Here is a 141,249-nt window from a genome sequence, read left to right as displayed (position 1 = left end):
ATAATACTGGGCAGGCAAAAACAATAGCTATCTACTTTGTTCCTTTAAAAGAAGGGAGAGGGGGCTGGGGATGTGGCTCAAGCGGTAGCGCGCTTGCCTGGCATGCGTGCGGCTCGGGTTCGATCCTCAGCACCACATACAAACAAAGATGTTGTGCCTGCCGATAACTAAAAACTAAATATTCAAATTCTCTCTCTACCTCTCTCTTTTAAAAAAATAAATAAAATAAAATAAAAGAAGGGAGAGGCAAGGGCGTGTGGTGGAGAGGACCTTGGACCTTGGGGTTAATTCTAACCCCAGTTCTGGAAGTCATGGGTCACCTGGCAAAGCACTTAACTAGCCCCCACAAAGTTTGAGAGAATTACTGTCTTAACTTCCCCTACAGATTCATTGGGAGGGGAAAATGAGATAATGTATAAGAATGTGATCTGGAGACACTCAACAACTTCTGCCTGGAAGGTATTTTATCATTTATTATATTACCCAGGCAGAACGGAGCCTAGTGTCCTCACACTCTGGAGGCGCTCTATCAGTTTATGAATTGGCTGATCCATGATGTGGAAACACACGTTGCTGTTGATACTTTCCTAAAATCTTATACAAGGACAATGTTTTGGCAAAATATTCAACATTAAAATTCAAAGATTCCAGGAACCTCTGAAGCAAGCTGTTTTTTGGTCTCATTATTAGGTTTCAATTTAAATATTGCTGCTTCAAGAAAGTTTCATGGACTATTCCAGTCCCTCAAACAGTGTAGACTCCAACCTGCTCCATAACACTTAACAAAATTATAATCCAACAATTACCTATGAAACTATTTTATTTATTTTTGCATATACTGGTGTCGAACCCAAGGTTACTCTACCATTGAGCTATGTCCCCAGCCCTTTTTATTTTTTTCATTTAGAAACAGGGTCTCACTAGATTTCCAAGGCTGACCTTGAATTTATAATCCTCCTGCCTCAGCCTCCCAAGTAGCTGGGATTACAGGCATTCACCCACATACCCAGCAGGAAACTTTGCTTAATGTCTTTTTTCCCAACTGACCATGAACTCCATTAGGCAGCCACCATGGCTATGCTGTTGGTTGTTGTATCCTTTTGTTCATGCTACATAGTGGGAAATTAAGAAATATTTTGTTCAACATATGAATAAATTGATTATTGGATTAATGGAACAAAGTCAATCGGACTAGGAAACATACATCTAATTTCCCCTTTCTGTTCTCCTCTTTTTTCCAAACCCTCCACTAACCATGTCCTTCTGTAAACTCTTCTACATAGAAAAAGAATGGGTAATTGAATACATTTTTCATTTAAGGACACACAAATAAGGCTAGGCGTGTTGGCATACACCTATAATCCCAGACTCAGGAGACTGAGGCAGGACGAATCAAGTTTGAAGCCCATCTGAGCAATTTAGTGAGACCCTGTCTCAAAACAAAAGTAAAAAGGGCTAGGGATGTAGCTCAGAGGTAGAGCACTCCTGGGTTCAATCCCTACTGCCAAAAAAAAAAAAAAAAAGACAGAAAAAAGGACACATAATAACTATAAAATCCACTCACTGTGATGTAAGGAATATCTGAAAAATGCAGAAAAAATATTATAGTCCCAAGGCCCTGCAATCATTAATTTATTCTAGAATAACAGTTCAAATCCTATGATCCTGGTATTGTCTCAATGCTTCCATCTGCTTCAAAACCATGACAGAACTCTTTGGTCATTCCTGGAAGCATATACGTGTCTTGCAGCCAGAAATTGGATTAGAGTGATTCAGAGGGGGAAGGGGATTTTAGAGAGAAATTATTCCTCCTCCTTACCCTGTTCCACCCTGAAATTCATTTACAAAATGCAGCTCTTAGCGTAAATGAAGTGAGTCAGCATCAGGGAAGACAAACTGAAATATGACTTCAGAGGCAATTATTTTTCTTTCTGTTAGTCCCCGCAGCGGGCAAATGATCTTCTAAGTAATAGAAAGAGTAAAAATAGAGACTAAATATCCAGTTAGATTATAAATACCTGTAATGTTCAGAACATTTTCTTTATTTTTAATAGTGGAAAGCCCCACCTACCATAAAATTTATCATCTTAGCCATTTTTAAGTGTCCAATTCAGTAGTGTTAAGTACCTTCTCATCATTGTGAATCAATTTCCAGAACTCTTTTTGTCTTATAAAAAGAACACTCTGGATCACTAAACAACCCTCCATTCCCCTCTACCCTGGCAACTACCATCTGCCTTTCTGTCTCTTTGGACACCAAGCACCTCAGATGAGAGTGTAGTCATAGAGTATTTGTGGTTTTGTAACTGGCTTATTTCATGTGTCAGAACGCCCTCGACGTTCATCCGCATGGTAGATTGTGTCAGAGTTGCCTTCCTTTTTAAGGCCTAATAATATTCTGTTACATGTGCATATCACATTTAGTTTGCTCATTCATCCATCTTTGGAGGCATGAGTTTCTTCCTCATTCGAGCTATTGTAGATAATGCTGCTATGAACATAGATGTACAAATATCTCTTCTATACTGTGTTTTCAGTTCTTTTGAGTATATACCCAAAATTATAATTGTTGGATCCCGTGATAATTTTCTATTTTTTTAATTGTTGAGGATCTGCTATTATGTGTTTGACATCAATTTACATCTCCTGTGTGCTGAATTTTACAAAGCAGTTTTGTGAGTTACAAAGAAGCCTAGGGCTTATTTTTTTCACCTTCCATGCATTCTTCCAAGGCTTCTTGTGTTCTCTATCACACTCACCGCTCTTTCTCCTGCAGTATAATCAGTTTGTCTTCCCCGATTGTCGGCATCCCAAGGGTAGGAAGGCTGCAAGTTGAATTCAACTCTAAAACCAGTGACCTAGGTAAGTCTCCAGCTCCCTGGTTGTCTACGCATAGGATCTCGGCAAGTTATTGCCTCTCTTGTAGGTATCTAAGGATAATAATGCCTTTGAACAGCAAGGCGGAGACATGAATCAGGACGATGATCTTGATCGCTTGGCACAGCGCCAGGAACATGGTACATGCTAATTATTTTATAAAACTATATATGGATGGAAGTGTGTATTTTTAATCCCTATAAGTCTATTTGTTTTCTCATTTGAAAAATAGGTTAATAGGATGAAAAGAGATGACCTATGAAAGGTTTATGCATGTCAGGTAGCAATTTGCCAGTGCACAATAAATGACAGTTACCAGAGCCCGTGTATTGATTCATCTTAACTCAGTAGGTTTAAACATGAAACAGTGTTTACCTGTTTCCTATTAGTGTGTTCAATGCACTGTCAAGTCACTCTGGTTTATCTCTTATCAACATTTTGGGCAGATCCCATAATCTTCCAGTTACTTTTATAACTTGAAGCTCAGTTCCTGCAGTCCAAATCTGGGATTCCAGTCCTATTTAAGCCTCATTTCTTTTTTCCCTTCATGCTGCCCCAGTACAGGCCACGCCTCCTACCCAAGGGCTTCAAGTAGGAGCTCCAGGTCTGCTCTTTTATCTTGCCATGATTCAACAACAGGCAATGGCTCAGTCTGGTTCTGAGATGCCCCTGCACCACCCGCTCTTTTCAAGGCTCAGTTTCTCTTGAGGACTTAAGCTGGGGTGTGGGAGAGGCACAAGCCTCCTTATGTACCTAGCCTTCAGCCTGAGAGAGCTGTCTCTTCTAACTTCGGCATGTTGCATGGTTGTCCTGGAACCATTTTTAGCACCATCTCATCCTCCATGTTACTCAGACTCTCTTGGAGAAGAGCAGCCCAGCTCCCTTTGGCCCTACCAGCTCCCTATATCACCAAACTCTGTCCCAGAGGGCTGAATTTACTTGCCTCCTGACCTAATAGGCAACTCCTAGCTCCTGCCACCCCCTCTAACCTCTGAGCTCCTTCTTCTGGGACTAACAATGACCTTCTCCAGGCCCCACAAGCTGAGAGGCACTGCAGTGAGGCAACCCCATCCTCTCCTCAGGCACACCACATCTGTTGGCCCAGCTCGCTCCAGAGACCCTCAAGTGAGACACAGTCGCTGGTCTCTACATTCACATACATCCTCAAACTTGGGGCAACACTAGAACAATTCTGAAGATACCCAGATTCATACTCCACTTGGGAAGTGAGGAAGAAGTATCTCTCCCCTTCTGAGCAGCCCTAGAAGCTTCCCCCTCCCACTACCACTTGTCTTTCCACAGGGGGACACGGAGAGTCAGGGGGTGGTAGAGGAAAGGGAATAACATGTAACCAGTAGTTCTCAGCCCATCTTCTTGTCCCCTCCTTTCCTTCTGCTGCTTTTATAGACTGGCTGAGTTCATGAAAAATGGGAAGACTGGTGTAGTGTTTCAAGGCAAAACCTGTCTTACTACTAACAATGAATTATACTGGAATTTTGTTTTCATAGTCACCCTCTATTTTTTTTCACATGTGATACTGATTTTTCATTACTAGTAATAATATAAAGTTTCCTTTTAAAATAAATTTATACAAGCATAAAAGCATAATTTGAAAAAAAGGATAAGAAACTTCAGAAAATTCTTCATAGTAAGATTCTATATGATCTCACTCCAGTCAAAATCGTAATCATCAAGAATACAAGCAACAAAAAATATTGGCGAGGATGTGGGGGAAAAGGTATACTCATACATTGCTGGTGGGACAACAAATTGGTGCAACCACTGTGGAAGGCAGTACGGTGATTCATCAGAAAACTTGGAATGGAACCACCATTTGACCCAGCTGCCCACTCCTTGGTGTATATCCAAAGGACTTAAAATCAGCATTCTATAGTGATGCAGCAACAACAATGTTTATAGCAGCACAATTCACAATAGCTAAATCACGGAACCAACCTAGGTGTCCTTCAACAGATGAATGAATAAAGAAAATGTGGTATATATATATACAACGGAATATTACTCAGCCTTAAAGAAGAATGAAATTGTGGCATTTGCTGGTAAATAGATGAACTAGAGAATATTATGCTAAGCCAAATAAGCCAATCCCAAGGAACCAAAGGCTAAATGTTTTCTCTGATATGCAAATGCTAATTCACATTAAGCAAGTGGGGGGAATATGGAGGTACTTTGGATAGACATAGGACAGTGAAGAGAGGGAGGGGTTACGGGGGTAGGAAAGATAGTAGAATGAATCAGACATTATTACCCTGTGTGCATATATGATTACATGACCTGTGTAACTCTACATCATGTACAATCAGACAAATAGAAGTTATACTCCACTTATGTATGATATATCAAAATGCATTCTATTGTCATATATAACAAATTAAAACAAAAATACATATTAAAAAAGATTCTACATTGCCAATAAGAATAAGAAAAGATGTTGTCATCATGGAAATATATATCACAAAAGATTTACTACACACATTCCAGAATGATACTGAACAATTTTTTGAAAGATTAACAATACTGATTGTTGCCAAGGATATACAGCAACAGGAACAATCCTACACAGTTGTTGGGAATGTAAATTAGTTTTAAAAAAACTTGGAGAAAGTATGAGATTATCTACTAAAAGTGAAGAGAACAAATTAACTCCTCATGACCCAGAAGTTTTAGCCAGGTATACACCCAACATATATTGAGGTACATGTATATTATACACAATCAAGGCCATTTGTGGAGCATTATTTGTACCCCCAAATGGGAAACAACCCGAATATCTATTCAGAAATGCAATTCATAAACATGGTATAGCCAGAAAATGGGATAATATATAGGAATAAAGACTAATGAGCTACAATTACACAATGCAACTGAACTGAACCTCACATACTGAGTGTTAAACTAAAGAGATCAGATGCCAAAGAATATTAACAATGAGATTACATTTCTATAAAGTTCACAAATGAGCATAACTTTATTACAGATGTTAAGAAAGCCATTGCCTTTGGAAAGAATGGAGGGGTAATAACTGAGATGCATTTCTAATAGGGTCCTTTCTTGGCAGGTGGTGATTATACCATGTTTATGCATATATGTTTACTGTCAATAAAAACATTTAAAAAGAATAGTTAACATAAAGAAAAGAGTAATAAAATAAAATAGTAGATGGATTATTAGTTTGTTTTTATCACTATATCAAAATGCCTTAGGCAGGATACTTTATAAAGAAAAGAGGTTGCTGGGCACAATGGCCCATGCCTATAATCTCAGACACTCGGGAAGCTGAGGCAGGAGGAAGGACCTCAAGTTCAAGCCCAGCTTAGGCAACAAAGTGGGATCCTGCCTTGAAACAAAATTAAAAGGCTAGAGATGTAGCTCAGAGGTGAATCATTCCTGGGTTCAATCCCCAATATGAAGGAGGGAAAGGAGGAGGGGGAGGAGGGGGAAGAGGAGGAGGAGGAGGAGGAGGAAGTATTATTTAGCTAAGGTATGAGTGCTAAGGTATGAGAACATGCTGCCAGCATCTGCTTGGCTCTGCCGAGGGCCTCATGGCAGACAGTAGTATCACAACAGTGGGAGGACATGTGGAAGGAGGCAAGTGGCACATGTGGCAGAGAAATTTAGTGGAGATGCCAGGCTCTCTGATAGCAGTCTACTCTCAGGAACTAATCCACTCCTTGAGACCAGGTTTAATCCCTTCCAAGGGTGGAGTCATCATGATCTCATTACCTTCCACTGGGCCCCATTTCTTGAAGGTTCTGCAACCTCAATATCACTACGCTGAAGACCAAGCTTGCAGCACAAGAACCTTTGTGGAACACACTCAAACTATGTCTAAACCATAGCAAATGGATATGACAAAATCACAATGGTTGTATATAAATAAACTATGTTTGAGAATTAAGGGGTTGAATGACCCATGTACCTCTCTGAGTCAGGGTTCAGTGGGTACTAAATGATTGGCACAGACAGAAATTGCTATAGAGCTGGCAAACAAAACCAGAAAAAAACGGATGTGGTTCTGAGCAGTGGCTAACAGTACAAGCTCTGCAGCTAAAATGTCCGGAATGGAATCCTGGCTCTACCACCCCCTGGTCCTGTAATCTTAAGCAGGCCATTTAACTTCTGTCCACTCAATTGTACATCTGTAAAATGGTAAGAATAATGGTACCTATTTCCATGCCTCTCTCCTAGCTCCTGGTGATGGAAGACGGTCCTTGGCCTACCTTGGCATGTACGTGTGTCACTCTAATCCTGCTTCCTTCTTCACGTTATCTTCCAAGGAAACTAATCATACTGGCTTAAGAACCCACTCTAATGATCACTGCCCCTACCCTTTTTTCTAGTATAGGGAATTGAACCCGGGGGCACTTTAACACTGAGCTACATCCCTAGCCGTGTGTGTGTGTGTGTGTGTGTGTGTGTGTGTGTGTCCCCGTGTATAAAATATATATTTTTATATATATTTTCAGTGCTGGGGACAGCTCTTTACATTTTTTATTTTGAGATAGGGTCTTTCTAAGTTGTCAATGCTGATCTTAAACTTGACCTTAAACCTCCTGCCGCTTGAGTAGCTGAGATTACAGGCTTCCACCCTTATACCCCCACACCTAGCAGTGACCCCATCTTAACTGGTTATACCTGCAAAGACTTTATTCCAAACAAAGTTATATGCACAGGTATGTATGTAAGGACTTCTACTTATTTTGGAGGGATTTTAACCTATAACATGTAGAAAAACTGAAAAAAAAAATGTAATGAATTCCCCTATTGCCATTACTAGATTCAAGAATTGTTAACATTTTGCTACTTTTGATTTTTCTATCAGTCTATTTTTGTCTATACTGAATCACCCCTAAATACTTCCCCCTCCCCTGCCACCTCTGCAATAATGAGGATTAAACCGAGGGTCACTTTACCACTGAGTCACATCCCCAGTCCTTTTTTAAGTTTTTAAATTTGAGACAAGTTCTTGCTAAATTGTGTAGGGCTTTGCTAAATTGCTAAGGCTAGCCTTGAAATTGCAATCCTCCTGCCCTCACCTCCTGGGTCACTGGGATTACAGGATGGTACCACTGTGCCCAACAAATCCATACTTCTTGATCTTGGTTGCACATTGATATCATCCTGGGAGCAAAGATTGCACCTGCAAAAATTCTAATTTCATAGAACTGGGTGCAGGCTAGGAATTGGGGATTTTAAAAGTATCCTCAATTGACTTGAATTTGTGGGGAAAGTCATAACTCACTGGTTGAAGGGCTGAATCGGTTTTAATCCACTCCACGGTGTTATGTTTGTCATGTGCACCATGTCACTATTAGTGATGCCAACTTTGATGACCAGTTTAAGGAGGGAACAGTCAGAGTTCTCCCTTGTAATTAGCAAACAATTGTTGGGACAATAGTACAACATTTAGAGAACATTCTGTTTCCCATAAATCTCATAAATAATAGTTTTAGCATACTTTAGTGATCCTTACTTGAGTCCATTATTTTACAGGTATTTACAAAAAGCTGATTTTCTAAGCCCACCATTTTGCAAAGAACTTTCCCACATCAACTGAGGTTAAACTGTAATTCCATAAAAAGGAAAGGAAAATGCCTAATTCTTTAACAACTAATTCTTAATAAGAAGTTAGTATAATGATTATCTCCAATGTAGTGAGTTTTTCACACTGAGTACTGTTAGAGAGTTATTGATTTATATTTACTTTATATATTATAATCAATTATAACTATTCTTACAGATGCTCAAATTATCTCAAATTTAGCCAGGGAGACCCCTTTCAAGCTAGCTCATCTTTATTTTTCTTTGCAGAGACAGATCAAACCTAAGGACTTCACACATGCTAGACAAGTGCTCTACCACTAAGATACATAGCCTCAGTCCTTTTTAAGTTTTATTTTGACACAAGGGCTTGTTAAATTTCTCCAACTGACCCTGCATAATCAATCCTCCTGCCTCAGATATACAAGTAAATGGGATTACAGTCACATACAACCTCTCCCAGCAGGCTCATCTTTTTGATAACTTCTCATTACTCTTTGAACATTTCCTTCCTTTCTGGCATAGACAGTCCCAGGCTCACCTTGAATTTTTTGTAACATAATCTGGAGCAAGAATTGTGGAGTTTGTTCTAATGGAAAACAGTATTTAGAAATAAGGAACTGGATGATTATCTGGGGTATCATCGCATCTCTGTCCAATGAACATAAATGGAAAATACATATTTTTTTAAAAAACTGAATTCATAATGATAAGAAAAATGGAAAAATCCACCTAATGGCCAGTTACACCATTAAGCGCCTGTAGTCCCAGCTACTCTGGAGGCACAAGCAGAATGACTGCTTAAACCCAGAAGTTCAAGGTCAGCCTGGGCAACATAGTCATCCCACAAATATGAGGGTTGTTATTGTTGCTGTTATATAGCAACAAGAAATCAAACGTTTTTGATTTCTTTTGGTCTTTGCATATTTAATGGTGGAAGAGTTGAGTAAGTTAAATTAGTATAGCCATACGTAGGAATATTGAAATGAGTTTCTCTCTCTTTCTCTGTACTGGGGATAGAACCCATGGGCACTTTACCACTAAACTACATTCCCAGCCTTTTTTTTTTTTTTTTTTTTGACACAGGGTCTCACTAAGTTCCTGAGACCCTAGCTGAGGCCTCAAACTTGCAATCCTCCTGCCTCAGCTTCCCCGATTGCTGGAATTACAAGCCTGCACCACTGAGCCTGGCAAGAGTATTTCTCCTTTAAAAAGCACACTTTGGAATAATCAATGACATTGGAAAATAATCAAGCTCCACGGAAAAAATACAAAAATTGTACAAGGTGAAGGATTTCAAATTTTTGTGTCCCTGTTTAAACATAATATACACAGAAAAAAAAAAAAAAACTAGAAAGAACCATCCACAATGTTTTTGGATGAAGGGTTGGGAGGGGATAAAAAGTATTCATTCCATATTTTCTACAATGAATTAATAAATGCTACTTTAAAAGGGCAAAAAAAATACAATACGCGTTCAAACTTGGTTAGAAATTATATTTAAAAACTTCGTGAGAGTGATATGCTGTAGGAAGTAAAGAGAAAAAAGAACAGTGCAGGGTGGAAGAACCGCAACACCCTCCTGGTCACCGCATGGGTTAGGAACCACAAGGAGAGGGGAGAGAGATGATGACCTCCACTAGGGCTAGAGCGGCCTCGAAAAGAAAAGGAACTTCCGGGGCGGAGCTATCTGAACCTCTCCCTTCCGCAGTGGAAATGTGGACCTCCTGCACTGTTAAGGTCCACGATTGCTTGGCCTCTACTTCCGTTACTTTGAAACGGTGTCTGAGATTGGGGGTGGCCATGGCAAAAAGCAAGTTTGAGTACGTACGGGACTTCGAGGCTGACGACACTTGCCTCCCTCAGTGCTGGGTGGTAGTGCGGCTGGACGGCAGGAATTTCCATCGGTGAGCGAGCCCGGCTGAAGGCCGCGTGGTGTGCCAGCGCTTCCGGGAAATCCGACATACCTGGCTCATGGTTACCACGGTAACGCGGAAGCCAATGAGCGCCCGGCATTGAGCGTCTCCCTCCGTGCGGGCCGCCGACCGGCTTGTGTGTGAGCTGGTCTGGGTAGTTAAAAAGAACAAGGTGGTTCCCTCGTGAGGGGCTGGCCTGGAACGCCCTGGTTAAGTGAGCAGAAACCAGTTAGCAAAGCCCTGGCAGAGAAAAACTATCACTTCTGGGCACAATATTTAACTTTTAACGGTATTTCTCATCTATTCTGTTTAGATATTTGAGAGCTGACTGTTCAGAGGCCGGAGTTGGCCTTCTTTCTTATGGGCAACAGTTTACTGTATAACCGGGTTTCATTATCAGTAACAGGCCACGTGGAATGAATTCGATAAACAATCAAAGAAAAAAAGGGAGAAAGAAATTAACACAGATGGGAGTTAATTTTTAAGAAGTGCTTCGTTAGTGATGCTTATTATTGTGTGTCTGTGGTATTGAGATTGAACCCAGGGGTGCTCTATCACTGAGCTACATCCCCAGACCTCTTATTTTTTATTTTGAGACAGGGTCTCACTAAGTTGCCAAGGCTGCCTTGACACTTGCAATCTTCCTGCCTGTCACTGGAGTTGTTGGGATTACAGGCGTGTGCCACCATCCCCAGCAATAATGATCATTATAACTAACATTTATTGAGTACTTAATAGGAACCAGGCATATTACATTTTTATTTTTCCTTTATCTTCAGGACAACTCGTTAATAATCAACAGGTTAATGTCTACCTTCATTTCAAAGAAAAGAAAATAGAGGTGTAGTGGCAATTATGTCCCTTTTTTCTCTGTTGTTCAAGATTGTAGCTAGTAGCCCTGTTACAGTATTTTCCTCTTGGAACTACCTTCATGGTCTATGTTGTTCATGAAAAAACTCTTCTTTCCATGCCTTTCCCACTCCTCTTTCCTCTGTGAAGGTTTGCTGAGAAGCACAACTTTGCAAAACCTAATGACAGCCGTGCTCTCCACCTAATGAACAAATGTGCCCAGACTGTAATGGAAGAACTGGAGGACATTGTGATTGCATATGGACAAAGTGATGAATACAGCTTTGTGTTCAGGAGGAAAAGCAATTGGTTTAAAAGAAGAGCCAGGTAATTTATGGCCTGCCTCTTTTCTTCAGAATATTTCCTATCAGCATCTATTTTTCTTTTTATTTTGGCTTACAGACTACAAAGGATGACTGACATGATTAGTAACAGAGACCATAAAATTGTAATATTAGTGATTTATAGGTTGGCTTTAGCTGGTCAGTATCTATATGCATTGCAGTAATATTTAAAATTTTTATTAAGGAAGATTTGAGTATAAAATAGACAAATTTGGTTTTTGACAGTATTTTGAAACTGTAAAGGAAACAAATCATAATGTTTTTAAAGCAGTGTTTTCCATCTTCTGAAGACTAAAGATAATACAAAAGAAAAACATTGAACCATAAAGTTAAATCATATTTAAATTGGCATTAGTAAATAACAGGACTGGAATAAATAAGCTACACTTAAAACATATAACTAAAATATTAATATGTAATAATAATATATATAAAATATATTAAAATATGTAACTGAAATTGGCCAAAATGTATTTTAATTCTTGGCTTGCTGGAAGGTTTGTGTAATCTCTCTGTAGCACCTGCAGGCCCTATCATGGTGTTGAATTAATATCATACATTTTCTCTTTTCTTGCTCCACCCAATGTGCCTTTCATTTGCAAGTAAGTTCATGACTCATGTGGCCTCCCAGTTCGCCTCCAGCTATGTGTTTTATTGGAAAGATTACTTTGAGGACCAGCCTCTTCTGTATCCCCCAGGCTTTGATGGAAGAGTTGTCGTGTATCCTAGCAACCAGACTTTAAAGGACTACCTCAGCTGGAGGCAAGCAGATTGTAAGTGACACCAAATAAACAGATGTATTAAACCAGCAATTCCATGCATTAAATGTCTCAATCTAATACAGGTTTGACTCACATGCATTTTGTTAGAATGCAGTATTTTAAACATTTTTTAATTAGTTAAAAATATTTGAAAAAATTGGGAGATTTCATAGAAGTACTCTTGTCTGCTTTTTGTTTTTAATGGGAAGATGTAGCAATACGAGGTCTGCATTCCTCCTTAGTGATGGACACCTGTACAGTGGCAGCTAAATTTAAACACATACAAAAGCAGTGTGCCAGTCTGTACCATTCCCTGTTGTTCTCCTGGGTTACCCATTGTTTTACATATTTGCAGTCATGCCAGACTCAGTTGTGAGCAGGCCTTACGTGGCTATGGTGATATTTATGAAACTTTTTACACATTTGGCGATTTTGATTTTACCAGAATTGGAAAAGAGATTGGAATTATATAAATCAAATGAGTATTCATATTTATATAAAGTGTAACTAAAATGACCAAATAAAGCTGTTGTTAGGGAAAAATATGTTTATGCCTACTCCTTCCATTCTTTGTTTCCTGGCAGGACTTTGGGCAAATTATTAAATGTCTCTGAGATCTCTAGAGAAGAAAGAGGCATAGCTGTAGAAGTCCTCAAAGTATGAATATTGAATAGAGATTATATATGTAAACTACTGTTTTGTTCTTCTCACAGGTCACATCAATAATCTTTATAATACAGTTTTCTGGGCACTTATTCAACAATCTGGACTAACACCAGTACAAGCCAAAGACAGATTACAGGTATAAAGATCTTACGACTGTAATGCTTAGCTAGGGATGGTTTCCTGTAGTCTGTCCCATAACATTTTTTAATGTTCTCTTTCATGCTTCTTTAGTTCCCTTTACAACTTCATTTGAAAGGATATAAACATAGTAGCAATTCCACTGCTCTCTTGCTCTGTAAAGCCTGATGAATTTCTAGTACTTCTTGCGCCTCCTTGAACTTCAGCTATAAAATGTACTTGGTCATATTGGCTCTGTACTCAGCTGCAGCCATATACCGCCTGCCCTCTTCAGACAGGGCCTGTGTGCTCTCTCAGTTCCAGTAGGCCTTTTCCCTCAATGCCAGGTTTGTGGGGCACCTGTCCTTTCTTGAATGTAAAACCCCACTGTTTAGTAAGAGTCCATACTTTGGTAGCTAAATACTTGAATCATACTTCAGTATAACTGTATCCTGCCTTGGTTCTTTCTATGTAAAATGTAAAAAAGAATAGTTCCTATGTCAGAGGATTATGGTAGAAGTGGCGGGATGCATGTAACACACAGAAAGGTGTGAAGAACATTTTAAATACTTTATAAATACTGGCTTTTCTTATTAGATACTAGTGCTACTTGTAGGATGACAGACTCTGAAATGAGGTAACAGATTGTAACTGCTCCTAATAAAATGCCCAGTACATTTTAATTACTGAGTAAATGGCTGTCATTTTTACTACTACCAATGATTAAGATTTTTTTTTATAGCAGCAGAAGGAATATTAGTAGATATATTCAGTTTGGAAGACCCTAGTTTAGGTTTTGATTTTCTTAGAAAAATAAAGACAACCTTCAAGCTTCAATAATTTGTATACTCAATCTACCTACCTTTTTTCCTTCCTTTTTTTTTCCCCCTTTCCCTCCCTCCCTCTCCTTTTTTATAGTATTAGGAATTAAACCCAGGGCCTTACACACTAAGCAAGCACTGATCTATAGCTCCAGCCTCTCCTTGGAGGCAGAGTTTGTCTCACTGAGTTACTCAGGCTGACCTTGAAGTTGCAGTCCTCCTACCTTCGTCTCCAAAATAGCTGTGATTATATGCAAGTGCCACTGCATCTGGCTGTATAATCTTTCTAAGCTTCAGTTTTCTCATTAAAGTGGAGGTGTTATGATGATCAAATAATAAACAAAATAGGTACTCAGTTACTTTTAGTTCCTCCTATCCCCTCAAGGTCTTTGAGTTGTGAATCCAGTGTTTGCTACAGAAGAGAATTTTATGAATATAGGCATCTAAATAAGATTCGAATGGCTCTTGAAAATGAAAATTCATTAGTAACTATGTTTTGTAGCGCTGGCTGTTTCTTGATTGGTTTGTACAGTATGGAGAGGAAGCATTAACTGATAACGAAGAGGGCTGGGGATATAGCTCAGTTGAGAGAGTACTTGCTTTGCATGCACAAGGTCCTGGGTTTAATCCCCAGCACCACAAAAAAAGAAAATAAAAACAAAAAAAAAAGAAGGAAGATACACAAAGCTTTCCCTATCTTGTTTGTTTCCTCAGGGAACTCTTGCAGCAGATAAAAATGAGATCTTGTTTTCTGAATTCAAGATCAACTACAATAATGAGCCGCTGATGTTCAGGAAAGGGACTGTGTTGATATGGCAGAAGGTAATGCTGATATGTTCAAGGAAAGTGGCAGTTAGGGAAAAAGAGCCCATGGCCATCCCAGGCTTTGCCCCCCTGCTGCCTGTATACTGATATGACTCCAGTTGCTAAGGTGAACTAGATCCTTCCCAAAAGAACAAGCTATAGATTATGTATTTGGATGCTCATTTTGTCATCAGTTGTGGTTTGAAATCTCCCTTAAGTAGAGGTAAGTAGAAGCATGGGATTTTAAAATTTAGTGTACTTACTTAACTGTGTCATAAGCACTTCTCATATCAAACAAAAGAGTACAGTAAAGGTACCAAGGATTGTTGTATTCATTGAACATGTAAAAAATGCTTTTCCCACACTGGATAATACCATTAAATTGTCCATGCTATGACAACTATAAAATGAAGCACTAAGTTGTATATGAGGATTTTTTCACTTCCAGAAATTTTATGATTCTTAATATTCTAAAATGAGTATGCACATTTACTTGATTCTAGCAATATTTTCTCTTATCAGCTCTTGAGAATAATTATTTCTCTAAACTCATTTCCTGTCTTGCTATGTAGTTTTTTCCGAAATGAATGTTTTCAAGTATTATTGGGTAATTAAGAACTAGTCATTCTACTGGCAACATCATCTCTTTTATTAGTATTTTCAAAACACATTTGTTCTTTGGCACAGACTTGGTTACTTTTTAATGCAGGTAAGAGAGGAGAAATTCACCTTTAATTTTATAGTCATTGCTATTAAGGAACATGAAATCTCTTTTTTGTTCCTCATCATTTTTCAAAGTATGGTAACATAACCTTTTTTGAGTATTTCTGATTGGTAAAGTGGTTCACATAAAGTATGCAACTATAAGTATAGCAAGTACAAACGTGAACTTCCCCCACATTTTCCCTTTTCTTCCAAACTCTCTTTCGTGTTAACATTGTCACTACTTTGACTTTTACCTGTAGGTGGATGAAGTCACGACAAAAGAAGTTAAGCTGCCAGCAGAAATGGAAGGGAAAAAGATGGCTGTAACCCGGACCAGAACGAAGCCAGTACTCTTACACTGTGATATCATTGGGGATGCTTTCTGGAAGGAACATCCAGAGATCCTTTATGAAGACAGCTGACCTTCTGCTCTTCAATTCTGCTGTGTTTAACCATGCAAGGCTCCCAGGTCTTCTTGCCTTAGGTGGCCCTAGCATTCCTGCCACCCAGAACTGTACCAGGAGTGACGTGACTTGAGTTGGGAGGCAGCAGGGAAGGAAGGAATTGATGGGGGTGGTATATCTTGTTCTCTTAAGCAGAACACCTTTTTTGCAATGTTAGAACATGATTTCTGTGGGTTTTTTTCCAAAACCGTGGTACTATTTTTATAAAGTAAGAACTATTTAATGCCTTGTGAGATGAGTCATTTTTAGATTGTGGCATAAGCCTTATAAAAACCTGTCAGCTCTTTTCACCTATGATAGAAAAGAAGCCCAAACTTTACTCTCACCCACGTATTCTTAACTAGAGAACCCAGTGACTTTGAATATCTCACTTCTGTACCCATGTACTTGGATAATCTTGATAGACCTGAAGATAAATATGAGCTAAAACGTGCCTGGTGCCTCTGAATTCCAGATATTCCAGGGAAAACTCAGGGCTTTGTGCAAGTCTCCAAATCAGCAGTTTTGGCTGAATAAATGAGTAGTGGTATTAGATACCCTTGTGTACACCCTCCAAGGACTGATTTTATGGAGTTGCCAGCATGATGATGATCATCATCTTGCCGGAAGCATAGGCTAAAGCCACTTACCTTTTTCTAAGTACATGTGAGATACATACACACACACACACACACACACACACACACACACATATATATATGATAAAGAAAATATGTGAGAATGAGTAAAAATGGAGACCATTTTTTACTCCATGTCCTCTAGATACTTCCGTTTTAAAAGCTATCTTCCAGTTTGGCTGCCTGAAAAAGATTCAAAAGTAGTCTCTACGTAATCAGAAAATGACATTTGAATTCAAGAGCAGAGGGGTCAACTTAGCCCTTGGGGCAGCTGTCAAATGAGTCCTACTAACTCCACCTCCTAATGGGCCAGTGGAGATAGGAGAGCTGCAGAGGTGATGGTATGCTGAGAGAGTTGAAGTGTGAAGGGGGGGGAAGTCATGGGGATGGGTGGTGAGTAGCTTACATTCCTCTTGTCCTTACTTTGTATATTAGAGGAAGAAGATTATTTGGCTCAATTAAGATTTAATTAAAAGAGACAGCCCATGTCCCAGTTGCTGGTCTTGCATTGCAGAATTTACAGCCAAGAAGAAAATGTATTTTTGAAAGTGTGACGGATGGCCTCATCCTTCAGTAATTGACACCCCATCTGTCGATTCCATTTTTTCCCTTCCTGTTACCCCCCACTCCACAGGAAAAGAACAAGTATCTCATGTTTGGTAATTGCTAAGATGTCTGAAAAAAAAAAATAAAGACATCAACTTCCTTGGCCTATTTGTTTCTTACACAAATACAGTAAATGAATCTTAACATTTGTTTGTATCTTTGGGTAAGCCAAAGGATGCAAATACCTTTGTCACAGCAGATACTCATGGACTTCTAGATGTAAAAAGAAAAAAGTTTTTTGGGATGTTTTTTTAAAATGCCTACTTAAGCCATGCATAGGTGTAATCCCAGCAACTTGAGGGGCTAAGACAGGAGGATCTCAAAATTTTGAGGCCAACCTCAGCAAGAAGGAAATGTATTTTTGATTTTTCAAGACCCTGTCTCCCAATAGAAAGGGCTAGGAATGTTGTTTAGAGCTAAAACGGTTTTAATCCATAGTACCAAAAAAAAAAAAAAAGCCTGTTTGAGGATTCCCTTAGCAATCTGATTTTTAACTCCAAAGTCTGCCCTCTGATGTATATGGTTGCTGTTATATAGGCATTTGGGCAAACGAGGTCCTCAGTATATTAATATGCTACATGAGGGCATAAGAATGTAGCTCTTAATTAGCAAACAATGGTAATTTGGTAGCATTTTATGTTAAACATGAATAAGTAGGCATTAAATAATGTACAAATTTTCAAGACAAAAAACACCAGGGAAAATTTGTACTTTCTGAAGGTCTTAAGAGACACCATGAAACCTGTCACTCAATTTTGTCAGAATGTGTGGGCCAAGTATTCATTTGTTGGACTGCCAGCAATCCCACAGCTTTTTTGAGTTTTTGTTTAGGCTGGAGGTTTTATTTATTTTGGTAATGGGCATTGAACTCAACGGTGATTTACCATTTAGCTATATCCCAGCCTTTTTTTTTAAATTTGAGACAAGGGTCTCACTAAATTGCCCAGGCTTGCCTCAAACCTTCCATCCTCCTGCCTCACCCTCCACAGTGGCTTGGATTACAGGCATGCACTGCCACACTCACTTCAGGTTACAGAGTTTAAAGTGATAAACTGGGCTTAATACCAGTGCCTTAAGGAAACCAGTAATGCCATTACCTAGAAGCCATTGCTTGATGGTCATTCTATCTTTGTTGTGATATGTATTCCTTCCAATGCACGCATATATATATATATATGTGTGTGTGTACACACACACACACACACACACACACACATGCTTAAGTTTTATCTTAATTTTTATCTTGCTATGGTGCTTTTCTCTATAGCATTCTCTTAGGTTTCCTTTCCAAATTTTAAACTGTACACAACAGCAACCAGTGTAGAGTTATTAATACTAATTGATAGCAGTCTGGAAGAATCATTCTGGTTAGGGAAGGAATTTGTGTAGGTGACTGGAAACATTTTGGCCCTGCTGCATGAGGAAATATTCTCTAGTGTAGACTGTCATTCTAATATCAAAAAACAAAACAAAAAAATCTGCTGCACTGAGGTTACAAAATAACAAGTTCAGTTCTATAAATTCTTGTTCCAGTTACTAAGAAATGTTAGAATAAGCAGTAAACGGGCAGATGGGAGAGCACAGCTATAATCCCAGTGACTGGGGAGACTAAGGCAGAAAGATCTCAAGGTTGAGCCTGGGCAATTTAGTGAGACTATATCAAACAAAAGGCTGGAAATGTAACTCAGTGGTAAGCTCCTCTAGGTTCAATCCCTAGTATCAAAAAAAGTGATTGATTTTCTTTAATACTTAGTTCTGTCCAGTCTTGATGCAATTTTCTTTATCGTAGGAAAAAGGAATGTGGAGTGGGATGCACCACTCTTCACAGTTCCATTGTACACTACTGTCGGCTTGCACATGCATTTATTGTGTACTCTATATGTAGTATCTTAATCCTCAGGAATGCCTGAGGATGTTAAAATGCCAATCTTAGGTTGCGCCCCCGGGGGATATGGAGTAATAACAAACACCCTAAGTGATAATGATATTGGGGAAGCACCGCATTACAGCAGATTAAGCATCGGTTGACAGCGTTAACCTGTCAGGCGTGCGTGGAGACAGTGCGAGGCCCCACCGCTGGCGGCAGCCTATTGCCACACCCCCTGGCAGGGGCCCAGCGCGGACTGATGCTGCCCCCCGGCGGCCGCGCCGGCGCAATGCGACCCCGCGCCGCGGCTGCGCAGTGCCGCCCTCTGGCGGCCCCGCTCCTTCCTCCCATCGGCCTCGGCTTGCGGGCCTTTCAAACATGGAGGAGCGGGAGCGGGGGGCGAGGTCGGCTCTCGCCGTGAGCCCCGCGGGCCCGCCCAGCCCGCGGCTGGATGTCAGCTCTGACAGCTTCGACCCGATGCTGGCCCTGTACGCACCCCGCCTGCCCCCCATTCCCTACCCCAACGCCCCCTGCTTCAACAACCTGGCCGAATACGAGAGCTTCCTCAGGACCGGGGTCAGGGGCGGTGGGCGCGGGCGGGCGCGGGGCGCGGCCGCGAGCTCGGGGGGCCCCGCCGCCGCCGGACCCCCGGGCAGGACCCGCCGCCGCCAGGACGCCCCCGCCCCGGACCCCGAGCGCATCCAGCGCCTCCGCCGTCTAATGGTGGCCAAGGAGGAAGAGGACGGGACCGCCGGGGCACGCCGGCGGGGTCCGGGTCGCAGCAGGAAGGCGCCGCGCAACGTGCTCACGCGAATGCCCTGTGAGTAGGGCAGGCCGGGCGGGGGCGGGGCTGCGCGCCTTGGGGGAGGGTCTTGGGAGGGTTCGCCGAGGGCGCCGGCCGCGGGGAGGGGCTGCTCCAGAGAAGTGGATAACGGGGGTGTGGGGCGGGTCGCCTGGAGTCTTGGAGGGTCTGCAGGAGCAGTAGGAGGGGAGTGGTAAAGCTGCGCTGGTAATTAGGAGCCACCGGGAGGGTCTGCAGAGGTAGTACGGGTCCCTAGAAGTGTCGACGGGAGTGAGGAACCGCAGAAAGGGTCTGCACCAGTGATAGGGGACCGAAAGAGATCGTGGGGCCTGGAAATAGTTGATTTTAGGGGACATCGTAAGCTCTGCAGAGGTGATGAGAGATTTGGGGGACCATAAGGGAGAAGTTGGGGGAAGAGCACACAGCCAATATTAAGGAAAGGAGAGTGTCTATCTGGGCAGGGGGGGTTGGGGATCAGCTGAAGTGAGGAGAGGTATGTTTGGATAGCACAGGGACATAATATAATAACTCCTACACAGGAAGTGACAGCTCATTCGGGACGCAAAAAGCAGGAGAAGGACTGCAGGGTCTTGATACACATATGTTCACATTACTAGATCACAAGTGCTGGAATGCAGCAGGCACAAAATGCCACTAAAATGCGAACTGCTTTACAGCCACTCTGCCTGGCTGGGTGCAGGACTGTGTCTGTCGGGCTCCTATGACCATATGCGCAGGTTATTTTAAGTTCTGAAGGTGTAAATGGCACGGGGGAATTTCTTGGAGCTTCCTAAGAGATCCTTAGAGTACCGCTGTAAACAACAGAGGTACTAATGTGTGAGTTAGCTGTTGTATAAGTAGAATAAAAACAGCCCAGGGATGTATCTTTTGTCATCTGGCAAGCAGTTCTGACATCTGCCCTGTGAACACAATGACCTACTTAGCCGTTCAAAGCATCTGTATCCTGATAATTAAATTGTTACATTATTAAATATCTTACTTTTGAATGGAGGGGTGTGCTATGCAAGATATTATTTCGCCTCATTCCTAGAAATTGGTTTATTAAGAAACAAGCATCCTGAAAAGCTGTGTGCTGTTGTGGGTGCCTTTGTTGGATGGTTTACTTAGCCAGAACAGAGCATCCCTGCCCAAGCTAGGATTTACCCTAGCTTGCTTACCCAGCAGTAACACAAATGGCAGTGTGCTTATTCCTAAAATGAGAGCAGTTTGAAGAACCTTATTTTGTCTGTATATGTTGTTCCTATTAGGTTGTTGAAATGAACACCAAGTCCCAGATTGTAACATTTATTTCCATTTTATCAGTTATTGCTTTGCTGCAGAGATTGTAAACGGAAAGAAATAGTTCTATAAGTGATTTTAGTTTTACTATGGTGTTCTTTACTATATTGGTATGTGAAGACCAGATTTATCCTTTTCCCGTGGTTAAATATTCACTTGGGATCAAGATCTCAGACAATGTGCCCTACTCATTGAAAATTTTTACATAGCCCTGTAAACACTTGAGTGAGCCATAGATGGGTTAACATCCCAAAGAGTTGATGACCTTCAGAAAGCAAGGAAATGACAGATGCATGGGTAAGAATTAGGTTTATTGACAAAAAAAGTTTCTATAAGAGGTAAGCTTTAGGTCTTGAAGAAATGGCATAGTGGAGAAGTTTTATGGGCCTTTTGTTTGTTTGTTTGTTTGTTTGTTTATTTGTTTGATCAGGCTATTTAGTGTAATTTACCTGTAGCAAAATTCAGTCTTTTTAAATGGGTTTTGACAGGTGTCAAAACCTCCTAGGTTTGCACACTGACTCCTCCAACATCTATTTTACTTTAGGTAAGTTACTGAAACTCTTAGGCCTCATTTCCTGATCTGTAGAATAAAAACAGTAATATATAGTTATCATTGTCAAGGTTAGATTGGTTGACACATTTAAAAGCATTTACAATAGTAATGTTCTCTAGTTCACAGGGAAGTTTCAATAAATGTTAAATGTCAGTATTATTGTTGCAGTTGTTACTTTTAAATTGTCATAATTAAAAGCCTCATGTCAGAACAAGTATAATTTGCTTATATTGAGAGTTGGCTTCCTGTTTTTAGATAAGTGTCCTCGAGCAAATTACTTAAGTGTTTCTGAGCCTTGCTCTTATTCATAAATTGGGGTGAAATAAGAGTACCTATGAGTTAGGATTCTTATGATGATTAAATAACATAGGTAAAATTAAACTTGCCAGAGGGCTTGGCTCATACATAAGGCCTAGTCATGGATAATAATGATGGTGGCAGCAATGAAGATGATGTTGTTGTGGATGTGAATTAGAAGAGCAGGAAACTTGTAGTAAACCAATCATCTGATAAGGCTCTGGACCGACCTGTGCTGTAGAATGAGAAAGGACAGGTCTTAATTTTTGAGAATCTGTCATCTGAATTTAGTAATGGCCACAAGTGGAAAAGGAAACATCAACTAAAACTGACCTAAATTTGTAATGATGCAAACCAAGAGTAGTGGCAACAAGGAAGAGGATTTGGAAGAATAACCTTCTTCAAGGATAAGGCTTTTTTTTTTTTTTTTTGTATTAAGTTTTAGAAACCTTTCTCATATCTGGCTGAAGTCTGTCACAGAGATGGCTCTAAAGAGAGTGTGCATTCTGATGGGGAGATCATTTTTTCTTATGCAGTCTGCTCTCATAGGTGGTGCTAGTGTTGCATTTTTGATCACACAGGAGAGGAATGAATGCTGCCTGGAATTACTCCTTCTTAAATCTTGAAAGAAAAATTATCAAGAGAGAATTACGAATGTAAAAGCTGAAATACCAAGTTTGCCATTTACGTAATTAGATCAGTTTCTAAGAAATTGAATTGTAGAGAATTATTCCTGAAATAATCTAGAAGTTATTCTAACTTCTAGCTTTACTATGGTGTCGGGAAACTTTAACCCTTAAGGAAAAGGTACTAAAGGTCATACACTAGTTGTAGTGACCTCAATTTTGTTTACAATGCCTGATTTAGCATAGCTGTAACACACATGTAGATATATGTGAGAGCCCATACAAACCCTTATCAGAGTCTCAAAGGACTTCAAAATATTGTTAGAAGAGAGGTAGATGATGAAAGTTAGACCAAGGATTTCCTGTTCCTTTCCATCATTTCTGCCATTTTGCCTATGTTTATGCCAATTTTCATACTGAACTAAACTCCTACTTCTCATCTGTTAAGTAATTTTCTTCCAAGAGTGTTTTCTTTCATTAATCATGGCTGTCATTTATATGCCAACTCGTGAATGAAGGGAAAAGTAGTCAAGAGGAACTAAATTAGTGGCAGTGTCGGACTGCACTCTTATATGCCACTGGAAGCAAAAGAAGTATATTTTTTATTTGTTTTCTTATCAATGACAAATACTATCCAAAGAATTTTGCCTTGCAAATTTAGGAGATCCTGTATATGAATGTGTGTATTCAGGGAGAGAGGTTATATAAACTAGAGTCAGCATATTATGAGAGATAAATTAACATGAAAATTTTTTTTAATCCATCCTTTTTTCCATGCTCTGAAAAAATAATCCCTCAAAATAAAAACTGAAATTTGGGCCAGGCATGATGGGGCATGCCTATAATCCCAGTTACTCCAGAAGCTGAGGCAGGAGATAGTAAATTCATGGCAAGCATGGCAACTTAGAATTTGTCTCAAAATAAAACTTGAAAAAAGGGCTGGAGAATAAGCTCAGTGGTAGAGTGTTTTCCTGGCATATGTGAAGCCTTAATTTCTATCTCCAGTACCTCAAAAATATAAACGAATGAATAAAAGGTAAAATTTGGACTGGGGATATAGCTCAGCAGTGGAACACTTGCCTAACATGTGCAAGGAACTGGGTGCATCCCCAGTAACCCACAAAGTAAAAAGCTAAAATTTACAGTCCCACTCTTTTTCCTTTGAATTGTCATATTGTTATTTTCACCTGATGCTTATTAGCAGTCTCATAGGAGCCCTTTATTTACCAAGTACCAGAATACAACCAGACCTTTCCTCTTAGTATAAATAGGCTATACATTGAAACACCAGTGACTCCAGAGCTCATGCATGCAGTAGCTCAGGTTGGTAGGACCATTTTCTTTGAGAGGATGGCATATGTTTAAAGGCATATGTGTTACACACTTCATTTCCTTCAGATCTTTGAACAAGGTCTTCAGTTCTTGGGAAATCTCAAACTGTATGTGTGGCATCATGAGATTTATGCTGAGTTCTCTGAAAGCACAGAATTGAGGTAGCTGCTGAATTGTACATTTAATGTGATATTTCATTTTTTGCCTGCAAAAGTTCTTAAATGATGACATAACTTAGAATTAGTGACATCACAGAACGAAGATACATAGGTCGTGGAACATTTAGATGACATACATACGTGTGGTTTATTTGCATTCTTTTGGAATAGGGTCTCATTTCAGTGTGTTGGCTGTACTAACCGTGTTGCTCCTTAAACTTTCCAGTTCCAAAAGTGAGGTTGTCATTGTGCATGTTGCCTTGTACTGCTGGACATGACCAGGTGATCTTGGCTGTTAATTCTGGAATTAACAAAGGTAGATGTTCTTACTGTACTGACTCTTTTTTCTTGTTTCAGTGCATGAAGGTAGCCCTCTGGGTGAACTGCATCGTTGTATCAGGGAGGGGGTGAAGGTGAATGTTCATATCCGCACTTTCAAGGGACTCCGGGGTGTCTGCACAGGCTTCCTGGTTGCATTTGACAAGTTCTGGAATATGGTAATTAACCTTTTCTTAAGGGGGCTGGAGAACCTACTAAAGAATGAAGTCTTTAAAATGTCTAAAAGATCTGAGAAACCTTATTAAGCAAAATAAAAAAAAAAAACTTCTCAGAAGAATTAAAATCTCTATATACTCTTGGACAAAAGCAACAAGTTATTTTTATTGCTTCCTTTTCCTTAAGACGGTGGGTGCTCAACCAGGGACCTATGTTTTGTTCTTCCCTTCCTTCCAGGTACTCGGTAATGTCTGGGGATTTTTTTTTTTTTTTTTTCCTGTTACATCTGTAGGAGTGTGCTACTGGCATCTAATGGTCATGGATGCTACTAAACATCCTGCAATACAGAAATCACCCCATTTGCAACAGCCACCTGGTCCAAAATATCATTACTGTCAAGGTTGAGAAACTCAGCCTGAAGGAATAATTATTGTATCTCTTTAGTGATTTTAAATTGATTTCCTATCAACATTTTTAATTCATTTAAAAATATTTATTGATTTCTCACTTTGGCTGAGCAGAAGTGGTAGTAGATGCAGAAGTTTCAGAAATGAATTTTACTCCTCAGTGTTAGGGAAGATGGCTAAGGCTAGGGTGAAGCAGACATTAATAAACTCTTCATGGTGTTTCCTCAGAAGGTGTGTCCCCAGCATTATAGAGCTTACTGTCTCACAGGACATTTGTAGGAGATAAGGGGTATGTTACAGTAATTTGAGGCAGTCAACCAAGAACCACCAGAGTTTTCCATTGTTTCTTTTCCATTTCCAACTTTCCTTTTCCCTGTGCTTTATCCCCATCTGTGCATGCTCTTAGATAATAACAGTAGTTGCTAACATTCATTGAGTACTTGCTGTGTTTCAATTATTGTTCTAATGCCTTTATTTATTATTTTAATGAATGAATTGTAGGCTTTATTACAGTTCCATTTCACAAATGAAGAATTTGAGTCTAGAGAAATTGCAAGACTGCTTTCAGGTCACACATTAGTAAATGGAAGTACCAGACTTTATTCTGGGTCTTTCTGACTCCTAAAACCATGCTTTCAACTATTATGGAATTTGAATCCTAGCTTCCAGTCTTACACCTAGCTTCACCATGTGGTGGCTGTAGGACTCTGACACTCTGCTTTCTCTTTTCTAAAATATAGGAGAAAATACTTTATTATAATGTTACCTTTGAGGGGAATGGACTTAAAAATAAACTTTTTTATGGTAGTAATAATAATTTATAATTTTAATATTACAAATGTAGTTATTAGCTTATAGTCATAGGGTGATGTACATTTTTCAGAGTTTCTGTCATACAGTCTCACTTGATCCTGACAGTTATCCTTTGAGGTTGATCTCAGTGATGAGATCTCACCAGTAAGGCTGTATATAACCCTGGGTGATCTGTTAATTGCTGTCATGTGACACAGAAACTGAGGCGGGTAAAGAAGCAATAGTATTCCTCAAAGTGTAAAGCTATCCTGCATCAGAATCACCTGGGGTTTCTAGTTTAAGTAAAAGGTTCTTGGGCTATTTCCCATACATACTGAATCAGAAACATTAAGAGAATAGATTTGAATTTGTTTTTGTATTTTAATAGGCTTCTGCATACACACACACACACACACACACACACTGAAATTTAAGAACCTCTACCATGCAGTTGTAAAGGCCCTTACCATCCATAGGAGAAATTCATCTTCTTACATGGTGATAACAGTTTAGAAATCCTAAGCAGAGGGTGTTAGTAATTACTGTGTTCTTCTGTCCAAGAAGAGCAGCGTCATGTGTTAATTTAGTTCTGTTACAAGTAGATATTATTATAAACTTTCCACTGAAAGCAAAAAAAGTAATATTTTTAATTCTGCCTCTCCCCCTGCCTTTTGAACTGTTCCTTTAGGCACTTACTGATGTGGATGAGACCTACCGAAAACCTGTTCTAGGCAAAGCGTATGAACGGGATTCTTCGTTGACTCTCACTAGGGTAGGCAGTTTCCTCTGACTTCCTGGGTACCCAGCCTGGTTAGGAATTAAGATCACAGAGCACAGTGATCAAAAGCTCTATGGCCTGTACCAGGGTCTTCATTAGTCTCTCATCATGCTTTCAGCTGATCTCAAATGCATATGTGCTTCTAACCTGCATATTTGAGAAAAACAAGTTGCTTTTTATAAGACTTAAAAGTCTTCCAGCTGTATACCACAGAAATAAACAGGTTCCTTTTCTCTTGACATACTTAATGATTTATCCAAATTATGGCTGAAAACAGAAAAGTCCTTACTAACTTTTAAAAAATTGCAATGCATGGAGTCTACAGAGCATAATTAAAGAACCTGGCCTTTTTCTGTGTGTTAAAAGAGGGATACTGAAGGCTAAAGAGAAGGCTAATGTTTGTCATTGCATTCCTTATAGCTATTCGATCGGCTGAAACTTCAAGATTCCTCCAAGAAGGAAGCAGATTCTAAGTCTGCAGTTGAAGACTCCACTCTGTCCAGATACTCCCAGACATCCACTTGGAAGGTGGCTTCAGTGTGGGGAAGAGAAGACACTGACCGGGGCTCACGCAAGCGTTCCCGATCTGTCCCTTCTTCCCTGCAGGCATCTGCAAGGGAGGAGTCCAGATCAGAGCTGTCAGGGAGGACTACACGGACAGAAGGGTCTAGTACGGGAGGTACCTTTTCCAGGGCTACCACCCTTTCCAGGGGCCAATCCCGTAAAAAAAAACGAAAGCCCAAGGTGGATTATCAGCAGGTATTCACCCGACACATAAATCAGATTTTCATTCGAGGTGAGAATGTCCTGCTGGTTCATCTTGCACAGTAACCAGCTCAGCCCCACTTGAGCTTTGGTTTTTAGAAATAAAGTGCATGAATTGCTACTCTGCTGTATCCTAGTATCCCAAGGAAACCCTGAATTGGAATGCTTCCCTCTGGTCCTGCACCTGCAGAGGACAGAGCAGGCTCGACCCTCTGGAAGACGAGCTCAAGGGGAAGATAGGCCTTTAGGAAAGTGGGCACTTGAGTTACTGTCAAGATAGAAGCTATGCTTAGGTACAAGGCTTCTGATGGGTGTCATGGTCTACTTCATATTCTCAAACCAAATATAAGATCTTTCGTTTGACTCAGCATCACAATATAAGCGGAATTCACTCTTCAGAGATTATAGAAAAAATATCTCAAAAATTCTCATTTTTAAAAGCTTGTATCCTGACAAGTCATGAATTTGAACCTAAGAGTAGCAATGTAATTGCCCCAGAGGCCTGCACCCACATTTTGTAACTGACCTATGAATTTTGCTCTACACAATTCTCTCTTGATCAAGAAGTGAAATTTATTATCTTTGACTATCTATAAGGCTAGAAAAGTTGCCAACTAACATAGAGGTGAAATTTAGATAGGTTAGGTTACTGTGCTCAAAGCAGGCAGAATAAATGCTGTTTTGGTCCCTCTTCAGTGTTACAGAAAGAATGCAGAACCTCATCAGTCTTCCCCTAACCCAGAGGTAGCCTCTGCAAACAGCATACCAGATGGGACTGTCACATGTTTATGTGGTGGCTTCTTGTTCTTCTGACTTCTGTGGCATGGTGCTAGTGCATGTACCCTGTGGTATTACCCCGCTGTACATAGTGTGAACTGTCCTGTGAGCTTTGTGGCAGGAGACTGTGACCTTCATATCTGGCTTCAAAGAGTTCTACATGAACTCAGTAACACATACACACATCAAAGGGGCTGAGAGTCCCCTTTCCAGGCGGGACTGGCCTTATATAGAAAATCTTTCAGAATGATGTTACCATGAATTTAGGGTGGTAGTTTTATTCCCACGTGTCAGGCCAAAGAGGGTCTTATAAAGTACAGTGGGTAGTGTCTAAAGAGACACCTTACTCACAACTTGGCTTGGGTAACAGGAAGCCACAAGACCTGTGGATGTTCCTACTTGAATCATTACGTGCTTTTTCAATCAACAGTGCAGAATAGGCTGCATCTTGACACAGACTGTTAGGCAATATTGACTTTTTGTTAGTTTATATTTGTTTTAGATAACTTATGTTCAAAGTGAGAAATAAGAAATAACCAACCAATTAAAATGTATGAAAAGGAGAATTTTCCCTGCTGTGTTTGTCATGTCACTTGGATAGCCTTCTGAGAAGCAGGGTGAATGAAGTTTAGGGAACTAGAACACCTGGTTCTTCTGTGAGCTGGACCACTGGCTTACCACACAATGAAAGGTGAGCAGATTTAACCCCTCTGTGCCTCAGTTTCTCCCATCAGACACCTACCTCACAGGGGCATCATGACAAAGAATTTTAGGAAGGCCTTTTACAGCCTCTAAACACGTTTAAGTGCCATGAATAACTTTTACGATCTCTATTTCATAGCTCTGTAGAACTCTATATGTCTTATGAGCAAGGCAGGTGCTACATGAACAAGGAATCTTCCTAAGTGACATATTATGGTCTTGTAATTATCTTTGGAAGGCAGAGAAACTTCAGGAACTGTTTTCCATATTCCCTTCCTTCCTCTGGAAGGACAATGAAAGTTCTCAGAAGAATATCATCAGTAAGAGAAAAGTGACCCTTTTTGCTGCTCCCCCCCACATCCCAGCCCCCACCTTTTTCTGATAATTATCAGAAAATATTCCCTTGAACTTTGCAAGGTGTTTATATGATAAAACCAAAGGGAGAATGAGCATCTAAAGATGACACATCCCCAAAGGGGAATTTGTGTAAGTTTTTTTTGTTTTATGTTTACTTGTTTTTATTTTTCAATGCATATTAAAGTATACTGTAGAGCCAGATCAGATGCACTAAAGTTTAAAGAGATTCCAAGTCACAAACTCAAGTCAATAATTATCTTTGGAATCAGCTAGTTTAAATTCTCTTCTAAATAATGTGTCCAAAACTCTTATTATCCAAATTAATGGTTGTGCTATTTATCATCAGGCTATCCTGCCTATATCTCCTATGTGGCTGTATTCATCTGCCTGCCTGCTTGTCCCTCACCTAGAAACCATAGTACTATTTTCCCCATAATGTAGATATTTGGAATCAAAGGGAATATAATCAGTTCCCATTCATTCTAGTGCCTAGTTAAATCTAACCAGATTTGTTTAAACGTGCCAGTTTTCATGTTTATGTATAACTTTTATATAGCCACATAAGGATTGATTTACTATTTTCTCCCACATAACAGTTCTAAGAAGATTAGTTTTAAACTGTAAGATATAACCAGATATGCCATATGAGCCCATTTATTTGTTTAGACAGTGATTCTGGTGTTTCATACAAAGAATGATAATTATTTTTAGAGAAGTCATTTTTTAAAAAATTATTGCTTTCTCTTTATCATTGGAGAAATTTTTCAAAAGTAAAGAAAAAGTAGGTCCTAACAATATATTGCTGCTCAAATGGTGTGATCATCTAAGGCCAGTATAATAAGTTGCTCTGGAGTATGGGGAGTAGCTCAGTGATAGTATATGTGCTTAGGCCCTGGGTTCTATCCACAGCACCATAAATAAATAAATAAATATCTTTTTTTTAAAGTTGCTATGGAAATAACTGAAGTCTTCCTCAGGAGAAGGAAAGGGCAAAGTAATGGTAGGGCACAGGCACCCTCCTCCCCCAACTCACCTGGGATAGGCCCTACATAGCTGAAATGCAGAACTGGTCTCTGGTATTCTCCAGGGATTCTGGCTTGGGAAGCTCATTAAGAACAGTACATATTTTTGAATATCCAACTTTGGTTCTTCACAGTAATCTCTAGGCACACAAATATGTTTCCAAGACAATTCACAGGACATACCTGTGCAATGGGAAAGGCTTCTTAGAATTATTCAGCTTTATTAGGTAGTAATGAGTGATTAAGAAATTCAAGATATGGTTTCACACTTAGAACAATTTCAGGTGCCGTTCTTTGTACACAAAAGTGACTCTGTTGCTTCACCCTTAGTAAAACTTTCACTTGGTTGCTTTTTTTTTTTTTTTTTTTTTTCATATTGGGGAACATTTCTTTGTCCTCCAGGGACCATCTTGTGCAGAGGCAGACAGCTTTGGATCAGTTGGCGTCTTACTCTACGTGCATGGCACAGGTCAAGTCAGAAAGCCTGGGGGATATTGACATTAAGGTCTAGGCGCATAGAAACAAACCTGTACTACCAGTTATTGGTGGATCAGGAGCAGCTTCTGTCCTAGGGTGTAAAGGTGAAGCAGCACCTGCAGAGATGTCAGGTCATGTATGACCTGCCCTCAGTCCCTACAAGCCTCACCTCTGTGTACCTTTCTATCCCTTGAGGGGAAAAAAAAACTAGAAACCTAACTTGATACAGAATGGACATTTGTATTTCTATTTGCACTACTTCTTTAGCAGCTCACATGGGCGAAGTCATGAAATAGAATTGATTCTATAAATTGTTTAAATTTCCTCTAAATTTTGCCTTTAGGAAAAAAATTAAAATTCCTTTAAGACAGCTAGCTGTCATTGGTGCTGCCCCAGAACTTTCTTTTATGTTTTTTTTCCTAAATGAAATGATTGCTGTGGGAAGGTCAGGGTTCATATAAAAGAAGAGTATCATGGTACAAATATAATAGTTTTGCAGCTGTTTCAATTTTTCTTTTCCTGTACCAGATACATAGTGCAGCCAGCCTCATTTCAGTAACTTATGTTCACCAATCTGTGTTTCTCTTCTCCCAGAAGGCCTTTCTTAATGGTTGTAAAGCAGAAGCATCTTATCTTAGCCGATGTTGCAAAGGTGGGCAGTCTGTCATTACTTTCTGGCAAGTTGAGCTGATGGATTTAAGATAAGCCTTTGGGGTTCCTGTCACCATTTTCTGGCCTCTGAAGAAGGGTTGGGCCTCCTTTACTCTTAGTGTTTTGAGTATTTTTCAAATGTTTGTAAGTTCTCTTGCACTCTTCTAATAAAAATGAAAGCTCTCTGTCAAGAAATGGCTGTGGATGGCTCAGAGATCTAGGAAAAGAAACATAAGTACACCTGAGACTTTCAGTTGGTTTTTTATTTATTTAGAATAAAAAGTAGTTTGATAAGCTACCGGAGTTACTGCTTCTTTAAAAACACTCTCTGAAAAGATAGGAACTGTCCCTTAGGAAAGCTATAAAAGCTATTCCCAATACATTGCAATTGCTTTTGATTTTTAGTCCTTTGGAGCAAATATCTGATGTTATGTCTGATGTTATGTTTTTAGAGCTTTGAAGAAAATGTCTGAAAAAATTTAGGAGTATTATTTAAACTCTGATTATCTGGCTGTATTAGGTGGAGTTAGGTTTTGGGGCAGCTACTCACTTCTTTTCCTGTTGTCCTGACAGTAAAGCAGATAGTAAACCATGTCTTTAAAAGTGATTTTCTTATTTCATCTGACATCTGAAGACATCAGCCTTCTATTGGGCAACCCTGGGGATTCCCCTGTAAACCATAACTTATTAATGCTTTTTAGACAAGGCTGAAGCAGGATGAGTCTATGTGTTTGTAGTTTCAGTATCCATATACACCCAGCTGCTAAATGAAAAACCCTAAGTGTAGTCTCATCTTTATATTGCTTCTAATTGTTAATTGAAACCCTTCCTGTTTGGGAAGGATTGCTGCTAATAACATCAGTTTGCAATGTTAAGCTTTAGGTATGTGTCATATGGGAGTCTGGAAACTGTAATAAATATGATTGATTTGATGTACTGGCTACTTTGTCTCTGCTGATTTTGAGGGGCAGTGGGAGGAGTCAGGGAAGTCCATTCCCAAGAGCAGATGCCTATCTGGAAGAATAAAGCATCTGGAGCCTTCTGCGGTCTCATTATTGTGACTTTGTGCCTTTTCTGTACTATAGCACACACATCTAGATCACCACTCTCAAGGTAGTTTTTTTCCTCCCTCCAAGTTTATTTGAAGTTCATGCTTAGAAAAGGAACTTGGCCCATGTTATGAAATTTCTCTTCCAAGCCCCATGCAAGGGTAACTTCCCTTAGAATATATTGTGCTCATTGGTATTAATCTATTCTCTTCATGATCTGCTGAGATCACCATCAATTTTGCTCCTGAGTATTTTAGCACATTCGCCTAACAGATCTTCTGTTTTACAGAAATATGTAAACTTGCCCCAGCTTTCCTCTGTGCACATACAGGAAGCTGAGCTGCCCAGAGATTTGCCACATTGATTACTTGATCTCTTCTGTGTGCTTCCAGTACGAAATCACCTGGTAAGGTGAGCAAGTAAAAACAACATTGATTGTTAGACAAGAAACCCACCTGAGAGGACAGGCTTGGGCTCAGGTGATCCCCTGACCTTTCCAACCCCCACAGTGGAGGAGGGGGAGACAAGACCCACAGGTTCTAGGTCTGGTCCTTGCTTATTTGTTTTGTATCTTCAAGACTTCTGATAAAAGGAGAATGTTCTCCTGGATCAAAATAAGGCACAATAGACAGCTGACTTGAAGTTTCAGGTATACAGTGAGGCTTAAATATTGGCAAGGGAGTGGAGGCCCATGGAATAAGACACATTTCTCTCTCCTGTACTTCCTGGATAGAAGAGGCAAGAAACAAACTTTCTTGCCAATCATTTCTCCTTGGATATAATGAGGCATTCTCCAGTCTGCTTAGTTGCCACTAGGTGGCAGTGGGTTAAAGAAAACTGCTTAAATGGAGGTCCTGGAAGGAGCAGCATCTCCTACTGCAGTTTATAGTTAGATGCTCATCAGTCAGCATTGAAATAATCAAGGTCAAAAAACAAAGTAGTGTTCAACCAAGCGACAACGTGGATGCTTCTTACCAATGTTGAATTTACTACTCTGAAGCCTGACTGATGGCATTCTGGTCGTGAATGTGCTTGAAGTACAATGGTGAAAGGTATCCCAGTGCCCTGTTTAGGGAGTCTGCCGCTCTTCTCACATCAGAGGGCTTCTCCTTTCCTTGAAAATACTGTCATCCCTACCTGTCCTCTTCCCATCTATTGTCATGGGATAGACCTCCAGAAAAGCTGTCTTGAAGCCCTTGTTTCTCAGCAAATGTGTCCCTTTGAAACAGGCCAGTTCCACCCAGTATTGATGCTTAAAGACCCATTCGTGAGTAAGGTCATAGCTCTCTTACATTCTATGACCAGAATGGGGCCTCCACACCAAGGCTATACGTAGATGTGTTCTTATTATAAACTTGTGATAAACAAGAAAGCATGCCAAGGCCTTCAAAAGACCTCCCCTCCTCACCTCAAGCATATTTTTTCCAGCAGCCTATGGTGAAGAGGAATATAGTATGATCTTCAAAGGAATAATTGAAAATAAGATTATAATTGTGTTAGATTTTCACCACTCTAACAAAATACACCAATCAATATAGCAAAAGTTCACTTTGTTGCCCAGTTTTGGAGGTTCCAGTACTTTAGGCCTGTGGCAGCGCAGCAAATCATGGCAAGAGCACATGACAGAGCAAAACCACTCATCCCATGGTCGGGAAGCGAAAGAGTATGGGGAAGGGGTTGGCTTTTCACTAGGACCTATTTGAGGGCATACCCCAATGACGTAAAGACCTCCTGCTAGACCCCACCTCTTCTAGGTTCCACTACCTCCCAGTAGCACCACCCTGGGGAACAGGCCTTTAACATACAGCCTTTGGGAGACATTCACCACCCAAACTATGATAGTGAAGAGCTGTATCTTTGCCTTTTTGGTCCTTGGTAGCTTGTACCACCTTTCACTCAAACACACTTTGTGAAGGGACAGAAGACAGATCATGCTTTAAGAAATATTGCCACTTTGGGTATGTGAGCCCCATGCTGAGTACATTACATGCATTGCTCTGTTCACATGCAACCATCAAAACAGAAAGATCTCGTCTCCATTAGGTGTGAAGGAACTAAGACTATGCAAGGATTAGTAACTTGACAACATCTCTCTGCTAATAAATGGTGAATTTGGAAATCTGTCTAGATCTCTCTCTTTATTGTTAGCCACTTTTAAAATAGTAACGTTCTCAGGCATTATTAACCAGGAAACTTGGAGGGTAAGCCAAGTCATTCCTTTAGACAAATCAAAACTCAGAAGGCTGCATTAAACTATGACTTGGTGGTTTGCCTTAGGTATCTAGTCCCTTTAGATTTACGCTGCTCTTCAGTGGAGAGTGGACACACGCAAATCCATGGCTTATAGAGAAGATCAGGGATGTGGGCACTTCTGGGGGCAACAAGCCACCTGCAGCTTTGGGAAGTTGCCAAGTGAGTGCCAAGGGTGGTGTATTTTACTCAATAATTTGATCCTGGAAGGAGGATCTATCCAATAGTCTTATTAAAAAGAAGAGAGAGTGTAAGTGGCCTTTCCCAGCTCTTCAGTTCACAACGAGAAAGTCTACCATCCTCTTCTTTCCAACACTTGGAAAGAATGCTTTCTCTTGGCCTTGACTATAAATTTATCTAAGGAAAGTCTTCTCAGGCCCTAACTTTGGAGGTCCAGGAAAATCAGATTCTTTTAAGGACTGTAGTGTTTCTCCTGAGACACAAAAGGGGACACTAACAGAAAGGTTTGGCAAGCTGTCCATCTTGTAAAATTGCCCTTCAATTTGAGGATGTGTTTACTTCCAGAATGTGGCAGTTCTGGGAGAATCCCTGACTCTTCCACTAATTACTTCTGAGTTTCCTGATCTCTACAACAGGGATAATACCACCTGCCATACTGAGTTAGGCCCATACATCAAACACTTCATGCCATTTATGTTTAATGACTTGCTGTGTGATGTTTAGCTGCTTTCTTAACTTCCCTGTGCTTCTATTCTGTGTCCTGAGACCAGATCCAGCAAGAAAATGGACAGAGCAGGTGGTGGTTTCTGCCTTTGTTCCAGCACGCAGGTGTTTGAAAAATGGCTCCCAGGTTTCCCAAGTTCTCTGTGCTTCCTCAATTAGTTCTGGGTTAAAGCTTCAGAATATCAACTTGGCTGCTGGGAGAGCTGTGTGCTCCCCCAGGAATGACATTAGGCTCCATGGGACATTCATTAGTTAGGGTCACCAGAGGGTCACAGGGCACTGGAATGGTAATTTCCTACAAGGGACCCCAGCGACCCAGAGTGAGCAAGCTCAGCTGGTTTGAGCATGTGGCTAATGAGGGAAGGGTCAGGCTTTCACTCCTGTGAGGGCCAATTAGTGTCACGTGGGCAGCACACTCCTGAGGTGTCAGGCTGCAGCCTTATCCATGTGTGGCACTGGCCACCAAGATGGCTACATCACTCTAGCTATTGTCACTATTGAAATTCAACCCCAGGCTGAAATCATCTTTCGTATGGTTACATGGCCCATTGTTTCCAAAACTTGGGTCCTTCCTGAAGCATCTCCACGATGTTTGCCGCCTCAGAAGCAGACCACTGCATTTTTATTTACTCAATATTTTTCTATAAATTGACTCACTTTTTAACTTATACTTTAAAGGAAGCTGCACATCATTATCAGCAATGGTCAATTGGGAAATTGCCCTACGTTGAAAGTCTATGTTAATATATATAATTATGGACATTTAAATGTTTGTCTTCATGCCATCTGCAAACAGCTCCTATACCATAGTGATCGATGTACTGTGTGTCAATTAACATTGCATGTATAGAATCTGCATTTCTTATATAATATACACTGGAGTAATAATAGTATATTGGCAAAAAATGATATTATAAAATATTTGTTTTAGTGGAAAAAGGACCAGTGACTGGGGACCTTCACTCTGGAAACAATGAAATTATTAAAACTCGTAGGAATTTCCATACCAAGAGTCCTAAGTTGTGTAGTTCTAAAATTCAGACTCTGGTCTGGACTCAGGCATAGCTACTCAGGAGGCTGAGGCTGAAGGATGACAAGTTTGAGGCCAGCCTGGAAGCTTATGAGACCCTGTCTGAAAATAAAATTTCAAAAAGGGCTGGAGATGTGTCTCCGTGTTAGAGCATTTGCCCGGCATGCATAAGGCCCTGGGTTCTATCCCAAGTATGAAGAAGGAAAGGAAGGGAAGGGAGAAGGAAGAGAAAGCAGACCTAAATGGAACAAATCCAGGGTTGGACTGACATTTATCTTTTGCACAGGAGTCATAGAGTTTGTTCACACTCTGCTACTTCCATCACCGGTGATGTACCTCTTACGCATTCCTATCACATGTTGTATGACGAAGCCCAGACGTACAAAAAGGACACATTGGCTGCGTGACATTTTGTTCCCAATTTTAGTTGCAGCCTGCTTATGTTAAATTCCCCAGCTGGCCAGTTCCTCATGGAGAACAAGCTATAACCATAGTGGTGTTGGTAATAAAAACGTATTTCCTAACTAACTGAGCATCTCACATCCAATCCAGCTTTGAAAATATGCAGTGGAGGACAAATGCACATGAAAACACACACACACACACACACACACACACACACACATGCATAAACACATATGGGGCTCCTCAAGGCTGAGGGAGCCCAGTCAGTTCCATTATTTCATGTCCCTAAATACATTTTTTAAATGAAAAAAATGTCAAAAAAGAGTTACTTGTACAAGTTTTGGTATAGTTGAAGTGCCCCAATGGAATGACAGACAGCTGTCAGTCCTCTATTGTCTGGGACTGTGTGTGCAGCCTCATTTGGAAACCAGCCACAAGTCTGTATGTGAGGTCTTTATGAATGTGAGGTCCTCCCATCCCCAGGCCCAGAAATGAGCCCCACACAGAGCTCAGACTTACATATGGTTCTGGGCTCAAATATTCCATAAGGGCAGAACGAACACTTGGCAATGCAGAAACTCATGCCATCTGCAAAACACAACATCTTTTAGCTGGTGGAGGGACCAGAGGCTGAATAGATATACCCATCTTCCCGTGTCTACCTGAGCTTGTGGGTTTATGCTACAGCCATTCCTGTTATTTCAGAACTATTTGGTTATAGGCTTCTCATCGTCTTTGGAAAACCTCTCATTGGCAGCAGGAGAGCCGGGTGATTTTATAAGTGCCAGAAGACTTACCTCATCTAGGAAATCCAAATATTAAACAGTAGGATAGTTAATGCCTTCCTTCCAGCGTGAACCAAATGACTACTTTAACCAGAAGATTTTCTTCTAATGATTGTATATGTGTGCGTGAGCATGCACACACACACACACACACACACACACACACACACACACACACACAAGGAAACAACAGGCAACCCACTCCAACAACATTAACTTCTACAAAGTTTTCATTGTACAAGACTTGCTAGAGCAGGAAGACTGTAATTAGGGAATGTCATGTAGCTTTGTTCTAAGACTGATGTGTACTTGTGATCTTAATCTCTAAGGGCAGAAAGTGATTAGTGAGTTTGATATTCCATGTGAGGAATCTGGGGTCTGGTACTGTGACCTTTTCTCTATGTTGCCAGGTCCAATTATGTGTCAGCTGAGTTCTCTCACTCACTCCTCCACTGTCCCCAGGGCCAATCCAAGCACATCTGTTGCTCCTTGCAAAGTATTTTGGCAGAAAAGCTGCCTTCCTCTGTGCTGGGAGTTGCCTGTCCTTACTGGCTTAGTACTGTTTTTAGTTAGAACCATTTTTTAGTTTTATTTAGGTAGGGAATGAGGTGGAGACACACACATAAAAATCTGCATGCTGTAACAGAGACCAAGGTGAACTCCTGAAACCAAACCAAGAATAAAGCAGAGGTTCCAGATTAAAAAAAAAAAAAAAAAAAATCACTGGAAGAAACTGGTGCAAACCTCACATGTCAGATGAAGAGCCTAAAGGATTCTGAAGGCTCCCTTTCAGCTCTAACTTCCACTTCAGTTCTCAGATACAGCCCTCGGCCCTCAGACCTCATATCTAGCCTCTTACAGAGTGTGTATTCAACATCCAAGATTTGCTCTTCATTTTAAAACCTACTCTAGCAGGAACCTAGTAGATCTAAGATGAATCTCAGGTTACAGAGCTCTGTTTTGGTTTTTCTTTTGAGATACAGTCTCACTGTATTGCTCAACCTGGTCTCAAACTCATGGGGTCAAGTGATCTTCCTGCTTCAGCCTTCCCAGGAGCTGGGACCACAGGTGTGTACCATCACACCCAGTCAGAGAGATTTACCAGTAAGTCACATCATTAGGGAATGCTCCTGCCACAGGCTTGCCACGGTGAGCCATGGCAGCCTGACATATAGAGATGAGGCCTCAGCTCTTAAACAAGTGGGAACTTCTGGGTCAGACACTTCTAGCCACAAGCATCACAGCCTCATTGGCTGAGGTTTGAGCCTCCTTGAGGGTGGGTGAAGGGAGAAAGATACAAAAGCGTGGCCTAGGGACCTGTGAACAGAACCCACAGCGCCCGATGACATCCATGCTGTTATGCTCCACCTCAGTGCGCTGACTGCAGCTGCCAAGAAGTTGCTTCACATCTCAGAAGCTGGCGGTAGCTAAGCCACCAGCCATCATAAACAAGGGCAGAGGGTCACTCCTGAAGGAGTTCATGTTCCAGGTCCCCAAGAAGCTGGGGCCAGTGAAAAATGAAAACATTCAATAATTGCTAACAATTCTTTTTTCTTTTTTGTAGTACTGAGGATGGAACCCAGGAGCACCCTCTCACTGAACAACACCCCCAGTCTTTTTTTTTTTTTTCTTTTTGAGACAGGGTTTTGCTAACTCACTGAGACTGGCCTAAAACATCCTGCCTCAGCCTCCCGTGTAGCTTATAGTACAGGTGTGTACCACCATGCCCAGCAAAAATTATCGATACTTTCAAGATGGCAGCAACAGAGCACTGCACTGTGTGGGGTCCTGTGCAAACGTGCAGTTGCATATTCACGGAGCCGACTCTGCAGAAAGCACAGCACAGGTGAAGGTCGAGCCAGGTGGAGGTTAGACAGTACTGGGTGTTTGTGTGTGGCAGGGGAGGGTTGTTCATGGCACGCACAGTGTTGATCTGTCCTCACTGTATATTGGGTTCTCTGCTGTTTGTGACTGTTGTGCCCTTTCCATGGTGTTCAAACCAGCTGTGCTTAGTAACTAACTATGCATGAGTGGTCTGCACATTACAGCACTGTCATCACTTTGAAATACTTTGAGAAAGTTCCACTTTGAAAATGACACAGTTGCAAGCAATTTCAACATTGCAATTGCCAGGGCAAGAAAAGAAAAAAACTATTGGTCTCTTTCAATAGGATTCAAATGTCGTAAAATTTCTAATGGCTTCAAAAATATTTTACTTTTCAAAATCATTTACTTGTGGGAATAAAGTATCTTGTTAGTGATGGCTCTCAAGAACTTGAAGAGACAATTATTCAAGAGGCTTGATGGAGCTGAGTATGATGGCACACACCCGTAATCTCAGGGACACCGGAGGCTGAGGCAGGAAGACAGCAAGTGTGAGGCCAGCCTCAGCATCATAAAATCCTGTCTTAAAATAAAAAATAAAAATATCTGGGGTGTCAGTCTCCTGTATTGGAAAAAAAAAAGACTTTATGGAACTACAAAGTCTGATCAGGAATTGCTACTTCAAGCATAAAGTGATATTAAAAAGTTGTGTCCATAAAAGCAAATGCAAATTTCTCATTAAAAATTAAAGAGATAATTTTGGAGGAATTCTATACAAATTCAGCATAAATTCAGTACTTAATGTCTTTTCTACATTTTAAACTTTATTTTCTTATATAATAAGAGTAATGAAAGATTTTGCCAAGTCCCATAGATACTTCAAATTCCCTCCAATTTATCCCTGTGTGTAATGTAAATAGTATCATTTTCTATGTGTGCTATGAAACAAACAAACAAAAAATGTTGGGGGCAATACTCTAGCCAGCAGCTGTGCCCAAGAGTCAGGGCTATGAAGATTCTCACTTATTTCTGCCCACCGGGCATTGGGGAGGCTCTCAGGGGTTGACCTGGGAAATCACGCCATGACTAAAGCAAAATTCAATCACAGTGACAAAGAATAGTACCTCATGGAGCCACTGAGGTGATTCTATGACACACTGCATGAAAAGCATTCAGAACAATGCCTGGCACAGAAGAAATAACTCAGGGCATAGTAGTTGCTATTCCCCAGCACCTTGGATAACTAGAAAGTTGACAAAATCTGTTGATTTTATGTCACACAGTGCCTCAGCTCTGCTCTTGTCCTTACTTGTTATTCCTCCTGTTCCTTGCCACCATAATCTAGCATTTTATCACTGCTCCCTAGACAATTATATTAGCCTTTTAATTTGTCTCTCAGCCTCTGGGGTCTTTATTTTTTTACCTATCTGGTTCAATTAAGATGCTTTAGGCTTCAGGTAACTGAGTTTCAAGCACTATATGAAACTGATTTCATACATTCAGTCATCCAAAGTTTTCATGCTTGGCTCAGAAACCTATATCAGTGCTTAAGTTTAGGGTGTGTGTGTGTGTGTGTGTGTGTGTGTGTGTGTGTGTGATTTGTTTGATTATTTTGCCTTCCCCTCATGGTCTCAATATGGTTGCTGTAGCTCTAGTTATCCTCTCTAATCACAATGACATTCAAAGGCATGGAGAAGAGAGGAGTATTATCCTTGTCTATCTCTTTTTATCAGTGAGGATAATTCTTCCAGAAAGCCTCCTAGACTTCCTCAGAACACATCTCTCTTACACCAATCACAGGCAAAGGGGAATGGGATTGCAATAGTTGATTTACAGGCTTCATCATTTATCCTACATGCCCTGAGCTTAGTACCAGCCCTGAACCCCAACAGAACTTGGATTCTCACAGCCAGGAAGGCATGATGTCTTGTCTGAGTAAGCAACCAGCACTTTCAGCACATTCACCATGTTTCCTGCTTAAACAGGAGTTCACAGCCCAGCAGCTGAAGTCCCAGCCCCTTCACCCAGAGGGTACTCAGTCCCTATTCAGGGGGACAAGATCACATTTGCCAGCAAAATTCTCTTAGAGCATCTTATACTTTTCCTTCATCACACCCTTGTCACTTTTTTGTAATTATACATGAATCTGGTTTCTGTGTAACTGGAGTCCAGCTCCAGAGTGTAACTTCCATTCATACTGCATCTGTTTTTCTCACCATTGTACCCAACACCTAGCCCAGTACTTGGACCAGTAGTTTTCATAAATATTTGTTGGATGGAAAAAAAAAACATATATATATATATATATATATATATATATATATATATATATATATATACCTGTCAAAGGCAGTAAGCAGAGATTTCCACAGTTAGATATTTAATTTGGCAAAAGCAAGTTTTTATGTAGCTATCAAAAGGGGTTGAAAGAATTTGGAACCTCAACATCACCCACATTTTGTTAAAGGACTAATTGCCAAGCCCCGTGTGCATGTGGGACCATTAGTAATTCTGTAGCTATGCAAATTAAAACAGTGATGTATGATTTATAGCTTTAATAACATTCTGAAGGCTCTTAAATTTTAATCACTTGCAACATCCTTTTTAATATTCAATTACCTTATTAACTAATTAGGTCACTTGCTGAAAAAGCACATAAGGCTGGTGCTATTTTAATATCAGCTGAGCCTCACAAAATACCTTTGAAATGGTGCAAATGGTTTATTTATTTTAAACAGATCATTAAGATGCTATAATTAATAAACCAATTATGAAAAAAAGCCCGTTAGTGATAGATGCACAAGTACAATAGCAGTGTCCAATGGATTAGTCATTTTTATATACGTACATCAAGGGGCAAAACTTAAATGAAACCCCACTGTAAAAAGGGCTTTCCTAAATAATTAATTTGTGCAATGACTGATAACCCTATCATGGCAAACCTAACTTGAGGCCTATTCATTACGCAGACCTGGAATGTGTACTTTCGTTTCATCTAATGACAGACTGGATGGAAAACCCACGGCAAGCCAGACTTGGTGTTCCTTGATTACTTACAAGGGCTTTAATTTGCAGACAGAGCCGGGCACTTCGGTACTTATCAGTGCGTTGGAGTGGGCCAGGCATCCCTGAGGAGAATCAGAAAGAGGCGCGTGTGGGGTCAGCCGCAGCACTGCTTATTGATTTCTCAGCACTGTGTGAAGGTCTTCAAAGCAAACAATGTGAACAAAGAAAGCTGAGCCCCGTCCTGCAGGGATTTTTCACCCAGTATTCTCAAAGGAGCTCATGCATGGCAGCGCTAACCCACAGCGCTAACGCACGCAGATGTTCAAGTGTGGCTCTGGGTTGGGCAGGGCAGCTTTCAGGCTTGGAGTAGATTTTTATTTCTAGGATCAGGGTGAGGTAAGAGCAACCAAATCCTTTTGCTGGTCTGGGAAAGAGCACTATCAACTTCTAGTGGCCAGGTCATTTTTGTGGCTAACAGAAATATAAAATTAAAACCCTAATGGCCACTTCTATAGACTGTTTACTATCTTTTTAGTAGACACTGTCCATGGCCTGTACTACCTCTTCGAATATCCTCACCAGTCTCAGAATCCACTGAATAATTCTCTCTAGAGTTCCTTCCCATCTAAATTCTGTGGTTCTATCTCCTCTCATTCCCCTCCGCCCTTTGTATTATATATTTGAGGACATTTATACTGTCAATGCTGATTTACCAAGCGCTAGGACCAGGCCCTGTTCTAGACATTGGAGATACTGGGGTAAAAAGGACCTCCAAGTTCCTTGCTCTCATGGGGAGACAGACAATCCACCAGGCTGAAAAATATAAATGAGAAGTTCAGACAATGCAAATGCCATTTTAAAAATGCAGCAGCCAGGTAGGGTGGTGCACACCTGTAAACCCAGCAACTCGACAGGCTGAGGTAGGAGGGTCACAAGTTCAAGGCCAGCCGGGGCCTTTTAGGGAGAATCTTTCTCAAAATAAAATATAAAAAGGGCTGGGGATGTAGCTCCGTGGTAGAGCACCCGTGGTCAATCCTCCGGATGGCAATTTTATAATCTAATAATAATAGAATAAGAAGTGAGTGGAGGTGACTGGGGAAGGCGGCTGAGAGAGACACTGGGAGGCTGGGTGGGCTGCGAGTGGAGGTGGCATTGTTATGTTGCCTCTGCTGTCGTTTTGCCAGTGTGAGCACTTGTTTGCAATCAGACTCTACAAACTTCTCTGAATTTTGTTGTTACGCTACGTCCTGGGAGGTAAAAAACTTGCAGATGAAGCTTTTTCTATCCCTTTCTTCTTTCCTGCCGCTGTCATGCTCTGGAAATGGTTACAGCTATGTTTTATGTATTTCCAATCTGTTTTAGCACCTTCATGATGTGTTGATGGAACTTTAAAATATTCATGAATTTCCACACTGTCCCATGGATGCTAAGTTCTTTGGAAAGCACAGCCTGATGTGGGTGCTGCTTTAAAACATAGGGGGAAATGTCATGCTGCCTGAGTCCCCAAGGGAAATACCAGAAAGGAACCCCATAATCTCCTAACTGTGATGGAATAACCTTCTAGAACACTCCCTCCCTGGGCCCTTTTTCTGGACTTTTGGGACTTTTTTTTTTTTTTTTTTTTTTGGTAGTTGTATATGGACACAATGCCTTTATTTTATTTGTTTATTTTTAATGTGATGCTGAGGTTTGAACCCAGTGCCTCACACATGCTGGGCAAGTTCTCCGCCGCTGAGCTACAGCACCAGCCTGGGACTTTTTAATACGCCCTGGAACCAGCAGACAATTTCCAGCACTAGCTGAATTATTTCTCAGAGATGTAAGAAAATTCCTTTCAAATGAGACAAGATATTTGCGGACTTGATGCTCATGAATAACTACATTGGTGAAGGAAATTCCACCAGATTCAAATGAGTAGCTGTTGTTTCCCTCTCCACCAATCCCAAATGGGTCCTAGTTATGAATCTAAGTAAAAAGTATGTACTAGCCATGCTCCAGTATTAAGTCTGAGAAGAGCAGTGAGCTTGGCAGTGACATTGAACAAGCAAAAGTTCTATATATTTTTCATGTCCTCAAAGGAGATAAGAAGGCCCTTCAAAGTCATCACAAACATCTCCATTCTCGTTATCATGGCTAACTCTAAGTACCACTGTTCAAAATAGCCTATTCTTATCCAGTTTTTGTTTTATTTGATCACTGGCATTGGAATAGCTTTAAAATCTGTAAAGTGTCATCATGGACATTGATGTCTGTCACACTGAGTATTAAATGGGTCCCGTCTAAGAGAACAAAGTACTGTAAACCACTTTTATAGAAAAAAATCATTCTAAGTTATAAATGATGACTGAGACAATCTGGGGATACTTCTTTTATGGTTGGGATCTTCTTTTCTCTTTAAATTTGGAACTGAATCAAGACGGTTGAGTTTTGAGATCTTCAAAGGATATGTTTTTTGTTGTTTGTTTGTTAAAAAAGTCTGTGAGCCTTCAGAGAAGGGGGTATTATGGTTCTGCAATGTTCCCCAAAAACTCATGTGATGGGAAATACAACAATATTCATGAGTGAAATGATTGGCTCATGAGGGCTCTGACCTCATCAGTGGATTAATCCATTTGCTGGATTAATAATTTGAATGGACTACTGGGAAATGGCAACTGTAGGAAAGTAGAGCCTACTGGAGGAAGTAGGTCACTGTGTGTGTGACCTTGAGGACTATATGTGTCCCTGACCCCTTCCAGTCTTTCTTTGTCTGTTTCCCTACAAGCTTCCCTCCACCAAGCCCTTCCGCCATGATGTTCTGCCTCACCTCAGGCCTAGAGCAATGGAGTCAGCAATTCAGGGACTGAGAACTTTGAAACCATGAACCAAAATAAACTTTTCCTCCTCTAAGTTGTTCTGTCAGGTATTTTAGTCACACCTGAAAAGCTGACTAACAAAGCAGATGACCCCCTGGACACACATTGTATACCAATTCTTTGGGGTCCTTTGTCCTTCCTCAGGCACAGAGGTAAGAGAGGGCAAGTGTGCCAGAGCAAACAGCCCCCACCCCACACTCCAATGGTGTCTGTCCTGAGTCTAGCAACTCCTTCCTCACGTCCAGTAGTAAACTCGTCTCTTTGGTAGGATTATCTATAAACAAGTTTTTAGTGTATCACCACCAAATGTGAAAACAGATTCTTATATTATTGTCAGGCTATATATTAATCATGAGTCATACATTTTCCTATGTTTTGGATAAAATAAATACAAATGAATATTTCATGCTCGGTGTGGCCTTGTGGGTTATCTGGCATACTCCCCAGGGCATGCATGAACCTCTCTGGAAGGTCACTGCCCCGAATCATGGAGTTAGGTGAAGAAACATGGACTCCTACAGACATGCGTCCCTGTGGAGGCAGTCGGTGTGCTGCTGGGAGCAATTTGAGAGCACTGGGGACATTTCTTTCCTAAGAATCTGGATGGAAAATGCAATAAACAAAAAGTCTGGCCTTTGACCTGCACCAGAACTTCTGAGTGGAACACTGATCCGAGATTACCAAGGGACATGCAGTCCCTTCATACTCCAGGGTTTCCCAAAGATCTGTCCTTTTCTTTGTGACCATCACAATTTTGCCATGTCAGAGTATCATGCAATTGTTAGTTTAGAAATAATTTTCTCTAAATGTTCTCATAGTTATGCAAATGAATACATTTTAAAAGAGTCTTTTCTATCACTGCGGTAAATGAAATGCCAGCTCATTTGCCATAAATAGAAAGCAATCAAATAGTTAAGGGCATGATTATACATTTAAAAATATTTATTTATGTATTATCAAAGCTCATGTGACAATACCAAAACCAGCAACAGCAAAACCAAAACACTGTTGTGAAATATTGCCTTCAGCTATTGAAAAGCCAAACCCTGTATTTGCCAGATCTTTCTTGGATGGGTTTTACTGGCTGTCGCCACCTGTAATCAAACAACAGGTTACATCCTTAGCTCCATCACATGTTTTCCTTTTCCATTTGGAGGCTATGAAATCAATAGCTCAGCACTCTGCCAGGGTTTCTAGCTCCAGCCTCACTCTGCCACTGGTTGACATTCTGTGTGATGGGGGACCTCAGTTCCCCCACCCATGCACTGATCTGGTCAATTCAAAATCCATGTTATTCTCAGCTCTTCAAACACCTACAGGTCTCATTTTCAACACCATAGATTTATTTTGTTTTCAGAAAAATTATCTCATTGGGTGTTAGTGGCACTAAATATTCAAGAATTTAATTTTATATCTCAGGAAATATTTAGTCTAATTTGTTTTCCTAGGTCTGTTGACCACGTTATAGGGCTTCAGTTTCTCTTCCTGGACATGGGCTAAGATGTTTATTATTTAGTCTAGTGTAGCTGAAACGTGATGGACAGAAGAGAGGTATTTTGTGTGCGTGTTTATTTTTAAAGGATAAGCACATGCTGTATGGCAGAAGAGCAATGTGTGTAATCCCAGAAAGGTGTGAAGTACCCTTCATATAGCAGATATGTACTGAGTACTGCGGCGGTCAAGTACAGACACAGAGTCCACAGGGCCTGAGCACTCCATGATAGAATACACTAACCACATTGTGAAGCAACACATGGTCATTTCACCACACCTAGAAAGATCGCACCTTCAGGTAGTGTGTCAATAGCATGAGCTTTGGAGTTGGTCAGATCTGGTATGACTATTGAGGTTGCCAAGGCCTTGGGCTGCCATTTTCTTTAGTACCACTGAGCCCCAATTTGTTCCAGATCTGTCAATGAGACCTATGTGGTGGGTTCATGTATTACTTCAGTAGCAGTTGAATTAGTCAAGGGTCTTCTGCAAACCCTTTTGCTGTGCACAATTGTCCTAGGGGAGATAATGGAAGACCCAAATCTGCTATTTCCTATCTGGATGGTTTCCTTTGCTTCTCATAATGGCACCTTTGAGTGTGCCTCCATGTTTAAAGACTCAGTGCCATAAAATGACACTCCATTTAGTCTCACTTCTTTATATATTGTACATAATTATGCATGTTTGCATGCGTATATGGCTGCATAGGGCTAGGGACACAAAACCACAGGGATTTTTCAAGGGCAATTTCATCTGTCATATTCTTGCTTCCACAATCAAACCCTCACAGAAGTCGTAATTTGTCTGAAATACTAGCCCACAGGTTATTGTGACAGGTCAATAGGATAATACATGTAAACCTCTTGGCATGGGCCTGGCACACAGTTGACAACAGAGGTTTATGTAACCACAGTTGTGATGTTGCTCTAATTGTTTCCTATCCAGAACAGGAGCTATCCGAGACAGTGCCTGCTGTATGGTTATTATTAACCTAATTGTTCAAGGGGGAGAGAGAGAGGACAATTACTCAGTTTTAACAGAGAAGAATGGGTCATTGAGTGCCAGGACCTGAGTCCAGGTGAAGACTTCTTGGAAGCTGGTGCCAGGATTAGCATGGAACAGTGTGGGGGTGGGGGTGAATCCAGGCACCAAGAGGAGAAATGGTTTCCTTGGTTGGTAAATGTGAGAGGAGCAGAGAATAAGTCTGGAAAGGCAACCTATGGTGAGATAGCCTTGATCCCAGGGGGGAAAGGGATCACAGATAGTTTTTGAGCTGAGAAGGTGAACAAGACCTGGGAGTGAAGGAGAGGCTAGAAACATGGAAACCAGCAAGGGGGCCCGTGTACGGTGTCTGCAAGAAGTCACTGAGAGCTCAAAGGACCGGGGTGGCAAAAGGCAGGCCGGGACTTTGGCTATTTAACAATATAACATAAACTTTGACAGAGAGAAACACCAAGGTCTCAGATTGTTCTCCCAACTGAAACCACTAAATCTATCATCTGCCTCAAAAAGTTGTGGGACGTGGTGAGGACAAGGGAAAAAAAAATAATTCAACCCTAAAAGGGAGTTGTCTGTGAATACGTTACAAGGGGTGGACAAGGTGACCAAAATTTTGTAGGCAGTCTTTTGTCTTAAAAAAGAACATTTAGCTCACTTGTTCTTCCTTCCTTTCTCCACCTACCTACCTACTTACCTTTATTCCTTCCTTCTTTCTTCCCTCCCTCCCTCCCTCCTTTTTGGTAGCAGGTTGACCCCCAGGGTGCTCTGCCACTGTACTACATCCCCAGCTTTCTTTGAGACAAGGTCTCTCCAAGTTGCTGAGGCTGACCTTGAACTCAAGATCCTCCTGCCTCAGCTTCCTGAGTGTCAGGGATCACAGGTGTGTGTTTCTGCACCCAGCGTGTGTTTTTTTTTAATCACAACTGTATTGAAAATGACAGGAGCTTGAGAATGGCACTGGAATTCCTTCATACAAATGTCCTTCCACCTGCTCAGGGCTAGAGAATATCACCGCATACCCAAATACAGGATTTCCTGTTAGATTGTTGTATAGAATATTGTTATGTTTATGTGAATGATACAAGCTGTCCTTCTCTACAAAACCCCTTCCCGTTGTCACTGAGCCAAGCCATCATTTTAGGTCTTTTGGAGCTTGCCTTTCATCTGTAACATGACACATAAGGTGGTCATCATGGTGGGGAAACGAATCTTACATCCGCATGGGGAAGGTAATGATTCTGGAGAGGTTCAAGGTGATTTTGTTTAACAAAAGAGTCACCCACACACCTGGGAGCTCAATGCTTTCACATTTGTATTTGACAACATGGTTTCTTTCAATGGCCACTATAATTCTCAGATTCTCAGGTTGTGAGAGAATCCATACTGGCTTTTGTGGTGAATGAGTGCGCTTAACCTCCACTTCCTGCTTTTCTTTGCCGTGCTGGGGTCCAAACCCAGGGCCTTGTCCATGCTAGGCAAAGTGCTCTATTGCTGAGCCACATCCTACCCTCCCCATTATTTTTATTTATTCTCCTGGTATGAATTTTCAAGCCATGAAATGAGAAAGAAAGAATAAAGGTAAGGTTTTACTGGACTTGCCCCCTGGTAAAGGCTAAGGAGAAAATGGGATCTGATCAAGGGCTCTATGTCAAAATAAGGAGAACAGAAACCCAAAATGAGCCGAATGAGAGTTCTTCAAAGAATGAACGTATCAGTTACTTGGGAGGGTGAGGCAGAAGGATCACTTAAGCACAAGAGTTCGAGATCCTATGTAAAAAAACAAAACTTAAATGCAGAATTATCATATAGTACAGTTGCACTTTTTTTTTTTTCCTTTTTCTGGTACTGGATTACCACAAAACTACATCACCAGACCTTTTTATTTTTGAGACAGGATCTATCTAAATTGCTCAGAGTCTAAGTTGCTGAGGTTGGCCTTGAACTTGGGTTCCTCCTGCCTCAGTCTCCCAAGTCACTGGGAGGTACATAGTTATGCACCATTGTACCAGTCCCAGAAATCCCACTTCTGGGTGTACACTTAAAAGAACTGAAAGCAGGGACTTGAACAAGTATCTTTAAACCCATGTTCATGGTAGCCAAAAGCTGAAAACCGCTCAAGGGTCCATCAATGAATGAGTGGATGAATAAAATGTGATATATACATACAATGGAAAAGTGCAGTGTTAATTGGCACAGGCCTGTAATCCCAGCAGCTTGGGAGGCTGAGGCAGGAGGATTTAAGTTCAAAACCAGACTCAGCAACTTAGTGAGATGATAAGTAACTTAGCGAGACTCTATCTCAAAATAAAAAATAAAAAAACAGCTGGAGATGGGGCTCTGTGGTTAAGTGCCCCTGGGTTCAATCCCTGGTACTAAAAGGAAAGAAAAAAAAAAAAAAAAAAAAGAAAGTCCTAATCTTTTTAAAAAAGAAAGAAAAGAAAAAGTACATTTTTTTAAAAAAAAGAGTGACATCCTGACATATGAGATAGCATGGATGACACTTGAGGATGTGTCAAATACTTCATGATTCCACTTATATTAGGTTCTTAGAGCACTTCTACAGAGACAGAAAGCTGAATGAGGTCACTAGTCGCCGAGAGGAATGGAGAGGGGCACATCGGGAGTTAGTGGTTGATGGGTTCAGAGTTTGGGAAGATGAAAGGCTGTGGAGATGGACGGCAGAGACGCCGCACAACCATGTGAATGTGGGAATGCTGCTCAACTGCACATTTAGAAATGGCCCAGACGGTGAGTTTTATGTTATTTTTATTATATTTATACATATTCCTTACATTCTATTCATAAAATACAACATGTGTATTTTATCATAATTTTAAAAAGATAAGTCAAATGAAATATAGAAGGTAGTTGAAAGAACCCCCAAGACTTAAATTTATAGTCTTCCTACTTAGCCTGAATATTCTCCCAAAATATATCTGAGAATTTCGATGAGAAGAGTCAGGGGAACCTTCAACTCTGAAAGTGCAGTCTCTTCTAAGTCTCATCTCCCTTCATATAAGCACAAACAAGGCATTTCTGAGTGGGTCCCTCAAGACAACTTACCCAAGGAACCAGGGCAGCAGGCCATAATTACACTATTGTTGGATGAAATCCACTTACTGTAGATTCCCCGAGTAGCCGCCTGCATGGGGAGGGAGGGGTTCCCTTAGAAGGACCCAGCAAGTGACATTGCCAAGTTACCTGCAAAGGCTGAGGATATAGCTCAGTTGGTAGAGTGCTTTCCTAGCATGCACAAGGCCCTGGGTTCAATCCCCAGCACCACCACCTCCCCCCGCCCCCCCAAAAAAAGTTCACTCTCACCTGCAAAGCACAGAAGTTTCATTGTAAAAATGTGGTATTTCACTGGGAGTCCACATTTCTCTAATCTGACCCTGACATTTCCTTTCCCATTTGGAGATGGGTCCTTTGTGTTACAGACTCAGAGAACACGTGGCCTGTGGAAGGGAGTGGAAGACATTTTTGAAACAACCACTTTGTAAGCCTGGAATCAGGCACTCAAGAAAAACAAAAAAGGTGGTGCATAGGAACAAGGCCGCCATTTTGGGAAGTGTCAGTGCAAGCCGTGGAGCTACAAAGATGTGAGTAGCTAACGGTTGACTGTTAACCTCTCAGACTCAATTCAATGTGACAGTGACACTTCACAGCACATTGCATCCAATCTCATTTGAGGCTGACAAAGATTGCTTCTGCTTTACATCTATTGGTTTATTAATGGTCTACAGCCTCTTAAGCAGATGCATATTCATTAGGTAGCCAGCTGTTAGGAGGTTCCCAGATGTCGAATGTAACTCTGTCTTGGAACATATTTTTTTTTTTTTCCTTTTCATGAAACAAAGTAATTGAGGCCTTATTAAAGAACCAGTTAATTACTAAAGCGGTACCTTATGGCACCCTTTTTATCATTCAAATCTGAGAACTCTTGAGACATCTAAAAAATTTGGTGAAGAGACAGTATTCAAGAGCCAACCTTGATAATAGAGAGAAAGAGATATACTGTATATGTGGAGACACACAGAGTCACACTTCCACACGGGAGGAATTAAAGGTATATGAAAAGTTCTTAACTGACAAGTTTTTCAGCTACAATGTCCTTTCATGGTTTATCATAGGAATTAGGTTGAAAGGACAACAATGATAGTCAATTCAAATTAAAATACCTTAGTATTTCTTTTATCTAGTTTTATTACTTTCCTATAAAAGAGGGGATGAAAAATGGTTCTTTGTGTAACTTACGCCTCTAAACTTGTATTAATCTTTCATTCAGGATAGCATTTCTAGGCTGAGAATGTAGTTCTCACCTGCTTACTAGCATGTGCTAATGTCCTGGGTTTGACCCTCAGCGTCAACAAACAAACAAGGTTAAAGTATCCTCTGCACCCACCCACCCCCAAATTAAAACAACTACTGGCAATAAAAGTAGTATTTTCAAATTGCTATGTGTTTCTTTTTTACAGGGGGGGGGATACCAGAAATTGAACTCAGGGGCACTCAATCACTGAGACACATTTCCAGCCCTATTTTGTATTTTATTTAGAGACAGGGTCTCACTGAGTTGTTTAGCACCTTGCTTTTATTGAGGCTGGCTTTGAATTTGAGATCCTCCTGCCTCAGCCTCCCCAGTTACTGGGATTACAGATGTGTAACCCCGTGCCCAGTGCAAATTGCTGTGTATTTCTAAATGCCCTTTAAAGCCCTATAAATGTCAATTTGAATACTTCCTTAAGAACTCCTGAACTCTAGAAATTCTGTTTCTAGTTTTATTTGGAAGCTGGGCATCTCAATTCTTTTTCTCAAGTGCAAGAATCATAGGAGCAAATGAAAAATTGCCAAGAGCACCCAATCTTTAGAAAACATTGTGTGCACTTTTTGAAATGGGTTCCCTAATCCAGCAATCGGCTCCAGCTTGCTTTCTCTAGACACATCTTTAGGTCCTTGGAGTGCCTTTGTGTTACACTAATCTGAATCTGCTGGATTCTTCTGCTCTGAGATTTGGCTAATGTCTCATGCTAAGTTATATCACCACTTCTACAAAACAACCAAAAGGTCTACGCTTCAGAAGAGATCAGTTTTTATTTGCTGTGGCTGATCTCCTGCTGTTGACCTTTAGAAAATGCAAATAGATTACATAAACATTTCAGCTCTTAAAAAACATGTTAGTTCACAACCCTTCATTAGTTATCTGCTGGGTATGGAGCATTACATGGAGTTTGGGGACAGAATCATTGATTTCAAGGATATGCAAGAAAAAATTGAATCTGTATGCTGTTTACAGTCTCTAAATTCAAAGGTCTGATATTAATAGCGGGTAGTGAGGGATTGTGGAATGAAATTGAATTTGAGTTCCAAGGACCTGTCCTAGGAGGTGACTTCCCAAACTACCTTGATCTCTTTCAACCTCAGTTTCTTCACCTGTAACAAGGAGATAATAAGTGTCTTACTTTTTTCTTCTTTTTTAGTTGTCACGGACCTTTATTTTATTTACTTATATGCAGTGCTAAGAATCAAACCCAGTGCCTCACACATGTTCTGCCGCTGAGCCATAACCCCAGCCCTTACTTTTTAAATTTAGCACTATCATGCAAATCAGGAAAGAAAGGAGCATGAATTCACTCTGTAAACTGTAATATAGACAGTGCAAACTGTCATTACTGAAAATACTCAACCCACTTATATAAATGGCCCCTTGGACACAAATTATCCACACTTTCCACATGTAAGCTATGAATGCATTTGGGTTTGACAGCAAACAGCCAAGTAGCCACTGCGTTTCTTAAAGTAAGCTGAGTCCCATGACAACCACGGCAAGAAAGGCCCGTATGGCATGTGGCCTTCGGAAAATTGTTTTGGGTGGCACCCATCCTGAGGAATTTGAGGTGAAGTGATGACTTAGCACCTTACACACCTGTGGTCAGAGGCTCCTGTCTGTGGCTCCCCCTCTATTCACCCCTGCACGTGGAGCTCCACACACACCTACTAACTGGCAGTCCACTCTCCACTTGGCATCTTTCCGGGCGTAGTTCTCACGGCAGGACAAGTCTTCCTCTGGTTTAGCACAGATGCCTTCTCTTCCTTTTTTGGATCCCTTCTCAAAAACACCTTCCCAGTCACCCTAACCCCCCACCTCCTGTTCTAACAGAACCTTGAATCTGGGCTTTATTAACATCAATCACCAGCTCACACTTCCCCGTGCTCCTCTATGGGTCTCCTTCCCAGTCAGCACATGACTGGAGAGAGAGAGAGTGCAGGCAGTGGACACATCACCACAAACAAGGAAAGAAAACGTGGGTAGTAATTTGATGGCTATTACAATAGTGCAATCTCATTTCCTGTTTGGGAAGATCTGGGCTTTCTACATCATGAAATTATGACGATTCTTTTGGTATCGTTTTAATTTGTGAACACCAGAACCTAGTCCACTATGTATATTTTAGTTGCACTTAAAAAATAGTCAAGAGGGGGAGGAGTGGCACACACCTGTAAATCCCAGTGGCTGGGGAGGCTGAGGAAGGTGGATTGTGAGTTCAAAGCCAGCCTCATCAACAGTGAGTTGCTAAGCAATTCAGTGACACCCTGTCTCTAAATAAAATATGAAACAGGGCTGGAGATGTGGCTCAGTGGTTAAGTGCCTCGAGTTCAATCCCCGGTACCCCCCACCAGCCCCTGAAAAAGTCAAATTATCAAGACACAGAAGATCACTTCATTCATTCACAATACTTATTTCTGCAGCCACATATCAGTTTCCAATCAAAGTTCTGAGATGAGGATTTCTGCCTGAAATTCTCTTCTTTCCATGGTAAAACCCTGCCAAATGTGCTGATTGACCCTGTACCCTGATTCAGTCACTGAAAATCAATAGCCTCCATTTTGAGGACCCTACATGGTCACCTTTTCAGATTCTTTTGGCTTCTGACTCTCTAGTTCTCTATCACAAATGTCAGAACGGGGTGTGATATACTCAAAGCGCCCAGAAATCACTTTGTGAACTGGATGGAAGCTTTGCCAGAATATTCCTGTCATGATGAGGGGATTAAATTTACCTACAAAATAATAAGGAAACTTGTGAACATGGATTTCTCTAGGGGCATTTTGCTGTGAGGTATTGTCTGAGAACACCAAGTATAAAAGGTTGCCAGGCCCCCCTGTGAACAAGTCAGAGGTCTTCAGGCTGACCCCTGTTACTCTCCTCAAGAATATAAGAAGAGATTCAAAAAGTGTACAACTAATCAAAAATTCAACATCTAGCCTTTCAGTCTATTGCTTCTCTAAAAAAATAATTATAAAGATGAGTAGATATGCACTGTGCATCAGAATAAATAATCTCAAAACTGAGCAAATACTATGGTGTCACAACTATTTAGTATTCAGTATCCAGTGAGCAATTTCATGTAACAGATATTTTATTGATGGTCAGTGAAAAGCAAAACTTAAATTCTTTGCCCTTAGCAAACACATTTATTATAAATCAAGCAAACGGGTAATTGTATATTAAGAAATAATCTTGTAATTCTCTAGTAGGACTTTGCAGAGGAATACAGTTGGAGGACCACTGAAGTGCCAAGACATCTAAGGAGCTACAAGGTTCCCCGCACTTCCCAACCATCGATCCCTAAGATTGGACACTTTTCATACATGATACTTTCACCAAACCAACCTATCACAGTAGGCTGCAGAAAAAGATGAGGGCCCAGCTATATTCCATTAAGCCAGGTACTGAAGAGATTTGCAAAAATGTCAGGCAGTGATGCTCTTCTCACAAATTAAAAAAAAAAAAAAAAATTGTAGTTGTAGATGGACAGAATGCCCTTGTTTATTTTTATGTGATGCTGACGATGGAACCCAGTGGTACCTCATGCATGCTATGCAAGTGCTCCCCCACTGAGCTACATCCACAGCTCTCTTCTCACAAATTTTTATTTTGGAAAATATAGTTTATAAAATTGCAGCTTATGTTAACATGTAATGAGTTTGTAATAAAACAATTGATATTTTTAAAGTGTCTCATATACAGTAAACAATGATAAATATAACCCATATAAACAAAATTTCTTTGAGGAACTTAGTTTTAAAGGGGTGTAAAGGGGGGTCATGAGACCAAATGACTCCAAGTAACAACCCTAGGAATTCCTGTCTCATTATAAAACTGAAAAAAAGTGTGCTTGGGAGCATTTAATGAACACAAACCCAAGATGTACAGTTAAGAAAAATCAAACATAGAAGTAGGGTTTTAGAAGTTATTTAAAATAAATGAAACCCACTTTTGCCCAGGACTTCAAATCCTTCCCATATCCCTGGGAAGCTAGGCCCGGAAACTGACCATAGGCTGCCTCCTTACCTGTTGGAGCAACCAGTGAGAATAGGAGCTATCATCAAGGAACAGTGGGCCAGCAAGCCTGCCATTATTAAAGAATTAAGGTCCTAATGAATTAAAAGTAAACACAAACTCATCTTTCATAATTTTTGTCTTTATATGTGACTGTTTGTATATTAAAAACACTCCACAAAACTGAGAGTTCAATCAATAGATTTCTACAGCTTGTAAAAGCTGAGAACATTCTAACTATAGAATTGTGTGGCCAATCTTAGACAAAGAGCTCATTTTAATAGTTCTCTCCCTCACATCTGCACTAATAAGTAAAAAGGAGTCAAAAACAATTCATTAACAATTTCCTTGACAGTTAAAAAATGTGGAGTTAAATTCCTGCAGACAGCAAAATTCTGGATTAGAAATCAACTGACTAGAACAGCCTCCCAGGCTTTCTTAACTATACTTTTAGGAACAAAAAAGGAATATGAGCTGCATTTGCTGGGCATTGCTGTGTGACATTCTTGGGAAGTGTTATGCACAGTGACTGGCACAAATAAAGTTGTTGACATGAATTTAAAAACATAAGTGGCAGAGAAACATTTACGGATCAAGTGCTGGTGGTTCTCCCTCATTATTTTATTGAATTACTCAACACTTCAAGTTTTACAGTCCATTCTAGGGAAAAACAAACAAACAAACAAACAAACAAAAAACTATCAGGGTCCAGAGAGATCAGGTAAATTATAAAGCTCACATAGAAAGAAAGTGGTTGAAACTTGTTTGCTTCCAAGTACATGTTCTTTCCACAATATACCCAATCACCCAGGAGTGACCACAAAGTCAATTTCAGAAAATAATTTGACATAGGGTATGCTCTGCGCACAGTAGATTTTACTTTATTTCCTAATATCTTAGCTAGAAAACTATCCCATGATGACTGATATTAACAAGACAACTTAAAGTTCTGAAAGAAGGTTACTTTCCTGCTAATAAAACTGTTATGAACATTTGAACAAGTATTAACTCTTCTCTCCAAATTCAAGTAACTATGAGCCTCAGCTTCTTAGTGACTACCTCCAAATCAACAGCGCTATGAATAATTTAGGCAATTTATTTTAAACAAAAAAGGAAGCATTAAGTCAAAGTACCATGTAAGGACTCTATGCATATTTTCTGGTTCTTGGAAGTTGTCAGAGAAAAACAAATCTCGAGGGGAATAAAAATTAATCTGGAGTGGCTGTGTGGACTCACCATATGTACACTGCAAAAACATAACTGTACCCTCACACAATTCAGCAGAGTAGAAAGTCGACAGGAACAGAAAAGGTCCGGCTGAAAAAGAAAGGGATGTAAGGTGGGCAGAAGGGAGACCAACAGGTAATTAAAGAAAGGAATTAAGGGCAGAGTATTTTCCTCCCAACTCCAATTGACTGCTGAGTCTTCATGTGTTATGAAGCATCACTTAGTAACTCCCCTTCAGAGACAGACTATCAAATTGGACAGACTCTCAATGGGGCAACTTTTATGCATTTTTCTTTTTGAGTGAGCTCTGAAATAAATACTGGTAAAACAGCAAGCCTTTTAAGTTGAGGCTCAATAAAAATGGAGAGGCATACTCCCCTTGTGTCCTCAGAAATACAACACAGGAAGGCAGGATATGGAAAATGCTTCAGAGATAAATTCATTAAGAAAAAACATTAGAAACACAAATAATCAGATAAAAAAATATTTACTTCCCCTAAGAACCATATATATATTAGAGAAGGTGAAGACTTATTGCAGTTTAAAGAAAAAAAATTATTTAAGATTACCAGCTTTAAACGTAAGTGAAGATATTCTACATGCTGCCACCAGAGGTTGGCTTGATTGCTCTGAAGTAACAACACTTGAAAGCTCCTATTCTTTGAAACTAATTTAAACACATTGAATTGTTGAAAGATTAAAAACCGCAGTCAGCTAATTACACTCTCTCTCATCTCTTATTCAGCAAATGAATCACTTTTCATTACCACTTAGCTGAAGTACATGAATTTCTGCCTAATTAGAAATGTTGTAGATGGAACATTAGCAAGAATGGAGCAGGTCAGGATATCTTTGCGCTTCATTTTTAATTCCTAACAGTAGAGTCTGATAGGAAAGAATAGAGAAGTCATTAAATAATTCTAAATTATTTATAAAAATTACTTTGCCCAAATTATAATTATTTTTTCCTCAAATGGTCTCAAATGTCTAACAGAATAAAAGAAGCAGCAGTTCAACATTGATTTTAATGAACATTTTAATGTTATGTATAACAGAACATTATGAATACAATGGAAACAAAGTTTTATCAATTTAATAAAAAAATTTTCAACATAAAGTGGGGAGGTAATAATCTGATGCCTATATTATAGTATTTATTTTAAAAAATATTCCCAGCTTGAGGTTGAAACATTTAATTTTGCATTCCAAACTCTAGAATCATGATTTTCATGTGAGCTTAATGCAGAATTACAGCAGGAAAACAAAAACATTTTAATTAATTTCCTTTATTTGTCATTAAATCAATAAAATCTTTGACTGCTACAGGTCTCCTTTAATAATATATATTTCAACTCCTCTCTATTGGAACCGTATTGCTAATGGCATATTATATACACTCAAAACCAAAACAAAACAAATACTGTATAAAATCTAAAAGCAAACATTGTTGAGTTCTAACATTTATATTTAACTTAAGGTTTTAATGGATTTTTACCTTTTCAATCTTTTGAAAAGACACAAAAAAGATAAAAAATAAATATTTTTCTCTTTGACTGTTTCTGACTTAAATGATGGCTACAGGGATAAACACGGAAGAAAGCCTTGCCAAGTTAATCACTGCAAATTGTAAATGATGACTGCTGAAAACAAACAAAAAATACTGAAGGTTTTTTATTTCTTCTCTTAAAGGAAACCATAGAGCAGTCCTGAAAAAAATATTTTTCCTAGTTCTGCGCAGGATAATTATAGCAGAAGACATGAGAAAAGTTCCATAGCTATCACCAATTGCTTAAAGAGATTTTGTTACAATAAAAATTTGGATAGTATAATAGCAGTGTTGCTGGAACATTAGCAAAAGTATATACATTCCAGTTACCTTTGATTTAGCCATAATCACATATGTATGCCTTTTTTTGGACAAAAATATATATTTTTATAAAAAACTGATCATCCAACTTTAATGATTTCATATATGGACTCAAGAGTGGTAGTAAAAGGAACAGACCCAATTATGACAAGGCGATTCAGGGACAGAAAAATCAAGTTCCTCAGGAAAAGAAAAGTATAAAATTAGAGATTCAGCCCTACTGCAGTCTCTCCACAAATTATGTTACTGGGCTTTTCAATTTATAAAGGCTTTCAATGGTCTCATCACCCGATTTGTGGTCTATCCTCACTGGGAAAAATGACTGCCTCAACTGAAGTGCTTCTGCTTGGCCTTTGAAACACTAGATATTTCACTTTTATAAAATAGCCTTTTTGGTTCTTTATGTAGGTTTACTTCAATTAATTCATAAAAGAAAGGGGAATTTGTTAGCATTTTCCATCCCAACATCACCTATCTGCACAGCTAAAAATTCTTCATTCAATCTGCTTCTTTACAATTTCTTATTTGCTAAAGTTGGCGAAGTTTGCAAAGGCATCTTGCTTAGGTTGCACAGTTCCAGAAGTCATGGCTATGTTGGGCATGCCCATTCCCATAGTGCCTGTTAAGCCCATCCCAGCAGTTGACATCCCTATGTTCATGTTCATGCCCATCATGCTCTGGTTCATAATTGGAGTATTTCCAAGAGGGGCCATTCCCATGGTGCCAGTCATCACGTTGGGCATACTCATAGGCATGGGTCCCCCCATTAAAGGGTTAGTTTGTGGCCGGACAGGAAGCATGTTTGATGGAGAACTGAGATTCACAGCTCCAAAACTTTGAGTCATCACATTAAGAGGCTGCTGCATATCTACCAGAAGAAAAAAGAAGAACTTTACCAAACGAATTCTTAGATTCACAGAAAAATACAATGCTTGAGGCAGTCCTGGCAGCAGGGAAAAAGATTACCAGTACACAGAGAAGTAGAATGTGTTGATGGGACTTAACTTACTCTGCTGCTGAATCATTGTATTGAGCGATGGCTGCTGGGGTTTGGAAGGCTGCATACCAGGTAGTAAGTTGTCCAGGCTGATGTTTACACTGGGGTCAGACCAAGTAGAAGGCAGGGTTTTGCTGACTGACTTCTGGACCATATCTGTATTCTGATTATAGAGAGGATTAGGCTTCTGCAGCACTGTGCTAACATTTTGCAAAGGCTGAAAAATAAAAAAGATGCTCTAAAAATTAAGCATCTGTTCTATAAAGATTATCAGATGGCAATTTAATCACAATAATGAATTTCTAAAACCAAAAGAACCACAAATGTTTTATGTTATTGTCTTCAGTACTCTGAATCATTAGCTTTCTAAACAGGTCCTTCTAATGTCTCAATTAGCTCTGGGTTCAAAAAACCCAACAATATATCTACACTAACAATTATTCTCCCATAACCCAAAGTCTAGAAGCCATCAACAATATATCTACACTAACAATTATTCTCCCATAACCCAAAGTCTAGAAACCACATCCCTGGCAAATCCTCAGAGCAACTACCAACTCCAGGTTAGCTTTGAGGAAATACACAAGTGGAAATTTATTCTTAGAAAACATAATTCAGGTTATGATTTCTCAAGTTATAAAAGGTAAAGCCATTTTAACAGCAAATTATATTTCACATATCCTGGCTGCCATTTCCCTGCTCTGTGCATATTTCTACTAACTGAAGTGCATAACTAGTGGAATTTGATGTACACATGGACCAATTTAGGAGCAAGGAGAAATTCAGGAGAAAGAAGCAGAGATGCCAGGTAGTTACAAAGGATAATTATGAACAGAATAGGAAAAAAAGGAAAGGTCTAGGAACAGGAAGAATAATTAAAAAATGGACCAACATAAAGACATATAACATAGTTATTATTACCACTGCAAATAAAGCAGACTGGCTTTATGCTTAAAACACGTGTTAAGGCTGATTTCTGATATATGCAGCAGTTACCCTTCTGCTTCTTTCTTCTTTTCTTTCATCCTAACACCCAAAAGAGGAAATTCTCACGTATTACAATGAGTAATTAGTATTATAAACAGATATTCTCAATACCTTGAGTCAAAAATAGTAAGTTCCTGGTAAAACTGAAAAACTTTTTTTACAACCCTGCATTTGTATAAATTCTAAGTTGATAATAAGTAATTTAGATTTAACTACATAAAGTGAATTAAGCTCCCCTTTTAATAACAAAAACCAAAGGAGGAGCCTTATAACATTTATAAAATGGAGAGCAGGCTCAGAATAGGGAAAAACTTTTACCATTCGAGAACACGACTTTCTACGTTAGCAACGATTGTTTAAAACAATGATACTTCCAGAACATAACCAGAAATTTAACAAGAGAATGTTTGTCATGGGTGAAGCAACATAATGTATTTTTCTTAAAAACAAATTTTAAACACAACTAAATACCAATTTTTACAATTCAATTAATATTCTGAATTTTCTTCCTCTGGGGAAGACACCATGTTTGGTTTTACAGGGACTATGAGTGAGAAGGTCTTGCTTTCTCCAACCTGAATGACTATACTAGGCAAAAGAGTATAAAGTAAATGCAATGTGTAAAGCCCCCCCCACACACACAAACACACCCACACACACGGCTTATTTTTTCTCACACTATCCTATAATTAGAGTATCTCGAAGATTAGAAATCATAATTTCCCAGGGAAGCAGACAACTTACCTGTGACCTCGACATGGGCAAACCAAGTCCTACAGCATTAGTGCTCATCAAAGAGAAATTCATACTCTGGGAAGATGTCATGGTTGCTTGGGATGAGCCCATAAGATCAAACAGATCTGAAGAATTTGAGGCAGCTGGAGGTGGGCCTAAAGCTGGTTGTGAGCCACTGACAAGTTCCACTGCTGGCTGAGAGGTACTGCCGAAGAGTTCGCCACTGGAAGGAACAGGCCCTGATGGGGCTTGGTTGAAGGCACTCCAGTCACCAAAGTCTCCATTCCCACTTGTTGCAGTTACTAAGACAAAAAGAACCACAAGGGTAAGAAACTCTCTGAAATGCACTGAACAAACTTATATAACATCTATGAACTGAAACTAATTAGAACTGATCGGAGTCCATCCTGATTAACATCTGCAGGTACTGTCTCCATCTGGACGTTATTCTTTCTCATGAATATTACACGAGTGTTAACAAGGTGGCAAAGAAAAAAAATTAAACTTCACATATAAAGTCCTGCAGGTCTGAAGGTGACACAGGAAATTACCATAAAAACTTCCTTTCAACCAAGTTTGCGTATCAAATCTATTTCCAGCTGAACAGATAAGATCCAGTCTGGGACTTGAAAAAGCAAGAGAAAATTCTAAACTGGTTAAATTTTTTGCTGACAGCTACAAAATGTTCAAGTGAGGAGACACTCTGTAAAATCAGAGAACTCAACTTACTTCACTTACTGTTTGGAAAGGTTCAAGGAGAAATCTTTTATTTGTCATGTTTTAAACCTCAAATTCATAAGATTAAATTTCTTTAAAAAGTATGGAGGGAAGGCTGGGCCATCGTAGCTCAGTGGTTAGAGCACCCACTTTGCACGTGTGAGGCACTGGGTTCGATCCTCAGCACCACAAAAAAATAAAAAGATATTATGTCCAACTACAACTAAAAAAAAAAAATTCAGGAAAAAACAACAGTATGAAGGGAAAAAACTTAAAGGCTAGTGTTAAGAAATTCTCATTTGACTATGCTTATATTAATACCACAAGGGCCATAGTCATGATATAGCTGCTAGTACATTTCTTGGCTTCAGATGAAAATGTCCAATGTATTTAAATATAAAGGGCGAAAGGGAAACTCATGCTAACATTAAAACAGAAACAAAATGCTACCACTATATTTCAAAGTATAATTATGAATCTGAAGTTGAATACAATAAAAAATTGACAGGTTAACTGCTAAGACTGTAGTGGTTGAAAGCACAGATTTTATACCTTACTAGCTATGTGACCTCTAGCAAATTACTTACCTATCTGTGCTTTCCCTTTTAAATCTATATTGTAAATATTAAATAATTTAACATACACTAAGTGACACCTAAGATTGTTGTTGTGACTCTGAATTTACTGTCCAAGTCCCGGTGAGGGCCAAGGCACTGCACTCTCTCTTCTTTGGGCATGCCATATGAAAGTGTAAGTCATGCTTCTGTGAAGTCTGCATGTGTAATATTAACTATCTGGAATACAATTATTATAAAGGCAGGTGATACTTTTTAAAAAATTGTTTTAAACTAGGCAATCCTGAATCTAAGTAAATGAATTTTTCCAAGAAAAGAACAAAATGGATAAATATTAGTAATGAAGTTGAAAAAGCAGAAGGAAAGAATAAGCTACATAAAAACTGTCATCTTAAAGTGAATGGTATGTATTCCAAGTTAATTAACACCATCTCCTTGCAGTCTACGTTCATTTACAACTTTGAGATACATTTTGTCTAGCTTATAAGGTAACCAACCACTGCAATACTATGTCTCATTATGCTAAATATCAAAAGAGAACAATAACACAAAGTCTTTAAAATTATATTCTTCTATTACCATATTAAAATGTAAGCACCCTCAAAAGAGAAAACAATCACTTAAAAACTCCAAGCTCTATCAACAATTTAATACAAGAACTGGGCTAATATTCATTAGTTCAGGGTTCTACTAAAGCTTGTCTTTGATCTTTACAAAACCGAAGACATTTAGAGTTTTACAATTAGTTCTATATATATTAAACAATTTGAGCTCATTTAAGTTAAGCTGCTGGATAAATGTGAACTTTATGCTGATTTTCTATTTGCTTGATCTATAATAAAGCAGTATATAAATAAAAACTGGGGCAAAATATGTTGCCCCATCTGAAAACTCAGTATTTGAGATGATTAATCATGAGAGGAAGTGATTTCTAGTGGGGCATATACTGTTCAGAAATGATTAATCATTGTTGCAACAGTTTCAGCCTCCTGCACAATGGTGATCAAGTTATATTAATCAAATGCATACAGATGAAGAGATGCATCACTTAGGCAACATTAATATATTCAAATTATTTGCATAGTAGGCAAATTTATATACATAAAAACTTTTGAGAATTACAAAGGGAGTCTGTAAAATTAGGGCAATGTTTATCTTCTGCTTTGATTTGCCTAAAGTAAGGTATCAAACTTTAGAAGGCGCAATCACACTTCCAAAATAAAGCAGTTAATTACTCAATAATTCTGGTTCCTGGGCAGTACTTGGAATTTACAAAAGTAGGCTATAAAAATAACCCCAAACCACATTAAAAGCTATGCATTTTTCTTCCTACCTCCTTAGGAACCTAAATCAGACATTACTAAATATAAATTTTAACACAGCTTAACAGCAAGACTAATTTACCTGTAATACATAGTAAAACTAACTCAGTTACATTTTTCCTTCCTGTCTCACCTCATGTTTAAAATTTTCATAGGTAAATTATTAAATATTTTCTTGTAGACTGTCCAGTTTTATAAAACAACCCTTCACAACCTACAGGAAAAAAAACAGTTAATAATGAGCTGAGTCTCTATTCTATATATTTATATAGACATTACTTTATCCTTTAAAGAACTGTGACAAGTAACATTATTCCTAGTTATACTATTATTAATTTTTTGCAGTAGTGGGGATGGAACATAGGGGTGCTCTACTACTGAGTTACATCCCGAGCCCTTTTTCCAATTTTTAATTTTGAGACAGGGTCTCACTAAGTTGCCTGAGCTGTCCTCAAACTTGTGACCTTCTTGCCTCCACCTGCTGTATTGCTGGCTAACAGTTTCAGAAAGTTGCCTGACTAGTCCATTTCAGAAAGTTGGTATATTTCATACCTGAAAAATTACATAAACTAAATATATATCATATTATTTATGTTAAAAACAGATTATTTATACTTATTTGCCCCCCACCCCCCCAACTAAAAAACTTACATATGCATATGGGCATTTTTTTAAATGTATACCTTAGTATCCAGCCAAATGAACTCTTTCGGAACATTAAAGACAATGGCCTAATAAATTACCTTGTGAATTGGTTATTTGGGAATTATGAATTTTAAATATGATAAGGATAAAAACAACAATAAAAGCTGACCGTAGGGAAGAGAGCTTTGTATTGATAACCTTTTTACCCACCCGGATGTCTGGCCAATCAAACCATCTCGTACCTTGGGAGGGAAAATTGCCTGATGCAGCAGCTGAGCCAAAATCAGCAAATCCCCCGAATAAATCAGCTGATCCTCCTAGAGGTTAAGAGTAAGGAAAAAGTTAAACTGGTAGAATCAGAGAACACTGTGTGCAATTCCCGAAAGCTTCCTCAGCACCACACAACAATAATACAATGGTAAAGGCCCCAAGCCCCAGGCCAGAAGCTACTGGCTGCCCTAGGCTTTCCTCACATCAGGTTTCCTCTAAACTAGCACTCTCAGGCCTCAGGCCAGTAATGTGGTAAGACAGCACACATTACCTTGTGGTTAAGGTATCCCTCACCCACATTTCATAAGCATTATGAGGACAAGTGGTTTATGCACTCAACTATGTTCTCTGTTAAAATCTTCCCTGGGATGCTTAAAACTGAGTAAGATTATTATTATTAGGGAATAAGATATCCACACATGGAAGTGAAATGCACAACACCTGAATGGACTTGGAGAGTTTTTAAAAGGTGATCTGAAGGGGCTGAGGATGTGGCTCAAGCGGTAGCGTGCTTGCCTGGCATGCGTGCGGCCAGGGTTCGATCCTCAGCACCACATACAAACAAAGATGTTGTGCCTGCCGATAACTAAAAAATAAATATTAAAATTCTCTCTCTCTCTCTCTTTAAAAAAAAAAAAAGGTGATCTGAAGACAGATTTGAGACACTGGGGAAATTAAAATAAAGTCTGTATATCAAACAGCACTGTTGTTTTAATGCTATAGGTATAATCATATTATTATTATAAAGAAGAATGTCCTTGCAAGGAGAAATAAAGTGAAGTATTTTAGGGGCAAAATGTTATGGTGTTTGCAACTTTCTTTCAAATGGTACAGAACAAGTAGCATTTAATAAACAAAAGAATCAGAGTAAGAAAACAGTGAAATTTTCCGTATGTTCAAAAACTTTTTACATTAAAAGGGGAAAAGCTCTAAGTTGATTTGTTTAAAAAAATTAACTTAAACAGATACAGGGAGAAAAACCAATGTAATAATCTTAGTAGACTATTTTTCCCCATTGTTTACTCCATAAAAGAGTAAATACTTTTTTTGGGGGGGGTACTAGATTGAACCCAAGGGAACTCAACCAGTAAGCCACATCCCCACCCTGTTCTCTTTTTATTTTGAGACAGAGTCTTGCTTAGTTGCTTAGGGCCCAAGTGTAAATACTTGTATTTTTTTAACGTATGGAAAAAATAACCGTTTTTTGCTACTACTTCTAAATCGGTATTTTTGTTTGTTTGTTTATTCTTAATTTTGGTAGTGCTGGGGATTGAGCCCAGGGTTTTGTACATGTGAGGCAAGCACTCTACCAACTGAGCTATATCCCCAGCCCCTTAAATTAGTATTTTTAGAGTGACAAGATCCCAATCATGTCTGCAAATCAATCTATCTGTACACATCACATTTTTATCCAAGTTTTATTTATAAACACTACATGGATAAAAGTATTTCCTTTTATCTACAATTAGAGCAATATTTCAAGTTTTAATATTTCATTTTCTCCAATTCAATTATCAAGAAAATAGTCAAAAATCTAAAGCCCTAAGTAGCTGTCCTTACTTTTGTCTGTCCTTAAAGATTTCACCTCCCAAAGAGTCACAACCTTAGAAGTCTAGTGCAGCAGTTCAATTATGGTGCTTTTAGTGTTATGTGAACATTATATAGGTTACATCACAGCTGCTTAGCCTGCAGTGCTTAGAAACTAGCCAGGTGGGACTGGAACATCTGGGCTGCACTCAAACACCACCAGGGACAGTTTTCAACATCTGGTGCCATTTCTGAATTGTCTTATCGCTGCAAGACATTCTGCCCCATCTGCTACACTCAACTGGGTTAATTAAACTAGAACCATCTCCCTTTCTTAATAAATGGCCAGCAGTAATAAAAGGAACAAATCAGTTTCTGATAGATGTATATATATTTCTTTTTAGTGCACATTTACTGTAGTCAACCATCAGCAGGCATAACTAATTCCTCATTCCTCATCCACATTACAAGTGCACTTGCTCACGTATACATTCTCACTCACCAGTGAACCATAGGTTCCACACTCCAACTAACACTACAGCTCATGCCTACAGTTTAAAGAATCTAAAAGATAATATCAGAGGGATTTAGTTTTCTTTTCCTTAAAGGTACATACATCATGATAAAATGTGATGAGTACAAAAGACCAGTGAGCTAGACGTTAAAAACCAATAAACAAGTACGATATTAATAAGAACTAACAGGGAAATGAATGTTGCAAACAGTTGCTGCTTAATATTCATGTTTGTTTTCTGTAATGTTCCTTCATGTTAAAAACACTGATCAAAGTACACTGTTGGGTAACAAGATGGTAGTTAATCAATTACTGTAACATTAAGGGACTTGAAAATTGGAGATTATTTTAATTTGCTTCATCCAGAAAGGCAGTGAAAAAAACTAGTAATTTATTCTATCAAACAAGTAGGGGTTTTCAAATCTTAACTAGTGTAAGCTATAAAGAAAATTCATGTTGCAGATAAAAGAACAGAATATCACTGATCACAACTTAAAAACTGGGTAAGATTTATTTATTTTACTTTCTGGATTTAATAGTTCAGATAAATATCTATCTACATTTTGTTTATTCTGCTGCTCCACCCTCTTCCAACTACATGGAAATAATTTTTTTTATTCATAACTTATTTACAGTAAATATAATTCCCCCTCACCCATACTACAGGGAATTTGATTTCAACATTATTAATTTAAGAATATTGGGAGTAAATAATGAAAACATGCACATAGCTATTTTACAAAAAGAAGCCACTTTTCTTTGACAGAGATTTGACTTTTATTTCTCCAATCTTTTCAAATACCATGTTATGCTTCAATTAGTACTTTATATAAGGTGATCTTTGAAAATTGTCTCAAAAATTAAAACTCTATTTAGGAAAAGTTTCTCTCCTAGGAGAAACGTATGATACTCATACTAGTGTTTTAAATTCAACAGAAAACTTTTATGACCAAGCATTTTCCCCAATAACATCTATCTAAGGAAATGTACATCAAAGATTCTACCAAAACTGCTGCATGTGGAAGACTGCTAATTTTCACAGGAGCCATCCTTCAAGATTCCCACATGAGAGCTGTCATTATAAATGAACCATTTCCATCTGCCTTTTCAGGGCAGCAAGGAGGTTATTTACAATCACCAGCTGGGAACATGTATTTTCCAAAGCAATACTGTGAAGAAGAAAAATATGGCTAGACAGAGCAGCAACTAGAAATGGAAATTTTCTCTAACAAAGAATTTAATCTGGATTACATTAAAAAAAAACTTTTGCATGAAGAATTCTTATACAAAACTAAAATAAACAGTGAAATGCAAAAAAATCACATAAATGATAAATTATACATAATCCACAAGAACTTTTAAAAAAATCACTAAGGATAAATACCTCCAACAGAAAAAAGGAACAAAGGACATGAATAGGCAAGTCACAATTAGTATATAAATATACAAAAAGTGTTTAAATTCAGTTATCAGATAAATGCAAAATAATATGAAATATTATTTTCTTCTTACCAAAATGGAAATGTTACTTTGCTCATAAATTCAGTTATCAAATAAATGCAAAATAATATGAAATATTATTTTCTTCTTACCAAAATGGAAAGTTTTAAGAAGTGCTAGAATGTCACTTTGTTCATAACAGTGAAAAATTTGGAAACAAAAAAACCTAATGTCCAGAAAATAAGGAATTGAACATATGATTTAAGATACAAAGCAATGAAAAGTTCTATAAAAGAATGCATCATCATAAGGAAATGGTCATGAGAGCTTGGGTCAGAAACACTTTACAAAAAATAAAAACAAACATTATCCAGAAGGCTGTAAAGACCTGTCACACAATAAATGCTTACAAGAGGTTTTGACTAAAATACAGAAATTGTATTTTAAAAAGAAAGCTCACTAAAGTAAATAGTTTATGAATCTAAATTAGAATGAAGCTCTTGTTTTCTACGTTTTTAAAGTGGGCATGTATTACCTTGAATAATCACTGAAAAGAATGTAAAAAAAAAATGATTTTTTAAAATTAAACTTGGCTTTAAACTACACATATGACCCCCACCCAAATTCTAATATAATTTGGGTACTGAGGATGTAGCAACATGATTCAAAGTCACGTAATAGTGATTATGGAGCCAGGTGAGGTGGCACACACCTATAATCCCATCTACTCAGGAGGCTGAGGCAGGAGGATCCCAAGTTTGAGGCCAGTCAGGGCAACTTCATGAGACCCTGTCTCAAAAGAAGAAGAGCTGGGGATATAGCTCAGTGGTAAAGTGTCCTGGTTCAATCCTCAGTGTGTGCGGGAATGGCGGGTGTGAAGTGACTACTGAATTCAAAGCAAATGGTCCAAATGTAACAAAAATATGGATTAATGTATTTTAATTCTTTAAAATTTTTTAATTAAAAAAATTCAAAACCTATTGCAAGGTATGTTCTTCTAGCTGTACCAATTATGGTGTATTATCTCTTCAACCTCATTTATGTTATGAGAACTCTCTTACGTAGCAGCAGTATGTTAACCAAGACTTAAATTCCTTAATTACAAAGGGACAAAGAACACAATTTGGATTTATACTAAAAAAGACACGGAATGATTTTGGCCTTCTATTTCTAATTGGCTTAATTTCTAGTTACTTCATTATTCATTTCTTAAAATGTTTAGAAATGAACTATATTTAAGACCCACCAAAACATCATTTAAGTACAGATTTTAAAAGAACAAACATCACTACAATGAAACATTTATCAAGATCATCTCAGTAAATCTTGATGGTTAGGGTTCACATATGTTCTTTTAAATTTAGTAAGATATTCTACAATAATTTTTACCAGATATAGTTTTGAAGATACCAACAATAAGGATGAAATAACACATTAAAAAAGAAAAGAAAAAAAATCTGAGCATTTTCTCAAAGGAGATATTTATCTGATGAGTGGTACAGATGCCATATCTGCTTAGCTTTACAGTTTGTGCCCATATTACTTGCATGATGGTACTATTATAAATATGGGCACATCTGGTAAATGACACCCAAATGACATACCAAACAGCAATGTTAATATGGTAGATTTCTTAAACCTTCTCATGTAGGTGCTAAAGATTTAATATCCAATTTCCTTTTACTGCAGAATTCAATTTAAAATATACTATTAAGGTATATAAATAGAAATGAGGTCACTAAATTTATGTACTGAATGAAGGGGATCTGCAAAAACTAGTTACACGTAGTGTTTCAAATAGAAGATAACTTTAAAAAATACTCTGATGTCAATTCACATATAGTTGCATTTTAGAGATATTAAAGTAAATTAAACTTATAAGGCAAGAAACCTTCCATGGATTTCATTTAAACTTAGTCTCAATTACTGTACGACTGACTAATAATTGCTACTTCTATTTAATTAGTTAATCTACTGTTTGCATCAGAGGAGAAAAACCACTCAAAGGTTTCTTGCCAAGCAAAAGAAGCATACTGATATTTAAAAATTCTCTCTGTTCAAAGACATCTTGGTACCATGGAGAAAAAAAGTTACATCTACTCACTGGACCGTCCTAGTTAATTCTTCTCTGACTGCCCCATTAAAACTTACCATAGATGCATGAAAGGGGCTCTTTATTATTGCATGCCAGAAAATTAAAAATAAATGATATTCTGTGACACTATTTCTATATTATATAACTACATGCCAACTATCAGTTAATAAACAATTCAAATCTTGAACATGTAAAAACATCACAAACTGCTAAAATAAGTAATGCGGTTGTTTGTAATCTTGGATTACAGTCTAATAAAGGTTAAAGAACAATTTTAGAAACAGTTACAGAAAAAAAGTGGAAAGGAACTGAAGGATCTCAGAAACCAGGGTGAACCACAAATCCTTTAAGTTCATACTAGTTCAAGTTTTATGACAGCAAGCAGGAAGGAGAAAATAACAGGAAACTTAATTACGTGTACCAATGCATTAATGAAAAACAATTTCCATCATAAATTTAAAACCAATGCAAAAGTTTTTAAACAATTTGGCTTTGAAAAGTCATTACACACAACTGGGAATGAAAGATTTAGTTTATGGACATTAGATATATTCCAATCTTGTTGGTCTACACTTTAATGTAAAATGAACTTTAAATAGGCTTGGAAAGACTTTTTTTAAAAAGAAATTTTATTTCTTAAGCTGTTTTGACTTGTAACCCAATAGTTTATTAAAATTCCATAAGCATCAAAAGCAATAACATAATATTATCAATTTTCCTGGAAACAATTTATCAGGAATTAAATAAAATGTAGCATATAATGGAAATCAAACTGAAGAAGTCATGAATCCCATCTATAAGGAAATTTTGGTAAACTGTTTTGCCACAGTACTCTTAAAACATTTGGCAGGCAGTTAAACACACATTCACACAATGCCCTTTCCTCCAAAGCACTCAGTCTGTTTACAATGAGGCAACTATCTGTGTCTCCTTGATTAATGATCACTTCCTTCACTTGACCTTTCCAAGAGGATAAGAACTCCCTTTCATAAGTGCCCAGACTGGTGTCTCGTTCAATAAATATCTACTGAATAAATGAATAAAAAGACTTAATCTAAACTCCAAGCATATCCAAGCTGTTAGTCAGTAATTTCTTTTTTCATTTTAAATAAACAAAAATCAAAGTAGCAGACTTAATATATTTTTTTCCTCCAAGTTAATCTTAAAAGATTAATAATGGGAACTATAAAGCCTCTAAAATCTTTATCTTGGAAAACTGCAAAAAGGATACCAAATCTCAAAATACCATTTACTATTATTTAGGGAGAAAGCATTGAATCAAGTGTATAGAGCCATTAAAATACAAGTATTACAGTGATTTGAGGATACTATTTTACTCACATTTACTAATTACCACAAAGAGGTTCTACTTATGTCTAAGGACTAGAAAAAGGTATAAAACTGAGTATATTTCTTTTAAGAGCAAACTTTGAGAAATAAATGCATATACAAAAAGATAAACACCAACATGATAGTTCTAAAGAAGAGTAAAGGCCATAGGTGCTAAAGAAAAAAGCAGGGGGAGAGAGTTACCAAATATTTAAATACCATATCTCTTATTTATCCAATTAAACAAGTATCCCCAATTAATGCACAAGGAAAATAAATTTGATTAAAAATTTTATTTTTCAATCCATCTTTTATATAGCATTTTTAAAAAACCAAGGTTACTAAAAAGAAAAAGCTTGTGTGGAAGCTTACCTGTTGACTGGCTGGTGCCATCGAAGAGATCAACAAGGTCACCAGATGACTTGCTGCTAGGCACTGAAATCTGAAAACACACACAGGATTATGTGCTCAGAAAACAAATTTCTACTTCCTTTTCCCCTAAAACCACTTCTACCAATTTCTAATTACAATTTTAAACACAAACACCTGTAAAAAACCATCCTTAACTAAGTAAAGGCAGATTTGACTTTCTGAAAAAAAGAGTATTGACTTGAGTCCTTATGGAGGCAGTAAGCTTTAAGGAATTTTACTTCCAGCCCTGTGGAAGTCCCTGACATCTACACTCATTTCTTTTCTAATTGCATTGCAATCTGGAAATAAACATATTTCAGATTGTATTCAGTTCAGAATCACAAAGAAAGAAGAAAAAAAAATGTTCAAGTCCCATCACAATATACTTTTAGTCCCTAGAGGAATGCTAGCCTATAAAGTCTTATAAAGCTTCTTTAGCTAATTCTAAGAATCAATGTCCACCTGGTGAAAGAGCAAATTCTTATCCAGTGCTAAAATTCTAAGAACTTCTAAAAACTGATTATATATCACACAAGTTAGTGTAATTTTAAATTATGTGATATACCTTTCCATTTTACTCTTTCACATTTAGTTCTTGAAATAAAAATATAAAAGCTGGACTTCTAGTACTATTCTTGTCTTCTTCATAGTGCCAAGTGCCCTGATATCTATGTTCCTTATATTCAATACATACATGATTCTGTACATGTTAAATTAGAAGTGAATTGTGAGAAAATAGGGAAACACTGCAAATTTCTAGTCATATTAATTTGAGCTTTAAGGATTAAAATTACTATACTATGGTTCAAAATAGTGTTCAAACTTATATAAGAGATCCAAATTGAAATAACTTCAAGAACTTCAGCTTTCTGTATTTTTTTAATTGTTAAAAAAAAAAAAAACCAAAAGTTTATACTACAAACATAAAATATTCATGGCAAGGGTTGGAGATGTAGTTCAGGGGACAGAGAAGCAAGCATGAGGTTCTGGGTTCAATCCTCAGTACTGAGCCAAAAAAAAAAAAAAAAAAAAAAAAATTCAGGCTATACTACAAACTGGTATTTAATAGACCCAAAACCAGACATTAGATTCAGGCTGCGGTCCACTAAAGCGGCTACTTTACACCAGAGTCTAGAGCAACAGTCAAAGTAAAAATCAAAGGAACATTTTAAAATGGTAAGTAGATCTAAGTTAAAAAAAACAAAAAGCAAACTCAAGAAAAAATCTTGATTTTCTGTTAAATAATGATTTTCCTCATGCAACCTTAGATGGGTTTTCCATGACAGTCATCATGTATTTGGGTTTTAACTATGATAAACACCTACAGATTCTATATAGTTAACAACAATAATTTATCTACAGAAGGGGAAATCTAAGATCATAAAAAAATAACAGAGCCATTTCCTCTTTAACTACAACCAAAGTTAACTTATAATTTTGAGGTTTTTAATCAAAAGTTAAAAAAAAAAAAAAACACATGGGTGAAAATTATACATCAGTTCAGAAGATACCTGGCAAAAACTGTCAGAGTTCTTGTTCTTGCCATTACACATGCCTAGCTTTTTGTTTGTTTGTTTTTTTTGAGTCACCTACAATTTGCAGAACACATTAGAAAAATGTTTTCCTCAGCTTTTAGTTACATCTAGTTCGAAGACACAAATGGAAAAACTGTAACAGGGGAAGAGTGACAAAAACAATAATTTAATTGTCCAGGGCAAATCTTCCACTTTGGCTGATTTTTGTATGAAAGACTACCTTGTGGCCAGCTATCCAGTAGGTGGATTTTATTTTCGTGGTGAATAAAAACAAAAGAAGGTACAAGAGGGCTGGGGATGTGGCTCAAGTGGTAGCGCGCTCGCCTGGCCCAATGCGTGCGGCCTGGGTTCGATCCTTAGCACCACATACAAACAAAGATGTTGTGTCCGCCGATAAATAAAATATTTAAAAAAAAAAAAAAAAAAAAAAAGAAGGTACAAGAAACAATGCTTCTTACAGCACTGATGGCAGTGAGGTAAATAAGCTTCCCTTTATAGTTACCATCTCAAGGCTAAATGAGACTTTCTCCTATGTATTCATCTTCTTATTCATCCATCTTTTGTCACTTCTTAATTCTGCCATGTTTTAGTTCAAGGCTTGGTAACCAGTGGTGATAATAGATGAAAACAAATACACTATATATTCTGATTTACAACCTTCCCCAAATGAATCAAGAGTGTCATTTCTACTTTCACATGAAGTACATAATCATTCTACAACTGGACAGGTTTCTTTCCCCAAAGAATTTCTTATTATTAATGACTCTGAGTAATACATGCCAGATGATCTATAATTAATATGATTACCTAGAAATGCCCAAGCCTACTAATGTCGAAATTGTAAAAGTAGTTTATTAGAATAAACCATGTGTAATGTGTAAGCTCCTGCCATTCCCACCTTAGCTGAAGACTGAGGTGGATGGGTTGAAGCATTCTGATCTGGACTTGCTTTGTCTCCTGTGTAATGTGCTGCTGCTCCAAGATCAATGGTTTTGGAAGGATTTGCTGTGCGCTTGTGTCTAGTTGTGGTGGTCTCTGTGGCCTGTGTGATATGGATATGCTTTGTCGTCACAGTTTCCTCTTCATCTTTGAATTCACCTTTGGGAGATCTGCCTCTTCTTGCTTTCTTTTCCTCATCGCTGTCACTAAAAGATATTAAAAATGAAGCAAAATAATAAGACTTGGGATTATTTTTAAATGGAATCCTTAGTGACTTGAGTTAGAGAATTTCAAACACAATAACTCCAAAATCCTATACTTTGACTATTTGACAGGGATCAACAGAATGTTATCTAAGCTTCCTGAATAATGATATGTATGTACTGGGGAGGGGAAGTGGGAATTTGCAGAATTCCCTAGGTAAGTCTAAAACATTGCTATGAAAAAGTCTTTACAAAAATGTGTACAAATAAAAAAATACCTAAAATAACTCAGGTTTTTGTTTATTATATATTTAAAGCTTAATTAAAAGACTAAATAGTAGGATTATCAGAATCAATTGGTAATATTCTAGTATTTAAAACATGTGCACTTGATCTTTTTCTGAAATGTACTTGTGAACATAGCTAGTTCCATTTTTATAACATAATTCAGTCACCAACTCTCATATACCAAAGCATATAACATAGTAAAATTTTACGATTTCAAAGGATACTTTAAAAATATTACCCTATTTCAATTCAAGTGATTAAATGCTATCTGCAAATGCAGAAAAATATGAGGTAATGCACTTTACAGCTGTACTGTATTTTACTATATTTGGAGTTTAAACTTTTACATTATGTAAACTGCTTCAAAGAAACTTACCTATATTGAAAATGTTTCTGAAATGATTTCATTTTGCTCACATTAAAAATATTCTATTTTTAACAACGTAAAAAAAAAAACAGAGGAAAACCTGGATTTTTATATGTTGGGAATGAAAATGTCAGTACTAGTCTGTTGTCCAGTTATAAGGCACTGGTTTATTTATTTTTTTCCCCCTGGGTACAAACAGAGAAAGACAAAAAGAGACAGAGGGGCAAAAGAGAAAGAACCAGGAAAATGTTCCACTATTTATATTAATTTTAGAGTAGGTGGTTTAATTTATAAATATCCTGGAACGAAATGCTTAAAATCCACCTTTAAACTATGACTGCTGGGCTGGGGATGTGGCTCAAGCGGTAACGCGCTCGCCTGGCATGTGTGCGGCCCAGGTTCAATCCTCAGCACCACATACAAACAGATGTTGTGTCTGCTGAAAACTAAAAAATAAATATTAAAATTCTCTCTCTCTTTAAAAAAAAAAAACATGATGTTACTGATGCAATTTAGCTTAAACTAATCTAAAGCAACTTCTATTTGAATGAATTTAGAACTTGTACAAATAAAGGATTAGAAAGGAATGGCTTTCAAACAGAAAAAGGATGAAAACATTTTTTTAAAAAGATTCTTTTTCTTTCTTTTTTTTTTTTTTTTTAAGAATTTAACCTTTTATTTTATTTATTTTTATGTGGTGCTGAGATTAAACACAGGGCCTCACCCATGCTAAGCAAGTGCTTTACCACTGAGCTACAACCCCAGCCTAAGATGAAAACATTTTTAAAGAAAACCTATAATTCTGGTAAGTGGCCAAGAGCTCTTACTAATCTCTCACCAACAAAAAATGACCCAAAGCTTCCGGCAATCAGGCCTATAAGTAGAACTGTATTTCTTACCTTTTTGATATTCAGTTTTGTCAGTGCAGGATAATTTCTTTATAAATTGAGAATATAAATCTGACTGGCACACAACGAAATGAAAGCTTCACATGTGATCAAGTTCAAGAATCCCTGACTAATAATGAACTAAAGTCTGAAATTCTGGTAAAATCTGAGATAACATGCAATTTTTGTCTAAAACTCTACTGCTCTCTCAGAGTACAAGATGAAAAGTCTTTGACGTGCCTGTTAGTGTGATATATCATATTTGCTTATCTCTAGCAACTGAACATTCTATATAAAAGACTTAGAAAATCTAGTAGATTCTTTCTTAGAGGGAACACATGGGGAAAACTACAATAAGGGAAAATCTGAGTGGGCAGAGAAGGGAAACAAAGAAGGAACATAGACACTGAAGCTTGAAGGGTAAAGGAAAAAAAGTTAACAATATTAGAATGTAGGACTGGGGGTGTAGCTCAGCAATAGAGGGCTTACCTACCATGTGGCTCAGAGGTCAGGTCGAGTGCCCCTGAGTTCAATCCCTGGCACTTACATAAATAGAGATATTTCATTGATTTAAATAAATATGGAAACATACTGAAAATACACTAAACAAATTTCAGAACCTATTTCAAAAGTAGATTACATTTTTGTTTTTTACGTCTTAATGAACCCCTAAATCTGAACCATTAAGATATTTGGGTAGGAAAAAGAAAGACAGTAATTAGTTACGAGAATGCACTTGAAGGCTCAGTTCCATTGTTGTATAATTTTAGGTGGGTCCACACAATCTAAATGGGCCTTGGTTTTACTTCTAAAAAAATAAAGTCCTTACTCCACCTAATTTAATAGAGATATTGTAAGGCATACATAATACAGGTCTTCTAAAATCTGCCTTGCAACTTAAACACTATACACAATGCCTTTTAATTTGGAAGAAAAACTAGCTCACACCTATACTGGTAGGTAAGAATAAAAACATAATGTTTCAAAGCTCCAGTATGTTCTATGTAAAACTAAATACAAATGCCCCACCACAGAAAATAAAGTTTATAAAATATAAGTCTACATTAGAAAAGTTTTGGTTCAAACTTCACTTGGATTTGCTTTTTGGTACATACTGGATAAAATGTAATGGGAAAAGTTAAATTTCAAATCCTTTACCTTTATTTTAAACTTACTACATGGACTTCATTATTCCTCAACAGTATCTTAGATCCCTGGATCATTTGATGTCAAAATGCAAAATAATCTGTAAATGTTTTTACTGGGGGCAAGAAAGTCCAAGGGAAGACCAAGTAGTCTGAATAAAAATATAGAGGACAGATAATCAACTTTAGAAACAAATGGGCACAGACAAAACAAAAGGAATATCAATACTAACAGCAATAATGTTTGGCCTAGCATCTTTAAAACAAATGAATGCTGCTTGCTTCAGTAGCACATACACTAAAACTGCAATGTTGTAAGAAAACTAGTACAGCCTTTATGCAAGGATGACTAGTAAATTCACAAACCATTCCACATTTTTGCACAGGGCACTTTTAGGGTAGTGAAACTATTCTATATGGTGCTTTGTGAGTATTATGCATCTGTCAAAACTCAATAGGACTGCACAACATGGTGAACTTCAAAGTAAGCTATAGACTTTAGTTAAAACATATCAATATAGGTTTATTGTTAACAAATGTACCATAGTAAAGTAAAATGTTAAGCAGGAAAATCGGTGGGGAAGTAAAGAGGGGACATATGGGAACCCTCTGTACTTTATACACAAATTTTCTAAGAACCTAAGATTTCTCTAAATGTCTAATTTTTTAAAAAGCTGAACTTAAAATAATGTCAATATCACAAACAAAAATCTAGCGGCATAAATTTAGCACCCTTTTTAAGAGACCTGGAGACAAAAGGTTAATACCTGCATCTTTCTGGAGAGTCTTCTCTATCTTTCCTCCGGAACTTGCTGATGGTGTCATCAATTGTGCTTCCAATTTTATCACTCAGTTCACCTAATTTATCACTGAATGGAAAAGCACTCTTGTTTTTATCCCACTCCTCATCCCATTTTGATTTGGGTTCAGGATCATATCTTTCGCCTATATATCACATTAAAAAAAGAAACAACTCTAAGGACATTAAATTCAAAAGGTGTCTACACTTCTTATTTCTGAAGCTTTTCCTCATAATAAAATCATTTTCAAAGGAAAACAGAAACCTCTGACAGTGCTGAATCAACACAATTATAGCAAGGCGCAGCATGTAATGCCAATCATTAAGTAGCAGAAATGCAGATTCAAAAGCTTTTGTTTATGAAAACTTTCACAACCTTAATGTGCAGCATTCAGGAAGTTCCTAAAGGCTGTTGAAAGTAGTAGTAGAAAACACAAAAAAAAATCAACACAAGTTCTACAAGCAAAAGAAAAATAGAAATCTTTTTTGTTTTTCAAATATTACTTAATAATTGTGTTTCATTCCTATTTTCAATTTAAAAATTTTTAGAAAAGTATTAGACATCAACAGTGTCTTAAAAAAACAGAAAGTAAGGCAGGCATGCTGATAATGTGCCTGTAGTCCCAGCTATATGGGAGGGGAGGCTGAAGCAGGACTGCTTAAGACAATGAGTTCAAGGCCAGCTTGGGCAACACAGAGACAGTCATTTCAAATATCAATCAAATCAAATCAGTCAATCTAAAGGAACTCCACCATGAATGCTACATGTTCCAATATGCTGGCATCAAACTAGAAAAACAATGGATTTTAAAGCATGGCAAAGTATTTTATAATTACTGTAAAAAGAATATTCCAGCTACTAAAAACTGTACACACTAGAGTCATATAGTATGATGATATTATACAGTCAAAGACCAAGTGGAAATATATTCTCGAACTGGTGACGCGAATAGAACTTCTGTGTGAATCAGGGAATGAAGAGAAGATGATGGTAGTGAACAAAAGATTCAAAATGTTAAGATTTGTATTATTCCTTACTCTTTAGAACCCAATGAAGACACAAAATGGAATCTTTCCATTTCCATGTCCAAACTGAATTTAGGAAGCAAGAGTGGGAGTAGAGAAAGCAATCAAGTTTAATAATTAAAAAAAAAAAAAAAAAAATCAAAAAAGTAGCTAACAGACCATTGTTCCCAACATTTGTTAAACCAGTTTTTATGGCATACATGCCCTCTGGAGACTATACAAATCCAATTTGCTGAATTGTGGGCTAAAACTTCAAGGCTAAAATTTTCTGTAGAAAAAACAATGTACTTGGGCCTGGGGATACAGCACAATGGTAGAGTACTTGCCTAGTGTGTACAAGGCCCTGGGTTGAATCATCAAAAAAATTTAAAAATCTATTTCTGGGTGTGTATAACAAACGTAGAAGTGGTCACCAACTTAAGAAAATATGATAACAAAACTTCAACCAGGAAAGGTTTTCAGAAGTAATTTTCTAATAATGTATGTGCACATTTCAGTAGCAATGTGATGAACTAGACTTTGAAAAAAAACAAATATACAAGAAAAATGAAAACCAAAATGATTACTATTGGTGAAGATCATACTAAATTAGTGCTTAACATAATAGGTTTTGGTAAGACACTATCTAAAGTAAGGATGATAAAACACACAAAAAAGTTAAAATAATCAAAAAGATTGCTAACAGACCATTGTTTCCAACATTTGTTTTTCGTTAGTTAAGTCTGAAAAACAATAATAATTTAGCAAAGAATGTGAAAGTTGTTTAACTCTTCTGTCAATACAGATGCTGCAATCAGTTTGCTGTGACTGAGTCTAAAAACTCTCAATTTTCTAAATTTATCTGATATAAGTGCACATTGTAATAGTCCAAAAAAGGGGGATGCAAGTAGAATGAGTAAATGAGTTGCATATAGCAATTTTTGTTCAAAATATATTAAATTTCTTTAGTTACAGTGAAAAAGCTAAAGAAAAAATACTTGAGCAAGTAATACAAAAAGTTTTTTACTCTCCTCCAGAAACAAATCCAAAACATATACTGTAGAAAAATATTCTTGTCAAATTCATAAAATAATTTTTATGTGGTGCTTTGTCACTTAAGGGGAATTTTTCTGATAGAAATAAGCTGAGAGAGCAGCACTTTTTCTTTGAGAGTAATAAAAGGAACATAGAAATAATATTCTATGGGTAATCCCAAAGTAATAAACCTCAATATAATCCAAATAAAAATGAACTCGATTTTAGGTAGTGGGAACTAGAGTGTCCCCAAAAGCAACTGTGAAGATCCATAGTGCATAAACTGTCAAAGTTCACAGAAAACAGGGTGAATTCAAATGAACATGCTGTGAAAGAAAATTCTTAATTTTGTGTATGCTTCAAGAACCAAGCATCCTATTTTTAAACTACTACATCAAAAACAAGCATTAAATATTTTAGTTGCTCCTAAGTGTGTTAGAAACAACGAACAAAGCAACAGATCCAGATGAAAAAGTGATAGTATAGCCAGTAATCTTTTTCTCAAGTTATATATTGCTTCACTAAGGGAACAGAAACTGAAGCTGGATTGACTTGAAGGACGCATATGTGTTTGTGGACAAAAATGTGAGCTAAACCAGTTTTGAAATAAAACAATGAATCTCTTGATCGAATTTGGTATTTTTATGCTCTACAATATGAGAGAAACCACTTTCCTGAAGAAGTGTATACATCTGTTTTATTTTCTATACATTAATACAAAGTTTGCCGTTAGCTAATTAGTTAAAATCACATTCTTGAACCTGTAATAAAAACAAGACAAGAAGATTTCCACGATCCATGTGATTGCAGCCAAAATGAGTATCATGTGTATTTAGTAATCTGTATCTTCCTAGAAAAAAATAGCATTTTGGTATTTAGTATTTCAATGATTCTTAAAATACATCTGAGAAACTAAACTGATGCTTAGATGCCATCCTATCTTTAATACTCACTGTATCTGAATCCTCCAACACTGTCTGAGGAAACCCCAACATATTTGTCTTTGTTCTTCTTTGCTTTCTTTCTCTCTTCACGAAGCCTGTCGTCATCCTGGGCAAATTCAACCAATTCCTTCACCTTCTGGCGAATATTTATACCTTGATCCTTGCCATGCTCATCTTCAGAATGGTAAGAAAGAAAAGAAGCGAATGAATTCATTTAATACACACCAAACTCTAAGACAAAAAAAATAGTAAATCTACAAAATAAGAAACTAACTTCAATATTTTGAAAAATAAAAAACAAGAGGTAGATTGGGTATTACACTGTGTCATTTCCTTTTTAGCAAATCCTAAATTCTAAAATGCAATTCTGCTTTACAGATCACAGATAATAGTACTGTGTAAGGTCAATTAAAGACCTACTAAAAATTAGGGTTAGTGAAGATGACCACATGAAATGAATATATCCATAAATGTTTTCTATTATATTTTAACAGAACAAATCAAAACAAGAACCACCTGAATATTTTAATGACTGAAAAGCACCCCAAATGTCTTGGTTTCCCAATACAAGTTTGGGAACACTAATTATGAGGACTTAGTATAGCTGAAAAACTGAATTTTTTAAAGTACTAGGGCATGCTACAAAATGAAGTGTGCTTCATTCTCTAGCCTCTTTCACATTCAAAACACACTCTGGCCTTGCTGCCTTTGCACAGTAAATATTATTTGGTGGGAGGGGGGAAAACCCAGCTTCAAACAGATGTGTGTGTTTTGGAGCTCTAACCTTTTCTTCCCATATGATTAAAGCTATTCCTTTATGGACACCACAGGGGACCAGTCTCCAGTGCATATTTTAATATAAACCCGAACACTCATGTTGTGTTGGTTCTGTTGTTATTAGCCAGTCTTTTCTGCAAGTTCTTGTCTTCACTAATTAATACTCTAGGGCCCCACGTCTTGGATTCTGCACTCGTCACACAACCAGCAACAGTCACATTCTAATTAGAGCAGAGAAGCTTCTAAGCTGGTTCAGGTGACTGACAACTCCAACTACTGTTTTAATTTGCTTATAAGGTTTTTCTATTGCTCACCTACAAAGTGGTAATTTTCCAGGGATCGCAAATCATAAATGTGTTCTCTGGCACTTGTAACAACACGCTCTGATCCATTTCTTATGAGGTAAGCTAGAAGCAGCAAGGACTGTAAAAATATAAAGCACCAAATGATTTAACGAAATTCTGGTAAAGCTTTGGTAAATGGTTAAAAAAATTTTCAACATTAGCAAATAAATATCATGGTGGTGATGAGGAGGGTTTCTTTACTCTGTATTAGATTTTAAATACATACTCTAGCACATATTATCAATTTGAAGTTCCTCTGATATAGAGTACAATAAATATAAATTATCCAATAAGTCCTATATGCCAAAATTTTTTTTTAAAAAAAAGAATCAATAATTCTGATGTTTAACAACACTGCATGATACAAATGAACAATGAGGCTTTAAAAAGAGGGCTCAGTTTTTACTTCTTCTGTAGGTATTATGGAACTGTGAATTAATAGAACTATCAAAATTATCTGGCATTTATATAAACCTATAGTATTTTTCCAAGGTAAAATTTGACTTTTAGAGGTTATTGATGTAGCATTTGCACCAAAAAGTTAATGCCAACTAACGAAAGAAAAAACTTAAGTTTTCAGAAGGTTTTGCTAAAATGCAAGAATGGCTACCAATGAATATAGGGTAGTGTAATTATTCTGAAATAACACAGTAGTGACTCTTGAACAACTTTGTAAATACACCAAAAACTGCACTGAACTGTACATTTTAAACATAATCTTGTTGGAACGAACTTCACTGTTACATGAAAAAATGGTTAGGTTGTTGAAATTAAGGAACACAAAACCTCTTCCTATCAGTGATTTATTTATTTATTTTAAAATAATTTACCCAAGATTAAAAAAACAAAAACAAAAACAAGCACCAACCACAACTTCAATTTCTGAAAGCATATTTACTTAATTTACAGAAATTTCACTATTTCATCATAAATACAAGCAGAAGTAAAGACAGTGAATGTTTCCAGAAATAAACATAAGAAAAAAAACTATAATATCATTAGCGATTAGGAAAATGCAAATCAAAATTACATTGAGATTTATTCTCACACTAGTCAGAATGGCAATCATCAAGAATACATATAATAAGCTGGGTGTGGTGGCACAGCCTGTAATCCTAGCAACTTGGGAGACTAAGGCAGGAGGACCTCGAGTTCAAAGTTAGACTCAGCAATTTAGTGAGGGACTAAGCAACTCAGCAAAATGGTGTCTCTAAATAAAATATAAAAAAAGGGCTAGGGATGTGGTTCAGTGGTTAAGTGCCCTAGTGTCCTGGGTTCAATTCCCAGTACCAAAAAAAAAAAAAAAGAATACACATAATAATAAATGCCGGAGAGAATGTGGAGAAAATAAACATTTCTAACATTTTTACACTGTTAGTGGAACAGTAAATTAGTATAATAACGAAGGAAATCAGTATGGAGATTCCTCAAAAGACTAGGCATTGATCCAGATATACTGCTCCTCGGTATTTACCTTAAAGAATTAAAGTCCTCATAACTACAGTGATATATGCATACCCATGTTTATAGCAGCACAATTCACAATAGCCGAACTATGGAATAAGCCTAGATATCCATCAAAAGATGGATGAATAAAGAAAGTGTGGGATATATACACAATAGAGTTTTATTCAACTAGAAAGAAAAATGAAATTAATACCATTTGCAGGAAAATGAATGAAACTAGAGACCATCATGTTAAGTGAAATAAGTCAAAATCAGAAGACTAAGGGTCATATTTTCTCTTATATAAAAAAGCCAGAGGATCTCCTAAAAAAAAATCAAAGGGAGATCAACAGAGGAAAGGGAAGAGAAAAGGGACAAGGGGTGGAAAGTGCAGAGGGAGGGAGGAAGTTCTGGGGAGTGATACTGGTCAAATTATGTTTTATATTGTGTGAACACATAACAACAAATCCCATCAATTTTAATACACCAATAAAAAATGTAGGAAAAAACACAACAATAAAAAAGAAACAGATAACTAAAAGAGATTTTTAATCCTGAAAATCAGAACTTTCAAAGGTTCAAATATGAATGTTATGTCATTTTGTTATGTATTTTGAGTAGTAAAAAAAAAAATATGGTAGTGTTGTAAGAACAAATGACACCTAGTTTTAGAATTATGCATTACATGTTATCAAGAAAGGAATCTGATAAAGAGTGCATATATGTTCAAAATTTTAAAAATATTAGAATTTGAATCTATATAATGCCAGTGACTCAGGAGGCTGAGGCAAGAGGATTGCCAAAGCTAGCCTCAACAACTTATGGGCCCTTGGCAATTTAGTGAGACCCTGTCTAAACATTTAAAAAGGGTTGGGAATGTGGCTAAGTGGTTAAGCACTGCTGGGTTCAATTCCCTGTACCCCCTGCCCCACAAAAAATCAAGTCTGTGTATTTAGGATTAAAAATCCAATTATTTTCTGAACTAATATTTTTTGGGTGCTGAATACTGTTAGAATCCTATTATTATAAATTAGGCAAATTTTTATACAGCGATGACAAACTACATAAGACTTGATTTCATCTTAACTGCTCATAGACTAAACATGTATTATTAGAGATGAATTATTTTGATAAGTGCAAACATTTTTTATAGGAAAAATCTTCTTAAATATTTAACATTTAAAAGCTGAATTAGTTTTAAACATTTTACATTAACAATTGTTCTTTACAATGACTGATAAATAGAACACAAATAACAAATATGCTTCCTTTATGTGTTTTCGACTATTCTATTAAAGGATTTAATGTGCTTCCAAATCACTTCTGTATGTGTGCTTTAAATTCTAAGCATTTGTTTTCAAGATGTTAGATTATAAAATAGGCTTATGTTCATACCTTATAAACTCTTCTCCAATTCTTTTTGTTGTCTTTTAACATTCGAGACCAAAGCATATTCATAAGTTCTGGAAACTGCTCATACATAAAGGTAGCCCTGAAAAAAACAATGATTTTTCTCAAGAATTTGCAATATGTTAATTTTGACAGTAGATGGCAGGCTTGCTCTAAATTGTTATATTTCTCCCAAAGAGCTTAAAAAAGAATAAGCTTAATTCAAAAAATGTGGATGATATATTCCTTGAAAATGTTCTTCCTATATTTTGAACAATACCTATAATATTTGTAGGCACCACTAATTAATATCATACTTTGCAAGTTCTTTATTCACTGACACAGTGGCCCCGATATTCATCACAAAAAATTCTTTAGAACTTTACTTCCAAGTATTTTGTACTCATACTTCAAAATTTACATGGTAAGCTACAGTAAGTCTTGAAACTTCACCGAGAAAGAAAAATTGTGGGTTTTTTTTTTCTGAGCTAATTTTTAAAGGGAATAGACTCTGTATAAAACTTTGTACATCATTATCTGAATAATTATGCAAAATTTATATTTGGCAGCTGGTTTAAAACTGTAAGAAAATTTCACATTTTTATGTAAAGATGCTTTGATTCTTTCTGCATTGCTGAGTCAAATTATCACTTACTTGGCAATCTCTCCCATGAGTTGCCCAGAAGGTCCCCAAGGATCATCATTCGTTGCTTCTCGAACTTTAGACTCAATCTCTGAATAATTCATAACCACATTGGTGCTGCAGAGAAAAAAATGCACGCACATACGCACAAAGATTAGCATCAAAACTGAGAAACACATGAAAACTTAATAATGACACTACTGGGTGTCCTAATGAGCTACCTCTACAGGGTGGGAAAGAAAACATCTTTTGTGCACAAACTACCCCAAGGACACTATATAACACATTTAAGCTATCTTTAAGAAGATTTTACTATTCTACTATCCTTCAAGAATACAGATGAGAGACTGCATTAGAGCTGGCCTAAATTCCATAAAAAAATGGACTTGGTTAAATTAAAAAGAAAACTGAACATGCTAGAGTCTATTATGAAACTAAGTTGTCAGTTTCTTGATCAGACTTGGTTTACATGCAGGTTTAGGTTTCCTGATTACAAAAAATTCTGTAGATTAAGCAAAATTACACTGCAGCTGAACACTACATCATATTTTCAAAAAAGAATGATGAATCAAAGATAATCAAAGTTATTTAGGAGTACTTTGAACATTTACTTGTAATTCCAGGCTTTTTTCATCTATTATATATATTTTCCATCATCATATAGTAGTTATCCCTACTTTTATTGGCTACCTAATATTCCATCAGGTATATTTATGATATTTAACTTTCCCTTAAGATTTCTGCAATAGTCAATAACATGGACCCTAAGAATCAGAAAACTCTGATACCAATCACACTTTGTGACCTCTAGCAAAATAAATTATCGTAATCTCAAATTCTTCAAATGTAAAATGGGAACAAATAAAAACAACACCTTAAAGGGCAGCATATTAAATAATGTTTAGCACAGTGACTGACATATAGGAAATGCTCAAAAAATGTTAGTTACCATAACTGAACATAATAACCACTAGAATTTTAAAAATTAAACAATACTTTAATAAAGAATTAACTCTGAGAAAAATACATTTGAAAACTTAAGACATGTGATGGCAAAATGTTTGGTTGTTAAAATGCAATTTGTCATCCTTATATGAATGTAAGAATTCAAAGACATTCTGAGAAGGAATAAAGAAATACTATGAAAATGTGACATATAATAGTAGTATTAATTTGCCATCTAAAGCTCCAATTATTACTGAGCAATCATTATATAACAGATACTGTGAATATGGTAATTCAAATCTTCCATTTAAAATTAAATCTTAGAAACAATTTTTTAAAATAGCAGAATTTGGTAGCTATTACTTACATTATACCCCCGTTTTGCTATCTGATTTTTCAGTCATCAAAAAGTACTGTTTTTTAAATAAGGAAGGCTTGGTTGAAACTGGCACTCAGAATCTCTTCAAATTTATTTTAATCCTTTCAATTTCTTTAACTTTAGGAAAGAAACTAACATACAGGTTTGGGTCAAATGACTTGTCAAATCATTGAATAACTTTAGCTTCTAGATTAACATTCAGAACACTGTTCTATTAAGGAAGAAAAGTGCAATCCTGGTATTTTATTTTGAATGCTGGAGAAAACATCCTTCTAAAATATCAACTAATTTGATAAAATAAATGCAAATTACTTCCTTGAGACTAAATAAATCCATAATCTCTACAGTCCCTCCAAAATTTAAACCTCTTAATGAATTTTCATAAAAATCCAATAATGATTACATTGAAGGTAATTTTATGTACAAATGCAGAAGAGTAATTTTATTCCTAATTTTTTTTAGCAATGGGATTAAAATAAAACCCAGGCAGCTAATAACAGATATGCAATTTACGATGCAATAAAATGATAGATTTCAGAATGCTTTTGTTTATCCTGGTGGCTGAAGAATGCATAGCTTAGGCAGTTAAAAGTGCCAAAATGCAGCTGTGAAAATGAACAATAGCAATTAGGATTATAATTCACCCAAGCATTTCATTACCAAGAATGCACTTGAAATCTCTCTCCATTGTTTAATTTGTTGGAGAACAAGATGAAAGGAGTTAATCTCCAGTCCATGTACATGAAATATTTTTTACCAGAGCCTTCATAAATGCTTTAGTTTTCCGAACACTACTTTCCTTGTTCAAGCTACAAAGGCCCATGGGTCAAATGAGAAAGGGACTGTTTCCATAACCCTTCACAAGATTCTTTGCTTAAGCCTGTGTGTCTGAGTGGTGTGTGTTTAGAGAGGTGGCAAAGAGCCAGTAATTTAAGAATCTCCTTATTTCCTTTGCTGAAAAACAATGGGAGCCTTAGAATATACAATATAAAGTATGACCACAGAAGGATATGGCAACTATAACAACAAAAAATTAGTCTACTTCCAGGAAGTGAATTGGGCTCTATTTTAAAGCTATTTTCCAGTGAAACTGTTGCTTTCAGAAAAGGGAAAGAATTCTTTCCAGATCAGATCTGATAGTACAGAGAATTCCAAAACAAAGTGTTTTTGAGCTTTACTTGATTCAGAAACAACTGTAAACTAAACCAAAACAAAACAACATTGTATAGTATAGTTTGACTTTATTCCAGGTTGTTTAAAAATAATGGTTTCTAAAAAGACAGAAATGGTATTTTGATCCTTCCTTTCCCATGTTTTCTATTGCCCTCCATCCGTGTACTATTCATAATTCCAGTAACCCCTTCTCTTTAAAAAAAAAAAAAAAAAAAGAAAAATTTTTCAGATGTTTGAAAGAAAAAAACAGTTTAATTTTTTAAACTTCCTATGATTGACAGAAATGTCTGAACAATGGCTATTTCAGACACTAGAGGGAGCTCTCTAGTCAGTTTTTTTAAGAGATGCAAAATTCAGACAAAGGTCTAAGACATATTGTTAGCAGAATTATAGAAAATACCAACCAGTAAGTTTTATAGCGTTTAGACTAATACCACAAACTAGTGACTTCAGAACTTGTACCAATCCTAAACTGAAATTCCTAACTTGAAAACTTAAAAAAAGAAAAGATCTCTTTACATTGTATTACCACACCATATTGTGACCTTTTGTTAAGACTCAAAATCCTTGGATACTGTGTGTGTGTGCGTACACACACACACACACACACACACACACACACACCACACACATATTTTAACCTGTACTTCATTTCATTATAACACTTAAGAACGTAACTAAAAAATCTCTGAAACACCAAAACAATTTCCCATATACTACTTTAAACCAGCTTGGCAGTAATACCAAAAGAAAATTCAACCTATAAAAATGTCTAATGAGTTTTAATGCTTCTGATGATCACCAATCTTTTCTCTCCAGGTTTTTAACCTGTTTTTAATTTCTACAGACATGAAAATGTAAAATGGAGGGGAAAAAAAGAAGAAAAAATTTAAATGTTGCTGTATTTTTAATTATTCTATTGCTAGCATTAAATGTTATCTAGATTGAACTATCTGAAATGTTATCTAATTAGACTGAAAACAATCTAATAATCATTATATAGCGCAAGTGCGTCCTCTTCACATTGCTCTAGGTTTACTCAGTATTTTTAGCTTTGTCTTTGCTTAGTCATGAAAATGAGTGACAAGACGAGGTAGGTTTTCTTCTGACCTGAAGATCAATGATGATTAATATCACTCTGAAAATGTAACAGTACCTACTGCTGGGTAGTTTAGTGATACAAACAGTTAATAATAACAAAACTTAAAGGTCTCTGATGTCAGGCCAAAAAGAAAAAGCAAAGGGAAAAAGGGAATACCCAAAGCAAAAAATACAGGAAGCTGCTCATGTTGTGAAGATTTTACTGAAAAGCAATTCTGAGCCACTGCTTTTTATGTGGATAAAATTCAAAAATGCAATCAGCATTGTTCATGTGTGTGCAACTTTTCACTGTTTCTACTCGAACTTCCCTGTTTGTTCCTCAAGCACACTAACAATAGGTAGGACACAACTAAGATTTCCCAAGGAAAGGATAACCAATACCAATAGCTCACCAACTGCTGAAAAGTACCATCCTCAAGCTCTGCACCAGCTTCTAAAACTTGTGAGTACAGCCACATTCAATCAGTCAAGGGCTGAGTATCTTGTTTTCATTTGGCCTCCCCATCCTCCTTTTATTTGACCACTTGATATTGATAAAATACTGAGCTATTTTACTTGATAAATTTGGATCCAGGTTTTAGAGGCAGAACTAGTGGAAAGCAAAAGCATTTAAAATGGGGCTTTTATAGTTAATGCTTCTTCTGATCTGCATTAAGAAAAATCAGTAAAATGATTAATGAAAAAAAAACTGTAAGTCCTTATTACTGTTATTTTCTTTGTCTTACAAATTCAGGTATATGCTTTCTAAAACAAAACTATATACCAAAAGAAAAAGTGGAGCATAAATGTAATCTGATCTTATTAACAGATGAATAAGGAAATAGGATAATGCAGTAATTAACAGATGAATAAGGAAATAGGATAATGCAGTAATATTTTTCCAAGTTTGTCTCTTATTTTTTGAAAAATGGCGTCAAATGGGTCTACATATTTCATTTGGTTTCTTATTTTTGTTTTAAGCTTATTATAAAGACTTTACTCACTGTAAGGTCAGGAAATATTTTGAGAACTTTAAATGTGTTTTGTCATATGAAGACTCAGCCACTCAGAGAAAGATACAAATAACTTAGTTCCAAGCAAGGGTTTCAAATAATGGTATTTTGTTTCCCTAAAACTTTCCCATATTTTCCAAATTTCTTCCCATGAGCAACACACTGTAACCAAAAGAAAACTATTAAATGTTAATTAAAAACAAATCCAATACTGTATCTCAGTCAGCTATAACTATTTGTAGGGAAGTAAAAAATGTTGGTAAGATGATATGAATATTATTTGTACTTCAAATAACTTTTATCAGGCTTTTTAAAGTGCAGCAAAGTAGTGACTCAAATATCTCTACATGTATTAAAATATGTATACCAACTGGTACATGTGTAAAAGCCACAAGGAATAATTTAAGTATTTACCTTTGGAATTAACAAGATTTTTAAAAACACTACTAGGAAATAATAATTCTTGCATCAAAATCTATGTATCTAAAAGTCAACTGTTAACTTTTATTTCCAAAAAAGTCCATTTTTTTTCTTATTTGGTACTGGGGATTGAACCCAGGGATTTTACCACTGAATTACATCCCGAAAATAAAAACTCCTTTTTTATTTTGAGACAGGGTCTTGCTAAGTTGTTGAGGGTGGCCTCAAATTTGAGATCCTCCTGCCTCAGACTGCATGTTGCTGGGATTACAGGGGTGCACCAACCATGCCCAGCTTAAAAAACATTTTAATAATGAAGATACGTAAAACAATTACACTCCCTGTAAAGTATCAATCTTTAAAAAAAAAATTTTAAATCATAAAACACCCATGAAATGAACACTGAAGGTTTTTTCAGGTAACAAGTCATTTATGCTGGGAATTTTTGTTTGTTTTTTAGTGTTTCTAGCCATAGTACTAGGGAAATAGTAAGAAGAATTCTAAAAACTTGATAATGGATCTGGTGTCTTATGACCTTTTTTTTTTTGTTTTCGTTTACATCAGGGGATGGCCTTCACCACATTATTCTTATTTATAAACAACACTTTACAGGTTCAATATTCATATTTTAAACTATGTTCAATCTCATTACAGCTCTGTGAACAGTAACAAATTTACTGTCAACAACCAAGAAGTCTACTCTTAAATACAACAATTATGTAACTTTCACTGTTGGAAAATTTGTAGTGCTACATAAATGACATGGTAAGGTAGAAAAACTATTAATTCATTTAGCTGGATATTTGCCAACCATTTATTTATTTATATCTCTTTCCACATTTTTATTGGTGTATTACAGTTGTACATAATGAGGGAATTTGTTGTTAATATATTTGTACATGCACACAATATAATTTGGCCAGTATCTCTCCCTAGCATTTCCCCCTGGCCCCCATTCCCTGATGCCTTTCTTCTACTGATCTCCCGTCCTCTGCATCTGCACCTGTTTTCCTCTCTTTCACATATGAAAGAAAACATTCGGCCCTTGATCTTCTGAGTTTAACTTACTTCACTTAACATAATGTTCTCAAGTTCCATCATTTTCCTGCAAATGACATAAATTCATTTATCTTTCTGGCTGAATAAAACTCCATTGTGTATGTATCCCACACTTTCTTTATTCATTCATATGCTGACTGAACCGAGGCTGATTCCATACTTTGGCTATTGTGGAATTGTGCTGCTATAAACATGGGTATACATGTATCACTGCAGTATGATGACTTTAATTCTTTAAGATAAATACTGAGGAGCAGTGCAGCTGGATCACAGGGTGATTCCATGCCTAGTCTTTTGAGGAACCTCCATACTGATTTCCATAGTAATTATACTAATTTACTGTCTCACCAACAGTGTAAAAGTGTTCGTTTTTCTCCACATTCTCTCCAGCATTTATTATTATGGGTGTTCTTTTTTTCTTCTTCTTTTTAGATAGCACAATACTTTGTTTATTTTTATGTGGTGCTGAGATCAAACCCAGTGCCTCTCAAGTGCTAGGCAAGTGCCCTACCACTGAGCTACAACCTTAGCCCCTATTGTGTGTATTCTTGATGACTGCCATTCTGACTGGTGTGAAATGAAATCTCAGTGTAGTTATTTCTACTTCCCTGTTAATGACATTGAACATTTTTCATAGATTTTTTCATCATTTGTATCTTTCTTTTGAAAATTGTCAGTTTAATTCATTTGCCCATTTATTAACTAGGTTATTTGATTTTTTGATGTTAAATCTTTTGAGTTCTTTCTATATTCTGGATATTAATCTGCTGTCAGAAGAGTAGGTAGCAAAGAATTTCTCCCATTTTGTAGGTTTTCTCTTCACATTCCTAATTGTTTCATTTGCTATACAAAAGCTTTTTGATTTGTTGCTATCCCATTTATTAACTCTTGACATTATTTTGTAAGTTTTAGAGTTCCTACTGAGAAAGTTGTTGCCTGTGCAACATGTGATGACTCTACATTTTCATCTAGGAGTCACATAGTTTCTGTTTAACACTCATTGAAAAAATCATTTCTTGGTTTGAAAATAAAACACAAAGCAATGAATAATGTCTTCACAAAAGCAACAACACAGTTCAACAGAAGAATTAATTTTACTACAGCGAATATTATCATATTTGATTATATAGTACCATATTTATAAAATAGCTAAAGTGCTAAACAAGAAATCTGCTATTGTTCTGTGTATAGCATTGGAAGAAAACAAATAGTGAAAGTACAGAAAGAAATGCAACAATTCGACAGAATGAATCAGACATAACTTTCCTATGTTTAAATATGAATATACAACCAGTATAACCCTACAACATGTTCAACCACAAGAATGGGACATTATATTCCATTTATGTATAATATATCAAAAAACATTCTACTGTCATGTATAACTAAAAAGAACAAATAAAAATTTTTAAAGAAAAAAAAAAAAAGAAATGCAACAAATCTAACTCTGGCAGCTTTCTCTATAATACTGCCCCTAACCTAATTAAGAAAAAGTGAGGAGAGGGAAAATATATTTAATAGCAATTTCTTAGTGGAGAAGTTAAATCAACTCATTCAGAATTCCACATCTAGTAAGCAACAGTAGAAGTTAGAACTTTGTTAGTTAATTGTAAAGCTCATTTGTTATTATGCCATAACACCTGAAAAATCTGAACATTACTGGAAATAATTGGTAGGCTTTTAAAGTCTACTAATTTATATACAAGACAACAACATCAAATGCAACATCATGAACTGTGGTACTAAAAGAACTAAATGTTAAATAAAAGTTCAAAACAATACATTGTCAGTCATAGAAATTACATTTTCTTTGGTTTTTGGAGAATATCAAATACAAACCATACAACTGAAAGAAAAAATCCTTATTCTTCAGTCTTATGCATGCACTCTGGAAAGCATGGTAAATATCAGTTTGAGAAGGAAAAACTGAAATCAGAGACATAAGAAAACTGAGGATCTCTTAGCAATTCTTCTGCAATAACTAGATTTCAGAAAGAGTAATCTGCTTACTTAAAAAAAAAAAAACTGTACTTCAATCCAATGGTATCATATCTTTTTGGGTGTTCATGTGCATATTATTTACGATTTCAATTACTTACACAAAAGACCATGCTAGATTATATACACCTTCTGTCTTCCTCTTTCCAAGAGCAAAACTACAATTCTAAATAATGAAATATGAAACCTTTGTTTTTAAAAATAGCCATCAAAAATTGGCTCTGAAATATAATACTTCATCCTTCAGAGATCTCAGTTAAAAAAAGAATAGAACAAATAAATAAAAAAGCAACTTCCTGCTAGGTTTCGAGGAAGAAGTCCTTTAAAAAAATCTTCTACTTTCAGAATAATTCTGGATATTCAAAGAAAGATCAAGTAAAAACTGTTTTCCAACTGAAATACCAACAGTTTGTTTTGTTTTGACCCAGGTGGCCTTTAATTTCAGTGTTTATCATGGGGGCAGGAAACAGAACTACAGATTGTTTTTGGAAGAGAGGAGGTACTGGGGATTGAACCAAGGGTGCTTTACCTTTTATTTTTTATTTTGAGATGGGGTCTCACTAAATTGCCAGGCTGTCTTTGAATGTTCAATCCTCTTGTCTCAGCCTCCCACATTACCGGGATTAGAGGTGTGCACCTCCAAACTCAACAGAACATCCGGACTTTAATCACTCTTGACACTTTCCTACTACTGAACACAGTTAACTAATATGGTTTAATATTCTTGTAATCTTAATTCAAAGTTTTAGACTGTATTTGTACTACTTACAGATAAACCAGAAATACAAATTCTACAAAAGTATTTTATTTGAAAGTATTTTCTTACTTTTCAGTTTCATGGGAGGATGGAAGGAAGAGTAAATAAAACTGAATAATATTCTGCAAGCAGAAAAAAAAATAAAGTTACATGAACCCCTAACATTCTTGAAAGATTAACTGAATATCCTGTGTTCCTTCAAAATTATGAGAATGGAAATGTTTATACAAACTCCAGATACTCCCAGAATCAATAAAATGTTAACGTATCCCATGCATATTATATATTTCCTCCCTACAAGTAACTGATTATTTAGAGTCAGAAAAGTTTAATTTCTCAGGCAAAAACTTGCATGGCAAGATACTTTTTAAAAATTCATTGATTTATAGATTTGATTGCATCATCATTCCAAACTACTGCCACATTTGTTGGGTTCCTCTTTTAATAGATTAAGCATTTGTTTTCTGTGTATTGTTATTAAAATGACTCTGCTACCACATTTAGAACTAGAGGCCGGCTTTCTCTGAGCTCTTCCCTCACCCCAAACAGAAGTAAGTCACCATGCTCCAGAACTAAAAACAAAGCTGAGAGGGGGATGCCAGTGACTGGCTTGGCTAAATGACTTGTTCGCACATCAGATTTGGGTCATAACAAAATAATAAATTATTTTTTGTTGAAAATCTCCTAGATTTTTTTTTTTTTTTTTTGGTGGTACTGGGGATTTAACCTCATGCATGCTAGGAAAATGCTCTACCACTGAGTTACATCCTCAATCCTTTTAATGTTTTATTATGACACAGGGTCTCACTAAGTTGCCCAGGCTGATATTGAATATAGAATCCTCCTGCCTCAGTCTCCTGAGTTAACCGGGATTAAGGGTATATACTACGATGACTGGCCAGATTTGTTTTACAGAGTTAAAACTTTAAACAAAAAAGTCTAGCCAAGGACCTATTGCATTTAGAAAGAATCATTACATAGTAAAAAATGTAATACAAATGAAATTTAATCTGAAGACTCTTTTATTAGTAGCTGACATTAACTGATTGATACCACAGAGTACTTTATCTTTTAATCTCTAAAAATATCCATTATAGATTATAAGTATTACAAATAGTCTCTATCTAAATATTTCAAGCTTAAAAAAAATCAGCATTCTAAGGTTTGGGGATATAGCTCAGTTGGTAGAGTGCACAAGGCCTTGGGTTCAATCCTGGCCGGCATCACCAAAAAAAAAAAAAAAAAAAAAAAAAAAAATCAGCATTCTAAAATTTGACTTCAATCCCAATTCCAATCTGTGCAGTAAAGAAGTAATTGTTTCTTTATTCATTTAAGAGTTTACTTAACATCCTAGGGAAAACTTCCAGTATGGATTCATTATCAGTTTGAATAGGTCAAAACTAACCAAACTCACATCTAAAATTTCTAGATTCATAACACCTGATATATTCATTACTGAGCATAAAGCTGTCAATGTTTTTTTTAAAAAGTCAGAAAATTATTATTTTATGGTTTATATAAAATTCAAGGTTAGAAAAGATTAAATGAATAAGCGTTGAAGAAGTCAACATTCCAAATTTTGTTTCAAATGGTAAGCAGTACCAGACTAATGAGAATGTATATATAAATTGATCACTCACTGAAAAAATATAAAGTATAGAAGTAGAAACTAATTCATTTTATAGAAAGGTCATTAAATGTTTATAGTCCAATATAAAGTCTTGGGAAACACTAAAAACCACATACAATTGTTTCAATACCTCAAAAAAACAAAACAAACAAACAAACAAAAAAAAACCCAGGAATTGATCCAAAACAAAAATACATAAACCAGGTTGATAGTGGAATTTCTTACCCTTAAAGTCTATTTCAACTTTCCGAAAGATACCAACTTCTTGATAACCATTAAGAGCAACTTGAATCAACAAATTTTCAAGGAAATAGTTTAGTAATTTATTTAACAGATGTACAAGGAAAACTACATGAATGAGATTAGCCAAGAAAAACATCCTGATGTCCACAACTAAATTATGACCTATGGGAGGAAGAAACTATAAAACTACTTCCCTTTTCTTACAACTTTGATGGTTAGCAATCCCAAATAAAATAACCCATTTGATAGCAGCTCATTTTCAGACTATTCCAACATGAATATTTCAGGAACTATTCTGACATACAAGGCCACAATAAAGGAAGATATTGAACATTTAAGCATTTTTAAAAACTGCTTCATGTTTTAAGGCTATATTGTACACAAGCAAAATAATACTTATATTAATGGATCAATAAGTTTCTGAGATTATTAGGGCCTGAGTCTTTGTCTTTAGCATACACTAATTCTTGTTTGATTCATGTGGATAAATCAACAACTATGTGCCTTGGTTTCTTCATCTGAAAGTTCCTTATATATTACTGTTATGGAGATTAAGCATGTGTGAAGAATTCAGAATAGTTTTCTGATATAATTTTTTGATTGAGTAACTTCAACCTAAATATGGCCCCCTATGATTAGATTGGCATAATACATATTAGTTACTCATATCTCAATCACCAAGCAGAACTTGTCATGGTAACTAGCCATTTATTTGACACAGTACAGATTAATGAAATCAAGATTTCTGGGAGAGAATTATACCATAAAGATGGAAAAAACTTTCTTGATTAAGAAATAGCCTAAGAGCTGACAATGAGTATCACTAAAGGTAGACAAGAATTTATTCACACAAGTCCTGCCACTGAACAATTGCTATCTTACTGATACCAGAAGTTCATACTACTTAATAATTTGGTGAACCACCAACCATGAGCCAGGATATTATTTTATATTAAGCAACAATTTCTTAAATTACTAAAACATGAAGGTCAATTATCTAATATGAAATGTATATTTAGCAAGGCACACATGCCTGAAATCCCAGCAACTTGAGAGGCTGAGGCAAAAGAATAAGTATAAAACCCTCAACAATTGGCAAGACCCTATATCAAAATTAAAAAATAAAAAGATCTGGGGATATACCTTTATCATCATATTTACACGTGTGTGTTTATTTTTATTTTGGGAATATCAAAAGCAGCTGAGGGCCTGAGAGTGTAGCCTAATGATAGAGCATGTGCTTAGCATTCATGAGGCCCTGGGTTTAATTACCAGCACAGAGAGGGAAAAAAATTAGTAGTAGAAATTCTGAGCTTTCAAAGGACTAAAAATGCAATTCACAGGACTTAATCCATGAGGTTTCTAGCTGAATAAAGGGTTTTAGAAGGACCATGACATTTAGTTTCTGTACCATTTTTCCTCTTCGAGAACACAAAACTTTATACTAGGAAACATATCTGGACATTTATGTTTATGTGGAAGCCCTTTTACTCTCCTTGAGGCTGCTGCTATTGTGACTTGGGCAGGCTAACTAACAAAAAAGCTGCCTCATAGTACTAAGGAGTTACTGTTTTCCAGAGAAGCACTTTGACAACAAATGGGAGATGGTTTGCCTTATGGCTGGCAAAAGGGAAAAATTTTGTAAGGTTAAGGGAAGTAGGATGAAAAGTAGCTTCCCCAAAGTGGCAACAATGGTACTTGGAACAAAGTAGCAACAGAACAGGCAGAAAAGTTCCTTTCTACTGCCACAGAAAAAGCTTAGGGTTGGGGTTGTGGCTCATTGATAGAGTGCTTGCCTTGCATGTGGCTCATTGATAGAGTGCTTGCCTTGCATGTGTGAGGTACTGAGTTTGATCCTCAGCAGCACACACACAATCAATCAATCAATCAAGATTTTGTGTCCATCTACAACTAAAACAATATTTTTTTTTTAAAAAAAGAGCTCTTAAAAGCAAAATCATAAATACTTATAAATATGAAAACAGCTGGATTAGGATGGTAATAATTAAAGTACATTTGTTTACATTTTTAATTTAATTTATTATGATCTATTTAATTGTACTGGAGATCAACCCAGGGGTACTTATATGTATAGATATAAATTTTATTTTTTTAGTTATAGGTGGACACAATAGCTTTATTTTATTTTTACGTGTTGCTGAGGATTGAACCGAGGGCCTCACATGTGCCAGGCAAGCACTCCATCACTGAGCCACAGCCACAGCCTCCCAAGGGTACTTTTATTACTGAACATGTTACATCCTCAGCCCTTTTAAAATTTTTTAAGTTGCCCAGGATTAACATCAACTCTATCCTCCTGCCTCAGTCTCCCAAACAGTTGGGTTTACAGGTGAGTGCCACCAAACCTGGCCTATAATATTTTTTATTTATACAATGAAAAAACTTGGCCATAGCTGGGGTGATTTAATTCTGGGGATTGCCTCTAACTCCTCCTAGCTCAACAGTCTGGGTTCTCTTGGTTCCCTGCCTGCATATGTAAGGTTATAAAGTCGCTCTTTTCTCACTGGGTGCGTGCAGAACACTACTGCTTCAACAGGACCCTATTCCTTAGGAATTCCAGTCAGCAACCAAAACAATTTTTCTCTTTTCAACTCTTTTTCCTTCATCATGTTTCTCAGTAACTTTCAAGATTTTCATTTTTATTTTCCTTTAGAGCAGTAGTCTAACTGGTGTTTTCTGAAAAATATTAGGTAGGGAGTGATAACAGATGTAAGGAAAGGGTTCCATGGGGGAGGTTTGGGCAATGCTATTTAAACAAGGACAACTTTACTACTGCAGCACCACCCCTCAGAGACTTTCCTACTTTTAACGGTGTGTCATGAGTCTCCAAGAGGAGACTGTATCATACATTTCCAAAAGTTCTGAGACAACATAATGTTTTTCCTAGAACACCCTGCTAAGTGTCCCAAGAAACCCATTTGGCATACAGTATTCTAAAAAAGTGATATTTTCTTTAAATTATCAAATATATTGTTAATTTATACTTTTGATCTTACCATTCATGTTTTAGTATCTGTTCTTATTTTCTACCTCATAGTTGCTATTCCTTTGGTCTTTTATTTTTATATTTCTAAACTTTTCTTAGGCAGCTGTCAGACTTTTAATGTGCTTTAAATCTTACGTATTTAGCATATTTTAAAAATCTCTTGATACCTCTTCATTGCTGATCTTAGGTTTCCTGCCTTGCTTATTTTACGTATTGATCTTGTTTTTAATTGATATGTGTATATATTGGGTAATAAGTCATAGTATTTAGCATATCCATCACTGGCATACAATTATTATTTCTTTGTGGTGAGAATATTTAAATCCTCTCTTCTAACTATTTTGAAATATTCAAATACTGTTAAGTAACCATAGCTACCCTACTATATATATAATTATTTCTTCTAACTATAATTTTGCTACCATTGACCAACATATGAGTAAGATAACATGGCATATGTCTTTCTGTGCCTGATTCAGCTCCAGGTTCATCTGTGTTGCCACAAATGACAGGATTTTGTTCCGACAGTTTATATGTACCACATTTTTGTTATTCATCTACTGAAAAACACTTGTAAAGGCCGATTCCTTATTTTGGATACAGTGAACAGTGCTGCAATAAACATGAGAGGGCAGATATTGCTCTGATATACTGATTTCATTTTCTTTGGATATGCACTTATAAGTTTAATTGCCGATCATATAATAGTTCTACTTTTATTTTTTGAGGAATCTCTTATATTATTGTCTATAACGGCTGGACTAATTTACTTTCTTATGTGTGAAAGTTCACCTTTTTCCATATCCACACCAGTATCTGTTATTTGTCTTTTGGGTAACAACCATTTTAGCTGGGGCATATTTATATCCATCAATCTTGCCTGTTTTGAATCTCATCTGTTTTACTATTTTTGTACCTTGTTTTTACATTGAATTCCAAAAAAATGCATTTAAATTTTACTCTAATCCCTTCAAAATTTCATCTATTTTTACCTTTTGTTTTCCTACTCCTTATCTGATAATCTCATGCCATGTTTTCTTTTGCTAAGCTTTCTTTTTTCCTTCATATTTTGCTGATTTTATATTTTATACTTCATAGTTGAACAAACAGGACAAAGAGCTCAAGCAAAGAGGTAGAGCTTACTCTCAGACCAACAGCTCCTTCTTTGGAAGAAGAAGTTACCATTTTCACACGGGACAATTACACAAGTACATATTATATATGCAAGATATGCAAAAGAATTGGCTTTATTGAGTCCCAAGAGTAAAAATATAATTATTCTTAAAATCTGAGCTGTTTTTTACAATAAAATTTATTTTCTATGTATTACTTGAGAAGGAACAACAAGATGGTAGTTTTACTACTTTTCATCCTGAAAAATGATCTCAGGGGCTAGGCAGGCTGATGTTTGGAGTTATCTTTGGAGGCCTTTTCCCTCAGTGTCTACTGCCCATTAGTACCCCAATCATGTTAACTCCATATTAAAAATAGAGGTGCTAACCACTAATCTGATTCTTAGAAAAGCCACGTTAACAATCTATTTCTGATGTGTGTCTGTTCCTTCTCCAACTCATCACCATATTCATCTTTAAGGTAGTTATTGCTGGGTGGGTTAGTATACCACAGACTCATTACGACTTTTCTTCAAACATCTTCCTCCTCTTCTATCAGTGGATAGTGCTGATTACTTCTCTCCCTTGTTCCCCATCCAGGATTCAGTCTTTAAGATCTTTTCAATTCTATTTCCCAAGTAACTCTCAAATACATCTGTCCACTTTGCCCTACCCACACTGACACTACCTTAGTCTAGGGCCACACCATTTTTCACGTGTGCCAACAGTCTTGGCCCAGTCTAACTATAACTAGTCTTTATGCTTCTATTTATAATTTCCTCTAAGGCTAGAGCTAAAGAGAACTCTTGCTTAATTACAAATTCTATCCCATTTTTTAAAAAAAAAAAAATTTTAGTTGTAGATGGACACAATATCTTCAGGCCAAGTTCCCTAACATGACATAAAAGGTTCTTTATGTGATACCAATTTACTTCTTCAGTCCCATCACTGTGTCATTCTCACTGATAGGCCTTTGGTACAGGCTGTTTTCTCTAAGTCCTCTGCCCACCAATAATTGCTGCCCAGCTAAATCTTCTTCATCAGCAGGTTTTAGCCTAAGCATCACTACTGCCAAGCAACCTTCTTTTAACTCCCCAAATTCCAGGGGGGTTCTGTCTATATGTTCTTTGTTTACTTTCCTGTCCCCAATCCCCTCTCAGACTGAAAATACTTAAAAGGACACAAAATCCAGTATCTTCCTCAAAGACCCTCAATACCTGAAACAGGCTTGGTTATAGTAAATGTTCAAAAAATCTTTATCAGCTAAACGAAAAGAACTAGAATTCTTAAAAAGCTCTATGCAAAGGTCCTAAGTGAACTGGGATCCGGCCTCAAGCTATCTATCTAGCCTTTTTCTTTCATTCCTCCTGTTTCATTTCCTTTATAAGAGTTACACCGAATTACAAATTACTAGCTGATTAACATGACTACATTACCAACATGCCCTTTCTTTTTACCTCAGTGACTGTGTACTCCTGAAATCCCAATCAATGCTTTCAGTTAAAATCAAAATTTGTTTTTAAAAAAGAGGCAAAAATGAAGCCTTTTGAGATTTTTGCCAAGTCATAATCTCCCCTTCCTATGGTCAAATAGCTCTTGTGTATTACAGTCAGTTATGTATAATGCTATTTATGAATTTGTCTTAATTCCTTTAATATATTGTAAGCTTTACAAAGCAGGTAAAAGGAGGGGTATGAAATGGCAAAAGAGATTATAGAGTTAGTAAACTGAAACTTGCTGAACTTAAACAAGAATTTCACTCCTTTCCTGGTCATGTTATGAAGATCAAGGGAATGAAGCAGGTTCACTTCAAGAGGCTCCAGGCATGTCCTAAAGAACATTTAAATGGGAAGGTAAATGAAGTCACACTGGGAGATGAAACAGGAAGAACCAAAGCCCATAGAACTGCCTGTGGGAAGAATCCCCTAAAACAACTGTTAAGGTGGCAGCAGAGAAGGTGGTGATAAAATTACAGTGAAATACCATAGACGGTGAAAATGCAGAAAAGGACAGAACAATTCAATGCACCCATGAGCTTAGAAAGTAAGAAAGTTGTTTTTTTTTAATTATAATTTTACTAGTTCTAATCAGTTATACATGACAGCAGAAAGCTCTTTGCTTCATTGTACACAAATGGAGCACATTTTTTCACTTCTCTGGTTGTACATAAAGTAGTCACACCATTTGTGCAAAAAAACAAAAAGAAAAGAAAAGAAAAGAAAGAAAGAATAAGAAATCTGCTCAGACAGCTAAGTTTGAGATTCCTTGTTTTCAACCAAAGATCTGTCATCTGACTCCAAATCTATGGTTAGCTTAGATAAGCTGAAGGAAAGAGGAGAAAAGACTTGGTTTGAGTGTCTCTTCAATCTCTAGGTCTGAAGATGATGAGGAACTGAAAAAAGAATAAAAAGTAGTTTGGGATTATCAAAACTTCAACTGCAACTGGAACCATGGAGGGATACAGAGATGAAGAAGAGGAAAACAGGGGGCTGGGGATGTGGCTCAAGTGGTAGCGCGCTCGCCTGGCAAGCGTGCAGCCCGGGTTCGATCCTCAGCACCACATACAAACAAAGATGTGCCTGCCGAAAACTAAATAAATAAATAAATATTAAAAAAAAAAAAAAAAAAAAAAGAAGAGGAAAACAGTAGAGTACTTTGGGACTGCCTTAAATTCTTGATGCTTTCTGTTCCCTCATGGTTTACACTTCTGATTCTTCTTCAAATGTATAACCACGTGTCTACATCCTGCCTTGCAAAGAGGAAGCATCTATCCCAGGTATATTACGAACTTCAGCAGCAATTTGACTGTTGCTGTTTCAACTTTAAAGTTGTTGTGTTTTTTGTTTTTAATTGGTTTTCTTCTTATTTATTTATTTATTTAAAATGAGAATTAGTCCTTATTATTTGTGGCCTCCATACTTGCAAACTTGTCTGTACACTGAATTATATTTGTAATCCCAAAATTAATATTCACAGTAATTTCCTGATCATTCATGGACATGTACAGAACAGCAAAAATTCTGAGTCATCCATCACACATTCCTAGCTGAGGTCAAATAAGGTGTCACTCGGCCCTGTTTTAGTTCTCATTCTATAAACATGTATTCTTTCTATGGTCTAGTTAGTGACACATTTTTCATATTTTTGGGCTTCTCAGTGATTTTGCTATTTAAAACAGTCTACAAATTGGGCACAGTGGTATACAACTATAATCCCAGCTATTCAGGAGGCTTAGGCAGGACTGCAATCTTGGGCTGGACTGGGTAACTTAGATGCTGTCTCAATATAAAAAAATTTTAAAAGGGTTAAGATATGGCTCAGTGATAGAGTGCCACTGGAGACCACAGTACTGTGCAAGGGAGATCAGCCTGCAAGTGTAGTACTGAAGTGCTAGTTAGTATTCCTAAATTCATGAAGGTTATGATGTGCCTTATAGAGAAAGTATGTGCATTGGATAGCTTTTTTTTTTTTTTTAGGTACAAATTATAGTGTTAATGACAGTGAGTTCAACAATAAATCATAAAATATATATTAAATAAGGTATCTATAAATAAAAACACACAAAAAAGGTTGTGTACTGATCGAAATAAAGGTGATGCTGTGTCAAAAAGGTTATAAAACCTGACCCTATATTTTCTCCTAAGAACAATGGTTCAGTTTGTATTCAGTGTAGTCTTTACAAAAACTCTCTCTCTCAAATAATAAGAATTGACTGTACTGTATTGTATAGAGTACGGCTTCCTTCTCAGTGTCTAACTAGGAATGCCTCACATAAAAGAAGTACTTAAGGTTCAATCGCCAGAAACATAAAGAGAAGGTAAAAAATGACTTAAAAAGTGAATATTCAGGGCTGGGGTTGTGGCTCAGTGGTAGAGCACTTGCCTAGAATGTATGAGGCACTGGGTTTGATCCTCAGCACCACATAAAAATAAATAAGAAAAATTATGTCCGTCCACAACTAAAAAAAAAAAAAAAAAAAAATTTAAGTGAGTGTACAGGCATGCGTGGTAGCGCCCGCCTGTAATGCCAGCAGCAAGGGAGGCCAAGGCAGGAGGATCACCAGTTCAAAGCCAACCTCAGCTAAGCAACTCAATGAGACCCTGTCTGTAAATAAAATACAAAATAGAGCTGAGGATGTGGCTCCCTGTGGTTTTGTGCTCCCAAGTTCAATCCCTAATACCAAAAAAATAAAAATAAAAAAAGAAAGAAAGAAAGTGAGTATACAAATAAAATATCTAGTATCTTGGAATAGGGGGAATGGAAGGAAGAAAGCTGAGACCAAGAGGGGACTAAAATAAATACTGTTTACCCATCAAATACAAATAGAGAATTAATAAATTATCATCTTCAGGGGGGAAAATTTAAAAGGCTATCATGGAAAAATGCTTTAATTTCAGGTCATCTGGGTGCAAGGCTGTAAAGATTTCTTAATCTGCTCTGTCATGTGATATCTCACGAACCTTTAGAAGAGATTTTAAAAAGTTAAAATCTTTGGCATAAGACTTCTATGTCCCACAGAAACATTTGAAGACCTAAATATAAACTCTAAAGATATATATGTGTGTGTGTGTGTGTGTGTGTGTGTGTATTTCAAAAACATTAACATTAAAACTACTTCTACTCATGCTCAGCATCAAACAGAGAGTTGACAGCGATCACCGATTTCACTTTTTTTTTTTTTGGTACTGGGGAATTGAACCCATGGAAGCTTTTACCACTGAACTGTATAATTTTGAGACAGTGTCTCACTAAATTGCCAGATTGGCCTTGAACTGGCAATCTTCTTGCCTCATCCTCCTTAGTTGTGCCACCTTCCAGCAAGGATTTCACTTTTACAGATGGATGCAGGAATTATTCTTTTATGAAAGCAACTCTCACTTTGCAAAGAACCTTGTGAACTGAAACTCACATATACTGGAAGCATGTCCATCCTTTAAACAATCTGTTACCATCGAAAAGCTTTACAAAGCCAAGATCACCTGTGTAGTAGTAACTCTTAGGTGTTCCCTTCCAAATGAGTAAAATACACAGCAGTCTAATTTATAACATAGTTGTATATGTTGTTATTGGCTTTTAACACATAAAGCTTGGGCTAGGCATTATCCTAAACCACTTCAAGTAATTCAGATAATCCTTTGACAACTCTTAAGAGGCAGGTACTGCTTTTACTCCCATTTTACAGATGAGCAAAGTGAAGCACAAGGAGGTTAAATATCTTAAGATTACACAACCATTAAATGATATGCTCATGACTTGACCTCAGAGATGATGTTTCTAATTATTATTTTATTCTCTTGATTTCATTTCTCCTTCTACTCTTATTCTCTATCCTGATCCATTATCCAATTCAGCACCAAGGAAAAGCTACATTAAGTGGGATCATTTCACTCCTTTGCTTATCAAAATTCCTGACCAGCTTCTTATGAAAAAATCCCTGCCAATGGCTTACAAATCCCTGAAACTACCTTTGCTCATTCTCTGGAAAACTTTACACTTTACTTTTAATTCTTAATGTAGATGCTACAAGTTCAGGAGGGGGCCTCTGGCCACTCTACTTAATAGCAAGTTCACCATTTCCTACTTTAGCCTCTTTTCTTCACAATACTTACAGAATGTATCATTACTTTATTACTTATTCTATTTATCTCTCTTCATCAAATCTTACTTACAGCTGTATTTCAAGAACCTACAATAATTCTGGATAACCAATAAATAGTCATTAAATTAACAAGTGAAGCTATACTGTGGTTTCCCTTATTCCTAGTTACAACATTCTGACTTCTTGGAAAATATGGGCATCTGACCTGAGAGCAGAGTTGTAATCCGAGTTTTCTTATCAGAGACTATACAAGCCTTAAGAATATAATTTAAAGCCAAGAGATGTGTCTCCATCATACAGGGCTTGCCTACCATACGTGAGTCCTTGAGTTTGATCCCCAGCATCTCACATACACACACACACACACACACACACACACACAAAGAATATACTTTCAACTCATTCATTACATAGTGTCATAATCATCATATATTCCAAAAACTCATATTTGAGAAATGTTATCAGTCTGAAAGAAATGTCATTGATGGCCAGGTACAGTGGCATCTGCCTGTAATCCCAGGTACTTGGGATGCTGAGACATCAGGAGAATGAAAAATTTGAAGCCAGCCTGAGCAACTTAATGAGACCTTGTCTCAAAATAAAAACAAAAAGGGCTGGGAGCTATCTCATTGAAGAGCACCCCTGCATTCAATTATTTAATTCCCAGTACCACAAAAATAACCACAAAAAAAAAAAAAAAAAGAAAAAAAAGAAAGAAAGAAAAGAAAAAGAAAAAACAAAGAAATGTCAACTATGTGTTTATTTTCAAATTACCCTTTTTAAGCCTCAAGATGGGTAAAGGGATATTACCTATATTAAATTCATAACCAATACTGTAATCAACAGCAAGTTTCTCAAACTTTTCTTAATGTTCAAATTAAGGCAGTGCATTTATTTAAAACTGTATAGTTTTGGGGGGGCTTTTTTGGGTGTGTTTTAATTACTACAAAAATGCTACTCTCAACATATGACCATTTTTTTTCCCCAACTGAAGTCAAAAGACTTCATATTCCAAATGAATTATATATTTGGTTTGGAGGTAAAGCCCATGTAATATAAGATTATGTACAGATAAATTAGTCCTTAATACTACTTTACAAAATTTCACAAACACAAATATCTTATACTTCTGTTTGCTAAATAAAGTGCCAACATCCAGTATTCTAATTAGAATAGTGCTGCCATGGTTAAGATTCTTAAATTACTCAGTAATTAGCTGCTAGTATAAACAATTCAAAAGCCAAACAAACTTTCAATGCAAGAGACGAATCTGAACTGCAGGTGTAAGACTGTAACAGGAAATACTATTAGGAAGAATACACTCTCCAACAGCATTTTATTGACTTAATCAAAATAAGTATGCTTTGATTCTTGTCTGTTCATACTTAATTGACTTAAGGAAAGCAAATTACACTGCTAAAGTAGAAAAAACAGGGAGACAACATATGTGTAACCTTCTAAAATTATGTTCTCTTAAAACTTAAAAATAACAAAACCTTACACTTTTAATTATCCAAAAGAAAAATACCACTAACCCACTTCTAAAAGAGCTCTGTCTTTGAATTATGAGGTAATTTTGCATATTAAGGAACTCTAGCAATGAATTATGACAAAAATATCTCTCTATATATATAATCAACTATATAATCTCTATGTAAAAATATCTGCCTCACCACTAAAAGGAACTAAATCCAGGAGTCCTTTGAAATAGGGCTTACTTAAGGCTGAAACAGCAAAAGTATAGTATAATCCAAAAATATCTTGTTAAAAGGAGATAGATTAGCAACATCTGAGGCAATTTCACTATCAAAATAAATATGAACAGCAGGTTGCAGTGGTACACTCCTATGATTCAGTTACTCAGGAGGCTGAGTCAGGAGGACCATAAGTTTGAGGTCAGCCTTAGCAACTTAGTAACACCCTGTATCAAAACAAAAAGGGATAGGGATGTAGCTCAGTGGTAGTACCCCTGGTATCAATCCCCAGTACTGGTGCAAACAAATAAAAAGAACAGTAATGAATTACAGCCTACTGAATGAAATATCCATGGAGTGATAAATGAAAGAATAAAAAGGAGGAGGCAGGAAAACAATGAGGATTTTTATTTACAGTAAATTGTTAATATGGAGAATTTGATTGGAGTTGGGCTAATCATAATATTGCAATCATTGTAGTAAAGACTGGCTCAAGCAAGAAGCATCCATTGATGCTAAATCTAGGGTTGAAAGTTTGATGAGAGGTCTCAAAGTGTTTCCTCCTAGATTTCTTATTAGCTACAATGAGAAAAACAGTAGGATAGAGGAACCAAACAAGAACTTGACTAAGTGATCAAAATTAACATCACCAATGAGGAGCATATAAACACATCTTCCTCCTGGAAAGGGCACAGCATCACTTAATGTGGTACTCCAGTTTGAATGGTTCAAAATATAACCTGAGAAAATGTCAGCTCAACCTAAATTCGAAGACTGTTACATAAACTAAATGGTTTATAGTTTTTAAAATATTCGCTGTATGTGGTGGCACATGCTTGTAATCCCAGCAACTTGGGAGGCTGAGGCAGGAAGATTGTAAATTCAAGGTGGGCAATTTAAAGACTCTGTCAAGATAAAAAGGGTTGAGGGTGTAGCCCAGTACTAGAATGGCCTTGGGGTCAATCCCCAAGTACTGTACAAAAAACAAAACAGCAATAAAATGACCTATGCCATGAAAGACAAAGACGCCCATAATCCCAGCTACCTCAATGGCTAAGGCATGAGGATCACAAGTCTGAGGTGAGATTCCTGAGTTAAGGAAATTGAAGAGCTATGAAAACTAAATACACTACATATTTAATTTCAAAATAAGGTTTTGCAAAAATCTGCTTCATTGCACAATACTGTGAATGTACTAAATACCACTGAATTGAACACAGTAAAAGGGTTAACTTCATGTAATATGATTCATGCCTATGGTTATTTGCTTTTTATTCGACTGATTTTGTTTTAAAAGATAAAGAACAGTGTGAGATTTTTTCATGACAAGGGGTATCATATGTAAAACTGGTTCCACCTGGTCAAATATCCAAGATATTCAAATAAGAATAGCTTAAGAATTTTACTTGCACTATACATCCCAATTCTAGTTTTTACAGGTATGATAAAATGGTCACTAAAAAAAAAAAAAAAAAAAAAAAAAAAAAAAAAAAATCAGTAAAAATTTCACAGTTAAAAGAGCTTAAAGCCAGGCGTGAGGAAGCATACCTGTAATCCCAATGGCTCAGGAGGCTGAGATAAGAGAATCATGAGTTCAAAGTCAGCCTCAGCAAAAAAGCGAGGCACTAAGCAACTCAGTGAGACCCTGTTTCTAAATAAAACATTCAAAATAGGGCTGGGAATGTGGCTCAGTTGTTGAGTGTCCTGAGTTCAATCCTTGGTACCAAAAAAAAAAAAAAAAAAAGGGCTTAAAATTTATGAAAATATACATCAAATTTTAAATTTCTATTAATTACAACTAACTTGAAAAATAATTTTTGTTCATCTACAATTTTTAACTTTTGGGTTATTACTCTTGAAATTTTCTCACAATGACAAAACAGAAGAAACAAAATAACAAAACTTTCTGAATTTGATTATTTACTATGACTATTTGTTAACAGAATGTTCACAATATATTAGCTCATTTAATTTTTTAACAGTCCTAGAAACTAGATTTTGTACAGTAGAATTATCTTAACTCATGTCTCTCCACCAATGATCCCTATCATTCTTTATTTAAAAATAAAATTGAAATCCAAAGAAATTTGATCAAGTTTAGCACACTCATGACCAGTTTTATCTTTAAAATTTTAAAAACAGGTGATGAGCTATTTAGAACACTCTGTTAAACTGGGCATAGCAGCTCATGCCCATAATCCCAGCTACCTAGATGGCCGAGGCAGGAGGATCATAAATCTGAAGTTAGATTATTGAGAATCTAGCTCAAAAGATAAAAAGGCCAGGAGAAGCAGCAGCCCAGTGGTAGGGTGCCACTGCATTCAATCCTTAGTTACAATATAAAACAAAACATTCTGTTAAGGTGGTTTTATCAAATGCTTTGTCCTACCTTCAGAAGAAAAATCTGAAAGAATGTACTGGAAATCAGTAATTCTTAAAAAGAAAAAAAAACCACACAATTTGAACTCATAATTTTAAAAACAATGATAAAACAAGACATCCTACAGTTGCAAAATATGTGAAAATTACATCTTTGTAGATGCAAATGCTTCATATTGTAATTTAATCATATCACTTTTAGATTTTTCACTTCTACCTGATAAAACTGATGTACTGCCAAATATCCAACACTAAGTCAATGTATACAATTCTAAAAAAATCCTAACAGAATGAGAAATAATATACCTCAATAGTGTCAAGTTTGTGACACCGCCTTTGTCAAATCAAATACTTGATATTTTGTTTAAATTAAGCTATAGATTTTTCTTTTTTCACCAGTGATTAAACTTATATGCATTGCCAAATCCCAGGAACTACACTAACCATAAGCTGACATTGTTGGAAATTTTCCATAACCTAACCACTAAAATTTTGAAAAACTTATAATTTATTTCCCCCCTCAAGCTGAAGGAGGAGGAGGAGGAGGAGGAAAAAGAGGAGGAATGCATATACTTCAAATTATTTAATTTGTACTATATGGGGTAGAAAGGACCTTTCTTTTCTAGTAGGACAGATTCTCACTGATATCATCCTCTGCTTAAAACCATTTGTGAGTGTATTCTTATCAGTGAACCAACATCATTTGACTTGATTCAGATTTTTCATTTTTTGTGAAAATTTAATTAGCCTAGCCTTCTCTCTCTCAATACATACACATTTTTAAAATACCAGGAACATCTCCTTCATGATGCTTTTATGCGGCTTCATTTTGCCCATTCTCTGAATTTCTAAAGTATTTAGAGTCCTCAAATTTGAATATCATACCATCCTATATCATTCTCTATTTCTTTTTTTATAGGAATCTCCTTTATAGAATCATAATCTGCCCAGTGGAACCCTAAGGTGCTGCCTGTCTTACAGCATTGTACTGGGCTTGTGTTAAGCATTTAATAAGCATTCATTGAAGGATTCTTTAAGGGCCACAATTAATAAGGACATCAGTAATGCATTTTGAATCATTGACAACATTTAAGTATTTATAATATATGCCAAAAATTCAGCACTTCGATAGACACACAAAGGTCTAAGGAAAATTATTCCTAAATGATCCACTTTGAACATAGGAAAAAATGGAAAACACTATGCATAAATCGTATTAATATAGTACTACAGGCATATTGAACTGACCATATCATAAATATCACAGGATTATGAGGACTACTGATTCTGAAGCACATGACAGAACTCGTGGATGCCACAACATATTTCAGGGATGATTACAGAGATCGCCTTCATACAACAGGGAAAACTTTTCACCCACAGAAACATCTGTCTGTTACCCTGTCATTAAGGGTCACCTAACTTATAGACATTATCGTACTGTAATAGGTCAGTAAAATTCTCTTCTATGGTAGGTACATATGGGAAAGAAAAATAATACTCTCATCAAATTTGGTTCTGAATATTAAGTGCTATAAATTTTTCTAAGCATACTCGATAATTCATTTTTATGACAATAACATGACAATTTTTTGTTTAAATTACATGTTATAAAAGATTAGCAAAGACTCATATATATTATGTTCTGAAAGTAGATCATCTTGATTTAAATCTATTTTCCAGAGGTGTTACTAGTAGCAAGTTCCTGAACTACTTTGTATTCAGTTTTCTCATCAAAAATGGAGGGTAAGGGCTGGGATTATGGCTCAGTAGTGGAGCATTTGCCTAGCACATGTGAGGCACTGGGTTCAATCCTCCAGCACCACATTAAAAATAAATAAGTAAATAAAGCTGTGTCCATGTACAACTAAAAATATATTTTTAAAAAATGGAGGGTAAGTAACATTGCACTTGGTACATAACAAATTCTCAGTAACTACTGGCTTTTATTATTAGAAATATCTGGACTTAAAGAATATTCTCTCCAATAAATATTAATTTACCAAACTTAACATATTCATTTAAAAATATATTTACCAAGGGCTAACCATGTATCATATACTATTCTAGTTGTTAGAAATAAATATAACAGTAAACAAACCAAAGTCTCTGGTCTTCAGGTAGCTTATACATCAGAGGTAACAAATACATGTAAACAGATGTGTGTCAGTACACACTAGGTAACATAGGAGGCACACTGATCAGATCACTAAGAGGGTTCAGAGCGGTAGAAATGAGGGCAGAGGGGCAGCAAAGGATCAGGAAGACAGGAAATGAGAAGTGGAGGCGGGGGGAGTGGTTCTGGCAGATCTAGCTTAGTATTTTTAAAGAATCACACTTGCCCATTGTATGTACAGTGGAGATAAAAGACTTAAAATTTTTACTGGCTTCATGAGAAATGGAGCCGCATTTCAAAAGCTCACATAATACCAATAGTATAACTAAAAGCCAAACACATCAAACCAAGGTCATTATTTAAGCAATGTGGATTAACTGTAAATAAAAACACACTTTTATCCACACTACAGTAAGTCATTTTAAAAAATGACAGATAATGAATGAGAAAAATATCAAAAAATCCAAGTATATCTATTTAATGCATTATTCTTTAATGATATGCTTATCGTTAAAGAATAATCAACCTTATGAAAACAAAACAAACAAACAAAAAAACAAGAAACTGAATTTTCAATGCTTACCACTTTCCTACTACAAAAACATAAGGCTATCTGGATGAGAAGTGCAACATTACAAAACTGTGTATGCACATTTACCACATAATGGTGAATTTATGTAAAAGTTACAAAAAATTACTTATTAGAATTTAAATACTCTCCTAAAATTAAAAAACTAAACAAAATTCATGTCAAAAATAACTCATTCTGACTTTTCTTATGTGAAGTACAAAGCATCCATGTCCATTGTTACCCATTAACAAATTCATTAACATTTAATACACATTCATTAGCTTAATCCATCCAGAAATCAAAACTAACTACATATTGGCTCCAATATGGGATTATATTATGGTCCTTTCTTAATTCTGATGTTAAAGGGCCCTGGTAAACCAAAAGATGCTCTTGCCATGTAGGCAAGTGGATCGAATGATTGGAAAGCCCTTTCTGCAATGTGTTTTCTTAGCATATACTGCTCATTTTTTGTCAGAGATCATGTACCACATATTCTGGACGACTCTTATTTTTAACATTGCTCAGTTTCCTAAAGATAAATTGTCAGTTTCGATTTGCATTCATAAAATAAATTTTTGATGTTTTAGAAAAAAATGTTTTACATTAGCAGTGTCTTTAAAATCTTGAGAAAAGAGAAAACAAGCTGAACAAAATATAAGAATTGGCAGATGGAAATTGCAATATGTCTGTCCAAAGACTTTATTCCTCAACATGGTTTCGTAAGCGTATTTCTGCAATATGCTTTACAATGTTAAAGTACAAGCATTTATGATTTGGTAAAAATAACACAAGGCACACAGAACAGAGGTATTTAAATAAGTTTTCTTCTCTGTAAGTTAGGCTATCTATTCAGCAGAAGAATTGTAGGAGATAATACCCACTGAAAATGTTGACTTCATGGATTAAGACACAATCCTTATGTACGTGTAAATAACTTAATTTGACAGCAACAATAATTCTCTCAAACACTATGTGATTTTTCTAAATGTTACAGATTATTTTGTGCACAACAGAGTTATAATAATAGATTTTCCAAAGTTTAATTTATATAAAGTAATAGTCTAAGAGCTTTAAATTAATCCTCACTAGCATGTAAAATAAGTACTATCATTTCTATTTTAGAAGTACCACTCTAATATCCAAGATCACTGTTTTCTCAGTAGTGGACCTAAGATTTGACTCCATTTCTCATCTATGAACCACAAATGGCTTCTCAGATCTATTAAATACTGCCTGGAGGTGCCTAAGGGTGGTATAGAAGTGCAAGTGGTTAACAAATTACTGTAAAATACACAGAAGGGCAAACATATATAATTTGGCTAAACAAGGGAAGTTCATATAAAATGATACCTTAAAAAAATAATAAAGTTAAGGGGATAAGGTTGTGGCTCAGCGTAGAGCACTCGCCTAGCACATGCAAGGCCCTGGGTTCAACCCTCAGCACCACATAAAAATAAATAAAATAAAGGTATTGTGTCCAACCAACTACAACTAAAAAATAAATATTTAAATTAAAAAAAGGTTAATTGTGTTGTCTCAGAAAGTAATGTGTATCTGGGACTGAAAGGAGTTAACTTTTTGTATACAAGAAACATTAGAATAAGTACTGAAAATGCATTTTGAATTTAAGTACTCTTGCTCCCCCAAATTGGAACTTTTTTGATTAAATGACTAGATATAATTATCAACTTAAAAGAATTACAGAAGACAGAGAACATTTAAATACCACCATGGGGACATAATTAGCAAAATTTAAACAGAGAAACACCCAGTTTCTTTAACAAAGAAATAGCAAGAGGAAAGAAACATGAGTAGAGGCTGAACTTATACATTAAGAAAATCAAGAGAAGGCTGGTGATGATATGGCTCAGTAATAAGAGTGCTTGCCTATTGTGAGGGAGGCCCTGAGTTTAATTCTCAGCACAGCAAGGGGCAAAAGAGGGAAGGGAGAGCATTGATAGTTATATCGACTACATATATTATACATATACCAGAAAACACTAAGCAGGAATTATGAGGCAATTAAGAAATGAATACTGACTAAACATTTTGTATTAAGGAATTACCGTTTAAGGCATAATAATGGTATTGTGTTTATGGTTCTAAAAAGACGATCCCAGTGGTGCAAGTCTGTAATCTAAGTGGTTTGGGAAGCTGAGGCAGGAGGATCATGAGTTCTAAGCCAGTCTCAGCAAAAGCAAGGTGCAAAGCAACTCAGTGAGACCTCGTCTCTAAATAAAATACAAAATGGGGCTGGGGATGTGGCTCAGTGGTCAAGTGCCCCGGAGTTCAATCCTTGGTACCCCAGCAAAATGTTCCTTACCTTTGAGGATTGATATAATTGATATATTCATAGATGAAATGATATGGTATCTGGGAGTGAGAGCTGAGAGTACAGCTCATGCAAGATTAGCTAAATTGTTGAAACTGGGTCATGTGTCCATAAAAATTTATTACAATGTTCCCTATTTTTTTTTTACACATTTCAAATTTTGCATAATAAAAGTTAAAAATAAACTAAAGCTTAGCAAGCTAGAAGACCTAAATATGAAAGATAAAACAATAAAGTTTCTAGATTAAAAGGTATTTAAGTTGCCTATGTTTTCTTTTCTTTTTTTCCACATAGTACCAGAAATTAAGCCCAGGGGCATTCGACCATTGAGTTATATCCTCAAGCCTTTAATTTTTTTTTTTTTTATTCTGAGATGAGGTCTTGCTAAGTTGCTGAGACTAGTCTCAAACTTGCAATCCTCCTGCCTCAGCCTCCTGAATCACTGGAACTACAGACAGATACCGCTACAACCAGCATGTTTTCTTTTCACCTAAAGGAATTATTAAACATTTAAATAAGTAGAAAAATAATACAATAGTACAGAAAAGATTCAACTCTGGAGCAATAATGTAAAAGCTAGGAATACTAGATGCTGTCAGAAGATAAATTAAGCCAAGTGTGGTGGAGCACACCTGTAATCCCAAATACTTAGAAGGCAAAGGTAGAATGACTGGAAGCTCGTGGCTAGTGGGCAACTAGGACGCTATCTCAAAAATAAAAAGGGCTGGGATGCAACTCAATGGTAAAGCATTTGTGGATCCAATCCCAAATACAGGGTGTAGGGTGACAAATTAAGCTCATCTTTCTTTGGAATTAAGTTCTTAATATCCACTTGTGCTCAATTACCAAAAGAAAAGAAAGATAATTAATTCCTTGTTTCAGCAATAAGAGTTACCTATAATTGGTTCAGAGAAAAGTTGTTTTCAGAAGCTAACTGAATGGAGATTTACTGGTAAGATAGGGCAAATAAGGGTAGGGGTGGGAGGGGAATACCAGTAATACATTTGTGTTGTAGCATATTTGTAGTGGTAAGCTTTTTAAAGGCAGGGATTGTACTTTTCAAGTTCAGAAAATATAGTGCTGACCTAAGAATTAATAAATGTATTATCTGTTGAAGTAAGAAAAGAAACTATTCTCTTTGAATAGCAAGAATTTCTCCCTCAGCACTCAGACTGTGAGAGTAGTTTCTATAGCTGTTGCATTAAACATTTAAGAACTAAAAACAAGCAAATATACACCAATGAAAATAACTAATGGGGAAAAAATGCAAGTTATGATGAAAAGAATAATTTAAAATAAACTATTTATTGCAGTTGCTGTAAGGCTTTAGTCAGAGCTGTTTAATCTCTATCAAAAACAGAGTTGCTGATCAAATAGATTTACCATTAACATATTACTTACTCCCTGTAAGGAAAGAGAAGAGTTAGTGGGGCTTGAACCCTAAGTCTTGATCTACTACAACCATGTCATCTTCATTACATTCCCCAAATTACAAGAGAAAATATTTCGGAACTACAACAATTTTCAATTTATACCATGTGTGGGATGACAAATATAAATGTATCTAATTTTATTCAAATAAAGAAAGGCAGGTCATAGGATGACAATGGTCAAGCCAGTCCTCATTAGTGGGAATGGTGCCTCTTAATCTTTTCCTGCAACAGTTCCCTTTTATGCAACTTGATTACAAGTGGGAGGAAACTGGCACTGCAGGCTCTGGTTGGCCTATGGCTTTATCTGCTTTCCCTCAGTTCCATAATATGTTCTACAAAATAGATCCATTTCATACCACCAGGAGGTGCAACAAAATTGTGGAAAATATCCCCCTACCTTCCAGAAAGTTTTCAGTCTCAAAAGTCATTATACTTAAGAACTGCTAACATACTTAATGTAAGAGGTAACTCCAAGGGAATACAATTTGAAAGAGTATATTTTCTTTTTCAAGTAAATTCACTGAATAGGAATATATATTAAAAGTCTTAGTTTTCCTGAGTTATGAACTATATTTATTGCCTAAAACATTTAAATGTAACATGTACCAATGACCTGTTTCTTTGTTTTTGTGGTACTAAGGACTGAAACCCTGAATCTCAGCCTTGCACACACTAAGGAAGCACGCTACCATATAGCTATATTCCCATCATATTATCATTAAAAAAAAAAAATCCCTTTTCAGCCTCAATGTCTCTGAAGGATAGTGCCTTCTCAAAATTTATTTGTTACTGTGAAATAATAGTTCCACTTAGCTGTCTCTAATGGAAACTCATTTCTTCAAATATGCATTGAGACAATTCTTACTCTAGCTCAATCCCTCATTTTATAGACAAGGAACACAATGTCTGGAGATTCATGTCATTCTGCCTCAAACAGTACAAATGGCTAGTTAAAAATGGTACTGCCAGACACTCATGTCTCCAAACTTTCTAACTAATGGTCTTTCTGCATATCAATCTATTAATCCAGCTATCACAGTAGTCCTTAACTCATGATTCTCTCATGTGCCTGTTCCTCCATGGGTTTATCTCTTTAAAAATCAGAGTAACCATTCTATGGCTCAGTTTTACTTCCATGATGGCATTTGAAGGTGCAGTCTAACTGGATATAGTGCCACAATACATGGTTTTATAAAATGCTTTTACTTTTAGAAGGAAGAATTTCTTCTTGCCAATGAAAGATGAAAATTAAACAAGTACTCATCTATATAATAACCATATATACAGCTCAAAATACATATATTAGGGCTCAATGGTCAAATGAATAGTTGTAAAGGAAAATTATTAAAGTGAGTCACTTTTCAAACTTGGAGCTTCACTCTAGTGAGTTTTATCTTACTTTAAATGCAGAACACTGCTATGGTTCAAATGTATACTGATCTAAACATACTCCTTGAGGGCTACATATGCAATCTAAGTCCTTGGCCCTTAACAATCTTCACAACCTTTGAAAGTATGCGTAGTTATTTTCATTCTGCACCAGAAAAAATGGAGTACTGGGAGGGTAAATTACTTGCCCAAGGCCACAAGGCTTGAATCCAGTTTTGCAGGCAGTCTACTGCCTTCTTGGTAGCAAAGAAAATTGCACAGTATGGTCAAATTCTAGTTCTATCTGATGCATTATCCAAGCCACTGCAAATTATTTTGTTTTCTAGTGTCAAGAAAAGTTTGCCATCCACACTTCCTGAGTTTAGGTTAGGTGGGTGGCACAAAGAACTGTTTTTCTAATCCTGCTTACTACTGCATAATCACTAAAACCCAAAAGGAAGAGGACTGGTTAAATTCTTAAACTTTATTTCCTCCTGGCCTAGAAGAGCTTACTGTTATATCCGATATACTAAAATTCAAGTGCTAAGGTTTTCCCAGCGTACTAGGACACTGAAGCTATTTCAGTCTTAAAGGAGTCAACTATGCATTGGTCATTTTACCAGTCAGGAAAGTTAAAAACAGGTCAACTTAGGGCTGGGGATGTGGCTCAGTGGTTCAATCCCCAGTACCCCCTCCCCCCAAAATAGGTCAACAGGAAACAACATGGGTTCTGTTCTTCTTTAAGGGAAATTTCTTAATGACACCTTAAAACGAATGGAACAAGCAGCCTACCAAAAAAGAAGTTCAGTGAAAAAGTTAGGGGAAAAGAACCATAAGAAGCTACACGGTGATCTATCTTAGCTAGTGTTAGAAACGCAAAGGTGAGTCTCATGGAATAACTTCAGTCTGGCCACTTGTTACACTACCACCCACTCTAATACTTCGGGTTCATCAAGAATTAAGAGAGAGCCCAGCAAGGCAAGAGGTAGCCCGACCAGGCCCAAGATTTCTCTGTACTACGCCCGGAGGGACCTAGAGGGCCAGTGCGCTGCGTCCCCCACCCGCAAGCCTTCCCTGCTGCTCAGGAGGCAAAGCTCACAGCCTGGAGCCAGGACATTCGTCCTGCCAGGGCAGTGACCCAGCTCCTGACAACCCGCCCCCTCCTCCGACCAAAGCGTCCGCACCAAGGCTTGGGGTCAGGGCAAAGAGACCCCAACCTGGACAGGAGGTGGCTGAAAAGATAAGCTGAAACGGGGGAGGGTCCCTCCGTCTAGCCCCGCTGGTGGGATGAGGGCCCAAACCGGAGAGGCGGCCGGCAGCCGCCATGATGGGGCCGGCCGAGCCGGGGGGCGTGACGCCGGCGACCCCGCGCGCAGGGCCGGCTCCCTTTCCCCCTCCTCCCCTCCCCCGCGAGGGCCTCGGCCACAACTGCCCCCCCGATACTCACGCTTTGTCCACCAGCTCCCGCACCTTCCACATGTTCAACATAGTGTCCCACGCGGGCCGGGCCGCCGCCTCCCTCTGCTGTTCCCCACGGATCCCGGAATACTTCCGTGCCGGGCAGGTCCAGGCCGGGGTCGCCGCCGCCGCCGCCGCCGCCCGCCGCCTCGAACTCCCCAAGTCAGCTCCTTCCCTTGCTACAGCCGCGGCGCCACCGGTGACACGTCGAGACGCGGCGGCAGAGGCGCTGCGTGGAGCGGAAGCGCCCGACTTTCCGCCCTCTGCGCGCGCAGCACGCCGGGACTTGTAGTTTTTCCAGCCTCCGAGAGCAGCCGCTTGCTTAGGTTGCTGCCCCAGACCCTCTGAACCCAAAACTGCGTGGGGGCCAGCCGTTTGTGCTCCAGCAGATCCTGATCACGCCCACGTTTCAGAACCAGTGGTGTAAGATGTAGTCACACTCATTTTTTTAAAATGTGAAACATTGCTGTTATTAATAATAATCACACAGAAGCGTGATCAGCGTTTGTATTCTTCATGGACAGACAAGTGGCCGTATTTCGAATGTTCAAATATATTTACATCTCTGAGCCGTAGTTTCCATCTCTGTAAATTAAAGAAGTATTCTAAATTCTTTTTCACTCTGGTTCTGTGATACAATAGTTTTATATTTACACAGCTATCAGATACTTTGTTACAAAAGTCAGAAACTCAGTTCACACTCCATGGAAAACTAGAAAGACATCAGTAATCATACACATATATATGTATGTTATATGTAATGCACCAAAGAACTTGGCAGTTTCACCTTCTGAAAGTCTAAATATACACACTGCTGTCAGGGGGGTTGTTGCAGTGGTTGTCATTGCTTCGTTTTCATTTATTCATTTCTGTCAATCCTCAAAATAAAGCAAGTAAATTTTATTTGGTCAAACGGCTTAAATTGTATAGTTACAACTGGTTAATGAGTGTCACCTATGTGCCAGAAGTGGAGAATACAGCTGGGGCCCCAGTTTTCTTGGAGCTTTAAATGTCACTGGAAGAAACAGATCATAACTAAGAACACATTTAATTGTGGATAGCAAATGCCTTTGTAAACAATAAGATAATGTTATAGACAATGATGCAAGAGGAAAATAGCATTAGGGAATATTTACAGCCTCTTTGAGGACATTGTGTTTAAGTTGAAACCAGAACTGGCCATAAGAAAAGAGCTACAAGAAAAGAATTATCAGTGAAAGGAATAGATGAAGATTGGTTCACAAAGAAGTGAAAAGGTTATTAGTCATGAAGCTAGAAAACAAGGACCCCAGAATCTCTGAACCCTGACCTGTCAAGCCCTCTCTTCAAGTTGCACTCAGTTACTGGAAGCAGCTTTAATAAAAGGATTTTCAGTAAGGCTGAAGTAAGCTCAGAGAAGCAAGGCCCAGAGAGAGGCTAGTTGAAGGAATCCCTAGGAGGAGAAGTACAAAGAGCAGAAATCAAGACAGAGCTGGCTCAGATTTACTGAGATAGGCTTGGGATCACAGAAAGTGAGTTGGAGTGGTGTGTGGGGAGGGCAGGTAAAAGATGAGCAGAGATAGGCAAAGCTTTCAAATGAAAAGTTTACCTTTCCAGTTGAAAGGATGTCCAGCCCAAGGTTCAAAGGATGAAATGTGGCCAGAGGAGATAAGAAAGAGTGATCACTTTGCATAAATAAGAGCAGGACAAGTTAACTTTCAAACCAAGCAAGTCCAGAGTACACCTACTGAATGGGCTCAGCACAAAATAACCACCTTCCCCTGCCCTGGGCCTGTTAGCTTGTTCACTGCAGTGCAGTTAGCCTCACCAGAGTTATCCAGAAAGTACAACATCATTATCTAATTTTCTCATTCCAACACCAAGCTGGAGTATATCTAAACTTACTCCAGAGTTGTCACCTGTGGCATTTGCAAAGTTAGCTAGGACTATCTACAAAGTGACTCTAAAAACCTGCCTGTCTACCTTTCCTTCCTGAGAGCCCCAGAAGGGCGCAGAAAAACCAGACTTGAAGAGTTTGTTCAAAAGGGGTCTCCAGAGGCTAACGGTTTTCATGTCAACAAAGTGCTTCATTTGTACCTTTTATCTTGCAAGTTTGGGAGCAGTTTCCATAGTAACTTCTTTGTGGCGATTTCAATATGTCCGTGCTAGAAAAATAAATGAGAAAATGCCCCACCCACCCCTCTTCAGGAAAACATTTTTCAGTAAATGAGCTGACACTTTTTGTAAGGTCAAACCAATATATTTTGAAAGAAAACATACTCAGCTGTGTTAATTACGTGTGAGGAATAGTGGTAGACAGTGGATGCTGACAGTTAGTCTCATATGGTTAGCTTATCTCATGTGGTAGGCTCCTTGGTGTTTATTTCCTTCCCAAGAAATCAAACTCATGGCACACAGGTGTGGCAGCCACAGTTGGGGCAGCACCATCTGGACAGGTGTTTAATAGGAGTTCTGAGGAAAGTGGTTGTGTGATACCTCCTAACAGCCTCTCTTTCTAGGAATCATTTTTGCCAAGGTCTGCTGATGTTCATGGTCTGCTGGAGCTGGGCCATTTCTGGACTATGCTGGGCTTGTCCTGGACAGTCCTTGCCCTGGGTTGTCCAATTTCTTTGGAGCATTGTGGGAATTGGACACTCTTCCTACCCAATCTTCTTTCCCTTTCTTCTCTCCCTTGACAGGTGTCAGAACTATCTTGTGATTTGAATCTCTCATACCCTATTCTTGCTCCCTCTTCCTCTTTTCTACTGATAAATCTCTACTCATCTAATTCCATCGTGGCTTCTGCTTCCTGAAGTACCCAAAGTGACCCAGCAGAGAAACGTGCATCTTGCTTGCAGTATTTGGGCCATGAGTCTTGTTTTTTTTTTTCCCTTTTTAATATTTTCAGTTGTAGATGGACACAATGCCTTTATTTTGTTTATTTAGTTTTTTTGTTTGCTTGTGTGTTTGTTTTAATGTGGTGCCAGGGATCGAACCCAGTGCCTCATGCATGCTTGACAAGTGCCCTACCACTGAGCCACAACCCCGGCCCAAGTCTTATTTTTGATCATACCTCTCTGCTCCTCCTTTTTAGAAAGAGGATACTTTGTTTCTAATCATATTATGATAGATAATAGAAACCTACCTTCTCAGACAAATAATTGAGGCAATATTTAAAAAGAACTCAGAATGTATGTAGCACAAAATTAACATTCAGTAAATGTTAGGAACACTATTACTACTATTCTGCTACTAATAATAGTAATAACATAATTACTAGTAATAATAGTAATTATCTATGTGAAGTTTGCTTAATATTCAAATATTTTAGTTGGTTCCTATGTTCCAGGCACTGTGCTTGGTGGTGGATACACAATTGTTCATAGGACAACAGTAGCAAGTAAACAGATGTTTAATAGGTAAGCATAGTAAACTCAGTGATGTGCTCAAGATAAAATGAAATAATATATATAATTCTCTTTAAAATGAGTACTACGGTAGTATTCCCTAAGTTCTACCTCATTACTATTATCAAACCCCTTATGTGGATTTCATTTTTGTCCTTATAAACTGAGGATTTCATCTGTCAGAGTACCCTAAACCTAACCCCACATCAGAAATTCATGGACATATTTTAAAATGTTAGATTTTTCGTGTCCTACCTCTTGAATTTCTGATTCAGCTTATTCTTTACACTTGATTGCAAGTGACCGAAACTCCATTAAAGCTAGTTTAAGCAGAGTAAGAGGAACTGGGAATAGTGCCCAGTGGTAAACAGCTTCCCTTGCGCGTGCCAGGTGCAGCTCCAGGCTCCATCACTAGAACAGCAAAAAAAAAAATGGAAAGAAACAAAGAAAGGAGGGAGGGAGGGAGAGAAGGAAGGAAGGAAGAAAAGAAAGAAGAGCAGAGCAAGGAAATCTTTTCACACAGGAATCAGGAGTTTGCCTAGGTAATTTAAGTTTTGTCATAACTCTCTGATGCTCATTTACCTAACTGCAATTCATAATAAATAGGTTCCCACCTTATAGGGAACATTTGCATACAATTAGGCATCCAAGGGAGAAGAGATAGGTTCGTTTTTTATGCACAGGGGCTAATACCACAGAGATAACTCTGATTGGCCCACTTTTTGTGTGTGTATCTGTGTGTATACTTTCACACTTATTTTTAAATTAATTAATTAATTTTAATTAGGTATATATGACAACAGAATGCATTTTGATTCATGGTACACAATTGCAGCACAACTTTTCATTTCTCTGGTTGTATACCATGTAGCATCATACCATATGTGCAGTCATACATGTACCTAGTCATACATTCCACCATTTTTCTTGCTCCCCTACCCTCTTTGCACACCTCCCTCCCCTTTGTCCAATCAAAGTTCCTCCATTTTACCCATCCCCCCCCCCCCCATTATGGATCTGCATCCACTTATCAGAGTAAATGTTATTCGGCCTTTGGTTTTTTGGGATTGGCTTACTTTGCTTAGCATAATATTCTCCAACTCCATCCATTTACCTGCAAATTCCATAATTTTATTCTCTTTTAATTCTGCAGTTTATACCACAGTTTCCTTATCCATTCATCAATTGAAGGGCATCTAGGTTGGTTCCCAGTTTAGCTATTGTAAGTTGAGTTTCTATAAACATTGATGTGGCTGCATTACTATAGTATGCTGATTTTAAGTCCTTTGGATATAGACCAAGGAGTGCGATAGTTGGGTCAAATGGTTGGTTCCATGATTGGCCCACTTTTGACACCTCTCTATCTCAGGGCAAATCAGCTGCAGGAAGGCTAACAAAACAGAATTGGTAGTCCTAATAAAACCACACAAAGTGGGGAAAGAGTTCTCTAAAGAAACTCTGAAGATAAGCCATGCCCTGGTGGACAAAAGCAACAGTTGTTCACAACTGTAAATCTAAGCTGAAGTCTAAATATCTGTATTTTGAAAAAAACAAAAAAAACAAAAAACCCTGAAATAAGTTTTGCCAGACTTTGGGATTCCTGGGCTGCATGATACATGGCCCTTCCCAGTGCTCTAAATTCCACAAATCTTGGTAGGTTAGACAGTTCAAGACAGAAAAGAATGCCATGGAAATCATAAATGAAAAAGAAGCAAGGGAGAGGCAGAAGTTGAGAGTCCCCAGGCTGCCATGGAGGGGCCAGCATTGGGCAGCAGGTAATGTGATAGTGGGCACACCCTGGCTAACTCTCTGTTCTGCCGACAGTTGGGCTTTTCTTCAGTGAAATTCAGTCCCCTTTCAGAGCTGTCAGCAGGGACCAGGTGAGCCTGTTCAGAACCCTGGAAGGTGCTTTAAAGGGCTAGTGTGTTTACAGCCTTCCATGCGGGTAGGAAGGTGCTGGCAGGAAGAGAGATGGAGATAGAAGTGCTCTTGCATGTCTCTGCCTCCCAGGATGCTGTCTGTCACCTGGAACAGAAGAGCCCAGAGTGGACGCTGCTCCTAGTGTCTAAGCCTCGGAAAACTACCCACAGGAAGCCAAGATGTCTCAGTGAAACAACCTGGCAGCATATGACTGTGGGAGCATCCTGTGTGGTGAAGTTGGGTTCAGGGGTTCATGGGATGGATGTCAGAAAGACTGAGCTAGCTGGTTTCTGAGACAAGCCTTTCTGGATAAGGCCAAGTATCCTGAGAAAACTCCATGTGTGCTGATTTTGCACTTAGGCTCCTCCAAAGAATCGTGTTTTAGAAAACTTGCAATAGATCTGCCATTTGACCCAGCTATCCTACTCCTTGGTTTATACCATGAGGACTTAAAATCAGCATACTACAGTGACACAGCCATATCAATGTTTATAGCTGCTCAATTCACAATAGCTAAACTATGGAACCAACCTAGGTGCCCATCGACACATACATGGATAAAAAAATGTGGTACATATACACAATGAAATATTGCTCAGCTTTAAAGAAGAATGCAATTATGGCATTTGCAGGTAAAATGGATGAAACTAGTGAATATCATGCTAAGTGAAATAAGCCAATCCCCCAAACCCAAAAGCTGAATGTTTTCTCTGAAAAGTGGATGCTGATCCATAGTGGGGCAGGGGGTGGGTAGGGGATAGGGAAAAATGAATGAACTTTGGTTTATGTAGAGAGGAGTAAGGGGAGTGCTGGGGCTGTGGGGATGGGAAGAATGGTAGAATGAGATATACATTATCACCTTACATACATGTATGATTACACTACTGGAGTGACTCTGCACCATGCACAGCCAGGGGAATGAGAAATTGTGCTTTAGTTGTGTATAATATGTCAAAATGCATTCTACTATAAAATGAATTAATTAAAAAAGAAAAAAGTTTAATAACCCAGCATGTTAACTTAAAGATGACATAATAAGTGATATTATTTTAGTTATTAAAATAAATACATCTATAGACAGGCAATATGTTATATAAATAAATTCATTTATTATATATACCCACACTGAAGAGAAAGAAAAACAACAAAATTTAAAAATCCATGAAGAGTTGCAAAAGGAAAAAAAAAAGCCAAAAGAATTGTGTTCTATAGGGAAAGCTTACTGCAATGGAGTTCCAAAGAGTAATGGAGAGACCTCTTTAATAAATAGAATATATCCGGCTGATGACGTGGGGTTAGGAGCAATTAGCATTAAGTGTGCTTTCCTGCTGGGAAAAAAATCAACATTTAACATTGATTGGGCACCTGTAATATTCACTGGGGATAGATAAATACAACTTGTTATCCCCCCAAATTAGAACATGTATGGGGGGGGGTAGTGGTGGTGGTGGTAGTGGTGTTGTTGTTGTTGTTGGTGGTGTGTGTGTGTGTGTGTATAGGGGGCGACTTTTCCTCTACCCTTTTAAGTCTGTGCCCAGGGGCCTTCAAATTAAACAGACAAAGGACACATTGGCAAGGAATAGTTTATCCATGCAATGTGCGTGCAAGCAGGTATGTTGTGATGAGTAACTTAGAGGGATGGTTACCTAACTTACCAGGGGAAGAAGAGCAGGGAAAAAAGTCTCTCATAGAAATAAACAGGTTTCTTTAGGAAAGACAAGTGGGGTTTGGAGGGGAACAGATAGAGATAACAAAGGTGGTGGAAATGTTTTCCTGTACATCTGTGAATGTTCTTTCTGTTATCTTCAGGGGCATAATCCTCACCAAGTGGTAGGTGTCTCCATGTCTGTCTTGAGAGTAGAGGGGATTCATGGTGGTCTTCATTTCTTACGTGTTCCTGCCTTGAGTCAGACAAGGAAGTCTCTGAGCTTCTTCCTACATCTGTTGGATATCAAATGTCTTCAATTTAAAATAATCTTGATATCGACTCTGGGGTTCTGGTGTGTCACCCCAGAGTTTAATAAGCAAGATATGTGTATAAACACACAAACTCCACAGGGAGAGACATAAGGAGGTAGTGCCATGTGTGCGAGGGGTTCCATCACAGCTGTGGTGTCTACAGGACCTTGGTTCATACCCAGGCTTCACTCCACAGCTATGTGACCTGGCTATGTGATCAGGCCTCTCAAATCTTAGCTCCCTCATTGGAAAAGTGGGGCTGATAAGAGGTTTGGTCTCCTTGAATCATTGCGAGGGGGGAATAAGATGACATGTTAAATTTCTTGCATAGACCTGGCATGTCAAATGGTTTCATTATTTATAAGCTCTATTATTGCCAAACTGTAGCCAGAGATCAGCAGTGATGTGGAAGAGGGTGTTAGAGCAGGTTCATGGTGTCTTTCAGTAAATTTTTGTTTGGGCACTTGCCTCATCGCCAAGATTTGTTTTGTGAAAAATAGTCCTAATTCCTGTTCTCATGGAGTTTACAGTCTGATGGAGGATATAGGTATTAAACAATGGCACAATAAATCTGCTGTTATAAACTATGATGAGTGTCATGGAAGAGAGGAACAAATGCAGTGAGAGAATGTAACAGTAGTGGTTCATCTTGATTGGATAAGAGCAAGGGACAGGTAATGTTTCTCTGGGAAAGTGACATTTAAGGAAAGGGTGTGTGTGGGGGGGTAATTTTGAGTGAATGCAGTGAAGAGAGGAGAAGAATGTTCCCAATGGAGGGATCAGCCTGTGCCAAGACCCGAGATAGGGATCCAGCTTGGCATGTTCTGGGACCTGCAAGAAGGCTCTGTGAGGCTGGATGGAGATGGGCAGAATTGACAAAGATGAACCTGGGAGGTGAGCAAGGGTGTGCTGGGTTCTGGGCCTGCTCAATGAATTCTCTGTTTTCATGCCCTTCCGATCTCCAAGGCCTACATTCTCATGGTTTTCAGAGGGTTCGGTCAATTTGGGGAGAGGGGATCAGAAGACGAAAGAGGTGGTGGTCTTTCTGCACCCTCCTCCCTGCTTGGGTACCATGCTTCTGTCTGGAGTACTCCCTAGTCCATTCTGGTATCAGGTGGACTTCTTTCCATGGCTCCAGTTCTGAGTGTGTCCTTCCTTTGCCTCTTCAGGATGATGCTAACCCTCGGGTGTGTCCAAGATGCTGGTTCCTCACCCTGCCTGCCCTGCTGTGAATTGTCCCTTCCTTATGCTGTACTTAGCTATGCTCCCTGAGTATGCCAGTGTTTGCTAGTGGGACCCTGATGGAAGATAGGGTCACAACATGGAAGGACTTGTATTTCAAGTTAATGACTTGCCTTTGGGTTTACTATTTTGATATTATTATTTTTAATTTTTATGGTGCTGGGGATCAAACTCAGGGCCTCATGCATCCTGGGCAAGCACTCCACTACTGAGCAACAGCCCCAGCCCCATCTTGGATTTTTAAAATAGTTACCTTTAAGTGCAACAAGAAGCTACACCCATGCCATAGTCACTTCCCTGTCACTTTATTTTCTTCCAACTTCAGCTCTGTTTCTCTGCTCCTTTTAACCAAAGGCTGTCTTCTTCACAAACAGGCTCTTCATTATTACTTTTTAGGCCATAGGTGATCCCCTTTTCCTTCTCAGAGCTCCTCCCTCGGCTTTCATCACTCCATAGTCATCTGGTTCTTCCCATATTTCAGGTTCCTCGGGAAACTTCTGTTCCTTCCCTGTTTCTAGATGTTGGAGAGGTCTCTGTGGATTTTCCCCTTCTCCCTGCCTGTCAATCAGAATCCCATCTCTAGATATCTGAACCGTTGCAGAAGCCTCTGAATTTGTTCCACTAAAACCTTTTGGAATCATAAACTGAGCCATGCTATTGTATTCACAAAAAAACTTCAATAGTTTCCCATAGCCCTTAGAGTCTGAACTTGAATGAGCAGGTGTACAGCCCTGGTCCAAACAGCTGTAGTTGGGAGGAAAGAGTGATCCTCTCACCTTCCTGTAAGTTAGGACTCAAGGCCAGTTCTCAGGACAAGAGGTAGACCAGGGCCACCAGCTCAGCAACACCACTAAAATCTGTCATTGACAGCATGGAAGTCTTTTTTTTTTTTCTACATCCATTTTCTTTCACATTCCTTTATGTCATGTTCAAATTCCAGTCAGTTCTTCCAGATAATAGGTCTTTGTGATATTGTTGGGAGTTGTGTAGCACCAAACTCTGAGTCTGGATTTGGAAGTTACTAAGGTCTGGTTCATAGTTTGTTTACAAACCCTCCTGAAGGTGAGGCTGCTGCTACTCTCGTTTTTGATGTGTTCATTTGACTAGTTTCAGAACCTGCTCTTTCTTCTTCTTTTCAATGCTGAGTATCTATTCTGGTGACACCCTGTTATTGTAGAATGTAGGTGTCATGAGTTTGGTTTTGTTTGCAGGTGGTATCTGCTGGTGGAAGCTGCTTTTTCTGTGTGCTAGCAGTTTTTTGAATTATAACTTGAGTCTCTTGGCTTCGGGTGGTGATATGAAATCTAGTTTCTCTTAGGTAGGTGTAGCATTAAAATTTCCCCATCTCTGATGATTCACCCTGGAAAGTGGTAGGTCACTGACCTGGCTTGGGAGTTACAATCTGACAAACCCAAACATCTAGTGGGGGTGGGGAGAAAGCAAATACTACTATTACTAATACAAACTTAGTCTTCAATTTTTTTTCTTTAAAATTTTTTTTTTTTTAATTACAAAAGTTGTGTTCCATATGTCGTCATTCAGCTATGCTTTGACCTAGAAATTCAACTCCTGGGTGTTTTTCCAAGAGAAATGAAAAGCTATACCAAAATTATTATGCAGGACTATTCTTAGCTCTATTTATCACAGTAGTCCCAAACTAGAAATAGCCCAAATATTCGTCAACAGGGTATGGATGGACAAGTTGTGGTACAATATTTGAATTGAATATGACTTGGAAATAGAAAATGAGTCACTAATATATTCAACAATCTGGATGAATCTTAATAGTGAGCCAAAGAAGCTGGACAGAAAAAATTATGACTCCAGTTATATAAAATTCAAGGACAAGAAAAACTAAGGTTAAAGAAATTAGAAGCATGATTTCCTGACGTAGAAAGAGTGAGTTGTAGGAATAAGAGAATTCAAAGTAAATATACATGTTTAACAAATTAAACAATCCAAAAATGTGTCTAGAAAAAGTTAACATTTTCATGCTCTATGGTAATTGTGTTAAAAGCTCAATGTGTATTTTTTCACACTCTATCCTTGCTCGCATGAATATAAACAAATATTCATGTGCATAAATAGGTTAGGGGATCATGTTGTGCATATTGCTTCCTTTTAAAAATACTGCATGATATGCCAGGTGTGGTGGCAAGTGTCTAGAGTCCTAGCCTCTCAGGAAGCTGAGACAGGAAGGTTGCAAGTTTGAGAACAGCCTAGGCAACTTAGTGAGACCCTGTCTCAAAACATAAAAAAGATTAGAGATAATGGTCAGTGGTAGAGGGCTCTTGGGTTCAATCCCCAGTGCTCCAAAACAATAAAAATAAAAGAATAAAAACATTCCATAACGTTTCAGATAGCTCCCAGTTCTATATATGCAGGTCTTGCACATTCTTAATAATAATGGCACAATTCCTTAATAGGAATGTACTATTGGACTTGGGATATAACTCAGTGGCAGAGTGCTTACCTAGAACGCATAAGAGACCTGGGTTCAATCTCTAGTACCATCCCCCCCCAAAAGAAAATTATTGAACTATTTTCTTATTAATGGATAGCCAGTTTATTTCTATTTACCAATATAGATAGGGTTACAATAAAATAGATCTTTCTGTATATATCTTTATATTTGGTATTTAGAATAGCTTCTAAAAATGGGTACAGAAGAGGATACATGTTTCTTTTTAATTGTGTGTGGTTCTCCCTCAGATCTGGTGGATTGATTTCAGGACTACACACATGTCACAATCCATGGATGCTCAAGTGTCTTGTATGAATGGTGTAGCATTTACATATATCCTACATGTCTTCCCACAGGCTTAGAATACCTAATACAATGGAAATGCTAGGTGAATCATTGTCATACTGCATTATTTAGGAAATAATGACGATAAGGGAGAAAGTTTGTAAATATTTAGTACAGATGCAATTTTTCCCAAGTATTTTTGACCTGCAATTGGTTGAATCTATGGATTTGGAGGCCACAGGTAGCAAAGGCCAGCTGTCTTGGCTGAACATAGACCAAAGAGGTTGTAGCAGTTTTTACTCTTCCCAAGCAGCATGTTGAAGAGCCATTTATCCCATCCTCATCTGCGCTCAATACCATATCTCTTGAATTTTTGTTCATTAGATTGATAAAAAATATATTGCCTTAATTACAAGATATTTGTAACAAAGATAAATCTGTGCTTTCATATTTGATTTAAAAGTTCCTTTTAATGTCTCCCTTGTTTTTCAGTCTTGTTTCTGTTTGGTCAGTAGGGTTCAGACCCCTCAAAATTGCACCTGATGTGTAGTGGAAGCAGATGTGTCAGGGAAGGAATCATTCCTATTGTTTTTCTTCTACTTCAAATATTCAGCCTAACAAATGAGAGATGCCTCAGGGATCCAAAAAGCATTTACAGACCCCAAACAATGACTTGCCCCTGACATAGCTCCTCCACTGAGTTGGCTCCCACCTCGCTTCCTCCAGCATCCTCTTCCCATCAGCCTCTTTGCTGCAGGTATCAACTAGCTTTAGGCAGAGTCAGGAAGGCAATCCTTATCTCCTGTGTCTGACCTTGATTCTCTCTGACATCCTGTATCCCTGCAGCCTGTTTATTTTCATCCAGATACCAACAAAAATCTGTGGTTGTTTTATTTGTTTTACTAAGTGGGGTTGCATCAGGAAGCAGAACTCAACAGGGCTTCATTAAAGTGAGTGAAGTGAAGGGACCACTGATGGAGGCAGGGTGAGGGTCTCTCCAGGCATCTATAACTAGCAGTATGAAAAACCATTACGACCTGTTTTAGTCATCTATTATTGCATAAACACTCCAAAATTTAATGACTTAAGTGATGGTGGTGTTGGTGGGTTTTTAATTTTCCCACAGTTATTCAATTTGATCAGGTTTGGTGAAAATGGCCCATCTGGACTCTGCACCTTGTGGAGTGAGCTGGGGCAATCAGGTTAGAGCTGGAAGACCCAAGACATGTTCATTAAGATGTCTAGAGGTTCTACTGGGGGAGCTGGAAAGCAAGGGGTGGACTAGTATGTCTAGTCTAGACTACATGTCTCTCTTTTTCTCCATGTGGCTTCTTATTTAATCATTTAGTCCAAGTTCCTCATAGATAGCTGAATCTCAAGAGAGTCAAACTGCAAGATGCAAGACCCTTAAAGGCTTGTCGTTGAACTGTCAGCATCACATTTGCCACATTCTATCATCCAAAGCAAGTCACAAGACCAAGTCCAGATTCAAAGGAAGGTGAAATAGATACTACCTTTTAAGAAAATGAGCAGCATATTCATATAGGGTTGAAATCAAACATGAAGGGCTGTCTTTATCTTTTTCTATACACATACCTAGGTAGGAAAAGACAAAGGAAGAAAATGGAATTGCCAGTGAAAGTTGGAGCTGTGGAGGGGGGGTCTTTCCTGCAGATGAAGAGGTTGAAGACTGCTCCCAGAAGTGTCGCACGGAAGCAGGGAGGGAATGGCATAAGAAATACCTTGACCTCTTACTTCCTATTATCTGAACTTCTGCCAATACAAGGGCATCTGAGTGATGCAGTTCTCAGTGGTCAAGTCCACTACTCCAGGACGGAATGGCTCCAAAGGGGGCATAGAATACATTGAGGGGATCAGGCAATTAGAGAAATAACTTTTTCAATGACCTAGCTCTCATTTTAGAGTATAAGCTCCCTGAAGGCTCATAGTTGACTTTTCTAGCCATTGCCTGGCACTTTCCATCTGCACAGTAAAATGTGTTGAATTAGTTCAATTATCTTAGAACAAATCAGAAACCTGACCTCCTTTTTGATTCTGCAGAGGAAATGCCTGAAACAGGTCAGGATGAAGATTACTGAAAAAGAGACCATCTTGATCCGAAAGCTGTATTTTAGTCATCATTTCACTTTGGGGCTGGTCATTGTCAAAAACTTGAATGTACACTCCCTAGAGGTGGGCATAGAGTGACTGGAATACTTTTGAGACTTAGGAACCACTCTGGTCCTTCTACTTATTTTCAGAGCAAATCTGGTGATGAGCTTAGGTATGTGAAGTAGGTGATTTGTTTTCCATAGTGTAGCAGGTCTGAGAAGCCAGAATTATTTTATTGAGATGCAATTCACATACCATAAATTTTTTTTTCCAGTACTGGGGATTGAACCCAGTGGAACTCTACCACTGAGTTACATCTTCAGCCCTTTTTATTTGTATTTATTTATTTATTTACTTTAAATCTTGCTAAGTTGCCAGTCCTCTTTCAAACTTGCCATCCTCCTTGCTTGGCCTCTTGAGAAATTGGAATTACAGGGATGTGGTACTGCACCTGGAAAAATTCACTCTTTCAAAGTCTGAAATCAGTAAATTGTTTAGTGTATCCACAGGTATGCAACCACTTCACTATCTAATTCCAGAACATTATTGTGACTCCCCCTGCTCCACCAAAAAAAGAAAACCCTCTTATCAATTAGTAGTCACTTCTCTTTCCCATTTGCGCATAACAATCACTAATGTGTTTTATGTCTCTATGGATTGCCTATTCTACACATTTTATATAAGTGGAATTCTACAATTTGGGCCTTTTGTGACTGGCTTCTTCACTAAGTGTGATGTTTTCAAGGTCCATCTCTGTCGTAGCATATATCATTGCTTCATTCCTCTTTATAGCTTGATTTTATTCCATTGTATGGATATACCACATTTTGTTCATGTTTATTCATCAGTTAATGTACACACGGGCTCTTTCTACTCAGTGACTGCAGTAAATAATGCTGCTACAGGCATCTGAGTACAAATTTTTGTGTGGATACATTTTCAATTCTCTCTATGCCTATGAATGGAATTGTTGGGTCATATGATACCTCTGTTTAACTTTTTAAGAAGCTGCCAGACTGTCTTGTAAAATGGCTACACCATTTTCCATTCCTACCCACAATATGAAGGTTCCAATTTGTATCTTAATTAGTACTTGATATTGTCTATCTTTTAAAATTATATCCATCTGAGCAGGTGTAAAGTGGCATCTCATTGTGGTTTTGATTTGTTTCCCTGAGGGTTAATGATGTTGAACGTCTTTTCATGTGCTTGCCATTTATGTATCTTCTTCAGAAAAGTGTGCAAGTTCTTTTTCTATGTTTTAATAAGATTATTTGTCTTCCAATCATTTATTTGTAAGAGTTTTTTTAATATAAAATCTGGATTTAAGTCCTTTATCAGATATATGGTTTGCAAATATTTTCTCATTCTGTTTTTCATCTTTCACTTTCTTGATAGGGTTCTTTGAAGCACAACAGTTTTTCATTTTGATTAAATCCAATTTACCCATTTTCCCCTCTTTTGTTATTTGTACATGTGGTGTCATACCTAAAATCCATTGCCTAATCCAAGGTCTTGAGGCTATAACCCTACATGTTCTTCTAAGAGTTTTATTAGTTTAAACTCATATATTCAGGTTGGTCCCTTTTGAATTAATTTTTGTATATGTCGTGAAGGAGGAGACTGACTTTCTTTCTTTTGCATGCAGATAGCCAGTTGTCCTTGCACAATTTGTTGAATAAACTACTCTTTTCCCAGTGAATGATTTTAGTACCTTGTTGAAATCAGTTTATTTTCAGAAGTTATTCCTAATGTCAATGGTAATGGTTAGAATTATTGCTGGCTCTTGATTTATCTCAAAAACCTTTTCCCTTTCAACTCAGAGGCCCTACCCACCCCCCAGATTATTTTAGGATCTCAAAGGACTTAAAGGTACTAGGAGAGTACTCCAAGTATGATTGTATATTGATGCATTAATAAAAATTTTGTGAGCCTTCCCCATCTATAAAATGGGGATCATAAGAAAACTCACATATAGACTAGTTATAGGGATTTAATGAGTTTTTAAAGATGCCTATGGAACTCTGCACTAGGGGGAATAATTGTAAAATGCTTTACTGATGTAAGGAAGGCAAACTTCAGTGCTTTGGCAAGAGATGGACTAATATGTCAGAAGATATACTTTGTTCTGTGATTAATTAGCTTGCCGGATCACTCTCTCTGAGTCTCAATTTCCTGGTCTATTGAATGTAGGCAATGAAGCCAAGTCTAACGACTTCTCTGGGTTATTATGAGATTGAAACAATGTAGTATGTGAAAAGTACTTTGGAAAAGTTGTTATCCTGGGCATTGTGAGCAATTCATAGAGAACTACTTGTTTTTATTCAAAACAGTCTTTGAACTGTTTAGAGTGCCTGATTTATCCCTGTTTGGGGCCAACCACTAGCAAAGCTTACCACAATAACACATTAACAGGAGATTTCTTGCCACTTTCTCTGGGGCAGCGCCAGGGCCTGGGACTTGGCTCAAAGAAAGTAGTTATACATTGTTGAATAACAACGAGGTCCTCAGGGAACTCTCAATAACTACTTTTGATGTTGGGAAAGAATGTGACCAAAGAATATCAACCACAGTCTTTTACTGATGACTTAGAATGTAGAGGAAGTTTATTTAAAAAAAAAATTAAAAATAAAACCTCAGATGACCTTATTTGCATTGTGGTGGAGCTGGAAGACCAAAGCCTTTACCCACCCCATGCAGTTATGGGAATCATGATGGTTTGCCTAAGGGAAGCCAATTTGAGGGGAAGGAAATAGCAAAATAAACCAATCATCATAATATGAATTGCTAGCTGTGTTGTAAAGGAAGGTACATTTGCAAATCATGAAACTTTTCCAGACATTTCTTTATACCTTTAGGGATTGGTTTAGACTTAACTGTGTCTGACAATCAGTGTTAGTCTTTGGGAAATACAAATATGATTCAGCATTTGTTGATGGGCCATGATAGAATAAAGGTCTTTAATTGTCACTCTTTCAGAGAGACACCAGGCACCTGAGATGCTGACATCTTCCACCCCATTTTCTGAGTGGTATGTTAGACTAGGTAACTCAGACTGAGATTCTTCTACAAGGAACACATTTCACCTGGCAGAGGAAGAGGAGTGACCTTGGGGCAAGAACAGCCCTGCTGAAGAAAGATGGAATTTTCTAGAGAGTGGTAAAGAAGAAATCAGCACTCTCATATGAGAAAATGAGGATTAAGAAACAGGACGAGAATTTGGAGGCTTCTAAAAGGGAAATTTCATTATGGAGAGCTTTGTCTCTCAGTAGCTTTTTCCTTTAACTGTGAGGCTTTACCGTTTGTATTTAGTGTTAGATGATTTCTCTCATACTTCAAATTTCTTTAGCTGCCTATAGCAGTTCATCAGCAAATGTGAAACACAACTCCTTAGCAGTTTCCTTAGTTGTAAAGTGGAGATAATACCAGCCTTGCAGGGTCATCATGAGGATTAAGTGAATTGGTACATACTAGATAGTTTAGTTAGAATCCCCTCCAGTGCCTGGCACCAAGAAGTGCTTTGGGTATGTTAATTGTTGTGACTGTTAAAACCATAAGGCTATGTCTTCCTCTTTAAGAAGGACTTTCAGATATTGAGGATCTGAAAAGCCTTTTAGATATCCAGAGAGGCCAGGGTCACTTCCATTTTTTTAAGCATATTAAAAATAAGGAAATTACAAAATAAGATTGCAAAATAGTGTGGTCTGCTTTACACAATTACATGTAACAAATTAATACTTTGCTACATGAAGAAATACGTGCTGTAAAACTGCTATTTACAGGGTAATCACGCAGTACATAAATTGCACACTGAAATCACTGTAGCTCAGGGATTGGATGTGAGTTTTAAAATGAAAGGTGAACGTCAACATCTTGTAGGTCTGCCAGCCAATTTTCTAACTTTTTATATAACTTGATTTAAAAATAACTTGAAATTTTATTATTCTCATGAGTGAGGGAACCCACCAAAATGCCCTCATTTATGCCCAATCCTTTGGACTTGATGCAAATTCACAAAGTGAAGCTTCATATCACTCTGCAGAGAGACAAATGGCCAGAGACTAAACAACTTGGAGGACCAAGGTCAAGAGGATGATCTGGAGGAGATACACTCTTTCCCTAATATTTATTAGGGAGGTAAAAATCTGGAGAAAGAAAAACCGCTGTTCTAGTAGCTTGAGTAACGCCTGGTTCAAAAGCATCTGAGGAGCATCCAGCTTCAGTTTTGTGGGCTGACACTTTTATTTTATTTTATTTTTTTTGTCTGTTTTGATGTAAATCTTCCTGAAATGGAGTCTAATTTCCCATGTTATTAAAAAGAGCATTGTGAAAATAAAAAACAGAACCAAAACATATTCTGCAAATGAAAAAGATCAATGCATTTGAGATAATGTGTGCGTGTGAATCGTCTCCAAGGAGTCCTGTTCTGCCTTGGAGGGGCATCTGGAAACTCACAGCTGGAGATGCAATAGGCACGTGTATTTCCCCACACTCTGTTTCTTTCACGTTGTCCTGTCCGTGTCCTAACTTAAGACACAACATCACGGGGATAAAGAGCACGTTTGGAATTCATTGCCATAACAGTGAATTGGCAGAAGAAACGTGACTCCAAGCACTTCTGTTGGATGAAGATCTTTTTAACTGCTTTTTTTTTTCCTTTGAAAGGAAAAAGCACTAATAGAAGACAAGGCAAGTTAAACTCTCGTAATAAATTTCCTTACACACAGTAAACCAAAAGGTTTATTTCCAAATTGAAGCCATTCTGTCTTGGCCTTGACTTCATTCTCTTTTGGGCCCCAGAGCTAGGGTGGAGTGAGAGAAGGGCAGACTAGTTGTAGGCCAAGGTCCTGGGCATGATCTGTGTCAGGTGCTTCCCAACTTGTGGTTTGAGGCCTCAGAATTTTGGACTCCCTGTTAGTAAAATGTGGATGGCCCAATTTCCTATCTGCTCCAGCAATGTAATAAAGATGAAATGCAGTAGAGATTTGTATCTATAAATATAGATGGATAATGTTGCCGGGTGCCTGTCCTGGTATCTGGCTGGTGCTCTACAAACAGGGCTGCTAGTGTTTGTTAACCACATTTTAGTTCCAGTTGTCCCCTTTGGATCAGCATTTTTCCTTTGCTTTTCAGTGGTTTTCCTTGTGCTTGTTGGGATGCATGGCCCAACCACCCATTCATTCATGGACTCATTTATAAATGTTTACTATGGCAAACTCAGACATAAAAGTAGAGTGAATACTATATAATAAATGTTTATTTACTATGTATATTAAATACAACACATTTATTTACTATAGTAAATCCCAATGTATCCATCTCCCAGATTAGGCCATGAACACATTGTCACCCCTTGTTTCATATGCATTCCTCAATAGGAGTACTTTGAAACAAATCCTTGGCATCTTATCATTTGTAGGTACATATTTCAATTTGCATCTCAAAAAAGGAGTGCTTTAAAAAACATGATCAGAATACCATCATTACATCTAAAAGTAACAATGATTTCTTAGCACTGCAACAATTCTTAGTCAAGGTTCAATTTTCCCAATTGTCTCTTGTTATTTAAAAAGAAGAAGAAGAATGAATGAATGAATAAATAAATAAATAAATAAATGTTTTGATTGGAATACCTACAAAGCCCTCCTTTGGGGTGGGAGGGCGCTCCTTGCAATTTATTTTTTATAGTTACAGGTCAATGGTCTGAAGGAATTTTCCAAATCCTGAATTTTACTAATGGCATTCTTATTGTGTTGTTTAACATGTTTTCTTCCCACATCAGCCCTATATTTCCTGTAAATGGGTGTTTAGTTCTAGGGCTTGATCTGATTTATATTTTATTTGGCAAGAATATTTCGGGGCAGGGTAATGGGCTGAACGGTGTCCTTCCAATATCCACATGTGAAGTTCTAACCCTCTGTACCTCACACTGGGACTGTGTTTTTTTGAAGGTGGAGTTTTTAAAGAAGTAATTTAGTTAAATGAGGTGGGTCCTATTCTAAAATGACTGGTGTCTTTTTAAAGAAAAGACTGTTTAGGCTGGGCTGGGCTGGGGATGTCGCTTTGTGGTAGAATGCTTGCCTAGCATGTGAAAGGCCCTGGGTTGGGTCCCCAGCACTGTAAGGAGGGGAAGAAAAAAGGAGACATTCTGACAGTTAATCTGGAATGAACACCTGAAAACACAGACAAAAGATTACATCCACAAGCCAAAAAGAGAAACCTCTGAAGAAACCACTGTCAACACCTTATTAGTTTTGTGTAGAAATAAATTTCTGTGGCTTGATCCACCCAATCGGAATCTGTGGTACTTCATTAAGGCAGCCCTGGCAAACTAATATGGGTGATTGGTGATAGGAATTTTCTTTAGGAGACTCATGGTATGGATCGTCTCTTTCTAGTATAACATTTGCTGCCAGTAATGATTATTGCCTTACTCATTTCATTTGGAGTTTGTAAAAATAGTCATGTTCCAGGGTGGCCTTATGATATAGTCAGAAACATAGCTGCCTTCCAATAATAATCTTGTTCCAATTCTATCATCATTTGTTCTTCATTTCCTTTTTTCCCAATTTTTATTGGTGTATTATAGTTATACATAATAGTGGAATTCCTTGGTACATAGTTGTACATGCATACCATATAACAATAGTATTTGGCCAACAATACTCCCCAGAACTCCCTGTATTCTCTGGGTCTACCTTTGCTTTTCATGAGATGCCCCTACCTTTCTTCTTCTTCTCTAGCTTCCACATGTGAGAGAAAACATGACCCTTGACCTTCTGAGTTTTGGTTTATTTTGCTTACCATAATAGTCATAAGTTCTATCCTTTTTCCTGCAAATAATATGATCTCATTTTTTATGGGTGAATAAAACTCCATTGTGTATATAGACACCACATTTTCTTAAACCATCTGTTGATGGACACCTAGGTTGGTTCCATAGTTTGGTTACTGTGAATTGTGCTGCTATACACATGAATATGCATGTACCACTGTAGTATGGTGACTTTAATTCTTTAGGAGAAATACACAGAAGTGCTATAGCTGAGTTACAGGGTGGTTTCATACCTAGTCTTTTGAGGAACCTCCAAACTGACTTCAGTAGTGCATGTACTAATTTACAATCCCACCCATATTGTAAAAGTGTTTGTTATTCTCCACATCCTCTCCAGAATTTATTATTGTTCATAGTGTTCAGCGTTACTGGGTTGACTGGTCTCAGGGCAGTTTTGATTTGCATTTCCCTAATTGCTAATGATATTGAACATTTTTCATATATTTATTGGCCATTTGTATTTTTTTCTTTCGCAAAGTGTCTATTTAATTCATTTACCCATTTATTAATTAGGTTTATTTTTGATGTTTTTTGAGTTTTTTATGTATTCTTATTTTAATTACATATTTTATTAAATTATTTATTTATTCTAATTTGTTATCCTTGATGGAAAAATTCAATTCATTTCATATTATACATATAGATCACAATTTTTCAAGTCACTGACTGTACACAGAATCCGTATAGTGCTTTTGGTAGTATGGTCATTTTGATAATATTAATTCTGCCTAGCCAAGAACAGGTAGATCTTTCCATTTTCTAAGGTCTTCTTTCATTTCTTTCTTTGGTGTGGTGTAGTTTTCATTGTAGAGGACTTTCACCTCTTTTGTTAGGTTTATTCCCAAGTATTTTTTTTTTGAGACTATTGTAAATGGGGTGGTTTTCCTA

The 141,249-nt window shown here is 37.4% G+C and overlaps 3 protein-coding genes across 6 annotated transcripts; 2 read left to right on the top strand and 1 right to left on the bottom strand.

The window, feature by feature from the left end:
* The first annotated feature begins 10,140 nt into the window (after positions 1 to 10,140).
* Positions 10,141 to 16,849, top strand: Thg1l (tRNA-histidine guanylyltransferase 1 like). Of its 3 annotated transcripts, XM_076855720.2 has the most exons (6): positions 10,141 to 10,346; positions 11,355 to 11,531; positions 12,152 to 12,321; positions 13,023 to 13,111; positions 14,628 to 14,735; positions 15,683 to 16,849. In XM_076855720.2, the coding sequence occupies exons 1-6, from the start codon at positions 10,156 to 10,158 to the stop codon at positions 15,842 to 15,844; spliced, it is 897 nt and encodes a 298-aa protein (XP_076711835.1). In that variant the 5' UTR covers positions 10,141 to 10,155; the 3' UTR covers positions 15,845 to 16,849. The 3 variants fall into 3 exon arrangements, with proteins under 3 accessions (XP_076711835.1, XP_076711836.1, XP_076711837.1); XM_076855721.2 differs by lacking the exon at positions 14,628 to 14,735; XM_076855722.2 differs by lacking the exon at positions 10,141 to 10,346 and having other exon boundaries at positions 11,375 to 11,531; positions 12,247 to 12,321.
* A 2,486-nt stretch (positions 16,850 to 19,335) lies between these two features.
* Lsm11 (LSM11, U7 small nuclear RNA associated) lies at positions 19,336 to 27,401 on the top strand. The gene is made up of 4 exons (XM_076855719.1): positions 19,336 to 19,796; positions 24,401 to 24,540; positions 26,426 to 26,509; positions 26,936 to 27,401. Exons 1-4 carry the CDS (start codon positions 19,355 to 19,357, stop codon positions 27,344 to 27,346), a joined length of 1,077 nt encoding a protein of 358 aa, XP_076711834.1. The 5' UTR covers positions 19,336 to 19,354; the 3' UTR covers positions 27,347 to 27,401.
* A 30,818-nt stretch (positions 27,402 to 58,219) lies between these two features.
* Clint1 (clathrin interactor 1) lies at positions 58,220 to 120,390 on the bottom strand. Of its 2 annotated transcripts, none has more exons than XM_076856390.2 (12): positions 120,148 to 120,390; positions 86,402 to 86,506; positions 85,753 to 85,849; positions 82,882 to 82,990; positions 81,800 to 81,964; positions 78,775 to 78,952; positions 75,077 to 75,323; positions 72,605 to 72,674; positions 65,300 to 65,374; positions 61,808 to 62,100; positions 60,089 to 60,293; positions 58,220 to 59,947 (listed from the first exon to the last, which is right to left on the bottom strand). In XM_076856390.2, the coding sequence occupies exons 1-12, from the start codon at positions 120,186 to 120,188 to the stop codon at positions 59,601 to 59,603; spliced, it is 1,932 nt and encodes a 643-aa protein (XP_076712505.1). In that variant the 5' UTR covers positions 120,189 to 120,390; the 3' UTR covers positions 58,220 to 59,600. The 2 variants fall into 2 exon arrangements, with proteins under 2 accessions (XP_076712505.1, XP_076712506.1); XM_076856391.2 differs by having other exon boundaries at positions 60,089 to 60,239.
* Positions 120,391 to 141,249: the final 20,859 nt, after the last annotated feature.

The sequence above is a fragment of the Callospermophilus lateralis genome, chromosome 5 (assembly GCF_048772815.1).
Source record: "Callospermophilus lateralis isolate mCalLat2 chromosome 5, mCalLat2.hap1, whole genome shotgun sequence".
Classification (NCBI taxonomy): domain Eukaryota; kingdom Metazoa; phylum Chordata; class Mammalia; order Rodentia; family Sciuridae; genus Callospermophilus; species Callospermophilus lateralis.
Note: the sequence above shows the minus strand (reverse complement) of the source record. Positions and strands in the feature narration are given on the sequence as shown.

Coding starts and splice junctions, on each gene's coding strand:
- Thg1l (XM_076855720.2), top strand. CDS start 10,156: ATGTGGACCTCCTGCACTGTTAAGGTCCACGATTGCTTGGCCTCTACT. Junction 11,532..12,151: donor TGGTTTAAAAGAAGAGCCAG/GTAATTTATGGC, acceptor TTCATTTGCAAG/TAAGTTCATGACTCATGTGG. Junction 13,112..14,627: donor AAGCCAAAGACAGATTACAG/GTATAAAGATCT, acceptor TTGTTTCCTCAG/GGAACTCTTGCAGCAGATAA.
- Lsm11 (XM_076855719.1), top strand. CDS start 19,355: ATGGAGGAGCGGGAGCGGGGGGCGAGGTCGGCTCTCGCCGTGAGCCCC. Junction 24,541..26,425: donor TTGACAAGTTCTGGAATATG/GTAATTAACCTT, acceptor CTGTTCCTTTAG/GCACTTACTGATGTGGATGA. Junction 26,510..26,935: donor CTTCGTTGACTCTCACTAGG/GTAGGCAGTTTC, acceptor CATTCCTTATAG/CTATTCGATCGGCTGAAACT.
- Clint1 (XM_076856390.2), bottom strand. CDS start 120,188: ATGTTGAACATGTGGAAGGTGCGGGAGCTGGTGGACAAAGC. Junction 78,953..81,799: donor TGTTGGAGGATTCAGATACA/GTGAGTATTAAA, acceptor TGTGATATATAG/GCGAAAGATATGATCCTGAA. Junction 72,675..75,076: donor CACCTCAGTCTTCAGCTAAG/GTGGGAATGGCA, acceptor GTGTGTTTTCAG/ATTTCAGTGCCTAGCAGCAA.